Genomic DNA, 125,527 nt, shown 5'->3' with positions numbered 1-125,527 from the left:
TTCCCCAAGGATAACACGAACACACTGACCCCTCCTAAAAGATAAGGTCAGGATAACAGTATGTAATAAAGATGTTTTAATCAAACCAGCATGTACAAGGTGATGGGTAATAACTAGCCACATCAGGGGGCAGTAACTAACTATGCCAGAGGCAGTAAGTGACTTGTTTGTATCAGGGTATAAAAATGTATTGTAGAGAGAGAATCTTTGTCTGGTTTAGGGAGGAACGGAAAGTCCTGCCATTCACTGAGCTGGTCCATTGTTACGGGCAAATAAGTATTAGTGGTCCACTAGAGTCTGTGGGGTACCAGTACTATGCTTTGTCAACAATTAACCTGGTTGGGTGCCTTCGTCCCTCAACGGACCTTGTGGTCATCGGGCGGTTTGCTCGAGGTCTGCCGTGCCAGCTGTCTGTGCAGGGCTGGGGCAGCACACAAAGGGAACACACAGACACAGCCAAACATCGATCAACATCTAACCACACTGGTGACCCACGACTATTGATCTGGTAAGTAAGCGAGCTGTCCTCTGTAGGAATCACGATCTAACATGACAGAAAACCATGGGCTAGGGAACTCCCTTATTCCCTCAATGCAAATCCCCATAGAGTTTGATGAAATTTCAACCCCCTGGATTTCCAGCAAGGGGGGGCCCATATGAATTTAAACAAGAAAGTGGGGAAACATGGAGAGATGTGTCATTCTGGGGAGAGTTCTCCTCCTCTTTCAGCCTGTGAGTGACATGAAACCCTGGATGGACTGGCCAAACCCAGGAACATTTGCCAGGATTCCTTCAGCCTGAAGAGAGGAGCCTTCATCTGCTCCCTCTATAAGGCTCCAGTCCCAGGCCCTAGGCAGGGTCAGCAGCCTGTGTTCCCTGTCGAAGCACAAACACCCACAATGGGTCCACTTTCTCTCTCTGTGGTCATTGCCTTTGTCCCACAAATCTGTCTTGAGGACACAGCCCTTGGAACAGGTTAGCACAGCCCCTGAGATTTCCCTCCTCAGTCGTCAAGGTTCAGTATGCCCTATTACACATCTTCCTACTGTATTTTTATTTTTCTCCTTTCAAAAGTAAATTGTTGTATTTCTCTCTTTTTATATGACTCCTGGCCCTGCTGAATGCAGATGATTGGAAGCACCTTCTCTGGACATTTCTATTTCCAATCTATCCTTCTACAGATGAAGTGACCCAGCTGAATGCAGAACTTGTGGTAAAGGAAAGACAGACATTTCTGTGAAAGAGTGATGTACTCTTTGTGCGTTCTGGTATTGATTTCACTGAGAACACTTCTGAGAACACTGATTTCACTGAGAACACTTTCATTAAGAGAACACTTCTGGCTTTTCCACTGGTCAGTACTCAGCTCAGCATTGATTGTAAACTATATTTGTGGATTGTTATGGAAATAAACATGCCACTGTGTGAACATGATTGGTTTTACTGGGGTTTGTCGTAACAACTCAGTGACTTGTTACTTCTTGTAGCCTCATTGGTTCAGTGGAAATCCAGGTTCTTATTAACCCTCCTCTTGCCATTATTTTCTACAGAATTCATTTATTGTCCTAGCAGAAATATTCATCCTCTGCATTTATTGCTAATCGGGAAATCTTTTCAGTTTGTTTAACTTCAGGTGTGAATTACCCTGGGAGAATTTTCCATTTATCTCCTTGAATTCAATGAAAGTTTCAAATCTGAATTCACTTCAGGAACAACCATGTTGCTCATCTCAGAATGTTCTCTACCTGGTTTCTCACTTTTACCACATGTCTGATGTGTAAACCCACCCTGCTATCAAACAGCCAGCCATACCAGAGGTGGCCTTCCCTTGTCTCTTGGTTTGTTTAATCTCAGCGTCTCCCTGTGCTGAGCCCTGGAAACTGAACAATTCATCTGGCAAGAAAAACTTTCACTAAGGGGAAGACTTTCAGAAAAGATTTAATATAAAAAAGTCACAAAGTCAAGCTGAAGAAAATATAGGCATAAAACAGCAGGAAACTTCCACTCCTTCCAAACAATGGAAAATTATACAAAGAAAGCTTATGAACCTTTTCCCCACTCACTCTTGTATTTCCTGCGGCTTCACACAAATCTTATAAAAACACCTGCTTTGTCTATCAACCAGGAAGGGACTTTCTCTGGGCCATCATTTCTGAGAGAAAGAGGTGAAGCATTTACATCATCACAGGGTTAGTTTGTCCAATCAAATTGTTATGATATTGAACCCCCAGAGTCACCATGTCCCACATCATCATAACCTGTGTCTCCAAGAAGCAGGGACGGGGTTTCCTTCTCCATCCCAGAGACAACTTCACCCCCTAGCGACTGCAGACTCCCACCTGAAAATACCAAGGGAGACAGATACAGTCAGTGGATCGATTCTATGGTTATGTGTGGCTGCAGAGCAAGGTGGAGTGCACTTTACAGCTGTGGTTCTCAAACTTATTTGATTGTGGCTCCTTTCTTTGTCTCCGTAGTAATTGACACTTCCCCTCCCTGCCACACAAGTACATATACCCATTTAAAAAAACAACAACATGCAACTTTCACTAACTATGAAAACCAGTCGGGCATTGAGTCACAAAGAGCCATATCAGTATATAGCTCTCCAGACACCCCGCTCGATGGCAGCACTACCGCCAGCAGCAGCGGAGAAATAAGAGTAGCAACACCAGACCATGACATCTGTACTTCTGCATTGCTGCCGGTGGCAGCGCTGCCTTCAAAACGGGGCACCGGGACAGGAGTCACCGCTCTCTGCTCTGGCTTCTCATGCCGCCCCAGAATATGTTCTGTGCTGCCCAGCTTGGGAACCTCTGCTCTGCAGTACAGATTGGGAACCGTTCCCCCTTCAGTCTCGGGTCTATGACAAGTTCTAATCCATCATGTCTATACAGTAACTCCCCACTTAACGTTGTAGTTATGTTCCTGAAAAATGCAACTTTAAGTGAAATGATGTTAAACGAATCCAATTTTTCCATAAGATTTAATGTAAATGCGGGGGGTTAAGTTCCAAAGAAATTATTTTGGGGCAAACAAAAGGCATTATATACTGTACAGTATTGTACTGTCCTGTGGTTGGGAAGTGCCCCTGGCTTACCCCACACAGGCACAGCCCCCTGCAGGCAAGGAGGCTAGGAAGCACCTTTGCAGCAGCAGTGGCAGTTACCCAGAGAAGAACAGGCACCGACTTTGCCTGCCTCTTCCCATCCCCGCTCCACTCCAGGCCCACCTCTTCCCATCCCCACTCCACCTCCTCTCTGGAGCACGCCGCATTCCCGCTCCTTCTCCCCCCCCACTCAAAAAAAGTCCTAAGGATCTCCAAACAGCTGTTTGGCAGCACTTAGGACTTTCTGGGAGGGAGGGGGAGGAGTGGAGACACAGTGCTTCCCCGCTCCTCCCCCTCCCCGCCAGAAAGTCCTAAGTGCTGCTAAACAGCTGGGTGCATAGGACCCAGGAGAAGTGCTGGGAAGGAGTGGGAGGAGGTGGAGAAGAGGAAGTTGTGCAATGCTCCCTTGTAAAGTCGCTGTTCTTCCACAAAATCATACAAGCAGTGGACAGAGCAGGCAGCCAAACGATGTTATAAGGGAGCATTGCACAACTTTAAAACAGCGTGTTCCCTAATGGAGCAGCAACGTAACTTTGAAACAACATTAAGCGGGGGGACCTTCAGTGAGGAGTTACTGTACATAGTCTGGAAATTAAAACCTTTGGTTTCCAGACGAGGTAAAGTTGCCTAGTGCCAGCTATAGCTACCTGTCACTTCATGTACAAAACCCAAGCACTTACCAGCAAGGAGCGATTAGTTAAGAACATCATAACTTTCACTCTGCCCTAGCAATGAACATTAGCACGTTATTTTTATCAAGTCCTAATCAATGCACATTTCATTGGTGGTGGGTGGTGTCTCTGCTCATGACACATTGGGGAAGAGAGGGAGATATTGGCTAAGGACAATGGGCAAAGCCCATCCCAGATTTTACAGGATGTGTCATGGGCTCGTTAGCACTGGTGCAGCAGTAAGAGGACTTTGGTGTATAGGATTCTGCCGAAAAGATACAGGCAGAGTGAAGTGGTGGGAATCCAGCACATCCAGGGCGTGGCAGCCACACAAGGATTGGAACCTAGAGGCAGAAGGATCCTAGGTGTCTTGCTGGTTTGACCACGAAGTATCACCCAGCCTGGACCCTGCTGTTCCTCCCCCCATGGCAGGCACTGAAGCCTCTGCTTTCAGGGAATGGAGAGACGAGAGAAGGAGAGTTTGTCTCACAGGTGTTGGTTGGCCAGGGCTGTTCCCTTGCTGCGTACCCCACATTTCCAGCCCTCCCACTCTGCAGAGACAGTGTGAATTGCAAACAGTTCTCCACTCACCTGTCTGTGAATCCCTCTCCCTGTCACTCGCCCCTATGCCTTGCTTATCATTCTGCCCCAAACCAGGGTCACCTTCAGAGTCAGACACTTCTCTGGTATCATCGTAACCATCCCCTGGGACATCTCCAGGCAGGGCAGGGGCATCTGACATGAAGATGTGAAGTAATTAAGAGAATAGTCACAGTGAAGGTAGAAGTAAACTACAAGCTGCAGATGCACCAGCCTCACTGGTCCCTGGGGATCTCTCAGCACTTCCACCCTCAGGGCGATAAGAGGATCCCTCCCCTGGAACCCTCAGATTGAGGGGTTTTACATATCACATTGATCTGATACATTTCAATAGCTCATTGAGTGGATCCTAGAGCTCCCAGATGTTGAGGGGAAGGGGGAGTTGTAGAAAGTGGTGACTGGAATCTAATCCAGAGGGATTGCTCCACAAGGCATTTGGTTTCAATAATTACAAATGTAAATGACTTGGAATTGTCCAGAGTTTGTTCCCGGCTTCCTAAACTTGACATTATTTTAAAAATGTCTTTTCAATGCATTCTCTTGATAAAGTTTACCCCATAAACTGCCATCAGTCTCCAACGTACTGACACCACTTGGAGCTGAGCCAGCTAATAAGGTTGGGACAGGGGCCCTTGGGTGTAAAATCTCTGTCCCATCCACCACCCTATCCCAGCATGTCTGACACAGACGTATATACGCTGCAATAGCTGCATGCCAGGAAAGACTGGAAGGGAACATTGCTGCACTGTAGACATCTGTGCTTCGATATGCCCTCTTCACAAACAGTGAGTTACCCTAGTGCTCATGGCAGTGATGGTCACAGGGCAGTGACCTGAGCCAAGTATTGCATGGGAAGCTCCTGAGCGAACTGCTCCTTCAGTCCCTGCAATGGGCCTTTATCGAGACCTATACCTCACTCTTCCCTATCCCTGGGCCTCCACACAGCTCTTGTTATGAGCCTGGTCAGGGACCCCAGTGTTTATAGAATGTCAGGGCTGGAAGGGACCTCAGGAGGTCATCTAGTCCAACCCCCTACTCAAAGCAGGACCAATCCCCAATTTTTGTCCCAGGTCCCCTAAATGGCCCCCTCAAGGATTGAACTCACAATCCTGGGTTTAGCAGGCCAATGCTCAAACCACTGAGCTATCTCTCCCTCAATAGAAAATACTACTGGGTGAACTTTGTGGTTTTCTTAACAAGCCACTATTGTCCCTACTGGGAAACACATTCAGTTTTTTGTCAGGGTGACGTTGCCTCCAGGAGGCGGATTCACTACTCACCTCGGCCGTCTGGAGTCTGGGGGACGTCGTTCAAGGCAGGCTCCTCCACGTTATCATAATCCAACTCAGACCCTCCTGGGGAAGCTTCCTCTGGAACAGCAAACACCACACTCAGCCCATGGCACCAGCAGCGTCTCTTCAGTGCAGGTGGCCCTTATAACTAGAGCTATGTGTCATGGCACATGAGAGGGGAAGTTATAGGGGGCCCATGCTGAGCAGGGCACAAGACAGAGAACTACAGTAAAACAGGAGTCCCAGAAATAACTAGGAGCCAATCCTCTCCCTGCAGCATCCAACAGCAGCTCTTTTACGTGTTTCAGTGGGAGCAGAATCTGGGTTGTGCTGAGATAACAGGTTGCAACAAGGGCGCTGCCAGGCCAGAACTGGCCTGTGTGAATCCAGCCGATCTCTGCAGACAGGTTTGAACTTTCCTCCACTCTGCAGGAATTAAAGATCCCACTGGGAGATCACTGTCCTGATCCTTTGTGAGCTCCTGCTCTCCACTAGCCTCTCAGGCAGCCCTGGGCTAAGCTTGGCAGCGCTCCAGCTTCTCAGCAGACCTGGCTCATCTGCTCAAAGTTTCCTCCCGCAACCACAGGCTAAAATCCCAAAAGGCACAAATCATGGACTCCCTTGAGAGCTGCTGGGGTAGAAATGCTGCCCTGTTTAAAATTAGAGATGGGGCCAGGTCAGGAAGTTCAGATCCAAGATTTTGCTTCAGCCTGTTATAGCAACAGGTGTCAGCTGCAAAACTGAGATCCAGAGCTGGGGTCAGAATCTGCAAATTCCCCCCCTCCAAAGTTCTGGTGGGTTTGGATCAGTGAGTTGGGCTGAGTCCCTCTGTAAATATAACAAAGGACAATATTCCTCTTCTTGGGCATGAGAGACGAGCCCTGCTGGGCACTGACGCCTTCCACCCAAAGAGACTGACGCGTCTTCTCCAGCTCCTCACCTGGGGAGGTCACTGGGAGCCACTCCCAGGGACGTGTGCTCAGGAGATGGTCACATGGTCCCATCCTGAGATTCTGACAGAAATCCTGTTCAATGGGATTAGACCCGACTGTGTAAAATGGGAACCGTGGAGAGGGAAATGGCTGCGATTGCAGACAGTGTCATAGAAATTCTGTTCTCTGCCCAGATTTGGGTCTTTCAGCCTGAGTCTGCCCCTCCCCCATTACCTTGTTCTGATCCAGGATCATTTTCCCCCTCACTGTCCCCGGTGTAATACTGCAGCTTTGTCACTGAATCATCTGAATAGGAGACAGGAGAGACGAGCACCAGAAATTCATCACAGTAAGAACAGCAGAGCTGTGGGAATGGGAACACATCCAGATTTCCAGTCTCAGTCTATTCCTCCTTCCACTCTGAGAGGTGAGAGGCTGACACAGACTCCCCAAGAGAAATCTCCATGTTACTGTGTAAAAGTGGGTGAGGGGATGATACAATCTGACCTGAAAGATGCTGGGGTGAGTGAAGGGCACGTCTCTGGCTGCTGGTCCAGGGAAGTCCCACAATGGTTCTGGCCTCCTCAGCCACAGAGGGGACTCCTTCTTCTTAAGGGTAAATACCCACCTCCCCCATGAATCAGTCGATCAGCTGTCCGCTGTGATTTACTGTAACCATCTTGGCAGTGATGCTGGGAGATGCCCTGAGCATGTTCCCAGAGCCCCACCACAGCAGAGCCCTTAGGCAGGATGTTCCCGTCACACATGGAGACAATATGGCACAAAGGATAACAGGGCCATGACTCAAAGTCAAGCGGCTCTCCTGGGCTGATCTCTCTGCTCCAGGGGCAGGAGGGAGCCCACCCAGCAGACCAGTGGCTGAGGTGGGATAGGGGCACAGAACATCCCCTGCTCCAATGCTCAAGAGCAGTTTTCAAATTATAATTTAGCCTTGCGCAAGGCGGTCGCTTTCCTAACCCCTTATTGGTTACACGCCAAGGCTGCAGGACAGGCAGAGTGACATTTAGTGTCCCTAAAATTGGGACTCACAGTGTATGGTGGGAAGGAAACTCATCTCCCTCATTCTACATGAGTAACTGCTGGTCTCACCACAGACCCAGCTCCCACAGAGCTTGGCAAAAAAACAGATTGTTTGGTTCTCTGGCCATTGGGGAAAAAAAGCAAAAGAACCCCGCAACATTGGCTTGAATTGAGCCAAAAATAACTTTTCTTTTTTGGCAATTTTTGGGAAATGCAAAAGCAAAAAAAAAGTTTCATATTGAATGAAACCATTTGGTGTTCTTTTGGGCATTAGTTCATTTTTGTTTGTTTGGTTTTTTTCCAATAATATTAAAGAAAATTTCTAATGGAAAAATAATATCCAATTGAAAGAAACAAAATATTTTTTTTAGAAAGTGTTGAAATGAAATGAATCATTCTGTGTGTATTTGGAACAATTGGGTGAAATTGACAGGAATCTGTGAAATGTTTCGGTGTCTCTGAATCTGCATTTTTCACCAAAACATTTTGCAATGGAGATTTGTGCCCAGCTCCAATGACAAGCTCACAGGGCTGAAGCTGCAGTGATTTAACTCTGGGTCAGGGCCTCAGATGGACAGGGCGTTAGATAGCTGCTGCCTGTTAAGAGTGAGACCCACAGACCTGAGCGACTGAACATCTCCTGCTTCTCTCTCATCAGGTTATAATCAATCTCCTCGTACACGGCCTCAGGGAAGGGATCCAAGGGTCTTCTGGAGCCTGAAAACAAAGGGCAGGGTTTGCACAGGGTCATTGAAACCAGAGATGGGAAACACTGTGGGATCATCCAGCTCATCCCGTGGGCCCAGTGCGAGCCTGAACCCTACCGCACATTCCCAGTGCTGGAATTTAAATGAGCCGGGTGACAGGGTTTCTTTCCACAACAGCCCTTGGATTATGGTTCCCAGGGCTACATCGCTGTGAGGAAGCTTCCTCACATTCATCTTAAATGTTCCCTTTTTAATCTCATCCCATTATTCCTAGTTATTCCCCTTCGGAGCATCTTAAATAATTCTTCCCCCATGCAGGTGTTTATCTGCAAAATGGTGAGAACATCATTTTTTTTCATAGAGTTTAAGGCCAGAAGGGACCATTTGAACATCTAGTGTGACCTCCTGTATAACACAGGCCACTGCATTTCACCCAGATACCCCAAGGTTTGAGCCGAAAGATGCACTTAGAGTAAAGCATTTCATTCCTCAGGAGAATAAGCTCTTGTGTGCCACATGCAGAAAGCAGGAACGAGTAAGGTATCACCAATGCCCAAGGCCCCTGCAATGGCAGGGAACTGATTACTTGAGAAATGCCTAGATAATCCTGGCAGTTGATCCATGCTAGAGCAAGAGGAAAATCCCTCAAGGTCCCTTTTTGCCAATCTGACCTGGGGGGAAATTCCTTCCTGACCCCAAATCTGACAATTGGTTTGACCCTGAGCAGGTGAAAAAGACACACCAGCCAGATATCTTCAAAAGAGGTTTCTCTATATCACCTCAGAGGACTGGTCCAGCCCATCCAGTGTCACAGCTCTCTCTGTAGAGAATGTCTGATTCTTCAGAAGAGGGCAAAAAACAAAACAAAGCAAAACAAAACACAAATATGGGGGCTTCCCAGAAGTCCTTCCTGACCCCTGCAGGCGACTGGCTGAAGCCCTGAACCATGAGGTCTGATTATAGTCATTGTCTTACTGCAAAGTTGTGAATGTTACCTGTATGTTGATGGCAGTCCCGTTCTTCATCTTCTTTCCAAGGCCCTGGGAGCTAATGTTTGTACAGTGGTTTACAGAAGTAAAATCCCCTACAAGTGCCAGCTTTCAGTACAATACAATATAATGCTCCTTTCCCACACTTCTCCTTCCTAAGATTGTCTTTTCTACTGGATCACTCTCTTCACAACTATTTACCACAGCTCGATTTTTATACAATTTTTTTTCCTGACAATATTTCCCGTTTCTCTAGCTCCCTTTTCCATGATGTCTCTTCTCATGATATTCAGATCCCCTCCCTGTGGCAGATACTGCAGCTCCAGGCAGTATCTTTGGGAATCACTGTATTAAAGCTATGAATGGTTTATGAACTAAAGCTATGAATGGTTCTACTGTATGTGGGAGGGTTACCCCAGCTCCTTCAGGGAGAACAAACAGTGTTTGTGTGTGTGTGTATGTGTTGGGGGGTTGATGAAGATGAATCACTGAGATTGTAAACAACTCCAGAAAGGTAACAGCCTTCGGTGTGGTTTACACAGACTGGTTCCAGCTGGGTTACCAGAGACCAAGAGACAAAGGAGGACTTCTGATATGAAAGGCTGAGTTTAAACAGACTCAGGGCCTTCATTTTGATTCAGCAAATGGGCAGGACTTTCTGTCCACAGGGATCCCAACACTGAATCATTGGAGGGACGTGAGTCTCCCAGGCTGCCCATGAGGAAGACGGGTGAATTCTGGTATGTTCAGCAAGTGTGGAGGAATTTTTATTGTTTTTAATGTTTTCTCTGTCATACTTTTATCCTAGGAATAAAGTGGAGTCTGCTGAGAGAGAGCTGGTTGGTAACTTGTAACTGCTGGCAATGCCCTGCTCATAGCCGTTGGGGAGAATGCACAGCATGGGGGCTGGTCTGAAGGCAGACTGGTTTGCTGGGGGTATCACAGTGGAAGGCAGGGGAGTGTGCAGCATTAAAACCCCCTGGCCACAAGGAGGTGGGATGGGGGTTCCCACCCAGAGACAGGTGATGGGGGGATACAGAGGCAGCTTCTCTGAAACTGTGACACTCCCTAGCTAGTATCATCTTCAGATTTCATGGCTGGGCTGTTCCACTGCCAGACAGTTGATGAAATATTCAATGAGAGAGGAGTTGGGCACCCTCAGCCACCCCACCCAGCCTGGTACCGCCCCAAACTCTGAAACCATGCAGCCCACTGCTATTGCAGTGGCATTTCACACAGTGACACCAATCAGGACCCACCTCTGTGCTGTGCCCTGGCTCTTCGCACCTGCGCCCCCAGAATGACTAAGACCAGGCAGAGCAGGACCCCCAGGATAATGCAGATGACCACGGGCACCGTGACTCTCCCACTGTCAGTTGGAGGGAGGTGCGGGCAAGCTGGATGGAAATGAACATACGACAGGAAGAGATTATCCTGTAAGAGTTGGCATTTGATCGTGTAATTAAAGACTATCACAATGCAAATACAAAAGGGACTAATTAAGGTTACAGAGGACAGCACGCATCTGGCATTCTGAATGTTTGAGTGCTTGACTTCCTTTTAGATACATAGCTTCATAGATTTTAAGGGCAGAAGGAAACATTAGATCATATAGTCTGGCCTCCTGGGTAACAAGCTACAGAATTTAATCCAGTTACTCCTGAACTGAACCCAATAATTTTTGTTTGGCTAAAGCACATCTTCCAGAAAGGCATCCAGTCTTCATCTAAATACTTCAGGAGTGAATAATCTTCTGCTTCCCTTTTTAGTTTGTTCCAATGGTTAATCGCCCTCACTATGAAAAGTGTATGGCTTACTTCTAATATGAATTTCTCTGGCTTTAACTTCCAGCCATTTGTTCTTGTTTTGTCTTTCTCCACTAGAATAAGGAGGCCTCTACATACCAGTGTTTTGTCCCTGTGCAAGTACTTCTACACTAAAGTACTTATACAGTATAATCACGCCACCTCTTGGTCTTTATTAAAAATAAAGAGACGGAGCTCCTGGAATCTCTCACTACAAGGCATATTTTCAAGTCCTTAAATCATCTTTGTGGCTCTTCTCTGTACCCTTTCCATTTTTTTTTAATATCCTTCTTAAAATGTGGACAGCACAGCTGGATGCAGTATTGCTCTCACCATGCTGTATACAGAGGTAAAATCATGTCCTTGGTCAGAAATTATCCAACAAAATAGAGCTTCACTGGAAAATGCGGGTTTGTTGAACTGGACATTTCCCATGAAAGTGAGTCGGGTGTAATGAACTTTCTCCAGATCACAGGCAGGTCTGTGGCAGAAACCTGCATGCAGACTGCCTTGGGGCCAGGTACCCCAGTCTTCTCAGGTCAACTGCTCTGGGATAGCTGCACCCTGTAGACTGCCCCAGGACCAGAGACCCTGGTACTCTATAGTCTGAAGCTCCAGGGAAACACTGCCATGGAGAAGGGAGTCCCAGCTTTAACCAGGGCTCAGCTCCCAGCTCCATAGCAGGGAATTTAGAAATCCTGGGATGATGAAACTGACAAGAATTTATCCCTTCGTAAAAGGATAAATGGACACAAATCAGATATTAGGAATGGCAATGTACAAAACCCTGTAGGAGAACACTTCAATCTCCCTGGACACACAATAGCAGATTTAAAGGTAGCCATCTTGCAGCAAAAAAACTTCAGGACCAGACTTCAAAGAGAAACTGCTGAGCTTCAGTTCATTTGCAAATTTGACACCCTCAGCTCAGGATTAAACAAAGACTGTGAATGGCTAGCCAACTATGAAAGCAGTTTCTCCTCCCTTGGTGTTCACACCTCAATTGCTAGAAGAGGGCCTCATCCTCCCTGATTGAACTAACCTTGTTATTCCTAGCCTGATTCTTGCTTGCATATTTATGCCTCGCCCTGGAAATTTCCACTACATGCATCTGCCAAAGTGGGTATTCACCCATGAGACCTTATGCTCCAATACGTCTGTTAGTCTATCAGGTGCCACAGGACTCTTTGCCACTTTTACAAGAATGTCAGTGTCACTCAGCATCTGCTGGTGCCCCTGGGAGCAAATTTCATGTTGGACACACCATGTGTTGGTGTTTCCAGAACAAATTTGGTTCACAGGAAGTTTTGAAATAGCAAAATTTCCTGTGAGCTGGAAATCCTGTGTTTCAGCCAGCTCTTCTCACTGCTCCCGTTTAAACCTCCAAGGATCATCTTAGCCTTTTCACAGCATCATCCTGGGACCTCTAGTTCCGTTGCTTGTCCACTATGACCCCTGCAAAGACCATAGGAAATATCTGTATGTTTACATATATTATGTGTACCTCTGTTTCTTTTATTGCTGTTTTGCCATTTCCTACCAGGATTCAAAGAGTAACTCCTGCTGGAGCTCCCCACATGTCCCAGCAAGGCAGACAATGGCTGCAGAGAACCCAGTCACTGGTGCTTAACTGACAATACGGGTGTCAAGGCCTTTGAACTTTTGCCTCTGACCAAGCTGGGCACAACCCCCCTAGCTTGGGAGAGGGGAGGGGCCCTTTCAGTGGAAAAATTAAACAAAGAGCTTGGGAACTATCAAAAGAGAAGCCCTGATGAACAGAGAAGGAGAGGCAGGGTCTGCAGGGAAGGAGATTGAAACCCAGTCCCCAGAAGCAGGGGTACCTGGGATAGGCTGGGCCAGCCCAGGTTTTGAGGGAAATGCTGAGGATTAGGTAAGACATATGCCCATTGGCCATTAGTGGCTTTAAACACTTTTCTCTCTGGTCACTGTGTTCCTATGGATACAGAAATAATATCACTCTCCTGGGCCTGGTACTATTCAATATTTTATTTAATGATTTGGATAAAGGCAGCCAGCCAGTCAGGCAGCGGCACAGACAGCTGCTGCAGCACAGGAGCCAGCAAACAGAGCTGTAAACAGGGGAGTTTGGGGGGGGAAGACTAAGAGAGACAGGCAAAGGAACTGACAGCCTAGTGAAGGGAGTGTGGGGTGGTCTGGCAGTGTTTTCATGCTCGCTGGGGGGTTTGTTTTGCTGTGGGTGGGTGTTTTGGTTTGGTTTGTGTTTCCCAGACTAACAGGACTTAGGTGAGAAGGCGATGACAGATACAGAGGCAGCAGGGGAAGTGACCCAAGTAGTGGAAGACGCTATGAAGATGATTGCATGTGGAAGCTGCAGCATGTACATGATCCTGGAGGAGGTACCTGAAAAGAATTTTTTCTGCATGAAGTGCCGCCTGATAGAGCTGATGGAAGGAAAGATCCTAGGATTAGAGATGCAGGTGGAGATTCTGTTTGAGTTTAGAAGGGGGTTCGAGCGGATGATGGAGCAAAGACATGAGGAGGCTGGAGAGAAAAGCTCAGACTTGCAGATGGAAGCAGGACCGAAGAACTCTGAGAGGATACTGCTGGGTGCGGAAAGTGGACGGGGAAGCATGTGACTAGGAAAACCAGGCAGAGGAAAAGACAGGGCAGTGAAGGAGAAATAGCGCTCAGGAACAGGTTTGCAGAGTTGGAAAATGAAGAAGAGGCACAGCAGGTGGTCACTGAAGGTGAGAGGGCAAGGAAAAAGAGAAGAGCAGATAGTCCTATTGGAAGAGGGCCAGAGTCAATGGAGATATCACCAAATATGAGCCCCAGGAGGATACGGGATGGGTTGCAGAGGATTGCAAGGGACAATAGGAATCGAGAGGACTTGTGGTCAGATGGAACAGGGGATAGACTGGAGAATCGCACCATCGCAAGGAAAAGGCAGGTCAACATGACTGGGGACTCATTACTGAGAAGAATAAACAGGCCTGTAACAAGAGCTGATCCAGAGAACAGAAGGGTGTGCTGTCTGCTGGGTGCTAAGATACGGGATATGGACCTGAGGCTGAAGAGGATCCTAACAGGAGTGGGAAAAAATCCACTGATTGTCCTTCATGTGGGAACAAATGATATGGCTAGATTCTCGCTGGAACGTATCAAGGGAGACTATGCTAGGCTGAGGAAGACGCTTAAGGAAATCGAGGCTCAGGTGATCTTCAGTGGGATTCTGCCTGTTCCTAGAGAAGGGCAACAAAGGTGTGACAATATTATGATGCTCAACAGATGACTCAGGCAGTGGTGCTATAAGGAGGGCTTTGGGAAGCATTCATGGACAGAGGACTGTTCTCTTGGGATGGACTTCACCTGAGTAAGGAGGGAAATAGACTTCTAGGAAGGAGGATGGCACAACTGATCAAGAGAGCTTTAAACTAGGAATTTGGGGGAGATGGTTGGGAGATGTCCAGGTAATCTCCACCCCAGTTATTCTCTTTGAGAGAGAAGAAAATGAAGTAAGAGAGGATACAGCTGTAGGTAGGAGAATGGACATAAAGTGGAAGGGCAGTGTACATACCAACCTAATAGGTAATATTGGCAGAAGAATGTCTGTGCCCAATTGTGTAAAGAATGTGAGGGAAGCCAAATGGCAAAAATTAGGATGTTTGTACACTAATGCAAGGACCCTAGGTAATAAAATGGAGGAACTAGAGCTACTGGTGCAGGAAGTGAAACCAGATATTATAGGGATAACAGAAACATGGTGGAATAGCAGTCATGACTGGAGTATGGATATTGAAGGGTATGTGCTGTTTAGGAAAGACAGAAGTAAAGGCAAAGGTGGTGAAGTAGCATTGTATATCAATGATGAGGCAGACTGTAAAGAAATAAGAAGTGATGGAATGGATAAGACAAAGTCTGTCTGAGCAAAAATCACATTGGGGTAGAAAGCTACTAGAGCCTGCCCTGGGACAGTGCTTGGGGTGTGCTATAGACTGCCGGGATCCGTACTGGATATGGATAGAGACCTCTTTAATGTTTTTAAAGAAGTAAAAACCTATGGGAATTGTGTGATCTTGGGAGACTTTAACTTCCCAGATATAGACTGGAGGACAAGTGCTAGTAATAATAATAGGGCTCTTGGATACGACAGCTTATAGATTCCTTCACCAAGTAGTTGCTGAACTGACAAGAGAGGTGTCAAGGTACTCTAGGATACAGATGTGGGGACCTGCATGAAAACCTCCTAAGCTTACTTTCACCAGCTTAGGTTAAAACTTCCCCAAGGTACAAATTAATTTTATCCTTTGCCCCTGGATTTCCACTGCCACCACCAAACTTTAACTGGGTTTACTGGGAAACATAGTTTGGACACGTCTTTCCCCCCAAAATCCTCCCAATCCTTGCACCCCACTTCCTGGGGAAGGTTTGGTAAAAATCCTCACCAATTTGCATAGGTGACCACAGACTCAAACCCTTGGATCTTAGAACAATGAAAAAGCATTCAGTTTCCTTACAAGAAGACTTTTAATAGAAGTAAAGGAATCACCTCTGTAAAATCAGGATAGTAGATACCTTACAGGGTAATTAGATTCAAAACATAGAGAATCCCTCTAGACAAAACCTTAAGTTACAAAAAAGACACACAGGCAAGAATATTCATTCTATTCAGCACAGCTATTTTCTCAGCCATTTAAAGAAATCATAATCTAACACATACCTAGCTAGATTACTTACTAAAAGTCCTAAGACTCCATTCCTGTTCTGTCCCCAGCAAAAGCAGTATACAGACAGACCCAGACCCTTTGTTTTTCTCCCTCCTCCCAGCTTTTGAAAGTATCTTGTCTCCTCATTGGTCATTTTGGTCAGGTGCCAGCAAGGTTACCTTTAGCTTCTTAACCCTTTACAGGTGATAGGATTTTTCCTCTGGCCAGGAGGGATTTTAAAGGGGTTTACCCTTCCCTTTATATTTATGACAAGAGAATGCCATTTTAGATTTGGTTTTGGTGAGTAGTGAGGACCTCATAGAAGAAATGATTGTAGGGGACAACCTTGATCATGAGCTAATTCAGTTCAAACTAAATGGAAGGATAAACAAAAATAGATTTGTAACTAGGGTTTTTGATTTCAAAAAGGCTAATTTTCAAAAAAATAAGGAAATTAGTTAGGGAAGTGGATTGGACTGAAAAACTTGTGGATCTAAAGGCGGAGGAGGCCTGGAATTACTTCTAGTCAAAGTTGCAGAAACTTTCAGAAGCCTGCATCCCAAGAAAGGGGGAAAAATTCATAGGCAGGAGTTGTAGACCAAGCTGGATGAGCAAGCATCTCAGAGAGGTGATTAAGAAAAAACAGAAAGCCTACAAGGAGTGGAAGATGGGAGGGATTAGCAAGGAAAGCTACCTTACTGAGGTCAGAATATGTAGGGATAGTGAGAAATGCCAAAAGCCATGTAGAGTTGGACCTTGAAAAGGGAATTAAAACCAACAGTAAAAGGTTCTATAGCCATATAGATAATAAGAAAACAAAGAAAGAAGAAGTGGGACCACTTAACACTGAGGATGGAGTGGAGGTTAAGGATAATCGAGGCATGGCCCAATATCTAAACAAATACTTTGCCTCAGTCTTTAACGAGGCTAATGAGGAGCTTAGGGAGAATGGTAGGATGACAAATGGCAATGAGGGTACAGAGGTAGATATTACCACATCCGAGGTAGAAGCCAAACTCGAACAGCTTAATGGGACTAAATCAGGGGGCCCGGATAATCTTCATCCAAGAATATTAAAGGAACTGGCACATGAAATTGCAAGCCCATTAGCAAGAATTTTTAATGAATCTGTAAACTCAGGGGTTGTACTGTCTGACTGGAGAATTGCTAACATAGTTCCTATTTTTAAGAAAAGTAAAAAAAAGCGATCTGGGTAACTACAGGCCTGTTAGTTTGACATCTGTAGTATGCAAGGTCTTGGAAAAAAATTTGAAGGAGAAACTAGTTAAGGACATTGAGGTCAGTGGTAATTGGGACAAAATACAACATGGCTTTACAAAAGGTAGATCGTGTCAAACCAACCTGATCTCCTTCTCTGAGAAGGTAACAGATTTTTTCGACAAAGGGAATGCAGTAGGTCTAATTTATCTCAATTTCAGTAAGGCATTTGATACGGTTCCAAATGGTGAATTATTAGCTAAATTGGAAAAGATGGGGATCAATATGAAAACTGAAAGGTGGATAAGAAACTGTTTAAAGGGGAAACTACAGCGGGTCACACTGAAAGGTGAACTGTCAGACTGGAAGGAGGTTACTAGTGGAGTTCCTCAGGGATCAGTTTTGGGACCAATCTTATTTAATCTTTTCATTACTGACCTTGGCACAAAAAGCGGGAATGTGCTAATAAAGTTTGCGGATGACACAAAGCTGGGAGGTATTGCCAATACAGAGAGGGACCGGAATATCATACAGGAAGATCTGGATGACCTTGTAAGTTGGAGAAATAGTAATAGGATGAAATTTAATAGTGAAAAGTGCAAGGTCATGCATTTAGAATTTCTGTTATAAACTGGGGACGCATTACTTGGAAGTAACACAGAAGGAGAAGGACCTCGGCGTACTGGTCGATCACAGGATGACTATGAGCTGCCAATGTGATATGGCCGTTAAAAAAGCTAATGCGGTCTTGGGATGCATCAGGCGAGGTATTTCCAGTAGAGATAAGGAGGTGTTAGTACCATTATACAAGGTACTGGTGAGACCTCATCTGGAATATTGTGTGCAATTCTGGTCTCCCATGTTTAAGAAGGATGAATTCAAACTGGAACAGGTACAGAGAAGGGCAACTAGGATGGTCCAAGGAATGGAAAACCTGTCTTATGAAAGAAGAAGCTTACAAGAAGTGGAAGATTGGACAAATGACTAAAGAGGAAGAGTATAAAAATATTGCTTGGGCATGCAGGAGTGAAATCAGGAAGGCCAAATCGCACCTGGAGTTGCAGCTAGCAAGAGATATCAAGAGTAACAAGAAGGGTTTCTTCAGGTATGTTAGCAACAAGAAGAAAGTCAAGGAAAGTGTGGGCCCCTTACTGAATGAGGGAGGCAACCTAGTGACAGAGGATGTAGAAAAAGCTAATGTACTCAATGCTTTTTTGCCTCTGTCTTCATGAACAAGGTCAGCTCCCAGACTACTGCACAGGGCAGCACAGCATGGGGAGGAGGTGACCAGCCCTCTGTGGAGAAAGAAGTGGTTCGGGACTATTTAGAAAAGCTGGACGAGCATAAGTCCATGGAGCCGGATGCGCTGCATCCGATAGTGCTAAAGGAGTTGGCAGATGTGATTGCAGAGCCATTGGCCATTCTCTTTGAAAACTCCTGGTGATCGGGGGAAGTCCCGGATGACTGGAAAAAGGCTAATGTAGTGCCCATCTTTAAAAAAGGGAAGAAGGAGGATCCTAGGAACTACAGCTTCACCTCAGTCCCTGGAAAAATCATGGAGCAGGTCCTCAAGGAATCAATTCTGAAGCACTTTGAGGAGAGGAAGTTGATCAGGAACAGTCAGCATGGATTCACCAAGGGCAAGTCATGCCTGACTAATCTAATTGCCTTCTATGATGAGATAACTGGCTCTGCGGATGAGGGGAAGTGGTGGACGAGTTGTTCCTTGACTTTAGCGAAGTTTTTGACATGGTCTTCCACAGTATTCTTGCAAGCAAGTTAAAGAAGAATGGGCTGGATGAATGCACTATAAGGTGGATAGAAAGTTGGCTAGATTGTCGGGCTCAACGGGTAGTGATCAATGGCTCCATGTCTAGTTGGCAGCCGGTATCACGTGGAGTGCCCCAAGGGTTGGTCCTGTGGCCAGTTTTGTTCAATATCTTCATAAATGATCTGGAGGATGGTGTGGATTGCACCCTCAGCAAGTTTGCAGATGACACTAAACTGGGAGGAGAGGTAGATACGCTGGAGGGTAGGGATAGGATTCAGAAGGTCCTAGACAAATTAGAGGATTGGGAGAAAAGAAATCTGATGAGATTCAAAGAGGACAAGCACAGAGTAATGCACTTAGGACGGAAGAATTCCATGCACCGCTACAGACTAGGGACCGAGCGGCTAGGCAGCAGTTCTGCAGAAAAGGACCTAGGGGTTACAGTGGACGAGAAGCTGGATCTGAGTCAACAGTGTGCCCTTGTTGCCAAGAAGGCCAATGGCATTTTGGGATGTATATGTAGGGGCATTGACAGGAGATCGAGTGACGTTATCGTTCCCCTCTATTCAACATTGTTGAGGCCTCATCTGGAGTACTGTGTCCAGTTTTGGGCCCCACACTACAAGAAGGATGTGGAAAAATTGGAAAGAGTCCAGTTGAGGGCAACAAAAATGATTAGGGGACTGGAACACATGACTTATGAGGAGAGGCTGAGGGAACTGGGATTGTTTAGTCTGCGGAAGAGAAGAATGAGGGGGGATTTGATAACTGCTTTCAACTACCTGAAAGGGCGTTCTAAAGAGGATGGATCTAGACTGTTCTCAGTGGTAGCTGATGGGAGAACAAGGAGTAATGGTCTCAAGTTGCAGTGGGGGAGGTTTAGTTTGGATATTAGGAAAAACTTTTTCACTAGGAGGGTGGTGAAACACTGGAATGCGTTACCAAGGGAGGTGGTGGAATTTCCTTCCTTCGAAGTTTTTAAGGTCAGGCTTGACAGAGCCCTGGCTGGGATGATTTAGTTGCGGATTGGTCCTGCTTTGAGCAGGGGGTTGGACTAGATGACCTCCTGAGGTGCCTTCCAATCCTGATATTCTATGATTCTATGATAAGACTCAGTGAGCTCGGCTTGTTTAGCCTAACTAAAAGAAGGCTGAGAGGAGATATAATTGCTCTCTATAAATATATCATAGGGATAAATACCATGGAGGAAGAAGAATTATTTAAGCTCAGTACCAAGGTGGGCACAAGAACAAATGGATATAAACTGGCCATCAGGAAGTTTAGACTTGAAATTAGACGAAGGTTTCTAACCATCAGAGGAGTGAAGTTCTGGAACAGCCTTCCAAGGGGAGCAGTGGGGGCCAAAGACCTGTCTGGCTTCAAGACTAAGCTTGATATGTTTATGGAGGAGATGATATGATGGGATAGCCTAATTTTGGCAATTAATTGATCTTTGACTACTAGCGGTAGATATGTCCAATGGCCTGTGATGGGGTGGGATCTGAGTAACTACAAAGAATTCTTTACTGGGTGGCTGGCTGGTGAGTCTTGCCCACATGCTCAGGGTTTAGCTGATCACCATATTTAGGGTCGGAAAGGAATTTTCCCCCAGGGCAGATTGGTAGAGGCCCTGGGGTTTTTTCGCCTTCGTCTGCAGCGTGTTGCATGGGTCACTTGCTGGAGGATTCTCTGCACCTTGAAGTCTTTCAACCACGAGTTGAGGACTTCAATAGCTCAGACATAAGTTAGGGGTTTGTTACAGGAGTTGGTGAGTGAGATTCCGTGGCCTGCGTTGTGCAGGGGGTCAGATTAGATGATCATAATGGTCCCTTCTGACCTTCAGGTCTATGATTTTATGGATGATGGAGTAGAGAATAAATTCATAAAATGTGTGGATGACACAAACCTGGGAGGGGTCAAAGCTCTTTGGATGAGAGTATTAGAATTCATAATGACCTTGATACATTGGAGAATTGGTTTGAAATCAGTAAATTAAAATTCAGGAAAGACAAGTACAAAGTACTAGACTTAGGAAGGAACAATCAAATGCAAAAAATCCAAAATGGGGAATAACTGACTAGGCAGCAGTACTGCAGAAAATGTTCTGGGGTTATGTTGGATCACAGACTGAAATGGGTGATGCTGTTTTGAAAACAGGAAATGTCATTCTGGATTTTATTAACAGAATTGTCCTATGTAATTGGTAATTGAGGAGGTAATTTTCCTGCTGTACTCAGCACTGGTGAGGCCTCAGCTGGAGCACTGGTGAGGCCTCAGCTGGAGCACTGTGTCCAGTTTTGAGCTCTCTCTGTATGATGGGTAGGACAAGAAGTAACCCACTTAGATTGAAGCAAGGGAGAGTCAGGTCAGATATTAGGAAAAACTTTCTCACAATAAGGATAGTTAAGTACTGGAACAAGGTACCAAGGGAGGTTGTAGAATCCCCGTCATTGGTGACTTTTAAGAACAAGTTAGACAAATATCTACCCGGCATGGACTAGGTATACTTAAAGCTGCCTTGGTGTGGGGGGATGGACTAGCTGACCTCATGAGGTTCCTTCCAGTCCTACATTTGTATTTATTCCAAGGTTTTATAAGCTATTCAGGCCTGCTGGATTTTAAAAAAGTTTATCCCTAGTAGATACTGTTTAACATCCTCCTTAGTTACCAACGGACAGCAGAGTGGTTCACCCTCTTCCCATAGTATGAATACACATCCTACTTCTATCCAAAACTAGAAATGTTTATTGAACACCTCTGCCTTATTTGCATCATTATAAACTATTTTACCATCTCCATTTGTAATGGGCTACACCTTTGTTAGGATTTGTTTGTTTGTTTGTCTTTACTCCTAGTATACTGAAAAAAATGGTCATTATTGTTCCTAGCCCTGCCTGAGTTTTCCCTGATAGCTTTAGCTTCCCTTATCGATTTTCTATATCTCAGAACTTCCAATGTATATCGATTGCTATTGAAATCCCCTCTTTCCATTTGTTGTACATTGTTTTTAAAAAAATGTCTAATTGTTGCCTGCACTGTTCCACTGCCCCAGGATGGGCTTTTGGCCAAAGTTCTAAGGCAGTTGAACACCTAACTCCCTAAGGCTCCTTTGTAATTTTCATCCTTCATTTGCTTTCTAGGACACATTGAGCTCCAGCTGGTTGGAGGGGATAGTGCCTGCTCAGGACGTGTGGAAGTAAGACATGGAGACACCTGGGCTACAATCTGTGATGCCCACTTTGATCTCAAAGCTTCCAACGTTATCTGTAATGAACTACAGTGTGGAACAGCTCTATCTATCCCAGGAGGAGCTCACTTTGGAGAAGAACATGGACCAATCTGGACTGAAGCATTCTAGTGCGCGGGGAATGAGTCCCACCATGCGTACTGTCCCCGGATATCACACATCAATCAGACATGCTCACATGCAAATAATGCTGGAGCCATATGCTCAAGTAAGAATTCAGTGCGAAGTTTTTAAAATCCCAGTGATGTGAATTCTAGATTAGGGTGAAGCAATATACAGATCTCACTGTGTAGAGAGCTAGGGTAATAGGATGGCACCAGCTTCTTGTAAAACACAAATGATCCAAGATAAATAGAATCAGATCAAATCCCCCCTGACTTTCCTTTCTTTAACTATTTGGTATAAAATAGCTCCAAGGCTCCCTCTCAAAACCCCTTCTCCCTTCTCCCCAGGGCACACAGGGTTCCGGCTGGTGAACGGCAGCACAACATGCTCAGGGAGGGTGGAGATCCAGGCTCTTGGTGCCTGGGGAACCCTCTGTGACTCTCGCTGGGATTTATCAGACGCCAACGTTCTCTGTTGTCACCTCGACTGTGGCTTCGCTGAATCAGCCCCAGGAGGAGGGTATTTTGGGAAGGGAACTGGCTCTGTCTGGACAGACACATTTCACTGCAAGGGGACTGAAATCCATTTGGGCCATTGCTCTGGTACTGCCCTGGGGGCCTCTCAGTGCTCACACGACAATGATGCCAGTGTGATTTGCTCAGTTAAGTGCAAGAGAGATGCTGGATTAAGGACACCTGCCCCTCAGTGTGTGATGCTGCCCCAGAGTAGGGGAACCTCAGGACACAGCAAGGGGAGGGGGAGCTAGATCCTAAAGCACATAAAATAATAGTAAATGTATTAAAGATAAAATACAAGTAAATAACATCATCACAAAAAAATAGTTGTGACTGGGGAAAGCCCTGGATTCTCCGGTAAAAACATCAGCAACTCTGTCCTCATGCAGGGCAGCGGAGCAGGGGCAGCACTTTGTCCTTCGGGTTACATCAATGTCACCGATTTATTGTCCCTAGCCTTCTCCAATAGTAATTAGAGGGGGAGCTGGTAGTGACTCCCAATATGGAAGTTGCTTCGCACTTTCTATTATAAAATATTCTCGGCACCTTCTTGAGAAGCTCTCACACCTTCCTTGATTGTTGGAGCCTTTGTAAATTTGGAAAGGGGTCAGTGCTGGGGCCAGGGAGGTGCCTTCTCCTCCTGCAGTGAGATTCCTTCCAGGTTTGGCTGAATTATAAACTGCTGAAAATCACCATTTCCCTTCTCTCTCAAAAATCCCTGAGGGTATTTCTGGTAGCCCACCACAGAGAAAGTAGTGCTTTCACTCACTTAGCTTATTTTTTTTTAAACCTTTTTCACACTTTTCCAATTGAAAAAACTCAAAAGTGGCCAGGTCTCCGTGGGAAAAATAATTCACTCGAAAACTTAATTTTGATGGCCAGCCAATATGGTTCCCTTGTGGCTAAATGGAGCTCCTCTTATGGGTCTATAGAGCCGCAGAATTTTAAGACTCAAAGAGGCCATTGTGATCATCTGCTTCTCCCCTCAACAAAGGGAGCCCTCCTACTTAATGAAGTTTCAGCTCCCCTCTCTGCCCCATCTTCAGATCCATGTACAGAGTCTCCATAGGGCTTCTTGACTCACTGGAGCTGGGGTCCTTACAGAGAAACCTACTGCAGAAGCCCTGGATTTCAACCTTCTTCCTAATATTGGACACGTAGCTTCCAGGACTGTCCCCCACAGAGCCCAAAGTCACTGGTGCCGTTACACACCTTGACTGAGCCTGTAGGGCTGCCCAGCACTCTCAACAGACGTTTACTCTCCTCTTTACAGCTGATACTTTATACCTTGGGGACAATTCACCTGGCAGTTCTCCTGCTTCTCACAGAGGCTGATACCTGCATTCCTAACTGAATTCCCTGCAGCCCTGCCCTGCCTCTCCTAACTAGCTACCCAGCCCATACCCTGGTTCTTGGCAGGAGCTCCTCAGCACATGAAGATGCTGATTTCTCCCAACAGTTGCTGGAAGAAGAATCCCTTCTAAGGAAAAACACCTCGTCCCCTCCATACGAGCTCAATCTGCCATAATCCCATCTGGCCTTCCTGAGGGGCTGTGGTATTCAGTTATAGCCATGAGCCTCCTCAGAAAAACTCAAATCTACTCTGTACCCTTACACTACACTAGTGGCATAGGTAGGACAGGAAACCTGGGTGCGACCCAGCTTTTGGTGGGTGGGCAATGATGGGAGGGGCAAAAGGAGGGGTGCAGAAGGAATCCGGTGCCCTGGGGAGGGGGCAAGAGGGAGGGGGGCTCTCCTCCCTCCACCTCTTCCCTCCGGCTCTTACCGCTCTGCAGGCACCCAAAGCGGAGGCTGCCCGGAGCACACAGTCTGCGGGGCGTGCCTAGGGTAACCAGATAGCAAGTGTGAAAAATTGGACAGGTAGTGGGAGATAATAGGTGCCTATATAAGAAAAAGCCCCAAATATCAGGACTGTCCCTATAAAATTGGGACATCTGGTCACTTAGGCACACCCTTTGGGTGAAGCAGGGTCCCACTGGGAGTCGAGCTGCACCCACCCTTCCCGACCCTGGCTCGGTGTCCATCAGCCCAGCCACATCCCTTTCCTGCCGAATCCGGAAGCTGCTGCCCCAGTCTCCAGCCCCAGCCCCAGCCCCGCCCAGACCTGCCCCCACATGGCATGCCCCTACCCTCCCTGTGGGGCTAGTGCTGCAGCCACAGACCAGGGAAGCAGTGCATGGCACCGGCAGGAGAGAGATGCACCCAGGCTGATGGACACTGAGGCAGGGTTGGGATTCCCAGCCTGTGGATTCGGGGGGCTCTGGCCCTGATTTGGGTGGGCCTGGATGCTAACTGGGTGGGCCACAACCAACCCATGGCTACACCCCTGCACTATACTAACTGCATGCAGGCATTCTCCTGGTCCAGTCTTAGGGCGAACTCCTGGCTCCGTTGAAGTGAACTGAGATTTTACCATTGCCTTCAGTGGGGCCAAGATTTCACTCTTAGTCTTGAAATGTTATTTGGCTACCAAGATCAATGAGCTGTTTGCATCAGTGCAACCCGTCAGATTGCCATACTAGTACATACTGTACCTGACACAGCCAGTGGGTGTGCCCTGCATTGACTCTGCTGTTGTCTTTTAACATGTGTCAGTCTCTCCTGGCTGCACCTGGGTCTGAACTCGGGGAGTAATTCCTAACTTACCACCTTGCTGTCGGACTCACTGATTCTGAGACACTCTCAAACACTGAGATACACATCCCAAGGGAGTCACAATATTCACCAACAGAGAACGTCCCCTTCCCCGCCCCACACACAACCTGTTTCTTGTGCTATGAATTGATCAGCTCGAATCTCACGTTAGACTCAGAGATGACACCACATTTCAGGGGACAGCTCCAGTTAGAACCACCAGTGCCGGGAACCATCTAACACTAGGAGCTCCTGCACTGGATCCACATGAACCAAGAAAGTTGCCACCTACTGAGCAAAGATCAGGGGGAACTAAGGGAATTTACCAACAAAAACCTGTTCCTGACCACCGTGAACCCTGCTCTTCCATTGGCCAAACTCCCTCAAGGCAAACTTGCCTAAATCACTCACGACCCACCTGCTAAGTGCTTGTGCAGACACCGTTCACTGGCTTCCAGGCATTTAAGCCTGGATAAAGTGACTATAAACCTCAGCAGCCATTCCACCACCACACACAGAGACTATTTTCCCAATCAGTAATCTGCAGGAATAACTTCACTTACTCATTTAGAGAGTCCGTTGGCAAGCCCTTGTGTCAAGCTCAGAGTTCAACAATCCTTACAGCACCTTCCACTTATAGAGTCAAAAGAATAAGTGTCTTCTGACAGAGGTGGTTCCCTTTAACACTGTGACACATTCTGATCACTGGCTTATATCTTCTTATTGAGAAACAGTCCATAATTTCATGCACACTCTGTATTATTTCCAGTCTATAACAGGGAGTGTTATTCAGTGTATTTCCCATCTCTCCTGAGCCCAGGTTGCTCTGAATCACGCAGACTGCTGAATGGAGAGAGCCGGTGTGATGGGAGAGTTGAGATTTCCCTCCGTGGTGTGTGGGCCAGAGTGCTGGATGACCAGTGGGACCTGAACGATGCCAGTGTGGTGTGCAGGCAGCTCCAGTGCGGAGTCGCTGAGAAAGCTTATAACCCCCCTAAGTCTGAGCGAGGAACGGGCCCTGTGGGGCTGAGAAGGGTCCAGTGTGCAGGAAATTAGACTTGTCTGACTCACTGTGACAACTCCACAGCCCAGGCAGGAATTGCTGAGGTCATCAGTGTCCTTTGTCCGGGTGATTCATTTCCAGTGGCAGGTCAGACTATGCCGGGAGAGTGCACTGATGGCACATCCACGTCCCAGTTGTTTGCAAACGACATCGGAGTCTGACAGATCCCAGGAATCATCACAGACTGTCCCCAAACTGACACTGTAGTAAAGGTCCCAGCACAGCGACCTGCCCTTGGGGCCATCCTGGGGGCTCAAACCGGTTGTGTCATATTGTTGAAAAGGAACCCCTATGTATTGAACCTGGCCTTGGTTACTGCCAGCTCCACCTGGCAGGAGGGTGACACATAAAACCTCCCCCCTCCCCCCTGCTACCCATGTGAAGAGAATGTGGAGGTTTATCCCTGAAACACTCAAAATCCAGGAAAGGGTTGAGACTAAACCCTGCCCTGAGCTCCCATCGCCGGGGGAACTGCTAAAACTTTTGGAACTATAGGAAAAGATTCTATTCTTCCTTGTGCTGTGTCAGAGGAAGATATTATTCCTACTAAATGTCAGGAAGAAGAAATTAAAAATAAAACGTGTAATGGGTCTTTAGCTGTAATGTTAACAACTGAGTAACAATAAATGACTCCATAATATGATATTCCTGTGCTGTGTAGGGTTGAGGTATATTTTTGGCTGAGTTCTCTATGCTATGCTAGATCTACAGGGTATCAGAGATTTTGAAATTTTCTACTATTGGTTGGTCCAAAATGTGAGAAGTAACAGAGCAGAGGGGGGAGTGCTCTTGGCTAAATCTAATTCTGGCCAAGCTGGGAAAATCTGCCCATTCCTCCATCACCCTATGAGGGTGGCAAAGGGGCTACATAAATGTCCCAGCCTCTGTACCTCTGCGGTTGGGTGTCTGGGTCTGGATTTTAGCATGAGTGTAACATTTTCAAAAGTGTCTCAGCAACTTAGGACCAACCTGACATTTCCTTTTCCATTTTCTCTCGTATCTGCATTTTTAGAGGGAAAGGAAAGATGTGGCATTGAAACAACTGGAAATGAGATACTGAGAACACTTCACAGTCACACAGGGGGCTCCTCATTGGCCAGTGAGATGATTAGTAATAATTACAGTCCAGTAATAACAATCATTACAGGAGTTGTTCTGGTTTTTGTTCATTTCTAATTAGGGTCACAGGCACACGATGCCCTCTGGGTTCAAGCCCTTTTGTCTCAGGGGTTTTGTCTTTCAGGACTGAGCTGGCTGATTCTTACCTGAACAGGTCACTCCAGCATCCTCTTCATGACTGCAGTCACTCTCACCGAATCCCTCGTTCCCACAGTCCCAGAGAACAGACTCGGTACCATCACAGGAAACTTCATCCAGCCAAATTTGTCCAGATCCTCGTCCAAAATAAGCATTAAGATGGACACTGACAGCAGCTCCACATCCCAACTGCTTACAGACAACCTCAGCATCTGTAATGTCCCAGCCGTCATCACACACCGTCCCCCACCGCTCCTGGTGTTTAACCTCCACTCTCCCGACACAGGGGCTGCCTCCATCCACCAGCCTCAGCTCACCAGAACCTTCAAAGAGAGACACAGAGCAGGATCAGAACAGCACGGAGCCCCCTTCCCAGCATTATCACAGCAGAGTCCACGCCCGGAAGCGGGGATCCGTGCCCACAACCAGAAGAATGGGACATGCCCAGAGCTGCCTCATGGTGTCACCTTCTCACATCTCAGGGCCTCATGCTCGGGGCTGTCAGTGCTGCAGCTCTCCCCATTTTATCCACACTCTGGCGATTTGGGGTGTTTTTACCTGTCTCATGAGAACACAATGAAAGGCGCCAACTCACTGAGTTTCCCTGATTCCAAATGGCGCCATCTCCTGTCACTGTCACTGTCACTGAGGCTGAAGCCAGTGCGAAGCCACCATCTCCCTACAGTCTGTCGGCATCTGGGAGTGAGGACCCCCTGAGTAAAGCTGGCTGCCACTTCCCCCTGGGAACACGGCTGTCTCTGTGTGGCTGCGGGGGCTGGACAGGACCCAGGGATCGTGACGGGCAGCAGAGACCAGTGAAAGGAGGATGGGGAGAGTGAGGGGAGCAGGACACTGCAGGGACAGGAGGCAGATTCAAGGGTTGCAAGGGAATGGAGTAAAGATGATGAGCTGGCCAGAGTGACGGGTGGGGAGGGGGTTCTGGAGCAAGGGGGGGAGAAAGGGTGGGGAAGAGAGAGAGTCTGTAGCAGGGGGCAGGAGGGACAGAGGGGAGGAGGGTCTGGTAAGGGCTGTCGGAAGGATCAGGAATGAGAAGGTGGGTCTGGAGTGGGGGGCGGGAAGGAGGTTGGAAAGCGGGGGCAGGAGGGAGAAGTGGGGAGGGGAGAGGTGTCTGCAGTGGGGGTTAACAGGGAAGCAGGAGAGAGCGTCGGAGGGGAGGAGAGGGGATAGGGATCTGAAATTGGGGCAAGCGGGAGGAGTAGAGATAGAGCACAGGGTGGTCTGGAGGGAAAGCAGAGAGCATAGGGCTGGAGGGGGTTATTGAGCAGGGGGCAGGAGGGAGGGGAGGAGAAGGAGGTCTGAATGGAGAGGTGGAGAGAGGAGGGGGTCTGGAGTGGGGCACAGCAGTGAGAAGTGAGGAGGGGGTTGAAGAATCGAGGCAGCAGGGAGAGAGGGGAAGGGAGAAAGAGCAGAGAGGAGGGCAGAAGGAGGCATGGGGAGAAGAGGGACTCTAAAAAGTGGGAAAGGGGGAGGTATGGGTGGGGAAGGGTGATCACGTGTAGGGGGAGGAGTGAGGGGGACTTTTCAGCCTGCGATTCTCACCCCACGCTGGCAGAGGAGAAGAGGGGCGTTCTAAAGTCCAAAGATGGATGGAAAAATGAGACTGGATGGTTTTTTTAACCTCACAATTTTTGTTCTGTGGCGCTTGGCATTACAGCCTTGTGCTCCCTAACGGAGCTTCCTCTCCCCACCTGTCCCACACATTTCTCTCTTCCGCTGGTCTCCTCCCGCCCTCCTCCCTTGGGCTCTTCCCCCTCCTCTTCTCCCCTTTCTACCTGGCCTCTCCGCCCTGCATGTACAGGCTGCTCCTTCCCTAGATGAGGAGCAGACTCTGCCCCCACTCCCTGCAAGCTGCTTTTCTCCCAGTTGCTCTGAGTTTCACCCCCTGCCCTCAGTTGTCTCTAGGCCTCTTTGCATTTCTGGGGGTTGTGGAGAGGCAAAGCTGGCTGCTGGGAACGAGGCAGTTCACAGGGACTGTGAGGTGGGGCAACTGCCTGCCACACAGTCCTCAGATATTGCCTGGGAGAACTGGCCCCCAGGTAGGGTTTGAAGACCCAGGACTGTCCCTGAGACTCAGAGCAAGTCCCGGCATCATTACTATGCCTAGGAGCTACGGCTACATGCAGAGTTCCACTGTGAGCCATGGAACAGGCTGGTTGCAGCTGTGGATGGCTGAGCTGGGGACACCATGTGTAAGGAGCCTCCATGGAGCTGAGAGAACAGTGCAGTTCACACCAGTACGTGGCCAGACCATCCTGCTCCTTCAATGCCAAGCAAATACAAAATGGTCACTTTGCTGCAGTCCATAGGGAAGGTTATTAGGTGCTGCTCTGTTCATTCTAGTCCCAAAGGAAACCCCTTGGGCCTGGTCTGCACTAGGACAAAAGGGGCTTTTTTCAATTGAGTTAACTCAGTGACGTTCACTCGTGGTAGAACCTAAGGCTAAGTGCACACAGAGTTCTGTTTCCCTGAATACAGTTGAACCTAACAACAGCCAGCAGTTTCAATGCTCAGAAATCCCCAGCCTGCACCTCCAGCGAGCTCCAACAGGCTTTGGTTCTTTGCTTCCTTCTCGGATCCCGGTCACAACTCCTTCTACTGGCTTCTCCCTCCAACAGACATAGTCCAACACCAATATCCTGGCCCCTGCACTGGCAACAAGGGAAACTCCTGGCTAGCTCTGCCCTGACCATGTGGCCAATGCCTTGGGCAATAGCCCCCACTGTCTGCAGATGTTTTTACTCCATAAAGGATTTTGATGGTTCTGTCTGTTGAGCCTAATAGAGTGTGCTTGGCCCAGGCATTGGCTTTCATGAGGTCTGTGATTCGCATTTGATGCAAGACCCTGTGATGGCAGCCATTAGCACCACCTTTCAGGAGAACAATCACATTTATATACTGCACCTATCATATGCTTGCACCACTTCTGTCACCCAACCTGGAATAATGACCCCACCCAGCACTCTGAACATTGACAAGTTCAGATCTGGGTCTGGGAGTAAAACCCACAGCTTTAAGTCCATCCCTGATATTTTCTCATTTGTTTGCCTGGAGCCCACATAATTGTTTTCCCACACAATTTAAAGTGTTCAATAGTTGTGAAACGCTATTGTGACGTATTCCCCGGGGGGTGCCACCTGGAACTGGGGTACCACTGAACCCCCTGATGCACCGGCCTGGGCTCCCTTTCACACTGTACTGCTATGACAAACAACAAAGCCCTCCAGCCTGCACTTTCACCAGCATTCACACAGATTAGGACACACCCAGCTGCAGTTACACACAGGCTCTCTGGGTCTGTAGCTGTTATGTTAACTACTGAGTCACAAAAAATGACCCCATAATATGATATTCCTGTGCTGTGTAGGGTTGAGGTATATTTTTGGCTGAGCTATCTATGCTATGCTAGATCTACAGGTCTGAGATATTTTGAAATTTTCTATTACTGGTTGGTCCAAAATGTGAGAAGTAACAGAGCAGAGGGGGGAGTGCTCTCGGCTAAATCTAGTGGGGTGGGGGAAGCCTGGGAAGTGTTGATATTTGCAAATGGCTAAATCATTCCCCTCCTGTTATGGTGACAGGGTAGTTGGTGTGAATGGTTGATGTCAGTGTGAAGGTCTCCACTATCTCTGTCTGTAGTTCACCCCTGACCAGTAACAGAAGTTCTTTGTGTGAGTGTGAACCATGCTGTATGAATTAACTCAGTGGCTGTCAAGCTATTTCCCAGTCAGCCATTCCTCTGTCAGAGGAACTGAAGCAGGAGGGGAGAGCGAAGGCAGTGCTGGGCAATGGACGGCAGTTCCTGTCTCAGGGGTGAGGGGAGGGTAAGCGCAGTCTCCAGCTGAGCAGCCAGGGGGAGTTGTGCAGTTCGGGTGCACAAAAGGGTGACTTTTCAGCCTGCAATTCTCACCCCACGCTGGCAGAGGAGTAGAGGGGAGTTCTGAAGTCCAAAGATGGATGGAAAAATGAGACTGGATGGTTTTTTTAACCTCACAGTTTTTGTTCTGTGGTGCTTGGCATTACAGCCTTGTGCTCCCTAACGGAGCTTCCTCTCCCCACCTGCCCCACACATTTCTCTCTTCCGCTGGTCTCCTCCCGCCCTCCTCCCTTGGCTCTTCCCCCTCCTCTTCTCCCCGGCCTCTCTGCCCTGCATGTACAGGCTGCTCCTTCCCCAGATGAGGAGCAGACTCTGCCCCTACTCCCTGCAAGCTGCTTTTCTCCCAGTAGCTCTGAGTACATGGCCAGACCATCCTGGCAGACCTTTCCTGCCCAACACTGGGATCATTTTCATCCTCTTAATACCAGCCAAACAGGTTCCAATCACTGTATTATTTAAATCATATCTGGGTCCCACAATCGATTTTAATCCTATTGTTAATCAGTTTTGGAATCTCTGGGCCAGATTCACTCCCTGCTTTGCGCCAGCTCATGCTGCTGTAACACAGGGCATAGCCACCGCTACTAGTGTTACGTCTGCCTGGAGCTGGGACACAGCTTGGCAAAGAGCCTTCAACTCTCTCTGTGCTGGAGGAATGAATGAGAGCAGCCCTGAAACTGAGCAAGGGCGGCCTTGAGGGAATGAAACCAATGTGGCCGTGAGACACCCTGATGCAGCACCTCTGCCATGCAGCTTGTGCTGGTCGGGCTTCTCTAGACTCCAGCTAGGATTCAAAGCTTCTCTGCTCCAGCAGAAACCTTGGGAAAGGGAGGGAGGCAGGGCTCCTGCAGGATAAATCTTCCTGCTGGCAGAACTTCCAGTACCCTCACGCGCACCGGGCATTGCACACTGCACTCTACCTCACCCCCCCTCACCCTCTCTGTGGCATGAATCAGCTCTGGATTTATTTGGGAAAATCCTGCTCATCTCACACATGCAAAACTTCTACTGGCTTCAGTGAGTGAATGGGGGAGTGAGGAGCCAGGACTTGACCCTTGGAGCTGTTGGATTCTGGACCAAACAGACATTTCTGTTGGATCCCAAATTATTGATGTATTTATTGGAATTTAAAACACTAAAGTGATGCCTAGCCAAGGCTCTAGGCACCTGGATGGCATTGATAACACACAAATTCCATCAGCATTAAGTGACCATTTCAATAGGAACTCAGCTAACCAGACACCTACAGAAACTCCTTCCACCCCTTTTTCATTATGTGATGCACAGCCTGTGTTCTTCCCAATCTCCACCCCTCAAACGAGTGTATTTTGCAGTGTGCCCAAAAGGTCACCAAATTTGCACTATTTTGGCCCAAAGGGTGAGCAAGTTCTAGAGTCCTGGAGCCCTCACAGAGGGCACCCTGCCAGCCACCCCTCTCCTTTATAAAAGGGGGAACCAGCTCGGGCACCCCTGCTAACCACAGCTCTGGCCGTACAGCATAGGGAGAGAGGTGATCCCTCAGGGAGACCTGTCCCAGGCCATTTAGGAATTTATAAATCATCATCAACACCTTAACCTCCACACAAAGCTGGGCAGCCTGTGCAGATCCTGCAGCACAGCTCCCAGCCAGATGCGCTGCTCAGTGAGTTGCTGCCATTTGCACCAGCTTCGTTGTCTGAATGGTTTTAAGGTACAGCCCCACACAGAGGTCATTGCAATAGTCCAATCTCAAGGTAAAAACAGCCTCTGTAACAGTGGCAAGGTCCAATCCCAAAAGGAAAAGTCACAACCTCCAAGCCAGACATGGATGGTAAAAAGCGGACTGTAAAAGTTACCACCCTAGTTCCAGTTAACCCAGCTCCCCTGGTGAAACACAGAGGAGACTTACCTGCTATGACCTGAATTGTGAGGAGAAGAAGCCACAGCACCGGAGTGGAGAGATGTCCCTTCATTGCCAGCCTGACTTGCTGTCGCCTCCTCTCAATACTCTGGCTGCACTTAAACACCTGCCAGGGCTCCTCTGTGTCTGACAAGTGACAACAAAGCAGTGGAAGGGAAATATATAGATTCAGAGGCTGGCATCAGCTGCGGGAAGGAACCAATAGCAAACCCATCTGCCTTTTTAGTTATTATCAGTGGTTTTATCTGTGAATGTATGAAGCTAAAACATCCAATAAAACTCAAAAGCAACAAACATCACCATATATGAGTGATGAGCCCCCTCCTGATGTCAGATTTACCACAGCCTCAGATCATCGGGTAACCCCCATCTCTGGTGCGGGAAGAAAAACTGCTGTACAAACTGTATGTACCTATGTTGTTTCTCACCCTCATAGATTCTATATTGTATTAGACATCAGTTGAGAGACATTAGAGGCAGGTTATTTTATAAACTAGGGAAGAAATGCCATGTGCCAAAGGTGATCATTACAAGACCAATTCCCAGTATAGGACATGCCCAACTGTAGACAAGGACATGTCACTAAAACCAGGTTGTGTCACTCAGATCAGGTGTTGTACAAGATAAATTACCCAGCACCACCTGTAATATTGACAGTTCTTCTACTAATAGACCTTGGGGTTTCCTGCCTAGACCATGATCATTTGTGGTAGAGGCAGATCTCAGGGCTTCCTGAGTAGGCCATAACCCTCTCTTGCAGTAGCAGGATGTTTGGCACACATTATGCCCATCAGTGCTGTCAGTAGGGGGAAGACTCCTTGGAAAGAAGTTTACTTGATTCTTGGGACACAGACAATTAACGGAACAAGCACAAGGCAAGGGGCATATAGCTCAGAATAATGACTGGCTGGCATCACACCACCTCAGGCTCTTCCTAAAGAGAACTGTTACAAATACTTGGATTAAGGGAAACATCTTTAACTCTTTACCTCTCCATTTTCTCCCGTGCTGCCCTTTCTTTATGGAGAAAACTCCCCCCAAAAATCTGTGCAGCCAACACCTGATCCTCCTTTGAATCCCTTCTTGAGATCCCTCCCTCTGTTGTGTTTCCGGAACAACTCTTGACAGTGACTAGCTTGGCAGGTGAGGAGCTCTGGGTGTGCCTCTTGCCTTTCCTTCCCTTTCCTTATTTTAACCAACCTCCGCTCCCTAATCCTGCCATTCCCCCTCACTCAGCCTTACTGCTACTTAAACGGTAACGACAAAACAGGAAATTGTACCAATCATCACCATGTGAATTTGCTTCTATGTTATTTCTCCCACATCCAATCCTGCACCTGTACTTGAGTCTTTTGGACTGTCAGGTCTCTGGAGCTGGGAGTGTGTCTATATCTGTGACCTAAATGAGCCTTTGGGTGTCTCAATAATATAAATGTAATAACGATTTGATTATTAATAAGAATAATTAACAATTTATCCATCTCCTGCTTTATTATCAGGGGGTTTAAAGAAGAAAGAAGAAGGGCTGCAGCAGTTAAAAATAAACCAACCTGGCTTTAATGGGAAGTGAAGGCCGCTATAAAAATTAAAATATCTGTCTATCTGTCTATCTATATCACGTAACCTATTTATCCACTTGTAATTATATATTCATATTCAACACTATTATCAATGCTGGAGGCGAAGTTGGGTTTGTGGGAGGAGGCTAACGGCTCGCAACCCGCCATGTAATAACCTTGTGACCCCTCAAGGGGTCATGCCCCCCGCAGTTTGAGAACCCCTGAAGATAATTATAGGTCTGTGAGGCTGACATTGGTTCCAGGAAAAATAATAGAATTTCTGATATGGGACTCAATCAATAGAGAATTAAATGAGTATAATTTAATTAATGCCAAACAACATGGGTTTATGGAAAATGCATCCTGTCAAATTAACTTGATGTCCCTTTTTGGTGAGTTTACAAATTTTGTTGATAAATAATGTTCAACTTGGTTTGGATTGAAAAGTGGCTACCTGACAGGTGTAGCCTTTGATAAGTTTAGGGTGCAAATTCCACAGGTCACTAATAACAGGTTCCTTACTCAGGGAGCTACCAAAGATTATTATCAAATGAGACTGGTGAATCACACAAATAGGAACAGGAAGACTTTGTTTAAATTTATTTAAAATCCAAATAAATCCAAGCATAAGCATAATTATATGAAAACATATATATGTAAGCAGAGCCAGAATGAGCTCTACCCTGACATCTGGTGCTGAGCTGTGGAAAAGGACTTTAGGGGCTGATCTCGTTTGCATGGGCACACCCACCCCACCTAGCATGATGGGACTGCTTGCCCAAATGGTCACTTTGGCTGCTGTGGGATCCCAAGTCTCTTTGTTATTGGGACAAGAGTAATAAAGTGTTGTTATCCTGGTTATGTGATTCAAGGACAGTAGAACTGTACTTGGCATTTTATGATAGAGGGACTTGCCCTCAACTAAGAAGCACTTGCTAGGCAAGGGACATGGGGTCCAAAGCTCAGTGAACTGAGAGAGGTTGTGGGGTAGGTATGTGTACCTGGGTGACAAACACCACTTTGGACCTTTCTCTCTGTACTGTGTAATAACAGAGCTAATTTTGACTTTGTTAAGAGCCTTGTTATATGCTGCAGAGCTAAAATCACGATACCTAGGTTTAAGCGTTAGACCTATTTTGGACTGGTGGTTTTCTCTTTCTATATATATATATATGTAAACAAAACACCCCCAAGTCTCACATACTTGCAATCTTATGGAAACTATTAGAGATAAAGGTGAAGAGAATAGTATGTGGAGAGCACCAAAAATGGACAGTAATGATCTGGTTTCCACCATCCTAATGCCTCAACTAGGCATTGGCTTGGCCATCTGTTTAAAAAAGAGATGAGGTATGTTAGGTAGTATCTTTATCTACAAACATCTTCTATACCCCTTTCCTTATGTCCCCCACACATCTGGGACCATTTTTGATTTAGGTCTCTGCCCTCTGCCCACATTTGTCATTGCGGGGCCCATAATTTAGGTTTTGCTTACTAGCATCATCTCTTTTTGTGTCATTCTTTTTCCAGTGGTTTCAATACATACATATGGTTTCTCCAAACCCCCACAAAGCCCCTAGAAAGCCCCATTATTTCCAGCTTCTGTGGTGCCCTTGTGTATCCCAAGATACATATTGGAAACTATTGTTAAATCCTATAATGTTTGGTTAAGCAGTCATGCAAACACATTTCCTACATAGGCTATCATAACTACTAACAGGCCCACCAGGCCTCAGCTTATTGTCAAGCCCATCTTAGTTGTTACACAGATTCTTATGTAAACCTACTTGCATGTCTTGCATTACAGCTCCAATAGCTTCTATTTTACTATCTTCAAGGATTTTATGCCTTAATACATGATTTATAATCTAATTTTGCACACTCAGATCAAGTTGGGGTTACAGGTCAACACAGGTCTCAAAATGTAACTGTAAACAGGGATTTATAATCGAGCTGGTATGTTTCTAGTGGGGCCCTGCAGGGATCAGTTCTTGGCCTTATGCTATTTAACCTTTTTTATCAATGATCTGGAAGAAAAGATAAAGTCATCACTGATAAAGTTAGCAGATGACAACAGACTGGGTGAGTAGGACAGGTCACTGATACAGAATGATCTGGATCACTTGGTAAGCTGGACACAAGCAACTAATATGTGTTTTAATGTGGCCAAATGTGAAGTTATCCGTCTAGGAACAAAGAATGTAGACCCTGCTTATAGGATGGGGAAACTTTCTCCTAGGAAGCAGTGACCCTGAGAAAGATTTGGGGCTTATGGTGGATAATCAGCTGAACATGATCTCCCAGTGTGATGCTGTGTACAAAAGAATTAATGCAATCCTTGGATGTATAAAGAGGGGAATATTGAGTAGGAGCAGCATTATATTACTTCTGTAGTTGGCACTTGTTCTACCACTGATGGAGAAACTGTGTCTAGTTCTGGTGCCCAATATTTAAGAAGGATTATCAAAGAGAATGTTAGGGGGTGACTGGATTGCAGTCTATGAGAATCTACATGAAGAATAAAACTTTGGCAAGGGGCTCTTAAATTTGCAGACAAAGGTATAACAGGATCCAATGGCTGGAAGTTGAAGGTTAGTAAATTCAGGCTAGAAATAAGGCACTATTTTTTTAATAGTGAGGATAATTAACCATTGGTATGACCGACCGAGGGTTGTGGTTCATTCTCCTTTGTTGACAATTTTAAAATGAAGAGTGGATGTTTTTGTTAAAGTTAGGCTCCACTCTAACAGGAATTTATTCGGGGGAGTCCTGTGGCCTGCCTTAGATTGGTCAGGCGAGATCAGCGGTGGGCAAACTATGGCCCACATCCAGCCCATGGGATCATCCTGCCCGGCCCCTGAGCTCCTGGTCCCTCCCGCACTGTCCCCCCCCTCCGCCGCAGCCTCAGCGCACCACACCGCCAGCGCTCTGGCCCACTGCTCCTGTCGGGCAGTGCGGGCGGTGGGGCTGTGAGCTCCTGTGCGAGCTCCTGCTGCTCTGAGCAGCATGGTAAGGGGGTGGTGAATGGGGGGGGGGGTTGGATAAGGGCCAGGGGGTTCCGGGGGCAGTCAGGGGACAGGGAGCAGGGGTTGGTTGGATAGGGGTGGGAGTCCCGGGGGGGCTGTCAGGGGGTGGAGGTGTGGATAGGGGTCGGGGAAGTCAGGGGACAGGAAGCAGTGGGGGTTGGATGGGGGTGAGGTCCCAGGGGGTAGTTAGGGGCAGGGGTGTGGATAGGGGTCTGGGCAGTCAGGGGACAGGTAGCAGGGGGGGTTGGATGGGGGTGGGGTCATGGGAGGCAGTTACGGGCGGGGGTCCCAGGAGGGGGTGGTCAGGGGACAAGGAGCAGGGGGCGTTGGATGGGTCGGGTGTTCTGAGGGGGGCAGTCAGGGGGCGGGAAGTGGGAGGAGGCAGAAAGGGGGTGGGGACAGGGACCAGGCGGTTTGGGGAGGCACAGCCTTCCCTACCCAGCCCTCCATACAGTTTCACAACATGATGTGGTCCTCGGGCCAAAAAGTTTGCCCACCCCTGGGCTAGATGATCACAATGGTCCTTTCTGGCTTTATGTAACCCTTCTGCCAGGCCGAGTTGATAGCAGCAAGGGCTGGGTTCAGTACACAGGGGTTCCCTCTCATCAAAGCAAATGCAAAACTGGCTCGAGCCCCCACCCACTGACCTGGGAAAATCTTACACACCCCCTGGGCACCTCAAAGAGGCAATATTTCCCCTCTCGCAAGCACAGAGTCTCAGTGTAGCAGAGAATCTTTAATAACATGAGGTAAACGACATCAGCATTAAATTGGGAAAACACCACAACTACTGTTCATTAACCAAACCATAAGCAAAGACCCACCCCAGCAAATTGGGCCACATCCTTTCCCTCGGGTTCTTGAGTCCCACAACCCAAATGTCTCTTGAGTCCAGCAATCCAAAAATCACCCAAAGTCCAAAAAGTCCAGCCCCAGAGTTCAAAAGTTCATCTGCAGAGTGTTACTCCCCAGTCTGGGTAAAAAGTGTGTGCGGGGGGGGGGGGGAAATATTTGGGGCACCTTACGTGACCTGAAGCTGACTGCCCCACAGGGCTTCACTCTGATCCGCTCCACAAACCTCTCCACTCACCGTCTCATGAACAGCTCCACCAGCCCATCCACAAACAGCACCACTGCACTCTAGATCTTCAGGCTCCCCACTACTTAGCACAGTGATTTCAGCTCTTAGTAATTTTAGCTTTTTAGTGATTTCAGCTTGTAGTAGTAGGAGCCTTAGTGCTGCTGCACCATAAGGCCAAAATGAATTCAGCACAGTACTTGTAGCTAGACTCTTAATAGAGCCAAACTTAGCTCTGACATTCCATAGTGGAGAGAGACAGAGGTGCAACTGATAGTTCAGGCCCTCACAAAGGGGGACCACACCACCAGAAACTAATACCTATCTCAAGCCTCTTCATTTACAGAGTTTTGGTACCCATATCCCTTGCCTAGCGAGTGCTACTTAGTTGATGGCGAGTCCCTCCATCATACAAAAGACCAAGTACAGTTCCACTGTCCTTGATTCCCATAATCAGGGTAATAACAATTTATTCTTCCTGCCCCAATAACAGAGACACTGGGGATCCCACAGCAGCCAAAGTGACTATTTGGGCAGCTATGGCCTCATTCTAGGTGGGGTGGGTGTGCTTATGCTAATGAGATCAGCCCCTGAAGTTCTTTTCCACAACTTGCCACACCTCACCACCAGATGTCAGGGTGGAGCTCATCCTGACTGCTTACACTTATAATCTCTGAGTCTCTGTGTTGTGGGTCAGCCATCAACCCACATGATCAATGGAAATTTGCTCCACTTTTGCCTCCCAGGACACCAATGTCTATAATCAGTGAGGTTCCGGGGAAGAAGCTGCCTGTCATATTTCCTACCTCCTTTCCCTGAAAACAAGAGGTGGCAAGGAAAAGGGATTTAACGCAGAGTGACTGTCCCTTTGAAGGGGAAATGGGCCCAGCCCCACCCGTGACTCTCTCCATGTGGGGAGAATGACAGTGGGTCACATGACACAATCTGGCCTTAGTTAGCCTAGCAGGTTAGGCAGAAAGGGGCAGTGGTAGTTGGTTGCAGAAAGCAAGAAGGCTCTTGCAGGAGACCCTGAGGGCACAGGGGAGAAAAGGTCTCCAGGTAGGTATTACTGGCCAAGGCAGAGAAGAGGCCAGGCTCCAGGAAAAGCTCTGGGAGTCAGTGCTCTGGTAAGGATTAAGACCAACTTTGTTTAAGGAGAGTGTGAAGCCTAGGAGGGCGCAGGAGCCCGTTTCTGTTTGTGTTGTACTTGCACTCCCAGTGGGGAAACCCCAGATAGTGCTCCCATGAGAGAGAGAAGAACTGTGAGTTGAGCTCAGGAGGGATGGAAAACCTTTAATTCATATGTGAGGTGCTGCCCATGGGAGCTAGCTGAGGTCACTCAATTAGGGTGAACTGCAAACAAAATGGGGCAGACAAACCCCAAAAGCTGGTGGATATTCCAATACTTAGATTTGCCAAGCCAGCGCAAAACAACTTCTGTATTACCTCACTGGTTACTCAGAAGTCCAAATAATGCAGTTCCCTTAAAGTACCCTGCCTCAGGCTTCCATCCAGACACACATGTCAAACATATGATGATAAATTCTGAAACTCTTATTTCATCATATAAAAGAAAAGGTTCTCCTGACCCCAAAGGACCAAGCCCCAGACCCAGGTCAAATAATAACTTAGATCATACCCCAAATACACGCTTACAGTCAATTCTTATTAACTAAACTAAAATTTAGTAAAAAGAAAAGAGAGAGTGTGTTGGTTAAAAGATCAATATCCAGACAGACTTGAATTCAATTCTTGAGGTTCAGATACATAGCAGAGAGGAGCTTGTAGTTGCCAAAAGTCCTTTTAGAAATAGCTCATAGGTTATAGTCCAATGTCCATATTCAGGGTGATTCCAGTGACTGGGGATCTCAATCCTCATGGCTTAAGGTTTCCCTTTCTTGAAACTCAAAGCAGATCTGAGATGAAGAAGGATCATGTCCCAAGGTTTTTATACATTTCCTGCAGCCTTTTGGCCTGAGAAAACAATAGGCTTAACTTTCCTTCTTCTCAACATCATGGCAATTAGCACAGGATAATTTATCCATTAAACAGTATTATTGTCTATGTCTCTTTGAAGGTTGTGATAACCTGTATCTGAACTATTTCACTCAAATATCTTCCTAAATGTTAATATTCCTTTTTTGGTCTTTGAATCAAAGCTATAGCCATAGACAAGACTTGTTTGTTTACACCACAAGACCTGAGCAAACAGCTACTCTTCTATCTCTAACGATACAGGCTGCATTTCAAAGCTCTATTATTTACATCTCTTCCTAACCAGTCTCTAAAGTTCGGCCATGGGTCAGGTCAGTCTGGGAGTTAATTAACTCTTTCTGTTCCTGTCATAAATATAAAGGGAAGGGAAAACCCCTTTAAAATCCCTCCTGGCCAGAGGAAAAATCCTCTCACCTCTAAAGGGTTAAGAAGCTAAAAGGTAACCTCGCTGGCACCTGACCAAAATGACCAATGAGGAGACAAGATACTTTCAAAAGCTGGGAGGAGGGAGAAAAACAAAGGGTGTGGGTCTGTCTGTGTGATGCTTTTGCTGAAGACAGAACAGAAATGGAGTCTTAGAATTTAGGAAATAATCTAGCTAGGTATGTGTTAGATTATGATTTCTTTAAATGGCTGAGAAAAGAGCTGTGCTGAATAGAGTGACTATTCCTGTCTGTATGTCTTTTTTGTAATTTAAGGTTTTGCCTAGAGGGATTCCCTATGTTTTGAGTCTAATTACCCTGTAAGGTATTTACCATCCTGATTTTACAGAGATTATTCTTTTTTACTTCTATTAAAAGTCTTCTTGTAAGGAAAATGAATGCTTTTTCATTGTTCTAAGATCCAAGGTTTGGGTCTGTGGTCACCTAGGCAAATTGGTGAGGATTTTTACCAAACTCTTCCCCAGGAAGTGGGGTGCAAGGGGTGGGAGGATTTGGGAGTGAAAGATGTGTCCAAACTCCGTTTTTTTCAGGAACCCAGATAAAGTTTGGTGGTGGCAGAGGAAATCCAAGGGCAAAGGGTAAAATTAATTTGTACCTTGGGGAAGTTTTAACCTAAGCTGGTAAAAGTAAGCTGAGGAGGTTTTCATGCAGGTCTGAAAAAACATAGTTTGGACACGTCTTTCCCCCCCAAATCCTCCCACCCCTTGCACCCCACTTCCTGGGGAAGGTTTGGTAAAAATCCTCACCAATTTGCATAGGTGACCACTGACCCAAACCCTTGGATCTTAGAACAATGAAAAAGCATTCAGTTTTCTTACAAGAAGACTTTAAATAGAAGTAAAAAAGAATAATCTCTGTAAAATCAGGATGGTAAATACCTTACAGGGTAATTAGATTCAAAACATAGAGAATCCCTCTAGGCAAAACCTTAAATTACAAAAAAGACACACAGACAGGAATAGTCACTCTATTCAGCACAGCTCTTTTCTCAGCCATTTAAAGAAATCATAATCTAACACATACCTAGCTAGATTATTTCCTAAATTCTAAGACTCCATTTCTGTTCTGTCTTCAGCAAAAGCATCACACAGACAGACCCACACCCTTTGTTTTTCTCCCTCCTCCCAGCTTTTGAAAGTATCTTGTCTCCTCATTGGTCATTTTGGTCAGGTGCCAGCGAGGTTACCTTTTAGCTTCTTAACCCTTTAGAGGTGAGAGGATTTTTCCTCTGGCCAGGAGGGATTTTAAAGGGGTTTACCCTTCCCTTTATATTTATGACAGGCCCTGTCACCTTTCAATGAGATATTATATTACACTTATAATGTCACATCATGTTAACTTGAGACTATTGCCACAGGTCAGGTTTATTTTGTATTTTGAATACCCTGAAAAGGGCTGAACTCTAAAAGTGACCTGGCTGGAGGGCTGAGCAATGTGAATTCTTGGGAGAGATGGAAAAGCCTGGTGAGGAGAAACTGAGGCAGAGGCACCTGCAGAGCCATCCCCAGCCATGACAGGTGCTCAGAAGTGGCGACCCCATTACAGGGGCACAGGAAAGAAGCAAACCTAAATAGTAGAGCTAGGGGAGGGGTGGTTTTCCCATCCTTCAAATTTTCGAAAGATAAAATGGAGATCCCATCCCAAACTGGGACTGTAGACAGGTACTGTCCCAGGGCAACCCTTCGTGGTCTCGGCTGGTCCATCAGTTTCCCAAAAATAATCCACTCACAGCAAGAACTCTTCAAAGCAGTATTCCTCCTCTCTTGGGGTCTAATATATTCAACCTAGTTCAGCTCCCCAAAGTGAGCCCCTCAGGTCAGAGTTTCCACAATCTGCCTTCTGGGGCTGTGTGGTTCAAATCCTCTCCGGCCTGTAATTTCACCCCTCTAGATCAGGGTTCGTGGCCCTCCTTCTAGGGACTGTGCACTAGCTGAGTTCTCTTGCTCTCTGGTCTCCCAGCAGCTGAACTCCTCCTTGACTGAGCTGGGAGCTTCCTGTTGATTCACCTGCCCAGTCTACTAGCAACCAGATAGTGCCCCTATCCTCACTGGGGCTGGATCCAGGCAAGCAAGGGAAATGAGGGATGCCTTGTGTGCCCACATCCTGGCAACGCAGGGATGAGGAGTTTGTAATGCAATGATGGGGCATGTGTTGGGGGAATGTGATGCAGGAAGGTTTCATACTGTTGCACAAAATCGGTCAGAAGTCTGGCCCCTGCTCTCCTGCCCCCAACAGAATGTGTTGCCCATGTTGCACACAGCTGTACAGGCGATGCGGGTGGTGTGCACAGGGAACATCTGTCCATTCCAGGGCATACAGCTGTTCACTGACCACCGAACCACAGAGTTTCCAGGGTCTGTTCCGGCTGCAGGACGTGGTACCCTGCAGAATAGTGCAGCCCTGGAGTGGAAGTTTGTACTCATGGAGATGGTGCTGTAGTGGGCTGTGCCCTGGTACTGGAGGTGGAGGTTGTACCCAATGGCCAACAGGTCGATCAACTGCTCCATCAGCAACTGGTCCTGGTCCCAATTGATCTCTTCATGCTTGAGGAATTGAGCCAGTATTCCTTCCTCCTGCTGGGCGTCCCATTCCTCCTTCGCCTTCTGCTACTCCAGCGGGTCATCAGTGCTGCAGAGCATGTTGCTGAACATCTCATCCCTGACCCTCTTCCTTTTCCCTTCCTGACTAAGAGTCCTGCCCCAAAGAGACTAAGGGGGAGGGTTAGTCCAGCAGAGATGGGCCGTCCCTAGCCATTCGGGTGCCCTATGCAGCCCCCCTGCAGTGTGGCTGTGTGAAGCCCCAGGCCTCCCCCTCCACCCCTCACCAGGGTCTGGGAGGCAGGAGCTGTGGGGGCCACTTTTGGGGGCCCTACAGGCCCAGAGTGGCCCAGGGGATTAGCGGGGAGCCAGGAGCACCCCGCTCTGCTTCCCTTGCCCCAGCTCCAGCCGTGTTGCTCGGGGGAGGAGGTTTCAGGGAAGGGATCCTACCCCGCCCCCTACACTCACTGACAGCAGCGGGAAGGAGAGCAGCCCAGCCCCAGCCCGTTCTATTCCACCAGCTCCCAGCTGTGGCGCTCCGTTTCCCACCGCCGGTGAGAGCGTGGGGCAGTCCTTTCCCCACCCGAGTGACATGGCTGGAGCTGGGGCAAGGGAAGCAGAGCAGGCTGGGCCTGCGTTGCTCCACTTCCCACCACTGGTTAGTGCAGGGGAGTAATCCTTTCCCCACACTCACCAGTGCCGGGAAGTGGAGCGCCGCAGCTGGGAGCTGGCGGAGTACAGCAGGCTGGGACCAGGTTGCTCCACTTCCTGCCACTGCTGGTGAGTGTGGGGTCGCTGGGGGAAGAGGCTTGCAGAGAAGAGGTGGAATGGGGGCGGGCCAAGGGCGGAGCAGGGGGAAGGGTAAAAGGCAGGGTGGAGGGAGTTGTCTGGGACCCCCTCCCCCGGGACTGCCCTGCCCTTAGTAGTGGGCACAGCCTGCGTGGGGCTGGCCGAGGGATGGGGCTGGTCACTGGGGCTTGGGCTGCTCCGTATGCAGCACGCAGCTGCCTAGGGGCACCATGAAATTTGGGGCAATTTGGTGCCCCAAATTTCATGGTGCCCTACGCAGCTGCGTATGCCTAGAGGCGGCCCTGGCTTCCGGCTCCCGTAACCGTGGCCGGCTCGCTCCGGCCCCTCTTGTTTTGCAGGTGTGTTGGGACACCTTCAGCAGTGCTGCACAATTCCTGAGGTGGCGCCAACTCGGTGCCCTCATCCAGCAAAAGGAGCTGTGGCGAAGCTGTGACTGCCGGGTGAGGGAGCCCTCGGGTCATTCACTGCGCAGACCTCGCTGGCAGGAGTGGGGGAATCGGTGGATAGGGCACCCGCTATTGCCCAGCTCTGTACCCACACCGAGCCCCAGCCCCGGGACCAGACCTGGCCCTGGGTGTAGTCCCTCTGTGTGATCCCCCCGGCACAGGAAGGAGGGGCGAAGGCAGGCCACTCCACAGACCTGGAACCCGGCCTGCGGGACGGAAAGGCCTTTCAGAATCTGGTGCTCCCTTGTTCTGGCTCCTCGGTGGCGCACTACAAGGGGAGAGCAGAAACCTTCCTGTGTCAGACTATGGCCTTTCTGGAGAACCTGCAGGCTCCAATTAGAGAAGTGGCCATCAGGTTCCTAGGTAAGCACAGAGCAGAGGGCTCCACTTAGCAGGTGGGCTGGATCCAGTCCCAGGTTCTGCTCAATCCCTGCTGGCAGCGAGAAGTAACCACTGGGCTCCTGATTGCCGAATGAAGGCTCAGGGGTGTCAGAAACCCGCAGGAGCAAGCTCACCCCACACTGCCTTGATTGGCTGATGGGCCCCCTCGAACCCCACTGCTCCCCATGCAGTACCCGCCCCGCCATGGGCTTTTGGTAGTGGAACCTCAAGGTGCTATGCTTTCCTTTGGCAACCAGCTCCACAGCCATCCCTGGGGACTCGCCCTTTCCCTGGGGACTCAGGAGCACGTCCTGGTCAGCGAGGGGCGGGGGAAAGCCCCACTGCTTGGAGGGTGACAGATGCTTTGATACCCTCGCTGAGGATGTGGGGAGGTGACAAGCTGTTTGTGTGTGTAGAGGGCTCACTGCCTGGCAGCTGGACCAGAGAAGCCAGGACAAGCTGGATGCCATCTGCAACGGTGAGTGGTAACCGCTTTGAGCACTGAGCATTAGGGGGACGAATGACCCAGAGCCGCGGCCTGGGTTCAGTCTCCGACTCCAGCAATGTGATCGTGGGCAAGAACAACAAAGGGATGCAAAATGTAGATGCCCAACCCCTGATCAGCTGCTCCCTCACCCTGTTGTGTCTGCTGGTTGGCATGTGCCCAGGCACTTAGCCCTGACATCAGAGCTGTGGCCTGGCAGATCCCCAAACGGCCTGAGCTGCCTGGCCTTCGCAGACGATTGCCTCCCCCACCCCAAAACACAGCCAAGGTGGGGTCCTGCCTGCCCCCCTTGCACTCACTAGTTCAGTGTTTGGGACAGTCACCTCCATGTGGGGCGCCTGGGGTCAAGCCGCTGCTCCAAATGAGGCCGAGGTGATGTCTGGTCTTCTACCTCCCTACTGCATGCTCAGACCCCTGGGCCAGTGCAGGGCAGAGCAGTGTCTCCTCCACATTTGTTGGGGAAAAGGGGAAGAGGGGGTGACATAGCTCAGGCTCCTCACTCCCAGAGCAGGTTCACAGCTGGGCCTCCCAACTGGAGCTAGAGAATGGCTGAACTCCCTCCTGGAGGGCAGCAGGGCACCTGAAGTTAGGCGTAGCCTAAAAATGCCCAAGCCCCCTTTGTGAATCTCCCCCTCTCTGGGCCTAAGTGCCCATCCGTGCATTGGGGGGAAGGGGGAGGGTAAATACAGGCAGGGATGAGGAGCTCAGATACTGCAGGGATGGGGCAGTCCAAGAAATAGTGAGCGAATGGGATTCATTGTGACTTCTTGCCTGTGTCTGGAGGCTCCCCCAGCTGTGGAGGGCGGCGGGGATGTTTAGTGAGGGTTGCTGGTTGTTCCCGCGAGTCCCCTGCCTCCATCCTGCTGCCTCCTTGTTGCGGGCCGAGAGGTACAGTGCTGGCTTGGTCTGCCGGGGCTTTCCAGAACGCCGTGGCTCTGACATCCATTTCCTTCAGGACAGGACAGCAAGTCCTTGGTCCAATGCCTGGCTTCACAGACCATCCTCATCCTGGATACTTTCAGGAACCACCTTCCAGCCCGCTCCAGCCTATGGATGTTGTTCCACAGGATGACAGCGATGTATACTAGGGAGAGCCCGGTCATTGGAGCTGCCCAGCTGCCCTAGCTCTGGTTAAAGCCAGCCTCCCCTCTTTGGGGACTTGGAGCATGAGAGTCTGCCTGGAGCAGGGTGGAGCACTTCATGCCAGACCATGGCTTCTTCCCCATTGGCCTCATGCCCTCCCCAGCCATGTGAGTAGTTAACTGCTTGATAGCTTTTATCACCATGTACTTTTTTGACAGTTTTCCGTGCCCCGTGTAGGGTTTATGTTCCACCCTCCATTCCCGTTTCCGGTCATGTACATTTTTGGTGGTGTCGGACATTTTGAAAATTTATTTTGTATTATTTTTCCATGTCTGGCCGGGAGAAGGTTGCGTGCTTGTGTTTTGACATATTTAGAGGAAAAGTATGAACGAGTAGAAAGAGAGGCTGTAAGGGATTCGCAGCTCCCTCCCCATCCGTCTGGGTGGGAGACCACTCCACTCACTACGATACTTCCGGGTTACCTTGGTTCAGGGGAAAATTAGCTCAGTATTAATGGTTCTGGCCTTCAGTCAGGCTGAGCAATGGTAGAGACTCTGTTTGCCTGGGGCCCTCAATCAGGGCAGGGCTGCAATCGAGAAGGAGCCCTGGCCTACAGGCTGAGCAGCAGGAGGTCCGTTTGCCTGGCCTTGATCAGGGCTGGGCAGCAATCAAGTAGGGGGGTTCTGGCCTACAGTCTGGCAGAGCTGTTGCAGTCTAGGGGAGGTTAGCTCTCTGGTGGGAGAGTCAGCACAACCATCTGGCGTCCTGATTCAGGCGGGTGCCAGACCAATGCAGGCCTCCTGACAACCAGGTGGGGAGGCTGCCACTCCTGACGGTGGGGTGGCGGGGGCAGGGGAACCCAGGCCTTCCCGCTCCACTGTGTCCCAGCCCGGGGCCCTAACAACAGCGGAGTGGTCTGCCACTGGGGCAGCAGGGAAAATCTGATGGCAACACAGTGGCCGGCTTGTAGTCAATAACACGGCTGAACCCTATTCAGCTGCCCTGGGCTCCTTCCTACATGCCCATTCTGTGTGTACATGGGTTCCAGGGTTGTTAGCTTCACTAGGGTAGATGGCTAGTGGCAGCCCCACCAGCTCCTCTGAGTCCCCGGCATCTGGCAGCTCCGGCAGCCCCTCTGGGTCTCTGTCAGGAGAGTGCTCTCAGTCAGGTCTGGGCTCCCGCAGCGGAGAAGAGACATCCTGCTCATCTGGCAGCTCTCTCCCATCTGAGCTGCAGGGCCGGCCTTGCACAGTTCTGCTTCCTGTCCTGCCCTTCTGCTTCTGGCAGGGCGGCCATGGGTGTCCCGGTTCTGCCCACCAGGGGTGTTCGTGGCTCCCTCCCAGTCAGTCAGGGCAGGAGACCACGCCCTTGTGCTCTGTACCCTACACCCCCCATCTCTCAGCCCCCCTGCCAGGGGTTAGAGGACGCTGTGCTCTGTATCCTACACATCTCCCAGTCCTCCTGCCCAGCGTTAGGGGGTGCTGCGCTCTATACCATACATATTCACTCATCTTTCAGCATAGCACAGGACTTGGGGGGCACCTGCTGGCAAAGTGGCCTCAATCCCCACCGTACAGGCAGGGGTCATTCAGCCGGCGATAGCCCTTCTCTCGAGCCCAGAGTGCCTGGGTGTCATGGCTGCCTGCAGGAGTTCAGGGCCAGCAACTGCCTGGGGGGAGGGAACAGGGCCTGGTTAGGCAGGGGCTCAAACCCGTGAGTGTCAGTTTGGATCCCCAGCTCGCTGTAGGGGTGCAACACAGTGCGGGATCAACTCCAGCCAGTTTCTCATAAACCTTGCCCCTGAGGCTTCAGTAGAAATGGGGATGTTCACCTGGCAGCACACAGGTGCGAAGGACTTGAGAGGGAGGTGGCAGATGTGCCCTTTTGATGCCCGAGCCCGAGCATATGGGGAGAGCAGGGGCATAGGCACCGCTCCGTGGTACTGTTGGCAAACGTCTGTGACTCGCGTGCCCTGGGTACACACGCCCCTATAGTGGAACGTGTACAGGCACAGCACAGCCTGAAGAAGGCCAGCTCCTGTGTTAGGGAAGTCACTGTTTTTTTGTTTTTTCTTTTTTTTTTTTTTACAAGAGCTGGAAACTGACATTGGATAAGCCAGGAACTCCTGATTGGCACTTTGTCCCTCCAGGAGACCGACCCATCTAGCACAAAGAACGGGGGGACACAAAGGCTGAGCTGAAGCTAGATTCATGCTCTCCAGGAGGCCAGGGCACACTCATGCTCTAGATGAAGACGGCCTGGGGGTTCCCAGCATTGCCCTCATGCTATTTCTCTCTGGGAGCCCTCGCCCTGCACCCTGGCCTGTCTGTTCTCAGGAGGCTGCGTGCTGCCAGGTGCACATCCCCAGTGCAGAGTTCCTGGTTTAATGCCAGGGGACGGCGACTGGGAAGGAAACATACTGCCATGCCAAGACTGCGAACGGGCTGGTGATAATGCCCTGGGGTGCCTGGCATGTCAGTACCCAGCAGGGCTGGGAGCCAAGCACCCCCTGGAGCCATCTGTCAGGCCCTGAGTCCGTCCTGTGCTGGGCTCCAGCCAATCCACAAGCCAGGAACTGGACCCGTGACTCCCAGAGCAGGTATATTAATTTCACAGCAGCAGCTCAGTCTGCTCAACATGACTCCAGGGCCAGGAACTCGCTCCTGTCTGACATTGGCAACAGTCTTAGCCTGCTCCAGCCCTGCTCCTAGTCCTACTCCAGCCCTGGTCTCCCTCCAGCCTTGCTCCACCCATGCCCTGGCCTCCTGAGTCCAGCTCCAACCACTAGGCCTGACCACCTCCATCACCTTTGCTGACACCATCCCTTCCATCGGGAATGGCACTGAGGTTGCTAGGGGAAGAGGCATTCTCAGGTTGCCAGGAGCCATTGTTCTATTCACCAGGACAGTCCCCCTGAGCGCTGGAGAGGACTAGAGCTGCATTAGGACACCTGCCATGCAGCTGCTGGAGAGTCAGCAGGAGACAGTGGGTGAGGAATGGAGCCCCGCAGGGCAGGGGCCATTCAGAGACCCAGCTTGGGAGGAATCAGGCCTGGGATTCTCTGCAGCAGCTGCTGCCACACAGGCCTTGGAGAGATGAGCTGCGAAACCCCCACAAAGCGCGGCCCCTGGCACAGAGCTCTGTAGCACTGGGACCCGTACGCGTGAGACGCAATCCAGCAGGGCCTTGGGCCAGCCCCACCCTCTCCCACTGCCCCCCTTGGGGAGGCCAGGGCACAGTTCACAATTTAGCACTGACCAGCTGCAAGGATCCTGGCGGGCCCTGGTATGGTTGTAGAAGCATTTTCAATGTTCGGGGAAAGCGAGATCTGTGCAATAAGCAACGTCGTTCCACCTGGGCACCAGCCGGCTCTTGTGCCCCAGAGAGCTCCCACAGCTCACAGTGAACCAGGGACGAAGGGGCCAGGAGGTTGGAAGAAAAGGTACCAGCCTGCCTGCAGCTCTCCTGCCTTCTGCTCCTTCCCCTTCATGGTGGTGTCTGAGCAACTTCTGCTGCTCATTAACCCGTTCCCAGCTCCCCCACCCCGCTGGCCTCCCCGACCTGGGACCTGCCACAACCCCAATATTCCTGGGAGAAGGGATCAGGATAATTTCCCTGGGCAGGAAAAATCCTGAGTGGTTGGATTCAGCCTGTCTGCTGTGAAGTTTGTGAACCAGCAGAAGGAGAGGCGGGAGTGACCCAGGGGAGGCCGATTGGCCTGTGGTACGGGGTACTGGCCTGGGAGTCCAGAGACCTAGGTTCTAGTCCTGCCTGTACTGCTGACTGACTGGGTGACGTTGAGCACATCCATTCCCTTGTTTCCCTGCTGGCTGCCTTGGCTAATTAGAGTCTGAGCCCTACAGCCCAGGGATTGTCTACAGCACCTGGTGCAACGGGGCCCTGATCTCAGCTGGCATCTGTAGGCACTGGTGGAACAGAAATAACTGGGCTGGCCCTGATGCTGAACAGGGCAGTCGCCTCTCATCACTCACAAGCAATGCCTTGTCCTGGCTTCTTGCAGGATGCTGAGGAAGTCCCCCAGGGCCCCTCGAAGCCCATCCGAGTCTGGGAGGAGGCGAAACTTCCCCCAGGGAAGTAAGCGGAAGAGCCCGCAGCAGCAGTAGAGGTGTGTGCCTCAGCCCTTCTGTGATGATGAGTGGGTGCCTCCTGGATCGGTGGGTGGAGGGGGCTGGAAAAATGGCAGGGGCCATGGCCCTGAATTGCAGTGGGGCTTGGCCCCTCTGGGGGTTGGGGTTGTAAGACCAGGGTGTCACTGGGGGAGAAGACTCCATAGACCTTGTACTACTGTGGGCTGCCACGAGATGGAGACACAGCAAAACCCAGGCAGAGGGGGTAATGGCCCCTCCTGCTGGCAGCAGCTGCAGCCTCTACAGCTGAGGGGGGCATTGGGGCGGCAGCAGAAGCATCAGGTGGAGACTGACTGAATTGCCCACCCCGACCCATCACTCTGCAGGGTCGGAGGATGTTTTCCACCAGTCGAAGGGGATGCTCGGTGCATGGTGGGTTGTTAAGTCTAGGATTGCAGGGTGCCGGCCAGAGCATGAGATGCCCTCTGATGTTGCAGCCCCATCTGCTGGCTCCTTTTCAGGGGGGCCATGCATGTCGCAGCACAGGGCATTTGGGGGGTGGTTGATGATGGGAGCCCAGGGCCTGCCCAGATTACACTCGGTGGCTGTGGCTGGCTGTCGATGGCAGGAGAGGCAGTTGGAACAAGAAGAACGGGCAGACCCTGGGTCCCCGTATTCCACACAGACTGGGCAGCTCTTCCCTCTCCCACAGTGGAGAGTAGACCGATTCACTGCCAGTTCCTCTGCCCCCTCCAGCAATGGCCCGGAGAGCAGGGACACCACTCATAGCCTGACATCATCTTTCCTTCCAAGTGTGGCTCTCCCCCAGTCCCCAGGCTGAGTCTGCATGCTGGGCGGGGAAGTGAGGTGGCCGCTGGGAACCAGGGCTGTGACTGGATCTTTTCTGGGCTGGGCAGCAATGAGGTGGGGAAGCCAGGGATCGCTGTGCCAGATCCTGTTGTGCCTCGGGGCTATTACCCTGCTGGGGCGGGAGCGGGGGGCAAGGGTTTCCTCTAAGATCTCTGTCACCCAGCCTGCAGCTTGGCAGCCCCCGGTATTACCACTGCTCTGTCTTTGATCAGATTCACCATCACCTGCTAACACCTCCTGCTTCATGGGGCCAGACTCGGAGGAGAAAGAGGCCCTGAACTACATCGACGGCTTTCTCGAGGGCAATTAACAGGTACTAAGAGCCCTCCTCTGATCTGACAGCTAGTGCCCTGTCCACATGCACCATCCGCCCTTCTCCGGATGATACACGGACTCTAAGGCCTGACGGGACCACTGTGACCTCCTGTATAACACAGGCCAGAGACCTGCCCCCAAATAATTCCTGTTTAAACTAGAGCATCTTAAAAATGTCCCATCTTGAGTTACAAAAGATCACACACCATGCCCCTTGCTCAGTTGTTCCAATGGTCTATTACTTCCTCTGTTAAAAACATACATTTCCAGTTTCAATGTGTCTAGCTTCAATTTCCAGCCCCTTGTGGACTTGTGCATACTGGATTTGGCCAGTCCCCAATGTGACGGGTTGCCCCCATTTGAGGTGCCACCTGATGTACTGGAATACCACTGAGCCCGCCTCTTCTGTCAGGCTGGGCCCCCTTTACCTTGTCTTGCTGGCCTAGGCTCACAAGCTTCTTCCAACCATGCACACAGGCAGGGCCACGCCCAGCTGCAGAAAGACACAGATACTGAGATCAGCTCTGGGAAGACTCAGCTGAAGGGGCTTGTCCCAGTATTGTGCTGCCCACCTCCTCTGGAGTACAGACCCAAAGGTTTTATGAAATTCACCCCCTCCCTCGATGTGGAGAGAGGTATGAACAACTCTTCGCCCTTCCCCACCGGTTACTAATTGCACTAACTGGGTTGTGGTATAAAGAAGAAATAAGATTATTAACTTCAAGAGGTAGATTTGAAGTGATTATAAGAGATAGCAAACAGAACAAAGCAGATTACCTTAGTCAATAAACAAACCACGCAAATGCAGCTTTACACACTAGATAGATAGGATATACATTTGCATATTCTCTCCCTGAGTGATAAACAGGTTGGCAGATTCTTAAGGATCAAGCTGCCTTGGCTTTGCAGCTTGGATTTCCCAGGTTTTCTTACACAGGCTAGGAATCTCGCTCCAACCTGGAACCATCACTTCTCATAGTTCAATCTTTGTTCCTCAGGTGTTTCCAGGTATCTTATTGCAGAGAGTGTGAGGATCCCCCCGCCCCTCTGATGTCATTGTTCCTCTTTTATCTCCTCTTCCCACCTGCTGGAAAACTCTTTTGCTGTGACCTGGGTCCAACAGTTCCCATTGTGTCGTGTTATCTTGGAGAGGTTTCTATTGCACGCAGTTCCTGGTGTAACCCTGGTGCTTGTGTGAATTTCCTCAATAAGCCAGTGTTTGGCTTTTTTACTGTTGCACCTGAAAGGCTGTTTTGAACCTCACAATGTGTTTCAGGAATGCATACATAGCTGAAGTTCATAACATCACATACAACGATAGCACATAGAATCCAATGAGACATTAATGTCTAGCAGATCAAGACTTTTAGAATGATATGTCACAAGACATACCTTGTACCAAACGTATCCTAATTACATGACAGTGGCAAATATTGGGGTGTCAGGGTATCACACCCAGATGTTCCTCCCACACTATCATGCCCCCAGTAAGGCTCTCTGGCTGCTTAGCCCCAATGTTGCAGTTCCTCTTTGGACAGCTACCCCTGAGATCTGCTCCCTCTCTGGTCTGGTATCACACAGCACTGCCCTGCCCTCCCCAGATAGTCACTCCTGTTGCCAGATGAATGGCCTTCTGACTTTCGGCATATTAAAGCCTGAGCAGCGCTTAGGGGGAGGCTTTCTGACATCTCTCCCACTGGAAGCTCCTTTCCACGCTAACCTTCGTGTTTGTGTCTAATCTCTGCGGGGCATAGGACGAGGCCAAGAAACTTAAGTTCTTGGATTGCGTCAGCACCTTCAGCAGAGCCGTCCTCACGTGACGCTCGTGAGTTCTCTGGGGCAAGGACTGGCTCTCACTCTGTGTGTGTACAGCACCTGGCACAAGGGAGCCTGATCTCAGGTGGAGTCCCTGGGTGCTAATGCTGATGGAGCCTTTGCAGTGCACTGGTGCATGACGCTGGGGCACTGACCACAGGCCCTGCACTGCGCTCCCCGGCTGGAGCCCTGCACGCCATCGAGTCCACAGTAGGACGACCTGGCTGTCAAGCCCATGTGTTGCAGGCTCTGCACTTTGCTCCCCAATCGGAGCCTGGCAGGAGCTCGGAGCCCGGCTGGCATTTCCTCACGTTGTCTCTCCAGGAGCTAATTGATCACGAGTCTGTCGACGCCGTGACTGGCGTGGTTCGTCAGCAAGTGATGCTCACCATCATGGAGCTGAGGTACCCGGCCTGCCCACCCAGCCCCAGCCAGTGCTGTGTGCAGCCAGACACGCCAGCCTCTTGGCATGGCCAGTTCTCCAGGGCGTTCTCCCCTCTGCTCCTCCCCCATCTTCTGATTCCCCCGGGCACGTGGCACCAGGTGATGGCGCTGGTGCATGGGCGCTGGCAGAAGTGGGTTGGTGGTGGAGGATCCTTCGGTGCCTGGCGACCTCTCCAAGTGGCTTTATGAAGATGTGGGGGAGGGAGTGAGGGGGTTGGGACCGGTCCCCTCTGCGACCCCGCAGGCGATGGCTCTGCGGGGAGAGGGGCAGTTGGGTGCTGCTGAAGCGGAGCGACTGGAATCGCTGCCAGCTATGCCAGCTGCATCACATCGGCAGCTCAGCGACTCCCTGTGGCTGAGAGGCTGAGCAGGCTGAGCCCTGGCATGTGGCACTGTCTGTGCCATGGGGGGCTCTCTCTCAGTGCCACTGGCATCCTGCTCTGAGCTTCCCAGAAGCCTGCCCTTCAGGCATCCGGAGGGTGGCGGATGCTGAGGGCTGGAGCTCGGCTCTCGCAGTTGGCTCAATAGGTTCCCCAGGAATGGGAAGGGGAGGCGGGGCAGGCGCTGGAGTGGCTCTCCCCACTGGGCATGGGCTTCCTGAGATCGGGGCAGGCGACAGCATTGGCCATGATCCCGTCTCTGCCGGGGTCGACAGGGGTGGTGGTGATTTGCATCAGCAGTGGGCCTATCTGTTCCTCACTGGCTGCCGCCCGCCATGACAGGCGTGGCTGTGTCCTGCAGGGGGCAGCTCGAGTAGCCACCTGGCACCTCATTGCATGTGCTGGGGCCATGCTCTTGCCATGGGGATGAAGGGGTTCTTGCTATCTGGGTGGTCCCCACCTTCCTGCCTCCCTGTGCCCTGTCCACCGTGATGAGAGTAATGGGCAGGGGCAGGTCTTGGATCCCTGCCTGGATTCTGCCCTGCTGAGGGCTGACGCAGCATCTCTCTGCTGGCCCGGACTGTGCAGCCGCAGTGCAGATGGCTGTGGTGGGAGGGTCTCTTGCCCCTAGCGGGGCAGGACTGGCAGACTCCTTTGCACTGTGGCCACTGGGTTCAGAGGTGCTTTGGTGCTAGTAGATTCTAGTCTCCTGTCTATGCCGCTTGCGGGATGCTGTTTTATGGCAAAACACAGTGATCTCCACCTCAGCCTGCTGGTATAAGAGAAGGCAGCACCAGCTTCCTCCACCGCCCCCTGGCCTATTCTCATCTGCCACCCCACAGTTGGAGCCCCCACAGATGTTTCCATGTCCTGGGAGCCTGAGGCCAACATTCGCACATCAGTCTCGCCTCAGCCCTCCAATCCGCACGTGACTCTTCTCTTAGCAAAGTGAAGCCACCGCTGTGGGGAATGGAACAATCCAGCTTGCTCGCCCCCTGCTTCTCCAGCATCTTCTCCCTGCCTCCAGCACAGACCATCCAGGGTGTGGAGGCTGCTCTGAACACCAAGGTAAGCCCCAAACTGGCTGTGAGGAGCCGCCCCAAACAGAGTGGGAATCCTGCCAGTCGCTCGTGTACCTGCCCCTTGGGTTACCTGGCACCGGCATAAGAGTGTAATGATCACAGCTCCTCGGCAGGACTTCAGCTCAGGAACTGCAGCAGCAAAGCACAGGCCCCACGGCCACAGATAAAGGAGTAACTCCCTCATGGGGTAGCACTAGTAGGCATTTATCCTTCACATGCACTGGCTATTAGCGGGGAACAGACACTGCCTTCACAAGCACATTCATCCCCAGTGCGTGCCTGGGGGCACAGGCCTGAGATCGGCTGCTTCAGACCCACACAGGCCAGGGGAACTGAAGCTTGGCTGGAAATCTTCCCTCTCCCTCCAAATGTGGAATCCTTTCGGACTCTTCCAGTGGGTTAGACTGTGTGCAGTGGCCTTCCTGGGGACAGCGAAGGCAGGTGGGGTCCTGTTGCCAGGAGGAGTTTGCAGTAGGTCCCCTGCGGGTACAAGTGAGTGGGTGAGCTGGAATACCAGGGGCTACCGTGGCCTGGGGCATGTCACACACCAGGGCATTGGTTCCTCACCTAGCTGGGTAATACCACTTGCTCTGGTTTCTCCTCTGCTCTGCATGCAGACTCTGAAAGCCTTGGATGAGATGCGAAAGGCGTTGGTGTGCAAGGATCAGAAGCCCAACCTTGTGGTGCTGCAGAACATCTTGGAGGTCTGGAGGTGTGGGGACAGGAAGGGGACTAGACCTGTAGCTGGGGTGGGGCTCGGGGACCAAGGCTCCATTTAATCCCAAGCATGGGACACCCCCGGGCCTTCTGTTCCTCAGAGTATGTTCTATACAAAGGTTCTTGGGCTGGAGAACCAAGTGCCCCTGCTATATCTGGGAGACATCTGCATGGAGGGCGGGGGGTAGAGGGGTGCAGGATCTGCCGTGATCTCCACTGAGCCCCCATCTGACCCTGGCATTCAAGCCCTGCCCTTGGCTGTGCGCAGGGCCTTGCCTCCAGAGCCCATCAACACCACAGCTGAGCTGCCTGGGAGCGGGGTGGGGTTGCAGAGTGACAGCAAATCTCTTGCAGCCCTTCTCAGCAATCACACTGGGATCCCTGGGCTGTGGGTCTGGAGCATCATTCAAGGGCCCACCCACCTGGCCAGAGCCCAGAACTAGATTTCCCCCAACGTTCTAGTTCTGGGGCCACAGGAAGTAGATTCTGTGGGTGGTTTGTGGTCCAAAAAGAGGGAAATGTTCTTGGCAGACACTTGGTCTCCTCGATCCTGGAACCTGGGAAGAGGGAATCACAGAAGGCCAGGGCTGGAAGGGATCTCAAGAGGTCATCTACTCCACCCCCTGCACTGAGGCAGGGCCAAGCATTTCTAGACCATCCCTGAGGAGTGTTTGTCCAGCCTGTTTTTTAAAACCTCCATGATGAGGAGTCCACCACTTCCCCCACTGATTTAGTTGGGGATTGGTCCTGTTTTGAACCGGGGGTTGGACTACATGACTTCCTGAGGTCCCTTCCAACGCTGAGATTCTATGATTCCCCAGGTCACCTGTTCCAGTGCTCAGCCACCCATAGAGTTTTTCCTAATATCTAACCTAAATCTCCCTTGCTGCAGGTTAAGCCCATTACTTTTTATCCTACCTTCAGGGGACATGGAGAACAACTGGTCACCATCCTCTGTATAACAGCCCTTAACGTATTTGAAGACTGCTACAGGTGCCCCCTCTGTCCTCTCAAGAGGAAACATGCCCAATTCGTTCAACCTTTCTTCAGAGGTCATGTTTTCTAAACCACTGATCATTTTTGCTGCTCTCCTCCGAACTGGCTCCAGTTTCTTCACATCTTTTTTGAAGCGTGGTGCCCAGAATTGGACACAGTGCTCCAAGCTAATACACCTCAGAATGACATTTCCCTTTTTCACAACAGCATCACACTGTTGATTCCTATTCAGTGTGAGACCCCTGATAACCCCCAGATCCTTTTCTGCAGTAGTGCCCACTTTGTTTCTATGCATTTGATTTTTCCTTCCCACGTGCGTTATGTCACGTTTGTTTTGACTGAAGTTCATCTTGTTGACTTCAGACCAACTCTCCAATTTAGCAAGCTTATTTTAAATTCTAATCTGTCCTCCAAAGTGCTTGCAACCCCTCCCAGCTTGGTGTCATCCGCAAACTTTAAAAAGTACTCTCCTCTCCGTTAACCAAGTTGTTAATGAAAATATTGACTAGTACTGGATCCAGCACACCCCTGGGGGAGCCCACTTGCAGGTTGCAAGTGAGTCAGTGATAACTCCTCTTTGAGTACGGTCTTTCAATAAGTTGTGCGCCCACCTTATAGTAATCTCATCTGAATCATATTGGCTTAGTTTGCTTATGAGAATGTCTGGAACTGTGTCAAAAGCCTTACTGAACTTCACATCCATCATCATATACTGCCTCCCTGCATCCACTAGGCAAGTAACCCTGTCAAAGAAGGAAATTAGATTTGTTTGGTATGGTTTGTTCTGTACAAATCCTGGGTGGCTATTCCTTATCACCCTATTATCTCCTCTAGGTTCTTACAAACTGTTTAATAATTTGTTCAGTATCTTTCTGGGTACCAAAGTTAGGCTGACTGGTCTCTAATTCCTTGGGGCCTCCTTTCTGAAGATATTCCCCTTTCTGAAGATAGGTTCTGGGTCTGCCCTTTTCCAGTCCTCTGGGACCACAGCCCTCCTAAAGGTCCGGACATTACTTAGCCTAGCTACATCTAGGGTGAATATCACGAGGCTCTGCCAACTTAAATACATCTAACTGATCTAAATTGTCTTTTACCTGTTCTCTCCCTAGTCTGCCCTGTATTCCTCCCCCCTTGTTGTTAATATTGTGTTAAGCATCTTGTCACCATTTACCTTTTTAGCGAAAACTGAAGCAAAAAAGGCATTAAACACCTTGGCTTTGTCTGTGTCATCCATTATTTGCTCTCCTTCCCTGCTGAGTAGTGGCCCCACACTTTCCTTTGTCTTTCCCTTGCTCCAAATGCATTTATAGAGCTGCTTCTGATTGCCTTTTATGTCCCTTGCCAGATAGAACTCATTTTTGCCTTAGCCTTTCTGATTTTCATGCTATGTGCTTGTGCTATTTTTTGGTACGTCTCCTTAGCAATTTGTCCCAATTTGTTTCTCTCAGTTCCTGCTCCCCAGGACCACGTCCAAGGAGGTGCATGGGCAGCTGAGGGCTGTGGTAAGGATCAGCTGGCTGATCATACTCATCGCTGGGCATCACAAATTCAAGGTGAGCAGCCTTTGACCCTGGCCGCCTCCTAACTGCATTGAGCAGCCTCATTGTGCAGCGCTTCCTGGCAGGGATAACCCAGGTCTAGAATAGTGACTCAGCAAGATCCTCGGTAGGAGTCCAGTCTAACGAGCACTGATGTCGACAGGTCTGTCCTCTGACTCCAGTGTGCTTTGGGTTGAGTCCCATAATTCTGTCTCCAAGGACTCTCTCCACTGTTCCCATAGGATCAAAGTCTGCTCCACAGGGTCAGTGCATTTACACAGGATCGCCCTGAGAGCACCCTCTGAAACCAGATGTCTGTTCACCCCCTTTGTCAGTTGTCCCCAAGATACTTTGGCATCAGCTCCTGCCAGGCTGCCAGATGAATGCCCCCTGCTCTGGGTGCTCAGGGCCATTTAGCTGCTCCATCCCCTCTGTGGCAGGGCCTCCTCTCTGGCAGCTGGAAGGGGGCGCTTGGATGATGTGCCCCCAGAGGCTGGGGCAGCGGAACAGAAGGAGGGAGGTGGGAGGGGACAGAGGGAAAGGGATGGGAGAAGCCGAAGGAGCCAGAGCAATGAGGAGTGGGTGTGAGGAGGTTGTGCAGACAGCAAGAGAGGAGCGCAAGGGGCTTGGTGCGATGTGGGGAAGAGCAGGGAGCCAGCGCAGGGGCTGCAGGAGGGGTAAGGGAAGGTCTGGCAGGAGGGGGAGACGAGAGGACAAGGCTGCAGGAGAGAGCCAGCAGGAGAGTGCCAGCAGGCTGGGCACGGTGCAGAAAGTGGGGGCTTTGGGGAGATTCAGGATGGAGTGAGAGAGGCAGGATGCAGAGCAGAGGAGTCCAAGGTGACCCCAAGCTCCGGGGCCTGAGGTCAGTGGAGGGAGGGGGATGGCAGAAGGGGCTGGGATGAGGAGCTTGCCCTTGAGATGGAGACTGGATGTTAGTTCATTTGTTACCAGGGTTCTCATTTGGGGGCAACGTTTGCTGACTTTGCTAACCAGATTTCCCGTCCCTGCTGAGCTTTCCTCAGCCCCTGGTGTTGAGCCCCATGGCTCCTCCTGCTCTCATGTCTCATTGACATGTCTCATTGTCTCTCTACGCTGGGCTCTGTCTCCCCTGGTTCTAACCCACTGCTAGTGCAATTGCAGGGGGACATACTGCACCGGTCCTACAGGAGCAAGTGGCTCCCTTTGCTCCCTCTCTCCGTCAGGGAGTGGAGGAGTTCAGAGTCCTGGGCCAGCAGGTGGGGTGTCCCACTCTGTGCTGTGCTGAGCAGGAGATCTTCCGATGGGTTGTGGATGGACTTCACCACCTCTACTCCTTCATGCTGTGGCAAAAATGTAAGAGCACTGGAGACCCTTGTCCTTTCTAAATACACTGACATGGGGCTTCCAAAGAGAGAAAACATATTAAAGGAACACTTCCACCTTTACTGCATACTTTTAAACAGTCTCCATTTAGTAATGAGCCTACACCATAGCTAGGATTTCTTTTGTTCCTAATACACTTAAAAAAAACCCCCTCCTTATTATCCTTAGTCCTGCAAGCCATGGAGTTTCCCCTAATGTCTTTAGCTTCCCTTATCCATATTTTACTCTTGATAACTTACATAAGAATGGACATACTGAGTCAGACCAATGGTTCATCTAGCCCAGTATTGTGTCTTCTGATAGTGGCCAGTGTGCCTCATGCTCCAGAGGGGAAGAACTGAACAGGGAAATTTTGAATGATCCATCCCCTGTCATCCAGTCCCAGCTTCTGTTAGTTGGAGGTTTAGGGACATGCAGAGTATGGGGTTGCAGGTCCTGATCATTTTGGCGATATAAAACTCGGTAGCTGTAAATTTTAAATAAATCTATTGAAAAGGGCTTTGTGACTATCTGTGTTTCTGTTTGAAGGTCTCAGTGGCCCTTAAGTGAGCTAAAAGTTTTAAAGGAGCTGAATGTCTGTTAATAAAAATAGTTTGTGAGAACCTAGCTCTTACACCTTTGTAAAAGAGACCCATTTACAGCAAAAAACTGAAATGTAGTTGTAGAATCATGTGGTGGGGGGGAACCCTAAAAATGTGTTTACAATTAAAAAAAAAACCAGGGATGGTTCAGACATGTGTTTGAGTACAATAGAGCTGACCCATCCTGTTGAACTGAATGGTTTTAACCACACCCCCACTGAATAGCCAGGGTGACTGACATTACCCACCCTTGTTGCCATCAGGGTTAATCGTATTAGTAATAAGAAATTAAATTTGACGGGGGTACACCCACAGTAAGGGAGGTGGGTGGGTGAGGATGGTGAGATTTAATATGAAAGGAAATAAAACCTCAGGAGTTGATAGACGCTATTAGACAGTTAAAAATATCACCCCAGCAGTTCGTTGAATGCTATGGGTCACTCTCTTTCTAGCAACTTAAAGTTGTTAAAATAATATATTTGCAAAACTAAAAATGTGTCTAACCCAAAACTGAAATGTTTCAAGGGTTCACTAACCTCCACCGTACTTTAGAACAAACATTTGCGCTAAAGACAAACAAACATTTAAAAGCTCTGGGTATTTCTAGGGTGCTGACTATGGTTGTGGTACACCCATTTGATTTCAGAAACAACCCCCAGACTTTAAGCATGAAAGAAACATGTTTAAAAAACAAACGAACAAGCCCCAAGACATTCACTGATATCTGCAAGGGGCTCCACACGTGGGAATGGGTACAGTAACGTTAAGGATTGTTGTGTATGGTGATTTACTGCTTAATACTGTAAGAAGGCCCCAAAGAAAAATGTATTTTAACTAAAAGAAAAAAAGAATAGCCAAAAGGAACCCAGTTGTGCAGACAACTGAATTCCCCCACCCCAGATCACAAAAGGGAATGTTAGGGGAGGGGGGTCTAAAATGGTTTTTAAAAGTTGGTTTTTAAAAGCAGTTTGATTTTTATTCTGAAACAAAAAGTTTGGTTTTTTTTTAAATGGGGTTGTTTGTCTTCTAAAGAGTTGACTTTGATGTTTAAATTGTTAGTAATTCAGGGGCCTAAGCTATACATAAGTGTGGGTGTCTAAAAGAGTATTTTGTTGCAAACTGTTGGTTTGGTGTTTTAAACTGCTGGGGGGGGGGTGTTTGTGCAAAACATAGGTGTGGTTTTAAAAAATATATTGCTGGGTTTTTTAAACAGAAGTTATAAGGCTGCAAACTATTGGTTTGGTGTGTTTCAAACTAACAGGTGTTTCTGGGGAAAAACGTGTTTTAAAATGGATTTTAAAAGTTGGTTTTCAAGCAGTTTGGTTTTTATTTTGCAAAATGAGATGTGTTTTTAAAAATGTTTCTGGGGTTGTTATTCTGTTAAAGTGGTAGAAATAAACTCATAATCTGTATTTGTTGTACAGCCTGAAATGGATTATTTTGTTTTAAAGCTATGACTTTTTAAAAAGAAAAACACCCTAATGAGCATTTTATTTTTTAAGTTTACAAGACCGTTTCATCATAATCATGTTGTCTGCTCCACAGTACGATCAGAACACAAGAGATCCTCAGGCCAGAGAGTAAACAAGCTCAAAAGAAAAAGAAAAGACAGCTGAAAAGGAAAATTCACCAGATTCAACGGCTGATGGATGGATGAAGCCCCGTAAATATATTTCACTTTTTGGTCTGGTTATTTGATGAGGTTGTGTATTTTAAGTAAATACATAGGTGTGGGTGAGAAAGATGGTAAAATGTAAGCATCCTGGTCTGAAAGCCAAGCCATTGCCTGTCTCCTGTTTAAAGTTTTACTATGCTTTTTGGCCACTTGAAAAAGAGGGTTCACCCCACCAAAGCTCCCAACTTCCCTGGGGGTGTAATATATTTTCTTTAACAGAGCCGTCTGCGTAGACATGACATGACTGTTACTGTTACTAGGACCAAAGTCTGCTCCGCAAGGTCAGTGCATTTACACAGGATCGCCCTGAGAGCAGCCTCTGAACCCAGGATTTTGCTCACCCCCTTTGTCAGTCACCCCCGGGATGCTTTGGCATCAGCTCCTGCCAGGCTGCCAGATGAACACCCCCTGCTCTGGGTGCTCGGGGCCATTTAGCTGCTCCAGCTGCTCCATCCCCCCAGTGTCAGGGCCTCCCCTCCGGCAGCTGGAGGGGGGCACTTGGACGATGTGCCCCCAGAGGCTGGGGAAGGAGATAGGCCTTGAGTTATATTGGCCCGTGGTGCTCCTGCTCCTTGAATATTCATGAGGATGGGCCTGGCTCCACTAATGTTTGGGCCCCGGGCCCCGTGCTCTGGGGGGCCTCGCGCCATGGCTTGGCGACGTGGGGCCCTCTCACCTCAGGGGCGGCCTCCCCTCCCCCCCCCAGCTCCCCGTGTGCTGTGGAGAGTCTGGGCCCAGGCAGGGCAGCTCCGCATGTTGCCTCCATCCCCGCCCAGCACTGACCCTGCTCCCAGCCCATTGGCCGGGAACCACGGCCAATGGGAGCTGTGGGGGGCGGTGCCAGAGCTGCCTGGCCACGCCTCCACACCAGGGCACGGGAGAGAGGTGCAGCAGAGAGAGCAGCAGGAGTCTGTCACTGTCAGACAGTGATGGGCACCCTGGGGCTGGCATTAAATGCAAAGTACAGAGGGGGTTTCCTGGGGGGGACTATAGCAAGCCCCCACAGAGCAGACCCAGTCTGCAGCTGGCTCCGTCCATCAGTCCCCCGCGCCATACAGAGACCCACACAACCCTGTGCCCCCCCCCCCCCCAAGACCCCCACCAGCCCCTGTGCACCCATCACCCCTCTCTGGACGACCCCACCCCTTTGTGCCTCCAGGGACAGCTCCTCTCCCCACCATCCCACTCCCTACAATCTCCCCCTTTGCCTCCCCCTTCCTCCCAAGCCCATTGGCCAGGAGGCTCCCAACCTGTTGGCCACCATGGCTAATGGGAGCTGCACCTGACGCAGGGTGCCTGCTTGCAGCTGCAGACCTGCCTGGCTGGGCCTCCACAACACGGGAGGGAGAGCCACAAGTGAGCAAGCCCTGGTCATCCTCAACACAGGCCCAGCAATTCTCTGGGTATTTAATTTCACTTAGGCAAGTAATTCAGTCTACTCTTCCTTTCTAGACAGTTTGTGGCTTTTCCTGGGAGAAAACTTACAATTTCTTTGCAAAGAAGTCCATTGATAGTTTTTCACTTGAAGTATATTTTCTGATTGTTCATAAGCTTGTTTATTTTGTTAACTCAGTTTCATAGGCAATTTTAAAAGTCACTTGAATTGTACCTGATTTTTTTCCATTGGTCCAAAACCACATGGAAGATGTGCAGATTTTTATTTCTGTGGGCCAAACCAGTCAAGGTTCCTTCCCCACTCTGAACTCTAGGGTATAGATGTGGGGACCTGCCTGAAAACCTCCTAAGCTTACTTTTACCAGCTTAGGTTAAAACTTCCCCAAGGTACAAACTATTTTACCCTTTGCCCTTGGACTTCCACTGCCACCAAACTTTATCTAGGTTCCTGAAAAAACATAGTTTGGAAACATCTTTCCCCCCAAAACCCTCCCACCCCTTGCACCCCACTTCCTAGGGAAGGTTTGGTAAAAATCCTCACCAATTTGCATAGGTGACCACAGACCCAAACCCTTGGATCTTAGAACAATGAAAAAGCATTCGGTTTCCTTACAAGAAGACTTTTTTTAATAGAAGTAAAAAACAATCATCTCTGTAAAAGCAGGATGGTGAATACCTTACAGGGTAATTAGATTCAATACACAGAGAATCCCTCTAGGCAAAACCTTAAGTTACAAAAAAGACACACAGACAGAAATATTCATTCTATTCAGCACAGCTATTTTCTCAGCCATTTAAAGAAATCATAATCTAACACACACCTAGCTAGATTACTTACTAAGTTCTAAGACTCCATTCCTGTTCTGTCCCTGGCAAAAGCATCACACAGACAGACCCACACCCTTTGTTTTTCTCCCTCCTCCCAGCTTTTGAAAGTATCTTGTCTCCTCATTGGTCATTTTGGTCAGGTGCCAGCGAGGTTACTTTTAGCTTCTTAACCCTCTACAGGTGAGAGGATTTTTCCTCTGGCCAGGAGGGATTTTAAAGGGGTTTACCCTTCCCTTTATATTTATGACAGACCCAGCTTACCAAGTGATCCAGATCACAGTATCTCCATAACATCCCCCACTTATACAAGGGAATTCCCTCTTCAGTCACCTTCACCTGCTGCTGTCCCTGTTCTCTTTCCTTTTCTCCAGGATCTGCATGTGTCATTTTTGGGGGGAGTTCTGCTCCTCTCTTTGCCCTGGAACAGGGTTGCACAGCCCCTGAGATTTCCCTCCTCAGTCTCCACAGGTCAGTGACATGTCTCAGTCATGTCTTTTTAATTTTTCTCTTTTCAAAAGTAAATTGCTGTATTTCTGTGTCTTCATATGACCCCTGACCCTGTTGAATGCAGATGATTGGAAACTCCTTCTCTCATCATTTCTATTTCCATTCTATCCTTCTACAGATGAAGTGACCAAACTGCAGCAAGGATTGGTGGTGAAGGAAAGAAAGCTATTTCTGTGAAATAGTGATGTACTCTGTGCGCATTCTGGTATTGATTCCACTGAGGGTTCATCCAGAGAGCACTTCTGGCTTCTCCACTAGTCAGTACTCAACTCAGCATTGACTTTAAACTATATTCGTAGATTGTCATGGAAATAAATCTTCCACTGTGTGAAAAAGATCAGTATTACTGGGGTTTCTAGTAACAACTCAGTGACTTGTTACTTGTTTTAGCCTTATTGCTTCAGTAGAAACCCAGATTCTTATTAACTCTCCTCTTGTCATTATTTTCTATAAAATTTATTTATTGTCCTAGCAGAAATATTCATCCTCTGTATTTATCGCTAATGGGAATTCTTTTTACCATTTCCTTCAGTTCAGGTGTGAATTACCCAGGGAGAATTTCCCATTTATCTCCTCGGATTCAGGGAAAGTTTCAGATCTGAATTAGGTTTAGTAACAACTATGTTGCTCATCGCAGAATGTTCCCTTGCTGGTGTCTCACTTTTACCACATGCCTGATAGAACATTCAGTGTAAACTCACCTCCCATCAAACAGCTGGCCATACCCAGAGGTGGCCGACCCTTGTCTCCTGGTTTGTTGTATCTCAGCCTCTCCCTGTGATGAACTCTGGAAACTGCACAATTCCTCTGGCAAGAAGCACTTCCACAACAGGGAAGACTTTCAGAAAGGATTTAATATGCAAAAAGGCACAAATTCAAGATGAAGAAATTACAGGCATAAAAAAGCAGGAAACTTCCACCCCTTGAAACAATGGAAAATTATTCAAAGAAAGTTTATGAATCTTTTCCCTCTCACACTTGTATTTCTTGCAACTTCACACAAATCTTATAAAAACACCTGCTTTGTCTATCAAACTGGAAGGGGCTGTCTCTGGACCATCAGAACAGATGGAGCATTTCTAAGAGAAAGAGGCGAAGCGTTTACATCAACACAAGGTTATTTTGTCCAGTCACATTGTTCTGATATTGATCCCCCAGAGTCACAATGTCCCACATCATCATAACCTGTGTCTCCCAGAGGCAGGAACAGGGTTTCCTTCTCCATCCCAGATACACCTTCACTCCTTCGTGAGTGCAGACTCCCACCTGAAAATACCAAGGGAGACACATACAGTCAGTGGATCCACTCTATGGTGATGGGCAGCAGCAGAGCAAGGCGGCGTTTACAGCAGTGTTTCTCAAACTTATTTGATCAGCCCCCTTCTTTGTGTCCATTGTAGTTGACACCCCCCACCCCCACCACACAAGTACATCTACCGATTTACAAAAATCAACGTGCAACTCTCACTAAATATGAAAAGCAGTCGGGCATTGAGTCACAAAGAGCCATTTAAGCACATAGCTCCCTGGCCGTCGAGCTCTGAAGGCAGGACTACCGCCAGCAGCAGCGGAGAAGTAAGAGTGGCAACACCATACTCTGCCATCCTTACTTCTGCGCTGCTGCTGGTTGCAGCGCTGCCTTCGAAGCTGGGCACCTGGAAAGTAGCCGCTGCTCTCTGCTCTGGCTTCTCATGCTGCCCCAGAATATATTCCATGCTCCACGGTTTGAGAACCTTTGCTCTACGGTGTGGGCTAGGAATTGTTCCTCCTTCAGTCTTCTGGCTTGGTCTAGAAAAGTTCTAATCCATCATCTCGATACATAGTCTAGAAATTAAAACCTTTGGTTTCCAGACCAGCTAACACTGCCCAGTGCCAGCTATAGCTACCTGTACATTGGTGAAAAAAATCCCAAGCACTTACCAGCCAGGAGCACTTAAGGACATCAGAACTTTCACTCTGCCCTAACAATGAAGATAAGCATCAAGCACTAAGCAATGCACATTTCATCACCACTGCACCTCCTCTGCTCATGGCACAACAAGGAGGGGAGTGGAAATTTAGGCCAAGGATAATAGGCAAAGCTCGACTTTTACAGGAAGTGTCATGGGCTCTTTAGCATTTGTGCAGCAGTAACATGACTTTGGTTTATAAGATTCTGCCCAAAAGATACACGTTCAGTAAATAGGTAGGAATCCAGTACATCAAGAGTAGGGCAGCCACACAAGGATTTGAACCTAGACCTTGAGGGAATCTTAGCTATCTTGCTGGTTTGACCAGGAAGTACCACCCAGCACAATCCTACTTTTCCTCTCTCTATTTCAGGCACTGAAGCCTCTTCCTTGAGGGAATGGAGAGATGAGAGAAAGAGAGTTTTTCTCACAGGCGTTGGGTTGGCCAGGGCTGTTCCCTTGCTGTGTACAGCACATTTCCAGCTACCCCACTCTGCAGAGACACTGTGAAGTGCAAACAGTTCTCCACTCACCTGTCTGTGCATCCCTGTCCCTGTCACTCGCCCCAGTGCCTTTGTCATCATTCTGCCCTAAGCCAGGGTCACCTTCAGGGACAGACACTTCTCTGGCATCATCATAAACAGCCCCTGGGACATCTCCAGGCAGGGCAGGGGCATCTGACGTGAAGATGGGAAGTAATTAAGAGAATATTCAAAGTGAAGACAAAAATAAACTACAAGCTGCAGCTGCACCAGCCTCACTGGTCCCTGGGGATCTCTCAGCACTTAACTTCCACCTTCAGGGCATTAAGAGAAGCCCTCCTCTGGAACCCTCAGCCTGGGGGATTTCACATATCACACTGATTTGATATATTTCAGGAGCTAATTGAGAGGATCCTAGAGCTCCCAGATTATAAGCGTCGGGAGGCGTGGAGCCAGCTAATAAGGTTGGGACATGGGTCCTTGGGTGTAAAATCTCTATGTCCCCCCCAGCACAGCGTGTCTGACACAGATGTATATAAACTGGGACAGTGACCTGAGCCAAGTATAGCGTGGGCAGCTCCTGAGTGAACTGCTCCTTCAGTCCCTGCAATGGGCCTTTATTATGCCTTTGGACATCACATGCTTCCCTACACCTGGGCCTCCACACAGCTCTTGTCATGCACCTGGTCAGCGCCCCCAGCGTTACGCCAATAGACAATATTGGTGGGGAGAACTTCCTGGTTTTCTTAACAAACCACTATTGTCCCTACTGGGAAATACAGTTAGTTTTTCGTCAGGGTGACGTTGCTTCCAGGAGGCGGATTCACTGCTCACCTCGGCCTTCTGGAGTCTGGGGGACGTCGTTCAAGGCAGGCTCCTCCACGTTATCGTAATTCAACTGAGACCCCCTCGGGGAAGCTCCCTCTGGAACAGCAAACACCACAGTCAGCTCATGGCACCAGCAGCGTCTCTTCAGCGCAGGTGGCCCTTATAACTAGAGCTGTGTATCATGGCACGTGAGAGGGGAAGTCGCAGGCACCCAGGGTGAGAAGGGCACAAGTCAGAGAACTACAGTAAAACAGGAGTCCCAGAAATAACTCGGGGCTAATCCTGTCCCTGCAGAATCTAACAGCAGCTCTTTTACATGTTTCCATGGGAGCAGGATCTGGGCCTGTGCTTAGATAACAGGTTGGAACATGGGCGCTGCCAGGCTAGAGCCGGCCTGTGTGAATCCAGCTGATCTCTGCAGACAGGTTTGAATTTTCCTGTTACAGTGGGGAGGGGGAACCTCCCCTCTGCAGGAATTAAAGCTCCCGCTGGAGGGTTGATGGCCTGATCCTTTGTGAGCTCCTGCTCTCCACTAGCCTCTTAGGCAGCCCAGGGCTCAGCTTGGCAGCGCTCCAGCTTCTCAGCAGAACTGGCTCATCTGCTCAGTGTCTCCCCCACCCAGCCACAGGCTGAACTCCCAAAGGGCCCAAATCATGGACTCTTTTGAGAGCAGCTGGGGTAGAAATGCCGCCCTGTTTATGATTAGAGATGGGACCAGGCCAGGAAGTTCAGGTCCAGGATTTTGCTTCAGCCTGTTATAGCGACAGGTGCCAGCCCCAAAACGGAGATCCAGAGCTGGGGTCAGAATCTGCAAATCCCTCTGCCCCCCAAAGTTCTGGTGGGTTTGGATCAGTGAGTTGGGCTGAGCCCATCTGTAATTATAACATAGGACAATCTTCCTCTCTCTCTCGGGGACAAGAGATGAGCCCTGCTGGGCACTGACGCCTTCCACCCAAAGAGACTGACCCATCTCCTCCAGCTCCTCACCTGGGGAGGTCACTGGGAGCCACTCCGAGGGGTGTGTGCTCAGGAGATGGTCACATGTTCCCTTCCTGAGATTCTGACAGAAATCCTGTTCAATGGGATCAGACCCGACTGTGTAAAATGGGAACCGTGTGAGGGGAAATGGCTGCAATTTCAGAAAGTGTCATAGAAATTTATTTCTCTGACCAGATTTGGGTCTCTCGGCCTGAGTCTGCCCCTCCCCCGTTACCTTGTTCTGATCCAGGATCGTTTTCCCCCTCGCTGTCCCCGGTGTAATACTGCAGCTTCGTCACTGAGTCATCTGAATAGGAGACTGGAGAGACGAGCACCAGAAATTCATCACAGTGAGAACAGCACAACTGTGGGACTGGGAACACATCCGGGGCCTGGAGCAGGATTTCCAGTCTCAGTCTATACTTTCTTCTACAGGACATGGTGACTCACAGCAACTCTGAGCAGTGAGAGGCTGACACAGACTCCCCAAGAGAAATCTCCATGTTACTGTGGTAAATGTGACTGAGGGGATGATACAATCTGACCTGAAAGACGCTGTGGTGAGTGAAGGGCCCGTCTCTGGCTGCTGGTCCAGGGAAGTTCCACAATTCTCCTGGCCTCCTCAGCCACAGAGGGGACTCCTCCTTCGTAAGGGTAAATACCCACCTCCCCCATGAATCAGTCAATCAGCTCTCCGTGGTGTTTCCAGATTAAACCAAGGAACACCCAGAGCAGAGTCTGTGATTCATAAATTTGTTAATCTCTACGGTGCCACAAGTACCCCTTTTCTTTTTGTGATTCACTGTAAGCTTCTTGGCAGTTGTTAGGATATAGATATTCAGGCCTGTCGGTAAAGGCCTGTACTCTAAGAATTTAGGTGTATTCTTATTACTTGGCTAGTTATAGAGGTATAAAAGAAAGAATCAAAACCACTGTCTGCCAGTGTAAGGGCCTTCTCTTACTGTGACAGTTTGTGGCCCTGTGCTTAGGCTCAGGCCTTTGGCTAAGCAGCAGAGGCAGCCATAAGCTGGGAAGCGAACGGTCACATCCTCACATTCCAAACTAGTCACATTGAAATAAGGTGCTATTGGGCTGTTAGGAATACAATCCTGTCCTGATAGTGCCTATCACCTCCAGAGAAAGGGAAGTGCCCAGAAAATGTAAAAGGAAACTTAGTTTGATAGCATCCTGTCTGGCAAGAACTCACTTATCAATAGCTGGCATGTGAAATCCTCACTTCTGTATTGTTTTGTCATTATAGTTCCCACTTTGCTATTGTTTGTCTGTATAATCTCTGTCTCGTTCTGTGATTGTTTCTGTCTGCTGGATAATTAATTTTGCTGGGTGTAAACTAATTAAGGTGGTGGGATATAATTGGGTACATAATCATGTTAGGATTGGTTAGTTAAATTTCAGGAACATGATTGGTTAAGGTATAGCAAAGCAGAACTCAAGTTTTACGATATAGTCTGCAGATAATCAAGGAAGTAGGGGTGTGGGGGTGGGCATGCGGGTGGGGGAAATGGGAACAGGGAATGGGGCTGGGGAAATTGGAATCATGTTTGGCTAAGGGCAGGAATGGGAACAGGGACACAGGTGTAAGGCTCTGTGGTGTCAGAGCTGGGAAGGAGGATACTAAGGAAGGAAACTGGAATCATGCTTGCTGGAAGTTCACCCCAATAAACATCAAATTGTTTGCACCTTTGGACTTCGGGTATTGTTGCTCTCTGTTCATGCGAGAAGGACCAGGGAAGTGAGTGGGTGAAGGAATAAGCCCCCTAACAGCAGTGGTGCTCGGAGATGCCCTGAGCATGTTCCCAGAGCCCCACCACAGCAGAGCCCTTGGGCAGGATGTTCCCATCAGACATTGAGACAAAATGGCACAAAGGATAAAAGGGCCAGGACTCAAAGTCATGAGGCTCTCCTGGGCTGATCTCTCTGCTACGGGGGCAGGAGGGAGCCGACCCAGCAGACCAGTGGCTGCGGTGGGAGGGGGGCACAGAACATCCCCTGCTCCAATGCTCCAAAGAAGTTTTCAAATGATAGTTTAGCCTGCCCCAGACAGTTGCTTTCCTGACCCCTCACTGGTTACACGCCAAGGCTGCAGGACGGGCAGATGGGAAATTAATTGTCCCTAGAACTGGGACACTCAGTGTATGCTGGGAAGGAAACCCATCTCTCTCAGTCTACATGAGTAACTGCTGGTCTCAGCAGTTACTCATGCTCCCACAGCTACCACAGACCCAGCTCCCACAGCTACAGCTTGGCAAAAAAAACCAGATGGTTTGGTTTTCTGACCGTTGGGGGAAAAAAGCAAAACATAAGATTGTTTTGAGTTGAGCCCAAAATGACTTTTTTGGGCAATTTTTAGGAAATGCAAAAGTAAAAAAAAAAGTTTATTGTTGAATGAAACCATTTGGTGTTCTTTTGGACATTCGTTAATTTTTGTTTATTTGTTTTTTTTCCGATAATATTAAAGGAAATTTCTAATGGAAAAGTAATATCCAATTGAAAAAAACAAAATGTTTTCTTTAGAAAGTGTTGAAATGAAATGAATTGTTCTGTGTGTATTTGGAACAATTGGGTGAAATTGACCGGAATTTGTGAAATGTTTCGGTGTCTCTGAATCTGCATTTTTCACCAAAACATTTTGCAATGGAGACTTGTGCCCAGCTCCAGTGACAAGCTCACAGGGCTGAAGCTGCAGTGATTTAACTCTGGGTCAGGGCCTCAGATGGACAGGGCATTAGATAGCTGCTGCCTGTTAAGAGTGAGACCCACAGACCTGAGCGACTGAACATCTCCTGCTTTTTTCTCATCAGGTTATAATCAATCTCCTCGTACACGGCCTCAGAGAAGGGATCCAAGGGTCTTCTGGAGCCTGAAAACAAAGGGCAGGGTTTGTACAAGGTCATTGAAACCAGAGATGGGAAACACTGAGGGGTCATCCAGCCCCTCCCCGTGGGCCCAGTGCAAGCCTGAACCTGACCGCACATTCCCAGTGCTGGAATTTAAATGAGCCAGGTGACCAGGTTTCTTTCCACAACAGCCCTTTGATGATGGTTCCCAGGGCTAATTCGCTGTCAGGAAGCTTCCTCACATTCATCTTAAATGTTTTTTAATCTCATCTCATTATTTCTGGCTATTCCCCTTTGGAGCAGTTTAAATAATTCTTCCCCCACGCAGGTGTTTATCTGCAAAATGGTGAGAACATCTTTTTTTTTCCATCGAGTTTAAGGCCAGAAGGGACCATTTGAACATCTAGTCTGACCTCCTGTATAACACGGGCCACTGCATTTCACCCAGATACTTGTAGGTTTGAGCCCAAAGATGCACTTAGAGTAAAGCATTTCAGACCTCAGGAGAATAAACTCTTGTGTGCCACAGGCAGAAAGCAGGAGTGAGTAAGATACCACCAATGCCAAAGGGCCCCGCAGTGGCAGGGAACCGATTACTCAAGAGATACCTTGATAATCCTGGCAGGTGATCCACGCTCCATGCTTCAGAGGAAGAGGAAAATCCCCCAAGGTCCCTTTTTGCCAATCTGACCTGGGGGGAAATTCCTTCCTGACCCCAAATCTGACAATTGGTTTGACCCTGAACATGTGGAAAAGACACACCAGCCAGATATCTTTGAAAGAGGTTTCTCTGTATCACCTCAGAGGACTGGTCCAGCCCATTCAGTGACACAGCTCCCTCTGTAGCTAAAGTCTGATGCTTCAGAGGAGGGCAAGAAACAAAACGAAGCAAAACAAAACACAGAGATGGGGGCTTCCCAGAATTCCTTCCTGACCCCTGCAGGTGACTGGCTGAAGCCCTGAAGCATGAGATCTGATTATAGTCATTGTCTTACTGCAAAGTTGTGACTGTTACATGTATGTTGATGGCAGTCCCGTCCTCTACCTTCTTGCCAAGGACCTGGTAGCTAATGTTTGTATCAAGTGTGTTATAGACGTAAAATCCCCTACAAGTGCCAGCTTTGAGTACAAGACAGTAAAATGCTCCTTTCCCACACTTCTCCTTCCTAAGATTGTCTTTTCTACTGGATCACTCTCTTCACAACTATTTACCACAGCTCTATTTTTATACATCTTTTTTCCTTGACAATATTTCCAATTTCTCTAGGTCCCTTTTCCATGATGTCTCTCCTCATGATATTCAGATCCCCTCCCTGTGGCAGATACTGCAGCTCCAGGCAGTATCTTTGGGAATCACTGTATTAAAGCTATGAATGGTTTATGTTCTACTGCATGTCGGAGGGTTACCACAGCTCCTCCAGGAAGAAAAAACACTGAGTGTGTGTGTGTGGGGGGGGGGGGGTGATTAAGGTGAATCACTGAGATTGTAAACAACTCCAGAAAGGTAACAGCCTCGGTGTGGTTTACACAGACTGGTTCAAACTGGGTTACCAGAGACCAAGAGACAAAGGAGGACTTCTGATATGAAAGGCTGAGTTTAAAAAGACTCAGGGCCTTCATTTTGATTCTGCAATGGGCAGGACCTTCTGTCCATGGGGATCCCAACACTGAATCGTTGGAGGGATGTTGGTCTACCAGGCTGCCCATGAGGAAGATGGGTGAATTCTGGTATGTTCAGCAAGTGTGGAGGAATTTTTATTGTTTTTAATGTTTTCTCTGTCACACTTTTATCCTAGGAATAAGGTGTAATCTGCTGAGAGAGAGCTGGGTGTTAACTTGTAACTGCTCATAGCCCTTGGGGAGAAAGCACAGCATGGGAGCTGGCCTGTAGGCAGACTGGTTTGCTGGGGGTATCACAGTGGAAGGCAGGGGGCTGTGCAGTCTTAAAAACCCCTGGCCGCAAGGAGATGGGACAGGGATTTCCCACCCAGAGACAGGTGACGGCTGGAGGCCTGAGTAGGCACTCCTGGAGTGGATCACCGGAGGGTGAGGGCGGGTGGGGATACAGATGCCGTTTCTCTGAAACTGTAAAGGTCCCTAGCCAGTATCATCTCCAGATTTCATGGCTGGGCTGTTCCACTGCCAGACAGTTAATGAAATAGTAAAAGAGAGAGGCGTTAACAGGCACCCTTGGCCACCCCACCCAGCCTGGTATCGCCCCTCACCCTGACCCCCTGCAGCCCCCCTGCTATTGCAGAAGCATTTCACACAGTGACACCAATCAGGACCCACCTCTGCGCTATGCCCTGGCACTTCGCACCTGCACCCCCAGGATGATTAAGACCAGGCAGAGCAGGGCCCCCAGGATAATGCAGATGACCACGGGCACCGTGACTCTCCCACTGTCGGTCGGAGGGCGGCGTGGGGGAGCTGGATGGAAATGAACATGCGACAGGGAGAGATTAGCCTGTGAGAGTCGTGGGAGCCCAGGGAGCTCCCCAGTCACTCATTGCAGGGCCTAGGACAGCAGGGTAATGGGCTGGGACACAGTCTGTGCACCATGGGGGCAGCTCACAGGATGCTGTTTAAATCATGGGCCCTGCCCGGTCAGCTGGAGCCAGAAGACAGGAATCCTCTGGCTCAGCACGGCCTGCAGCTCCCACCCCGGTGTCATTCGCCCTCAGATGTCACAAGCCATGGAAAGGAGCTCCTTCCCTCAGGCTGCAGCTTGCAGCTCCTCCTCTGTGACCCAGCCCCAGGGAAATTTAACCCTTGATGGGAGGAGGGGGATGCTTTACCTGGGGTACTCAGAGAATCTGTCCTCTCTGTCAGACCTGCAAAGGGAAAGGGAGGAAACTTGGAACCTGTAGTAAGGGGGAGGTGATGTGTTTGTTCCTGGGGGGATCCTCACCTCTGAGAGTCCCTGGTTATCTCCAGCTGTCATCTCCACAGACTCCCTCACAGCAGCACAGGACCTGTTTGTTAGTGATTTAGGGCCCAAGTCCCTTGTGCTCTGTGCAGCAATGAGGACTCTCATAACAAAGCAGCACAGTGGGGCCTGTGATGGATGCAGGGGCTATGTGGGCTGATGCCTGAGCCAGTCTGACCCCACAAAGGTTCCACCCCTCAACATCCAGAATGGTCCGGCACACAGGAGATGGGAGGGCCTGGTCTGGGACCAAAGGGGATGGGTGGGTTAAACCATCCTTTTCCCTGAATATTACAGCATGTAGCAGAAACATCTCCTGTCACTCACCTGAGCAATTCACGGCAGCATCTTCCTTATGACCACAGTTGCTCTCACCCCAGGGCCTGGCAGGACAGTCCCAGAGAGATGACTCTGTCCCTCTGCAATTCAAAGTCTCCACCCAGATGGGACCAGTCCCTTCGCCGAATGCAGCCTTGTCCGGGGCAGACAGAGCAGATCCACAGCCCAGTTGTTTACACAATACATTAGCATCCGCCATGTCCCAGGAGTCATCACAAACTGTTCCCCAGGAGCCACGGTACCAAACCTCCACTCTCCCCGAGCATCTGTCCTCTCCTCCCACGACGCGTAACTTGTCTTGGTCTAGAAATGCAGAAACCTCACATGTTACTGGGACAACTTAGGGACCAAGAGGGAGACAGTGAGAAACAGAGATACCTGTGCAGCTGGGAGAGTTCGGGCATTCGGCAAACAGGGTCTGAGTTGGTTTTGGTTTTTTCCCTATGGAGAGAAAAAGCTGAGGTGAATGCACTGGGTTGTGTGTGTGATGTGGGAGTAGAATTTATCTGTATTTTAACCCCCTAATTTCAGCACTGTGGGAACTGAAATGTGAACTCTGGGTCATTTAATACCTAATTAATTTGCTATTCAGCTGTTACTCAGACACACAGGCCGACATGCACCCAGACTTGTGGGGGATTCCAGTTCTGACCCAAACTGCACAGCCTGGGCCCAGCTCTGATTGTTCATCCCAAAAGTATTAATAACCACAGAGCTGCCTCATGACGGTCTCTAGGGAGAGGCTTTTCTTGGCTCTCAGACTACCTTATCGCAGTGTCTAACACCGGTCTCTTTTAAAATTAATTGATTAACTTCCATGTTTGTTGTTAATCAGACAAATGCTTGTTCCTATAAAACATCATGAAAATATGTTTGTATCTTGTGTTGAGAATTTAAATCTGCCTACACTGAGATGTGAACAACAACAAAAGTTCTATCCTAACCTTTCAATTAATTAAACTCATCGTTTACATGTGGGTTTGCATACACGCATGCAGGTAGTTTCAGAATTACCAGTGCAAGAAATATGGGTCTCTTCTGCTCGGTTATCACATGACCTGGGATCCCAGGGCTCTGACAGGCACTGCCAGAGGGAGCTGTGCTGCTCACTGCATGCAACGTGGTCCAGCCACGTGGGACCAGAACCTGCTCCATATTCAAAGTCACTTGCAATCTGCCCTCCGTCCCCACAGTTCAGCTGTTTGCAGACAATTGCTGGGGTGACTCCAGACATCGCATTGGAGCAAACGCTGCCCCACGTCCCGTTGTAGAAAACCTCCAGCCGCCCAGCACAGTCACTGTTGCTCACCAGCCTCAGATCTGTGAACTCTAGAAGGAAATGCAGAAAAGGGGAATTTAAATCATTTGATTCTGAAATGAACTGGGGTGTGAAGAGTGAAATCCCAGCGATTGCTAACGATCCTGTGCATCATTCTGCAGGAGCAATGGCTAGAGAACCACTCCAAGAGTAAGAGAGTCTTTTAGACACTACAGGCCCCTTAGAAATACAGTGGGCATCTCTGGAAGGCCACCATTTACCAGCAGCTATATACAGATTGTAATAGATAAAGGCTGGGAAGGATTGTGACATTGGCAGTCCAGATGCCAGCTCTTGCCCAGGCTGCAGGCCTTGGCTGAAAACTTACAATCTCATAGCTGGAGACCAGGCAGGGTCACATGTATGGTAGTTTTGCTGAAAACAGGTATTAGTCTTGGAAGAATGTATTGAGTGTTTAGACTTTATGAAATGCTGGTTAGTTGCTGTGGGCATTAATCTCACTTGTAATGTTTGTGGTCCATGCTACAAGAACATATGTAAGTTTTGCTTTATAACTGAAAATGTTTGCTCTGAACTTGTGAACTCAGGCACGAGAATGATCCCCGCCGCCCATCCCCTGCATGTAGTACATGCAGAAGGTCTTATCCCATTGCTTTGAAGGCTGGAAGAGGAAATAAAAATAATAGATGGGAAGAGTTTTCATCTTTTTGGCTGTTTGAACTGTGACAGGGCTAAAGAATCCAAACTGAAGCCCGAGACCCCAAGGGGTTACCCCTGGGTCAGCGCTGAAGGACATTTGGACTTGACAGATCACTACAACTCTGTCACTCCGAGGATATAAATGGTAACTCATTTGTGTGTAGGTGATTGCTTGCTTTAACCGTGTAAACAACCCTTTTATTTCTTTTTCCTCGTGAATAAACCTGTATATACTTTATTACAGGATTGGCTACAGGCATTGTCTTTGGTGTAAGATCCAGGGTACCAAGTGATCTGAGTAGGTGGCTGGTCTCTTGGGATTGGAAGAAACCTGAATGTGATGTGATTTTCGGTGTAAGTGACCACTTATCCCTAAGTCCAGTTTGTTTGGGTGACAATAGACTGGAGAGTCAAAGGGGACGGTCTGTGACTCCATGGTAAGATAGATACAGTGATCCAGGAGTAAGTTCCCTCTGAGCTGCGTGGCCATATGGACGCACAGAAGGCTATCAAAGGCCACGTAGGCACGCAGCCACAGGGGCCTAGACTGGAGAGGCACCTCTTCCCCAGCCCTGGAGCTGCCGCAGTGGGGAGAGGTGCCTCTCCCCCAGCTCCAGGCTGCTGCAGCAAGAGAGGCCTTGGGGGAGTCCTCTCTTCCTGCCACAGCCCCAGGGCAGCCAGAACTACAAACCCCTCATCCCTGGCCCCACCCCAGAGCTCGTACCCCCAGCCAGAGCCTTCACCCCGTGCATAGCCACCCTCTGCCCCGGCCCTGAGCTGCCTCCCACATTCTGAACCCCTCAGCCCCAACCCCACCACACATCACCTCTAGACTGGTGCACAGAACAAAATTCATTCCACATATGGATGTAAAAAGTAGAGGGAACATTGGTCCAGGAGTTCACATCTGTTGCTGGCTTGGTGAAATCTACTTATAGAACACACCAGCAGTTTGGGGTATTGCCTTGTTTCTCACCATCTGCCCTGAGGTGGGCACTCAGTGCCGTGAGCCTCTCCAGACAGTGTGACAGGGATCATGAGATCAAATAGTCTGACCTTCTGTAAAACAGCTGCATAGAGCCTAATAACTTGAGTTTGACGTAAGCATAGCTTCCAGAAAGGCATCCAGTCTAGACAGGAAGACTTCAAGAGATGTAGAATGCACCATTTCCCTGGTAGTTTGTTCCGATGGTTAATCACCCTCCCTGTTAAAAACCTGGGCCTTATTCGTTATCTGAATTTGTCTGCTTTCAGCTTCTAGCCATCGACTCCTGTTCTGCCTTTCTGCATTAGATTAAAGAGCCCTTTAGGAAGTGGTATGTTCTCCTTGTGAAGAGACTTATGCCATGTAATCAAGTTACCTCTTGGTCGTTTTCATAAGCTAAACAGATTCAGCAGCTGAAATCTCTCACTGTAAGGCTTTTATTCATGAGATCACTTTTGTGGCTCTTCTCTGCTCCAATTTTTGTGGACATAAGAACTGGACACAAAGTATTCCAGTATCTGTCTCACCAGCATCATGTACAGCAGTAAAATTTAGTCCCCACTCCTACTCACTATTCCCCTGTTTATACATCCAAGGTTCACATTAGCCCGTTTTGCCACACATGGCACTGGGAGCTCATGTTCAGTTATTTCTCCACTAGGACCCTACATCCTTTTCAGTCACTGCTTTCCATTATATAATCTCCTTTAGATACCTGAGATGCAGCCTTCTAGCATTCTAAGGGAAATCTTGCAATATCTCCAACGCCTCTGGGTGGGAGTTGAGGACTTTCTAATGGTGACCCTGGTAGGTAGTTACACAAGGGAAAGGGAGGCAGAGACAGTCAATGAGAGTGTCATTCTCAGCAATCTCCTTAAACATCTGCCCCCTCCATTTAATCCCCTGGTCACCAGGCTCACGTAAGCATTCCCAGAACAGACCTGAGCAGAGAACTCCCGCGTCCTCTTTGTGCCTGCAGTTGTGCTGGCCCCAGCCCCTGGAAGGACACGCCCAGAGATCGGATTCCTTCCCAGAGCAGTTCACATCGTCCAGCCAGATCTGCCCGGATCCTTGCCCATAACGAGCAGAGACAGTTGCACTGATGGCGCGTCCACATCCCAGTTGTTTGCAAACGACATCGGAGTCTGACAGATCCCAGGAATCATCACAGACTGTCCCCCAGCTGCCATTGTAATAAATCTCCACTCTTCCGGCACAGCGACCTGTCCCATTCACCAGTCTGATCTGCCGGCTCCCTGCAGGGATAGATCCCAGCTGTTAATATGTATTTTCCTACTGAACAGAAAATGTTTGTGAGATTTGGAAATGAATCACCTGAGCAAAGGACACCGACATCCTCAGCAATTCCTGCCTGGGCTGTCTCAGACGTGGAGATGTCACAGAGAGTCAGACGAGTCTCATTTCCTGCACACTGGACCCTTCTGAGCCCCACAGGGCCCGTTCCATTCTCAGTCTTTGGGGGGTTAAAAGCTTTCTCAGCGACTCCACACTGGAGCTCCCTGCACACCACGCTGGCATCGTTCATGTCCCACTTGTCATCCAGCACTCTGCCCCACACACCACGGAGGGAAATCTCCACTCTCCCATCACACCGGCTCTCTCCATTCAGCAGTCTGAGTGATTCAGAGTGACCTGGGCTCAGGAGAGATGGGAAATACACTGAATAACACTCTCTCTTATACACTAGAAATACTGCACATGAAATTGTGGACTATTTCTCAATAAGAAGGTAAAAGCCAGTCATCAGAGTGTGTCACAGTGTTGAAGGGAACAACCTCTGTTATAAGACACTTATTCCTGTGAATCTAAAAGTGGAAGGTGCTGCAAGGATTTTAAAACTCTGAGCTTGACACAAGGGCTTGCCAACGGACTCTCTAAATGAGTGAGCGAGGGAATTCCTGCTGATTACTGATTGGGAAAATAGTCTCTGTGTGTGGTGGTGGAATGGCTGCTGAGGTTTGTAGTCACTTTATCCAGGCTTAAATACCTGGAAGCCAGTGAACGGTGCCTGCACAAGCACTTAGCAGGTGGGTCGTGAATGATTTAGCCAAGTTTGCCTTGAGGGAGTTTGACCAATGGAAGAGCAGGATTCACGGTGGTCAGGAACAGGTTATTATTGGTAAATTCCCTTAGCTTCCTCTGATCTTTGCTCAGCAAGTGGCAACTTTCTTGGTTCACGTAGATCCAGTGCAGGAGCTCCTAGTGTTAGATAGTTCCCGGCACTGGTGGTTCTAACTGGAGCTGTCCCCTGAAATGTGGTGTCATCTCTGAGTCCAACATGAGATTCCTGCTGATCAATTCATAGCACAAGAAGCAGGTTGTGTGTGGGGCGGGGAAGGGGACGTGCTTTGTTGGTGAATATTGTGACTCCCTTGGGATGTGAATCTCAGTCTTTCCGTGTGTCTCAGAATCAGTGAGTCCTACAGCAAGGTGGTAAGTTAGGAATTACTCCCCGAGTTCAGACCCAGGTGCAGCCAGGAGAGACTGACCATGTTAAAAGACAACAGCAGAGTCAGTGCAGGGCACACCCACTGGCTGTGTCGGGTACAGTATGTACTAGTATGGCAACCTGACGGGTGCAGTGTGTGCGCACTGGATCCAACCAGCTCAAGGATCTTGGTAGCCAAATAACATTTCAAGGCTAAGAGTGAAATCCTGGCCCCACTGAAGGCAATGGTAAAACCTCCATTGACTTCAACGGAGCCAGGAGTTCGCCCAAAGACTGAACCAGGAGAATGCCTGCATGCAGCTAGTGTAGTGCAGGGGTGTAGCCACGGGTGGGCTGTGGCCCACCCCGTGATCATCCAGGCCCACCCAAATCAGGGCCGGAGCCCCCCGAATCCACAGGCTGGGACTCCCAACCCCAGCTCGGTGTCCGTCAGCCTGGCCACATCTTTCTCCTGCCAGCGCCATGCGCTGCTTCCCTGGTCTCTGACCCAAGCACTAGCCCTGCGGTGGGTGTGCCTCCTGAGGGCAGGTCTGGGAGGGACTAGTGCTGGGGCCAGAGACTGGGGCAGCAGCTCCCAGCACCGGCAGGAAAGGGACGTGGCTGGGCTGACGGACACTGAGCCAGGGTTGGGAAGGGTGAGCAGAGCTTGAGCCCTAGTGGGACCCCACTTTGCCCAAAAGGCACGCCTAGGTGACCAGATGTCCCGATTTTATAGGGACAGTCCTGATATTTGGGTCTTTTTCTTATATAGGGGCCAATTACCTCCCACCACTTGTCCAATTTTTCACATTTCCTATCTGGTTACCCTAGGCACGCCCCGCAGCCTGTGTGCCCTGAGCAGCCTCAGCTTTGGAGCCCCCCTCCCTCCTGCCCCCTTCCCAGGGCACCGGATTCCTCCTGCACCCCTCCCTCTGCTCCTCCCGTCACTGCCCACCCCTGAAAGCTGAGGCCCACCCAAGTTTCCTGTCCTAGGTATGCCACTAGTGTAGTGTGAGGGCAGAGAGTAGCTCTGGGGCTTTCCGAGGAGGCTCATGGATATAACTGGGTACCACAGCTCCGCAGGAAGGCCGGATGGGATCATGGCAGATGGAGCTCGTATGGAAGGGACCAGGTGTTTTTCCTTAGAAGGGATTCTCCTTCCAGCAATTGTAGGGAGAAATCAGCATCTTCATGTGCTGAGGAGTTCCCTCCGAGAACCAGGGTCTGGGCTGAGTAGCTAGTTAGGAGAGGCAGGGCAGGGCTGCAGGCAATTCAGTGAGGAATGCCGGTAGCAGCCTCTGTGAGAAGCAGGAGAACTGCGAGGTTTTTTGCCCCCAGGGTACAAAGTTATCAGTTGTAAAGAGGAGATTAGATGTCTGTTGAGAGTTCTGGGCAGGGCCACATAGGCTTAGTCATGGTGTGTAACGGCACCAGTGACTCTGGGCTCTGTGGGGGGCAGTCCTGGAAGCTACGTGTCCATTATTAGGAAGAAGGTTGAAATCCAGGGCTTCTGCAGTAGGTTTCTCTGTAAGGATCCCAGTTCCAGCCAGGCAAGAAGCCCTATGGAGACTCTGCACATGGATCTGAAGATGTGGCAGAGAGGGGAGCTGAAACTTCATTAAGCAGGAGGGGTCCTTGTGGTGAGGGGAGAAGCAGATGATCATAATGGCCTTTTTGGGTCTTAAAACTCTATGGATCTATAGACCCATAAGATGGGCTCCATTTAGGCACAAGGGAACCAGATTGGCTGGCCATTTAAATTAATTTTCTAGTGAATTATTTTCCCACAGGGCCCTGGCCACTTTCAGTGCCCAGGATGGATAAATCGGGGTTGTGCAGCATCAGACTGTTGCTTGTATGACCCCTGACTCCGCTGCTGACTCACTGGGTGGCCTTGGGCAGGTCACTTTGCTTTTCTCTCTCAGTTTCACCGTCTGTAAAATAGAGCTGTGACATTGCACTCTGTAGGATTTTATGAAAGTATGCTGATGAGTGTGAATATAATGTAACTGAAATATGCTTCCTGTATGCTGGCAAGTGGGTAATGAAGTCTTACAGTGACATGTGATCATGTCACCTGAACTCGAATCCATCTTTAACCTGATGTTTTTCCATTGAAAAGGAGGGATGGGAACCCAGAGAGGGACAAAGGATTCCCGCCTTATGCAAAAGATATATAAGTGAGTGGAACAGAACAAAGTGGGCAGCCATCATGAGAAATCCCCTAGCTCCCACCTGAGCTGGAACAAGAGCTGTACCAGGGAAAGGATTGTGCCCAGACTAGGTAGGCATCCAGTCTGTGAAAGAAACTTATTGAAACATCTCTGAGGGTGAGATTTTATCTGGATTCAGTTTTATTACTGTATTCGGCTTAGATTTGCGTGTTTTATTGTATTTTACTTGGTAATTCACTTTGCTCTGTCTGATACTACTTGGAACCACTTAAATCCTACTTTCTGTATTTAATAAAATCACGTTTTACTTATTAATTAACCCAGAGTATGTATTAATACCGGGGAGGGGGGTTAAACCGCTGTGTATATCTTTCTCCGAGTGTTATAGAGGGTGGACAATTTATGAGTTTATCCTGTATAAGCTTTATACAAGGTAAAACGGATTTATTTGTGGTTTGGACCCCATCGGGAGTTGGGCATCTGAGTGTTAAAGACGGGAACACTTCTTAATTGCTTTCAGTTAAGTCTGCAACTTTGGGGCACGTGCTTCAGACCCTGGGTCTGTGCTGGAGCAGACTGGCATGTCTGGCTCAGCTAGACAGGGTGCTGGAGTCCTAAGCTGGCAGGGAAAGCAGGGGCAGAAGTAGTCTTGGCACATCAGGTGGCAGCCCCCAAGGGGTTTCTGTGATCCAACCTGTCACAGGAGATAATAATAATACTTACCCACCTACTTCCCTGGAGTTTGGTGAGGGTTTATTAGTGTCTGGAGAGTACTTTGAACACATAAAGCTCTGCAGAAATGGTGAGTACTCTGGAGAATCAGGCCCTGAGGGTCTCAGGTTGCTGCTCAATCACCGCAAATAAGTAGCGAGTTGGGAATTTTGGCTTTAATCATTGTAAGTACTCTGGGGCAGCATCACACACTGAGGGGCAGGTGTCCTTAATCCAGCATCTCTCTTGCACTTACCTGAGCAAATCACACTGGCATCATTGTCGTGTGAGCACTGAGAGGCCCCCAGGGCAGTAACAGGGCAATGGCGCAAATGGGTTTCAGTCCCTTTGCAGTGAAATGTGTCTGTCCAGACAGAGCCAGTTCCCTTCCCAAAATACCCTCCTCCTGGGGCTGATACAGCGAATCCGCAGTCGAGCTGACGACAGAGAACGTTGGCGTCTGGTAAATCCCAGCGTGAGTCACAGAGGGTTCCCCAGGCACCAAGAACCTGGATCTCCACCCTTCCTGAGCACGCTGTGCTGCCGTTCACCAGACGGAACCCTGTGTGCCCCGGGGAGAAGGGAGAAGGGGTTTAGAGAGGGAGCATTTAAGATATTTTATATTAAATAATAAAGGAAAGGAAAGTTGGGAGGATTGAACCCATTCCCATTATATCGAGTTGTTTAGGTTTTACTGGAAGCTGGTAGCAGCTTTGTTATCTCAGCTCCCTACAGAGTGAGATCATTTTTTTTGCTGCATTCTACTCTAGAATACACACGACTGGGATTTTAGAGACATTGTGCCAAATTCTTACGTGAGCATATGACACTTGCATCATTTGCATGTGAACACGTCTGACTCCCGTGTGATATCCTGGGACAGTACATGATGTGTGACTCATTCCCTACACACTGGAATTCCTCAGTCCAGATTGGTCCATGTCCTTCTCTGAAATGAGCTCCTCCTGGGATAGATAGAGCTGTTCCACACTCTAGTCCATTACAGATAACACTGGCAGCTTTGAGATCAAAGTGTGCATCACAGATTGTAGCCCAAGTGTCTCCATGTCTTACTTCCACACGTCCTGAGCAGGCACTATCCTCTCCAACCAGCTGGAGCTCAATGTGTCCTAGAAAGCCAATGAAGGATGAAAATTACAAAGGAGCCTTAGGGAGTTAGGTGTTCCACTGCCTTAGAACTTTGGCCAAAAGCCCATCCTGGTGCAGTGGGACAGTGCAGGCAGCAATTAGACATTTTTTTAAAAAGCAATGTACAACAAATGGAAAGAGGGGAACTTAATAGCAATCGATATACACTGGAAGTTCTGAGATGTAGAAAATCGATAAGGGAAGCTAAAGCTATCAGGGAAAACTCCATAGTTGGCAGGGCTAGGAACAATAATGACCATTTTTTTCAGTATATTAGGAGTAAAGACAAACAAACAAACAAATCCTAACAAAGGTGTAGCCCATTACAAATGGAGATGGTAAAATAGTTTATAATGATGCAAATAAGGCAGAAGTGTTCAATAAACATTTCTGGTTTGGGATAGAAGCAAGAAGTGTATTCATACTATGTGAAGAGGGTGAACCTCTCTGCAGTCTGTTGGTAACTAAGGAGGATGTTAAACAGTATCTAGTAGGGATAAACTTTTTTAAAAAATCAGCAGGCCTGAATAGCTTATGAAATCTTGGAATAAATAGAAATGTAGGACTGGAAGGAACCTCATGAAGTCATCTAGTCTATCCCCCCACACCAAGAGAGGTTTAAGTATACCTAGTCCATCCCTGATAGATGTTTGTCTAACTTATTCTTAAAAGTCACCAATGACGTGTGTGACGGGTTCGGTTACAGACACCCCCTTGGGACTGTCACCTCATGTTTTGAAATTACCTCTGAGCCCGTTTTCCCTGCCAGCTTGGGACTCCAAAACCCTGCCTTGTTGAGCCAGACATGCTAGTCTGCTGCAACACACACCCAGATCTGGTCCACACCCCAAAAGCTGCAGACTTCAACCAAAAACTGCTCAGCAGGTCACCTATCTCCAGCATCCAGACACCCAGTTCCCAATGGGATCCAAATCCCAAATAAATCCCTTTTACTCTGTATAAAGCCTATATAGGGTAAACTCATAAATTGTCCACTGACAGAGAGATATGCTGTCAAGGTTCCTCCCCCACTCTGAACTCTAGGGTACAGATGTGGGGACCTGCATGAAAAACCTCCTAAGCTTATCTTTACCAGCTTAGCTCAAAACTTCCCCAAGGTACAAAATATTCCACCCGTTGTCCTTGGACTGGCCGCTACCACCACCAAACTAAAACTGGTTACTGGGGAAGAGCTGTTTGGACGCGTCTTTCCCCCAAAAATACTTCCCAAAACCTTGTACCCCACTTCCTGGACAAGGTTTGGTAAAAAGCCTCACCAATTTGCATAGGTGAATACAGACCCAGACCCTTGGATCTTAAGAACAATGAACAATCCTCCCAACACTTGCACCCCCCCTTTCCTGGGAAATGTTGGATAAAAAGCCTCACCAATTTGCATAGGTGACCACAGACCCAAACCCTTGGATCTTAGAACAATGAAAAAGCATTCAGTTTCTTACACGAAGACTTTTAATAAAAATAGAAGTAAATAGAAATGAAGAAATCCCCCCTGTAAAATCAGGATGGTAGATATCTTACAGGGTAATTAGATTCAAAAACATAGAGAACCCCTCTAGGCAAAACCTTAAGTTACAAAAAAGATACACAGACAGAAATAGTTATTCTATTCAGCACAATTCTTTTCTCAGCCATTTAAAGAAATCATAATCTAACACATACCTAGCTAGATTACTTACTAAAAGTTCTAAGACCCCATTCCTTGTCTATCCCCGGCAGAAACCAGCATATAGACAGACACACAGACCCTTTGTTTCTCTCCCTCCTCCCAGCTTTTGAAAGTATCTTGTCTCCTCATTGGTCATTTTGGTCAGGTGCCAGCGAGGTTACCTTTAGCTTCTTAACCCTTTACAGGTGAGAGGAGCTTTCCCCTGGCCAGGAGGGATTTCAAAGGGGTTTACCCTTCCCTTTATATTTATGACATATGCACAGCTGCTTGCTCCCCCAGGTATTAATTACTTACTCTGGGTTTATTAATAAACAAAAGTGATTTTATTAAGAATAAAAAGTAGGATTTAAGTGGTTTCAAGTAATAACAGACAGAACAAAGTAAGTCATCCAGCAAAATAAATAAAAAACACGCAAGTCTAAGCCTAATACATTCAGAAACTGATTACAGGTAAAATCTCACCCTCAGAGATGTTCCAATAAGCTTCTTTCCCAGGCTAGACTCCTTTCTAGTCTGGGCCCAATCCTGTCCCCTGGTACAGTCCTTATTAGTTCCACCAGACATCTGAGGTGGAAAACAGGGGCTTTCTCATGACTGACAGCCCCGTCTGTCCTGCTCCACCTCTTTTTATAGCTTTGGCACAAGGTAGGAATCTTTTGTTCCTACCCCTCCTTCTAAATGGAAAAGTACCAGATTTAAGATGGATTTAAGATGGATGTCCTGTGAGACCTCATTGTTCATTACCCACAGGCTGGCCCACACGTACACAGGAAGGCTTGCAGGTAAATAAACCATCTACAACCAATTGTCGTAGTCAATGGGAGCCATCAAGATTCTAAACCACCATTAATTGCCCACACTTTGCATAATTACAATCTGACCTCAGAGTCATACTTCATATTTCTAGCTTCAGATACAAGAATGACACATACATACAAATAGGAGGAATATATTCAGTAGGTTATAACTTCTGTTTTGATACCTTACATGAGACCTTTTGTATAAAGCATATTCCAGTTACATCATATTCACACTCATAAGCATATTTCCATAAAACATATGGAGTGCAACGTCACAACGGGGACTCCACAACCTCCCTTGGTACCTTGTTCCAGTACTTAACTATCCTTATAGTTAGAAAGTTTTTCCTAATATCTGACCTGACTCTCCCTTGCTGCAATCTAAATGGATTACTTCTTGTCCTACCTCCCCATTGTAGAGAGAAAGCCCAAAACTGGACACACTGCTCCAGCTGAGGCCTCACTAGTGCTGAGTACAGCAGGACAATTACCTCCTCTGTCGTACATATGACAATTCTGTTTATAAAATCCAGAATAACATTTCCTGTTTTCAAAACAGCATCACCCATTTCAGTCTGTGATCCAATATAACCCCAGAACATTTTCTGCAGTAGTGCTGCCTAGTCAGTTATTCCCCATTTTGGATTGTTTGCATTTCATTTTTCCTTCCTAAGACTAGTACTTTGTACTTGTCTTTACTGAATTTTAATTTACTGATTTCAAACCAATTCTCCAATGTATCAAGGTCATTATGAATTCTAATACTCTCACTAAAGAGCTTGTGACCCCTCCCAGGTTTGTGTCATCCACACATTTTATCAGTTTATTCTCTACTCCATCATCCAAATCACTAATGAAAATATTGAATAGTACCAGGCCCAGGAGAGTGATATTATTTATGTATCCATAGGAACACAGTGACCAGAGAGAAAAGTGTTAAGGCAACTAAAGGCCAACGGGCATATGTCTTACCTAATCCTCAGCATTTCCCTCAAAACCTGGGCTGGCCCAACCTATCAGGGCCAGGTACCCCTGCTTGTGGGGACTGGGTTTCAATCTCCTTCCCTGCAGACCCTGCCTCTCCCTCTTTGTTCATCAGGGATCCCCTTTTCATAGTTCCCAAGCTCTTCGTTTAATTTTCCCACTTGAAGGGCCCCTCCCCAATCCCAAGCTAGGGGGGGAGGGGTGCCTGGCTTGGTCAGAGGCAAAAGTTCAAAGGCCTTGACACCCGTATTGTCAGTTAAGCACCAGTGACTGGGTTCTCTGTAGCCATTGTCTGCCTTGCTGGGACATGTGGGGAGCTCCAGCAGGAGTTACTCTTTGAACCTGGTAAAAAATGGCAAAACAGCAATAAAAGAAACAGAAGTACACATAATATACATAACAATACAGATATTTCCCATGGTCTATGCAGGGTCATAGTGGACAAGCAACGGGACTAGCGCTTCCAGGGTGATGCTGTGAAAAGGCTAAGGTGATCCTTGGCGGTTTAAACAGGGGAGCAGTGAGAAGAGCTGGCTGAAACGCAGGATTTCCAGCTCACAGGAAATTTTGCTAGTTCAAAACTTCCTGTGAACCAGAAATCCCCTCAAATTTGTTCTGGAAAGACCAACACACGGTGTGTCTGACATGAAATTTGCTCCCAGGGAAACCAGCAGATTCTGAGTGACACTGACATTCTTGTCAGTTTCACCTCCAGTGCTAAGAGAAAAACAAAAAATGTCAATTTCTCTCAGCTGCTGTTGGGGATCCCAGGATCTGTGGCTCTTGGGCAGCCTCACTATGCAGACTGCCTTGGGCTGGGAACCCCTGGGCTTCCAGACTCCTGGGCCAGCTGGGGTCCCAAATAGCCAGCTGGCCTGGGAGTACCGAAGCTCTGGGGTCCCCGGTCTGGGGCAGTCTGCAAAACAGGGCTGCCGCAGAGCCGCAGACCTTGGGAATCAGGATCCCACCCAGGATTTCTAAATTCCCTGCTGTGGAGCTGGGAGCTGAGCCCTGGTTAAAGCTGGGACTCCCTTCTCCATGGCAGTGTTTCCCTGGAGCTGCAGACTATAGAAAACCAGGGTCTCTGGTCCTGGGGAAGTCTACAGGGTGCAGCTATCCCAGAGCAGCTGACCTGAGAAGACTGGGGTACCTGGCCCCAAGGCAGTCTGCATGGCAGGGCTGGCTGGAGCCCCCCAAGCCAGCTGGCACTTAACCATGTAGGTTTCTGCCACAACCCTGCCTGTGGTCTAGAGAAAGTTCCTTGCACCCGACTCACTTTCATGGGAAATGTCCAGTTCAACAAACCAGCATTTTCCAGTGAAGCTCCATTTTGTTGGATAATTTCTGACCAGGGACATGATTTTACCTCTGTATACAGTATGGTGAGACCGATACCGCATCCAGTGTGTTGTCCACATTTTAAGAAGGATATTAAAAAAAAAATGGAAAGGGTGCAGAGAAGAGCCACAAAAATGATTTAAGGACTTGAAAATATGCCTTGTAGTGAGAGATTCCAGGAGCTCCGTCTGTTTATTTTTAATAAAGAAGACCAAGAGATGATGTGATTATACTGTATAAGTACTTTAGTGTAGAAGTACTTGCACAGGGACAAAACACTGGTATGTAGAGGCCTCCTTATTCTAGTGGAGGAAGGCAAAACAAGAACAAATGGCTGGAAGTTAAAGCCAGAGAAATTCATATTAGAAGTAAGCCATACATTTTCCATAGCGAGGACGATTAACCACTGGAACAAACTAAAAAGGGAAGCAGAAGATTATTCACCTCCTGAAGTATTTAGATGAAGATTGGATGCCTTTCTGGAAGATGTACTTTAGCCAAACAAAAATTATTGGATTTTTAAGGAGTAACTGGTTACTCCTTAAAATTGGTTAAGGAGTAACTGGATTAAATTCTGAAGCCTGTTACCCAGGAGGCCAGACTATATGATCTAATGCTTCCTTCTGCCCTTAAAATCTATAAAGCTACGTTTCTAAAAGGAGGTTAAATTTGTAAAGTCAAGCACTCAAACATTCAGAATTCCAGACTCGTGTTGTCCTCTGTAACCTTAATTAGTCCCTTTTGTATTTCCATTGTGATACAGTCTTTAATTACACCATCAAATGATATTTTTGCCCCAGGACCCCTGCCTCACTCAGTGCACAGGACACGTGGTGCTGACTGAATGGGTGGATGGTCAATCGTTCTTTTTATACTCATTGTGCAATGTTTGGCCCCAGCCCTTACGTACTGCACATCATCCAAACTGAACTCCCAAAATAGAATTGTTCATTTCCTCATGGGCTTTTCTATGGTGCTCATTCCTATGGTAGCTGAGTGCTTCACAAACATTAAAGAATGTCTCTTCACAATACCCCTGGGAGGCAGGGAAGTGTTGTTATCTCTATTTTACATAGGGGGAACTGAAGCCCAGAGACACTGGCCAAAATGATCAAAAGTGTCGACTGATTTTGGGTGCCCAACTTGAGACACCCAGGTCCTGATTTTTAAGATTCCTTAGCATTATACAGCACTTAGTATGTTCAGAGCAGAAGACCTACTGCAGGGGTGGGCAAACTTTTTGGGCCGAGGGCCACCTCTGGGTGGGGAAATTGTATGCAGGGCTGGGGCAGGGGGTTGGGGTACGGGAGGGAGTATGGGGTGTGGGAGGGGGTGCGTGTGCAGGAAAGGGCTCAGGGCAAGGGATTGGGGCAGAGGAGGGGTGCGGGTGTATGAGGGGGCTCAGGGAAGGGGTTGGGGTGCAGGAGGGGTGCGAGGTGCAGGCAGGGAGTTCGGGGGCGGGGTGCAGGAGGGGATCGGGCTTCGGCCTGGCGCCGCTTACCTAAAGCAGCTCCGGGGTGGCAGCGGCACGCACCGGGGCCAGGGAAGGCTCCCTGCCTGCCTGCCCTGGCCCCATGCCGCACCGCTCTGGGAAGCGGCCGGAACCACATCCCTGCACGGCCCCTGGGGGAGGGGGTGCACAGGGCTCCCTGCGCTGCCCTTGCCACGCCCCCAGGTACCTCCCCCGAAGCTCCCATTGGCTGCGGTTCCCCGTTCCTGGCCAATGGGAGCGGCGGAGAGCGGTGCCTGGAGGCAAGGGCAACGCACAGAGCCCTCTGCCCCGCCCCCCCCCACCACCCGGGGTCCCAGGGATGTGGTGCTGGCTGCTTCTGCGGGGCCTGTGGCACCATGGGGGGCAATCCCACGGGCCGGATCCAAAGCCCTGAGGGTCTGGATCAGGCCCATGGGCCATAGTTTGCTCACCCCTGACCTACTGACTTCAGTTTACAGCAGCCTATGCTCAGCACTTCTGCAACCAGACCCCCACGGTTACAAGGGGGCCACCCATAAAATGAGGAACACACAATTAATGACCACCTGTGAAATATTTGGTTTCAGAAGATTGCCAAGCATCACATAGGATCTCTGTGGCAGAGGCAGGGAGAGAATCCCGTTCCCCAGGGCAGGATTCAGCTGCCTTAACAAGAGACCCTCCTTTCTCTTTCTGCAATCCCCTGCCTCACACACAGCACACTTTGCAGTTTCTGCAACCAATGAGGCAGGGTCCTACACAGACCAGCCTCCTTCACGCCACAACCAACCCTGATTCAGAGCCCTGTCTAGCACAGGCGTAGTTTGACTGCTATATCTGGGGGGGACAGAGAGCACACAGACACAGACACACAGACACACACACACACACACACACACTCCCGCTCCCCGCTCCCATACCTCTCTCTCCTTCTCTTCCCATCCCACCCCCTTCCCCTGCCCGCTGCCCCGTGCCCCTCCCCCTTTCCCAGTGTCCTCTGCCCGGCTGCAGGCACTCACCGCTTTACAGGAAACAGACGGGCACTAGGAGCCAGGCAGCCATGCACAGCTGCAGAGCGACAACCCGGAGCAGCTACTCTCCGCCTCAGGAGAAGTGGCTCCACCCCTCCCACCCCCGTTCCCTGCACCGACCCCACATGTCCCCCCCATGCCTTTCCTCTGCCAATGCCCCCCTGCACCCTCCCAAACTATGCCCATGCTGTCTGTCCTGTGCACTGAATGAGGCAGGGGTCTCATGGAGAAAATAGCTTCTTATCCTGTAATTAAAGACGGTATCTTAACGCAGATGTACAAGTGGGCCAAAATAAAGTTACAAAGACAACTTTAATTCTGCCATTTCGTTATTTTTTACAGCTCAACTTTGCAAACTTAACGTTCCTTAAAAGTAATGTTTTGTGGATAACTTCCTAGGTTTTTAAAAAAGCAAAATGAAAAAACAGAAGTTCCAAGATGCGGAATCATGCTGCCACCTTCCGGATGCCACCCGTCTCAGTTTTACCCGGACAGTCCGTTTTTTACCTTCTGTGTCCTGGTGTCATTTAGGGTTGCCAGGTGCCTGGTTTTCTACTGGAAAGTCCAGTCGAAAAGGGACCTAAATGACACCTGAACCAAAAATCTGGTTTCCAGGTGGGGGGGTGGGGGGGGGAACCGGGTCATTAATCTGTGCCAGCCCCTGCTCAGCCAGGGCGGCTTCGTACCTGCAGGCTGGCTGCTTGAGACGATCCAGCGAGTGACGAGGGGAGAGGGGGAGTGAGCGATGAGGGCAGAGCCTTGAGGGGAAGAGGCAGAGAAGGGGCGGGGCCTTGAGGAAAGAGGTGGAGCAGGAGCGGGACCTTGGGGGAAGAGGGCGTTGCCTTGGGAGGAAGAGGTAGGGCAGGGGGTAGAGCCTCAAGGATCTGGTTACCAGCCATGAAAAAGATGGCAACCCTGTGACACCCACATGGGTCATCAGCAGGGTTGGAACCTTTAGATCCACCACAGAAACCAATGCCACTTGAGCTAACAGCGTAACTGACAGTAGTAGTAGGTTGTCATCCTCTTTGTGGACCAGCACTAGAGCGGGATCAGAAAATTTTGTTGAAGGGTTTGACAGATATTTGCTGACAGCAGGGGAATGGCAAAACTCAGGGATCCTGGTTCCATTCCAGGCTCTGGAGAGGTGTGTGTTCTGGTAGTGACAGACCCGTCTACCCCTGTTCCCCGAAGCCTAACCCCTTCTGCCCCATCCCCTCCGAGCAGTCCCTGTATCGGTCCTGTCTCTTCTCCATCCTTTGCTCTGTGTCCCAGTCCCGTTCTTCTTGTCTACCCAGTGCCAGTCTCCACTCCTCAAGCTTCTCATCCCCAGGCCCAGGCTCCTGGACAAGCCAAGCCTGAACTTCACCTCTGGCTTCCCCAGCCTAGTCCCAGTTTCCCACTATTCTCTGTGCTGTCCTTCCCCTCTGGGGTCCTCAGCTGATCTGTTTCTCACACTTATCCCTGCCTTGGGTTGTCCTGTCTGCCCCAAACCCCAGCTCCCCTCCCTGGATGCCTCTTCCTGTCTCAGGGTTTCTCTCTACACACACTTAGCTTGTGTGAAACTGGGGTGTAAATTTACCCCGCATTAGCCTGCTGCAGACTCAGTGGAGATGATTTAACGCGTCTGGTGAAGACACATTACGTCGATGGGCAAGCACTCTTCTGTCTACACAATTAGTCCACCTCATCGAGAGGCAGAAGCTCTGCTGGTGGGAGAGCGTCTCCCGCTGACATAGTGCGATGCAGACACTGCTTTAAGTCGACGTAAGTTACATTGTTGGGGGGGGGGTTGTTTTCACACCCCTGAGCGATGTAACTTACATCAACTTAAGCTGTAGTGTAGACAAGGACTCAGTGCGCAGCCACACCATCCACACGGACACTCGATGCATGGCAGGACAGTGCAGGGTAGATTTACACCCCAGCTTGCCACGCAGTTAATGTTCATGGAGGTCTGCTCTCAGTCTCCCATAGCCCACTCTGGTTGCTTATTCCAGTCTCGTCACCCAGTTAGTCTTAGACTCCCCTGACACCCTGCTTCGTCATCTGGTTTGTTTCCTCACCCATCTCCAGTTCCTCCCCATTGGTTCCCAGTCCCAGACTCCTCCCCCAGTCAGTCCCAGTCTCCCCCAGCTCCTTGCTCAGCACATCACAGTCTCTCCCCACCCACTTCCTGTCCTAATTGCCCTGCCTAGCCAGTCCTAGTCTCTTTCCCCCTCCTCCCAGTCCCAGGCTCCTTGCCCAGCCAGTCCCCATCTCCTGCTTTCTCTCCCAGTCCCACTTTCTCTCCATCCACCTGCCTCCAGGCTCAGAATAGTCCCCCTGCATCCTTATCCTCATCTACTTTCCCCTGCTACCCTGGTCTGCATTCAGTTCAGGTAGCTTCCTCCTCACACTGCCCAATAGGGCCCAATAGGTGGATACAGTCTCCCTCATCTCCGTTCTAGTGACTGGTGTCACTCTGGCCCACAGCAGCCAGGAGCACAATTTCAGCATAATTTTATTGGTTACACATCTTGCCACTGTGCAGCCCCTCTTCAGGGACTGTCACCTTCTTGCGGTCAAGGGGCTTGGGTGCTCCAATGATCCTCAGAACTATGTTGTCGGGAGATTCATTTTTCTTCAAATTTGGTGTAATGAGAAGATTCTGGAAGACTTGAGAAATGCCAACATTGTTACAATCTTTAAGAAAGGAGATAAATTGGAGTGTGGAAATTATCGTGGCATTGACTTGCAATCTGCAGCAGGGAAAATTCTTGCCCATATCCTCTTAAACCGATTACTTCCCCTTGCTGAGGAAATATTGCCGGAATCTCAGTGCAGTTTCAGACCATCCTGCTGGACAACCAATATGACCTTCCTTGCCCACCAAATCCAGGAAAAGTCTCGGGAGTAAAATCAGGACCTGTACCTGGCTCTCATTGATTTGACAAAGGCCTTTGATTCTGTCAATCATGAAGCCCAGTGGAAGGTGCTGGCCAGATTTGGCTGCCCTCCAAAATCTATTAAGGGCCTAAGGCTTCTTCATGATGAGATGACTGTCACCGTTCTCTGGCCTGGAGATGGATCCTTTCATCGTCAAAACTGTGGTTAAGCAAGGAAGTTTTATTGCCGCAACCCTGTTCTCCATGTATTTAGCAGTCATTTTGGTCCTTGATAAAGACCTCCTCCCCACTGGAGTTGACATTCAATACAGAATGGATGGGCTGTTCATTAATCTTTGACATTTCTGCTCAAAGTCTAAAGTCCTCAGGGTGTGCATGACTGATCTTCAAAACGCTGATGACTGTGTCATCGTCACGCACACTGAGAATAACTTTCAGTCCACACTGGATTTTTTTGCACAAACTTACCGAAGCCTATGACTCTCGCTCCATATCAAGAAAGCTAAAGTGCTCCATCAGCCTGCTTAAGGCCTTGCACATGAGCCACCACAAATCACCATCGAGGGACAGACTTTGGAGAGAGTTGAGGACTTCTGTTACCTCGGTAGCCAACTTTCTCAAAATGCAAAAATGGACAGTGAGATCCAGCACAGGATCCAGTGAGCAACTGCTTCATTTGGGAAACTGCTCTGGCGCGTTTTCGCAGACCGTGACCTACGGGAGGAAACCAAGATCCAGGTCTATGAGACAATTGTTATTCCTACACTCCTTTATAGACGCAAAACCTGGGTGACCTATCGACAGCACCTCAAGAGTCTGGAGAGGTAACACCCACGATGCCTCTGGAAGATCCTTTGCATCAAGTGGGAAGATCACTGCACTAACACCAGCATCCTCATTGAAGCGAATGTCACCAGCATTGAAGCAATGATCCTCACTCACCAACTCCGCTGGGCTGGACATTGTGTGCGGATGCCAGACTCTCTCCTCCCAAAACAAGCCCTCTGCTCTCAGCTCACCAATGGTCAGAGATCCCGTGGTAGTCAGAGGAAACCCTACAAAGACACACTGAAAGCGTATCTCAAGAAAACTCATCACGAGCTGGGAGGAGCAAGCAACCAACCGATCTCAGTGATGCCACATCCTCCAACAGGCAGTGGCCTGCTTTGAGGAGAAGTGCCCTGCCCTCAAAGTTGAAAAGAGAGAGGGAAGGAAGGAAAGAAAAAGAACTTTCTCCCAACAGGCAGCTGACCCGTCAGGAAACATCTGTACCTACTGTGGGCAGATCTATAATTCCAGGATCGGACTCCTGAGTAAAGGACCCAGATGTAAATCTGTGGTAGAGATCATCCCGGAATGGAGGGATCGCCAATGCTGCAACCAATGAGGCTGTGGGCCTACAGACAACAGCCTCTGTCACTGTGCATCCCTGCTTCACTCCCTTGTCACCGTCCAGCCCGTGCACTGACTGAGGCAAGGACCTTGGCAGAGGAGAATGTTTTGGCAAAGTTTGGTATTAATCCAACCAGAAACGAAAAGTGAAACTGGACGAGAAGGGGTTGAGAGAGACAAAATGGCTGAGGTAATAGCTTTTATTGGACCCTCTCCTGTTGGTGAAAGAGACAAGCTTCTCAGCTTACACACAGCTCTTCTCTGTCACATCAAAAGTTTCTCTCTCTCCAACAGAAACTGGTCCAATAAAAGATATTACCTCACCCACCTTGTCTCTCTAATATCCTGGGACTAACACGTCTACAGCAACACTGCATATCAGAAGACGACTGTCACTTTTGGGAAAGTTTTCTAGTGTTCTGTCAGGTCAGCATCTCTCAAAAATCGCTTGGTGCAGAACCATCACAGCTCCCGTATGAGTTTGTTCTCAGTGATATCTAGTGCACAGGGCAGTTTGTCAACAGATGACTGGTTATTTCTGGCATAATTCTGAATGCACCCAATCTTGAGTCCTTTATTCTGTTTCTACTCAGTCTGTACAAAGCAAACTCACATTACAGTTGTGACGTTATTGACATGAACTGTGACCTAATGGATCATTGTCTAGGGGAAGGTTGTAGTTTGCTGGTTATGATTATGCTGCCTGAATGTGTGTATCATTTTTGTATTCGAAGTTATGAATATTGGCTATGTAATTATTTGATTCTAAGTTGCCTCAGTGAAGCATTTGGTCGGCTTCTGGAGAAAGGACTATTCTCAGTAAGTGCCCAATCAAGAAACACTTAACTGACAATGGACTTTGGGAGACACCAATCCACATCTGAGCTTTCCTGGGAACATTCAAACTAACATGTAAACAATGGCGTCGGCCTGCAAAAAGCTGAATCATTCATAGATGTGACTTGCCCAGGTGTCTGCAAACTCCATCTTGTGCAGGGGATTTTACACAGGAGGACAAGGTGGTTTCCAACCACAAGAGAAAGACTATATAAGCCCCCGTGGAACTACCCTGCCAGCACGGCAGGGGTTAAAGGGAACCTTTGGGCCCAGCTAGCTCCACTCCGCTGTACATGTAGCCAATGCCAGGCCTGGGGGGAGAAAAGGAGAGAGCCTGGCTCAGTTGAGGGCTGACTGGCGAAGAGGCAGGAGCTATCCGCCTCCCTACCTGAGGGGAAGGCTCACTAGCCTGCCAGCTGGGGTAGCCACCAGGGAGTAATCACTGTCTCCCCAGCCAAGGGGGACTGTGGAGGAGACCTAGGAGCCTCCAGAAACTGAGGTAACTGGGTCCCTGAAGCTAACTGGGTCACCAAACTTACAGCTTCTCCCTCTGAAGGAGCCTGAGACTGCAGCATGATACCACCCAAGATCCACAAGAAGGCGCTATGGGATGCAAGCCACCCAGCGAATAGAACTAGAGGGGCCAGGCTCCAAACAAGAAGAACAGGAATAGGAAGTAGCCCAGGACAGGGGATTTAGACTCTCTGCTGGGAGGCCTCCCCTATTCAGGGGTTGAGACATGCAGGACTATGGACTAGGACCTGGTGGAGAGAGAGAACCTAAGTTTCTTTGCCCAAAGGACTAAGACAAATTGACCTTCAAAACAAGGAGCCAGAGATTAGGGGTACAAAACATGCAGGAGCTTGGCCCTTCAAGGGCCCTGTTAAAAAGCTGAACTCTATTCCCACTGCAAACATGCAGCTCCAGCTGAAACACAAGTGTAATTTTACAAAAAGATACACAGACAGAACTTTTGTTCTGATAGCCCCTTTGTTAGTATACAGCGCTCTCCTTCTAGTGAGATTGAGAAAAGAGAAACTCCCTACTAAGCACTTGGTCGGTGGGCAGCACAAGGCATTGTGCCATTGTTATTTCCAGGTTAGGGGTTTTACATTGGTGAAGGTCGATCTGTTTTCTGCAGTTTCAAAGTCCTGACAATGGAGCTCATTTTTGTAAAGTTCCTGCCCAACCCATCTTTTTATTGTTTAAAAATACAAGGAAATGGCAGCTGTAAGCAGGGTCTGAATGAGTTCTCCCCTGACAGCTGCTGGGAGGAGGAGAGTTTGGGAAAAACTGTATTTACATGAACATACCTCCTCTGCCTAGATATCAGCAGATAGAGCCGTGTTGCTCAAAGTGATCAACTTGGCGAGTGTTGGGTTACAAATCACCTTAGTACTGAATGCAGGGGTAGCAAAATGTTGTTATCAGTGTTGTTGTCTTTACTGTATGAGTAAAGGGGAGCAGAACTGTGCTTAACCTGTCCCAAATGAGGGGGTCACCCTCAGTTGAAAAGAACTTTTTAAGTCAGGGACTTGAATGCTAGACCTCTGTGAATCTAAGAGGGGTGTGTTAGTCAGAAGGTGTGGATTCTTCCTGAGGGTTCTTGGTCTGGTTTAATCTCTTTCTTCTCATTGTTCAAAAATGGAGCTCAAGAGGTTCTATTAGAAGTTCTCTACTATGTTAAGTACTGCTTAGAGCTGAAAACACTTGAGGGGAGGAGGGTACTATTTCTGCCCAGCCTGCTTTACTAAGAGCTGACAATGACTAGGATTTGGGTGGATTCTCAGAAGACTGATATGCACGGGTGATAGTAGGGAAACCAGATGTCTAGCAGAGAGGAACAGTGGCTAGTGAGCTAACTAGCCAGAACAAGTGCTTAGATGGCAGAGCGAGCAAGGTGCCTTTTTCCCTGGCTAGAAGGTGAATTTTCACAGATGCATGTCTGAACTCTGGGTCTTCACTGACCAAGGACAACCACTGTGACTGGGGTGTGATGAGGGGGCAGAGAAAAGGAATTTTTGGTTGTGGAACTCAAGAAGATAAGGTGGAAGGCGCTGCCCCACACATGCTGGGGTGGGTGCCCTGCTCACAGTTTTATGTTTATGAATCCTGCTTGCAGCATTTTCCCTAATGAATGTCAGCTGATTTTCCTCCTTTCATTAAAAGTTTTCTTTTCTACACGCAGACTCTTCTTGCGAGTGGGGAAGTTTTGCCTCTCTAAGGCACCCATGGGCGGTGTGTAATTTTACAGATTACTGGGTGGGGGCTCAAACTGGTTCTGTGTCATATAGTTGAAAAGGAACCCCTGGATATTGAACCAAGCCCTGGTTGCTGCTGGCTCCACCTGGCAGAAGGGTGACACATACACACACCCCACACCCCCACCCGCTAACCATGTGAAGTGAATGTTGAAGTTTCTCACTGAAACACTCAAAATCCGGGAAAGGGTTGAGATTAAACCCTGCCCTGAGCTCCCATCGCCAAGGGGAGCTGCTAAAACTTTTGGAACTATAGGAAATATTCTACTTTTCCTTGTGCTATTTCAGGGGAAGATATTATTCCTACTAAATGTTAAGAAGAGAGAACTTAAAAATAAAATTTATAATGGGTCTGTAGCTGTAATGTTAACTATTCAGTTACAACAAATGCGATAATATGATATTCCTGTGCTGTGTAGGATTGAGGTATATTTTTGGCTGAGCTCTCTATTCTACTCTCCATTTACAGGGTATCAGAGATTGTGAAATTTTCTGTTACTGGTTGGTCCAAAATGTGAGAAGTAACAGAGCAGACGGGGGAGTGCTTTCGGCAAAATCTAATTCTGGCCAAGCTGGGAGAATCTGCCCATTCCTTGGTCACCCTATGAGGGTGGCGAAGGGGCTACATAGATGCCCCAGCCTCTGTACCTCTGCAGTTGGGTGTCTGGGTCTGCATTTTAGCATGAGTGTAACATTTTCGAAAGTGCCTCAATGACTTAGGACCCTACGTGACATTTTCCTTTTCCATTTTCTCTCCTATCTGCATTTTTAGACCCATTCAGAGGGAAAGGGAAAGGAACGATGTGGCACTGAACCAACTGGAAATGAGATAATGAAAATGCTTCACAGTCACACATGGGGCTCCACGGTGCCCAGTGACATGAACAGTAATAATTGCAGTTCAGTAATAATAATAATTACAGGACTTGCTCTGCTTTTTGTTCATTTCTCCTTAGGGTCACAGGCACACAACACGTTGTGGGTTCCAGCCCTTTTCTCTCAGGGGATTTGTCTTTCAGGACAGAGTTGGCTGATTCTTACCTGAACAGGTCACTCCAGCATCCTCTGTGTGATCACAATAATTCACTCCCCATCCCCTGTTCCTGCAATGCCAGAGAGCAGACTCGGTACCACGACAGGCAATGTTATCCAACCAAATTTGTCCAGATCCTGCTCCAAAATGAGCATTACGATGGACACTGACAGCAGCTCCACATTCCAACTGCTTACAGACAACCCCAGCATCTATCATGTCCCAGCCATCATCACACACCGTCCCCCACTGCTCCTGGTGTTTAACCTCCACTCTCCCGGCACAGGGGCTGCCTCCATCCACCAGCCTCAGTTCGTCGGCACCTTCAAAGAGAGACACAGAGTAGGGTCAGAGCAGCAGGGAGCCCCCTCCTCAGCATTATCACAGCAGAGTCTGTGCTCGACAGGAAGGGATCCGCGCCCAGAACCAGGAGAATGGGACATGCCCAGAGCTGCCTCATGGCGCCACCTTCTCACGTCTCAGGGCCTCGCACTCAGGGCTGTCACTGCTGCAGCTCTCCCCATTTTATCCCCACTCTGGTGGTTTGGGGAGTTTTTACCTGTCTCGTGAGAACACGATGGAAGGCGCCAACTCATGGAGTTTCCCTTATTCCAAATGGCACCATCTCCTGTGACTGTCACTGGGGCTGAAGCCAGCGAGATGGTGGGGAGATGGTCTGCAGTGGGGTAACAGGGAGGCAGGAGAGAAAGTCGGAAGGGAGGGGACAGGGATCTGAAATTGGGGCAGGAGGGAGCAGGGGAGATGGAGCACAGGGTGGTCTGGATGGGAGAGCAGGGAGCATAGGGCTGGAGTGGTTACTGAGCAGGGGGCAGGAGGGAGGAGAAGGGGGTTTAGAGAAACGGGTCTGCATGGAGAGGTGGAAAGAGGAGGGGTCTGGAGTGGGGGACAGGAGTGAGAAGTGAGGAGGGGGTGAGGAATTGGGCAGGAGGGAGAGAGGGGGAGGGGAGAGAGCAGAGAGGGGGCAGAAGGAGGCATGGGGAGAAGAGGGGTTCTAAAAAGGGGGGAAGAAGGAGGTAGGGGTGGGGAGCGGTGATCATGTGTAAGACAGGAGGGAGGGACTCTGAAGCAGTGCAGCAAGAGGGTGAGGAGGGGAGGGGTGCGGAGCAGAGGATGGGAGGGAGGGGAGGTGGCCTGGAGCAGGGGGAGATGAGGGAGAATTGGGGAGGATGGAGGAATCGGGATGGAGTGTGGGGAGTCTGGTGCTGGTAGACAGGAGGGAGGGGAGGGGTTCTGAAGCAGGGGGACAGGAGGGAGTATTGGGGAGGGGAATGGAGTCTGGAGTAGGCAGGGGATGGGATCAGGAGTGTGAGGGGCAGGAGCAAAGGAGAGAAGGGGAGGGGGCTCTAGAATGGGGGCAGTGCTTTCCCGCCTCAGGCAGAGAAGTTGCAGGGGTGGGGTGGGGGAAGCCTGGGAAGTGTTGCTGTTTGCAAATGGCTAAATCAACCCTGCCCTGTTACGGTGACATTATAGCGGATGTGAATGGTTGATGTCAATGTGAAGGTCTCCAATATCTGTAACTCGCCCCTGAACAGTAACAGAAGTTCTGTGTGCAAGTGTGAACCACGCTGCATGAATTAGCTCAGTGGCTGTCAAGCTATTTCCCAGTCAGCCCTTCGTCTGTCAGAGGAACTGAACCAGGAGGCAGAGCGAAGGCAGTGCTGGGCAATGGCCGGCAGTTCCCATCTCAGGGGTGAGGGGAGGGTAAGCGCAGACTCCAGCTGAGCAGCCAGGGGGAGTTGTGCAATCTGGGTGCATTAAATGGTGACTTTTCAGTCTGCAGTTCTCACCCCCACGCTGGCAGAGGAGTAGAGGGGGGTTCTGCAGTCCAAAGACATACTGAGTAACATGACTGGATGGTTTTTATAACCTCGTAATTTTTGTTCTGTGGAGCTTGTCATTAGAGCCTTATGCTCCCCACAGGACTTTCCTCTCCCCACCTCCCCACACATTTCCCTCTTCCACTGGTCTCTTCCCACCCGCCTCCCCTGGGCTCTTCCCCCCTCTCTTCTCCCCTTTCTATCTGGCCTCTCCGCCCTGCATATACAGGCTGCTCCTTCCCCATATGAGAAGCAGACTCTGCCCCCACTCCCTGACACTGGCTTTTCTCCCAGTAGCTCTGAGCTCCACCCCTGCCCCCAGTTGTCTCTACAGCTGTTTGCATTTCTGGGGGTTGTGGAGAGGCAAAGCTGGCTGCTGGGAGGGAGGCAGTTAACAGGGAATGTGAGGAGGGGCCACTGCCTGCCACACAATCCTGGGATATTGGCTGGGAGAACTGGTCCACAGGACAGGGTGTGAAGAGCCAGGACTGTCCCTCAGACTGGGAGCAAGTATGGGCATCGTTACAATGCCCAGGAGTTACGGCTACATGCAGAGTTCCAGTGTGAGCCCTGGAACAGGCTGGTTGCAGCTGTGGATGGCTGAGCTGGGGATACTATGTTTAAGGAGCCTCCCTGGAGCTCAGAGAACAGTGCAGTTCACACCAGTACGTGGCCAGACCATCCTGCTCCTTTAATGCCAAGGAAATACAAAACACTCACTTTGCTGCAATCCACAGGGGCTTTTATTCAGGTACAGCTCACTTCAGTGCAATCCCACAGGGAACCCATGGGGCCTGGTCTGCACTGAGAAAAATAGGGGCTTTTTTTCAATGGAGTTAACGCCGTGATATTCACTTGTGGCAGGGCCCAAGGCTGCAACACTGCTCTAGCTAAGTGCACACACAGTTCTGTTTCCCTGCACCCAGTAGAAACTAAGAACAGCCAGCAGTTTCCTTGCTCAGAAATCCCCCAGCCTGCCCCTCTAGTGAGCTCCAACTGGCTTTGTTTCTTTTCTGCTTCCAAGATCCCGGTCACAACTCCTACTGGCTTCTCCCCCCACCAGACAGAGTCTGAGACCAGTATCCTAGCCCCTGCATTGGCAACAATGGAAATCCCTGGCTTAGCTCTGCCCTGCCCATGTGCCCAGTGCCTTTGGCAGTAGCCCCCACTGTCTGCAGCTGTTTTTACTACATAAAGGATCTTGATTGCTCTGTCTGTTGAGCTTAAAAGAGAGTTCTCGCCCTGCCATTGGCTTTCATGAGGTCTGTGATTGTCTTAGGATCGAAGACTCCCCAATGGCAGCCATCAGCACCTTTCAGGATAACAATCACTTTTACAAACTGCACCTCTCATATGCTGGCTCCACTTCTGTGACCCAACTTGGAATAATGACCCCACCCAGCACTCTGAACATTGGGGAAGTTCAGATCTGGGTTTGGGAGTGAAACCTGCAGCTTTGGCCCATCCCTGATATATTCTCATTTGTTGGCCTGAACCCCACTGAATTTTACAAATTAGTTTTCCTGCACAATGTAAAGAGGTCAATAATTGTGAAACATGATCTTCTGGCAAAGATTGACCTGGCCTCTTCTTAGAGCTCAAGGAGGAGAATTGGGGCACTGAGGGAAACGGAAGAGTAGCTATATGGTGATATCCCCTTTGTTGTGAACTCCCCCACATCACTGTGTCTGTGTCATGTGAAGTAAACTCAGATTTCCAATAGAAAATAAAAAAATATAAAAGAGATGATGCACATTTCCTCAGCAATCAAATAAAAATACATTGAGCTGAGCATGTGCTTGGCATCACTATAGGACGTTATCCCACAAATAGCTGGAGAGTATTTTATGCTCCCCATGTCACTGTGGCTGCATCATGTGAAGCAGTCAAATTTCCCATAGAAAATAAAAAATATTCAGGGGATGATGCACATTTGCTCATAAATCCAACAGAAATACACTGAGCTGAACATGTGCTTGGCATCACTATATGACACCATCCCACAATCGTGCAGCAATTCATCCCTCGCGTGGTAATAATTGTCCGTCCCCTGCAATGTCAGTCTGATCAGCAGAAGTCACCCCAGAATTCCATGCTTTCTGGTCATGTACCGCTGTGTCATGGGCTCTAATCCCCGCACATTATATAGGAACTTCTTGGGAATCTGAAATATAAACTCCAAGTCACCTGCTAGATGGTTGGTTTTGTCAGGATTTTCTGGGTTCCAGCCCCCTACTCACCGCACAGTTACTGAGCTGTCTGTGAAATATACATCAGGGCAGGTTTTTCTCAAAGACAACAATTTAAACCGATCTTGCTGATTATCAAGGTCAGGGTCAGTTTCTCAGGCTGGCGCAGCAGCACATCGGGTTCCCATGAACCAGCTACTGCTGAGCAGTTCACTGCCCTGCCAGACACATGGATCATTCTTGTGCTGCTAACACCAGCCCAGCAGGTTCCAATCACTGTATTATTTGAATCATATCTGGGTCCCACATTCAATTTGAATCCTATTGCTGATCAGTTTTGGAGTCTTTGGGCCAGATTCACTCCCTAAGACGCACCAGCACATTCTGATGTACCTCATGATCTGCTCCCCCCTCCCGCATTGCTGTTAAATCTTCCTGGAGCTGGGACACTGTGTAGCAAGGAGCCTGCAGCCCCCTCTGTGCTGGAGGAATGAGAGCAGCCCTGAAACTGGGCAGGGGCGGCCTTGAGGGAATGAAACCAATGTAGCCGTGAGAGGCCCTGATGCAGCACCTCTGCCATGCAGCTTGTGCCGGTCGGGCTTCTCTAGATTCCAGCGAGGATTCAAAGCTTCTCTGCTCCAGCAGAAAACCTGGGGGAGGGAAGCAGGGCTCCTGCAGGATAAATCTTCCTGCTGGCAGAGCTTCCAGTACCCCCAAGGGCACAGGGCATTGCACACTGCACCCCAACACACACAAACGCACACATTTGTGTGGGAGGAATCAGCTCTGGATTTATTTGGATAAATCCTGCTCACTTCAAAATTGCAAAACTTCTTCTGGCTTCAGTGAGTGAATGGGGGAGTGAGGAGCCAGGACTTGGCCCTTGGATTCTTGGCCCTGTTGGATTCTGGACCAAACAGACATTTCTGTTGGATCCCAAATTATGGATGTATTTATTGGGATTAAAATTACTAAAGCGATGCCCAGCCAAGGCTCTAGGCATGCGGACGGTATGGATAACACTCAAATCCCTGCAGCATGAAGTGACCATTTCAACCGGAACTCAGCCAGACAGACACGCACAGAAACTTCTTCCCACCCTTTTCTCATTATGTGACGCACGGCCTGGGTCCTTCCCACCTGCACCCCCAAACAAGTGTCTGTTGCAGTGTGCCCAGAAGGTCACCAGATTTGGGCTATTTTGGCCCAAAGGGGACAACAAGTTTCAAAGTCCTGGAGGCCTCACAGACAGCACCCTGCCAGCCACCCCTCTCCTTTATAAAAAGGGGGAACCAGCTTAGGTGCCCCCGCTAACCAGAGCTGTGGCAGTACGTCACGGGGAGAGAGGTGATCTCTCAGGGAGGCTGGTCCCAGACCATTCAGGACTTTATAAATCATCACCAACACCTTAACCTCCACCGAGAGATGGGCAGCTAGTGCAGACCCTCCAGCACGGCTGTAACATGCTCCCAGCAAGATGTGCTGATCAGTGAGTCGCTGCTATTTGCACCAGCTCCGTTCTCTGAATGGTTCTAAGGTACAGCCCCACATTAGGGTCATTTGAATAGTCCAATCTCAAGGTTACAAACATTTTGATAACAGTGGCAAGGTCTAATCCCAAAAGGAAAAGTCATAACGTCCAAGCCAGGTACCGATGGTAAAAAGTTGACAGTAAAAGTTACCACCCTCGTTCCAGTTAACCCAGCTCCCCTGGTGAAACACTAAGGAGACTTACCTGCAATGTCATGAATTGTGAGGAGAAGAAGCCACAGCACCAGAGTGGAGAGATGTCCCTTCATTGCCAGCCTGACTTGCTGTCCCCCCACTCACTGCACTGGCTGCCCCTAAACACCTGCCAGGACTCCTCTGTATCTGACAAGTGACAACAAAGCAGGGGAAGGGAAATATATAGATTCAGAGACTGGCATCAGCTGCGGGAAGGAACCAATAGCAAACCCATCTGCCTTTTTAGTTATTATCAGTGGTTTTATCTGTGACTTTATGCAGCTAAAACATCCAATAAAACTCGAAAGCAACAAATATCACCATATATGAGTGATGAGCCCCCTCCTGATGTCAGGTTTACCACAGCCTCAGATCATCGGGTAACCCCCAATCTCCGGAGCCGGAAGGAAAAGTTCTGCACAAACTGTAGCCATGCTGTTTCTCGCCCTGATAGATTCTATATCATATTAAACATGAACTGAGAGACATTAGAGGCTGGTTATTTTATAAACTAGGAAAGAAATCTCTTGTGCCAAAGGTGATCATTACAAGACCAATTCCCAGTATAGGACATGTCCAATTACAGACAAGGGCAACTCACTAGAACCAGGTTGTGTTGCTCAGTTCAGCTTTATAGAAGAATAATTACTCAGCAGCATCTGAAATATTGACAGTTCTTCCACTAATAGGCTTTGGGGCAGGGGTGAAAGTGGGCCGGTACAACATACCAGTAAAAATTGGCTGCCGGTAGCAGCCCGTACACAGATGATGTTAAAGTGCTGCCATGGCAGCGCTTTAACATCATTGCCCCCCCACCCAGGCTGCCAATGAGGGGCACAAAAGGGGCAGCTGCCCCGGGGCCAGCAATTTAAAATTGAAATCACCGACGGAGCCCCGGGCAGCACAGGCCAGGGAGCGCGGATGGGCTGGCTGGGGGAGGCTGACTCCCAGCCCCGCCCCTTCTGCCCAAGGCCCCGTCCTTTCCAGGGGCCCAGAGTCAGGCCCCTGTACTGGTAAGTGCTTAATGTTACTTTCACCCTGGCCTTGGGGTTTCCTGTCTAGACCATGATTCTTAGTGGTAGAGGCAGAGCATAGGGCTTCCTGAGTAGGCCATGACCCTCTCTTGCAGTAGCAGGAGGTCCTGCACACACCATGCCCATCAGTGCTATCAGCAGCAGGAGGGCTCCTTGGAAACAAGCTTACTTGATTCATGGGACACAGACAATTCAAGGAACAGACACAAGGCAAGGGAATAGCACAGAATAATGACTGGCTGGCACCACACCTACCTCCTGCTCTTCCTCAAGAGAATTGTTACAAATACTTGGATTAAGGGAAACGTCTTTAACTTTTTACCTTTGCATTTTCTCCCCTGCTGCCCTATCTATATGGAGAAAACTCCCTGAGAAAATCTCTGGAACCAACACCTGATCCTCCTTTGAATCCCTCCTTGAGACTCTGTTCTGTTGTGATTCCGGAAAAACACTTGGCAGGGGAGGTGTTTATGTGCCTCTTCCCCTTCCTTCTGTCTCCTTATTTTTAAGAAATTCTGTGCCCCAATCCTTCCATTCCCCCTCACTCTCCCCTCCCACTACTTAAACAAACAGTAATGACAAAAAGGAAATTGCACCAAAGTGGTATAAGGGGTCTACCGTCAATCAAACATTAACCCCGCCCCTTTACCCTTAAGTCCCGCCCACCTGTCACCAAAAGTCCTGCTTATGGGGTATTACCTCCGGGGTCAATCTGGACAGATGACCAGGAGCCAGGTCTGTCATGTGACCCCTCTAAGAACTCCTCCCACTGCCCTCTACCAATCAGAATGGTTTTTGCCCTGGTAGGACTCCTCCAAGAGGTGATTTGACCAATCAAGGGGAGTTCCAGGGAGGGTTGACCCATCCAGAAGTGGGTCGTGTGATGCCCTCTAACAACTCCGCCCACTGCTCTCTACCAATCAGAATGGGTTTCAGCTGCTGGGGACCACCCCCGAGAGGATATTTGACCTATCGGGGGAGTTCTGGGGCAGGGTGACCCATTTAGGTTGCCTCCCTCATTCATTAAGGGGCCCACACTTTCCTGTGACTTTAATTTTCCTGATATCTGCTGGGAGAGCAATACAGCGGTGCATAGACAATCCAGGAAGTTTTTGGAAAGCATAGGGGACAATTTCCTAGTGCAAGTGCTAGAGGAGCCAACTAGGGGGGGAGCTTTTCTTGACCTGCTGCTCACAAACCGGGAAGAATTAGTAGGGGAAGCAAAAGTGGATGGGAATCTGGGAGGCAGTGACCATGAGTTGGTTGAGTTCAGGATCCTGACACAGGGAAGAATGGTAATCAGCAGGATACGGACCCTGGACTTCAGGAAAGCACACTTCGACTCCCTCAGAGAACAGATGGGTAGGATCCCCTGGGGGACTAACATGAAGGGGAAAGGAGTCCAGGAGAGCTGGCTGTATTTCAAGGAATCCCTGTTGAGGTTACAGGACAAACCATCCCGATGTGTCGAAAGAATAGTAAATATGGCAGGCGACCAGCTTGGCTTAACAGTGAAATCCTTGCGTATCTTAAACATAAAAAAGAAGCTTACAAGAAGTGGAAGATTGGACAAATGACCAGAGAAGAGTATAAAAATATTGCTCGGGCATGTAGGAATGAAATCAGGAGGGCCAAATCTCACCTGGAGCTGCAGCTAGCGAGAGATGTCAAGAGTAACAAGAAGAGTTTCTTCAGGTATGTTGGCAACAAGAAGAAAGCCAAGGAAAGTGTGGGCCCCTTACTGAATGAGGGAGGCAAACTAGTGACAGAGGATGTGGAAAAAGCTAATGTACTCAATGCTTTTTTTGCCTCTGTTTTCACTAACAAGGTCAGGTCCCAGACTGCTGCGCTGGGCATCACAAAATGGGGAAGAGATGGCCAGCCCTCTGTGGAGAAAGAGGTGGTTAGGGACTATTTAGAAAAGCTGGACGTGCACAAGTCCATGGGCCGGACGAGTTGCATCCGAGAGTGCTGAAGGAATTGGCAGCTGTGATTGCAGAGCCATTGGCCATTATCTTTGAAAACTCGTGGTGAACGGGGGAAGTCCCGAATGACTGGAAAAAGGCTAATGTAGTGCCAATCTTTAAAAAAGGGAAGAAGGAGGATCCTGGGAACTACAGGCCAGTCAGCCTCACCTCAGTCCCCGGAAAAATCATGGAACAGGTCCTCAAAGAATCAATCCTGAAGCACTTACATGAGAGGAAAGTGATCAGGAACAGCCAGCATGGATTCACCAAGGGAAGGTCATGCCTGACTAATCTAATCGCCTTCTATGATGAGATTACTGGTTCTGTGGATGAAGGGAAAGCAGTGGATGTATTGTATCTTGACTTTAGCAATGCTTTTGACACGGTCTCCCACAGTATTCTTGTCAGCAAGTTAAAGAAGTATGGGCTGGATGAATGCTCTATAAGGTGGGTAGAAAGTTGGCTAGATTGTCGGGCTCAACGGGTAGTGATCAATGGCTCCATGTCTAGTTGGCAGCCGGTGTCAAGTGGAGTGCCCCAGGGGTCGGTCCTGGGGCCAGTTTTGTTCAACATCTTCATAAATGATCTGGAGGATGGTGTGGATTGCACTCTCAGCAAATCTGTGGATGATACTAAACTGGGAGGAGTGGTAGATACGCTGGAAGGGAGGGATAGGATACAGAAGGACCTAGACAAATTGGAGGATTGGGCCAAAAGAAATCTGATGAGGTTCAATAAGGATAAGTGCAGGGTCCTGCACTTAGGATGGAAGAACCCAATGCACAGCTACAGACTAGGGACCGAATGGCTAGGCAGCAGTTCTGCGGAAAAGGACCTAGGGGTGACAGTGGACGAGAAGCTGGATATGAGTCAGCAGTGTGCCCTTGTTGCCAAGAAGGCCAATGGCATTTTGGGATGTATAAGTAGGGGCATAGCGAGCAGATTGAGGGACGTGATCGTCCCCCTCTATTCGACATTGGTGAGGCCTCACCTGCAGTACTGTGTCCAGTTTTGGGCCCCACACTACAAGAAGGATGTAGATAAATTGGGAAGAGTCCAGCGAAGGGCAACAAAAATGATTAGGGGTCTGGAACACATGACTTATGAGGAGAGGCTGAGGGAACTGGGATTGTTTCGTCTGCGGAAGAGAAGAATGAGGGGGGATTGATAGCTGCTTTCAACTACCTGAGAGGTGGTTCCAGAGAGGATGGTTCTAGACTATTCTCAGTGGTGGAAGAGGACAGGACAAGGAGTAATGGTCTCAAGTTGCAGTGGGGGAGGTTTAGGTTGGATATTAGGAAAAACTTTTTCACTAGGAGGGTGGTGAAACACTGGAATGCGTAGCCTAGGGAGGTGGTGGAATCTCCTTCCTTAGAAGTTTTTAAGGTCAGGCTTGACAAAGCCCTGGCTGGGATGATTTAATGGGGGATGGGTCCTGCTTTTGAGCAGGGGGTTGGACTAGATGACCTCCTGGGGTCCCTTCCAACCCTGATATTCTATGATTCTATGATTCTATGATCTGGAAGTGGTTTGTGTGACCCCTCTAAGAACTCTCCCCACCACCCTCTACCAATTGGGATGGGTTTTGTCAACAGAGGACCACAACAAGAACAGATTTGATCAAAATAGGGTAGGTTCCAGGGCAGAATGAACTGCCCAGCAGAGGGTCATATGACCTCTCTAAGAACTCCTCCCACCACCCTCTGCCAATCAGAGTGCAGCACCACCACCCCATAAGTCCCAGCCCTGGGCAGAAGAGGCCATCCCTTACTAAGAATGTGTGTTGTAGAAATCGTGGAAATGCTGAGAGGAAACATGGACTCCTTCACCACCCCCATGAAAACTTTGGACTTTGTTTTAGCACCAAGGGCCTTCGACCATCCGCAAAGAAAGCGCTACATCAGCGAGAGTTCCGAGGAGGAGGAGGGAGCAGCCAATGGGAGCCCTTTGGCCCAGCCATTGATGGGTACACCAGAACCTGACCCCGAAACCCAGCTGCTCATGAGACCCCCCGATAAGTGTGCTGGCCTCTCGTCGTCCACCCCCTTGGAGGAGGAAGGCAAACGCAGCTCAGAGGAGTCAACGGCGGACAAGGTGAACAGAAAAGACATCGCTCAGGTAAATGAACAATTTAGAAGTAACATTAGAGGGTTTGTGTGTGTGTGTATGTGTGTAATGGGGTTAGAAACTGGTGTTGTGTAAATCTAAAAACAAGCAGTGGGAACTTAAACTTGTTTCTTTTCTGAAAGTTCCTCGACAGCTTGACGATGCCTTTCTAGAGGCCCTGGAGGCCCTGGACAGTGTTGCATCAAACAATGAAGATGGCCTTGTTTTTGCTCAACACCAGTACAAATTGTTAAAGAGGACTCCGAGCATGACGGCTATGAGGAGTTTAAGAGGAGGCTTGGCATGGAACTAACTGAGCCAGTGCCATGTCATAAGCATAAAAAAGTCATACTTTTCTTGTACGCATTGCAGTTTATGCTGTCCTTAATCACTGTCTTAGGGAAAGATTTTCGAAGACTGTGAGAGCTGTGTTATAGACGTGCTAGGCCAGCAGCACCAGGACTGTGTAGCCTGGACTTCAATGGATATCAACTGCAAGCTCCGGGGCTTGTGTGCTGAGCTGTGTTTGGAAAGCTTCTTAAACACTGTTATTGCCATAGGTGATGCTATGCAATGTCTGTGCTGAACTCAAGAATATTTAGTGCAAGGGGTGACCTTGATAAATGCTGTGCAATTCAGTGGAGACCCTGAAGTGTTTTAAAGAAAATGACCAAACTGGAAGATGCCTGCTTATAGCGTTATATTGACCATCTGGTCCGCACAAAAAGTTACAGAACCCTGCTTAAGAAATCTAAAAGGATTAAGGTAGAGAATGGTGAGGGGACATACATGCGATATAAAACTTGGTAGCTGTAAATTTTTTAAAAAATTATTGAAAAGGGCTTTGTGGCTATCTGTGTTTCTGTTAAAAGGTCTCTGTGGCCCTTGAGTGAGCTAATAGTTTTAACGGAGCATCTTGGTTTGTTTTCAAGGAGCTGTATGTCTTTTCAATAAAAAAAAAAAGTTTGTGAGAACTTAGCTCTTGTGTCTTTGTGTAAAAGAGACCCATTTACAGCAAAAAGCTGAAATGTACGTTGTAGAATGTTGTGTGTGGGAGGGGGACCCTAAAAATGTGTTTACTGTTGTAGGCGCAGCAGTGATCTGTATGCTCTCTATGACTATGCTATGTATAACCTGTATGCTCAAAAGGTCTGTTACACTCCCCCCGGCCCCTTTGTCTCCTCTCCCTCTTTGAATACCTGTGAAGTGGCTTTCCCCCTCCCCGTCTCTCCTGGAATGCTTGTGGGATTAAATGGGCTGCTGGAACAGCTGGAAGATCAGAAGAGCTCCCAGGTAGACAAGGTGCCTGGGACTCTAATTAGGCAGCGCTCCCACACCCAATGCATGGACACTGCATGGACACTGGCTTGGGTGGAGTGTGACCAACCAGACGCAGCAAAGTCATCTCTAGTTGCAGGCCATGAGGAGGAGGTTCTTAAAATGGGAAGTGTCCATGTGCTCAGGAGTGTACTCACAAGCTTGGACCTCCCGTGAAGGCCCTTCACCCAGACCGCCTGGCCAGAGGTTCGCCGTGTTGCATTGCATCGTGCCTCGGGAAGACTTACCTTCATCGCACCGTCCATTGCTGCACTGTGGAACACTTACCTTGAAGGATCCTGACATCTCCAATGCCGTGCCTGTCCTGTGAGCATGAGTATGCGGGTGTGAGTGTGACACCCCACCCCCCATCCCTTCTTTTGAGCTTAGCTATCAGTATAATAAACGTGCTGCTTTCTGCTAAATTCTGGGGGGTCATCAGTCCTCCCTAAGCTTACTAGCTGGCTCAATTTTCGGTAACATTTACAATTAAAAAAAAAAAAACCCAGGGATGGTTCAGACATGTGTTTGAGTACAAGAGAGCTGACCCACCGTATTGAACTGAATGGTTTTAACCAACTCCCCACGGAATAGCCAGGGTGACTGAGATTACCCACGCCAAATCACAAAAGGGAATGTTTGGGGCAGGGGGGTGGGGCGGGCTAAAATCCTTAAGTATCTATTAATTCAGATTTGTGGTGATCAAATCAACCTGCTAACTACAGACTTTTGAAGTCTGTTTGAAACAAAGAGTTAGGATGGTATAAAAACCTTAATTTTTTTGGAGACTGTCCTCTTTCAACAGAAACTATCTTGAATTGAATTGCTGCTGGACTGCAAGAGGAGGTATGCTCCCTGTTTTTAACTCTGAAAATATATATTATATGTAAGCAGAGTCAGAATGAGCTCTACCCTGACATCTGGTGGTGAGCTGTGGAAAAGGACTTCAGGGGCTGATCTCATTTGCATGGGCACATCCACCCTGCCTAGCATGATGGACTGCCTGCCCAAATGGTCACTTTGGCTGCTGTGGGATCCCCAGTCTCTTTGTTATTGGGGCAGGAGCAATAGAGGGTTGTTATCCTGGTTATGTGAATCAGGGACAGTAGAACTGTACTTGGCATTTTATGATGGAGGGAGTCACCCTCCACTAAGTAGTACTCGCTATGCAAGGGACATGGGTTCCAAAACCCAATGACTTGAGAGATATTGTGGATAGATAGGTGTATTTGTGATGTTCTGAAACACTGTTCTTGTCTTTTTTCCTTCCTTTTCTGCTATGTAATAATAGAATTAATTTTGACTCTCTAGGAGTCTTGTTATATGCTGTAGAGCTGAAACCATTGATACCTAGGTTTAAGCTTTAGATCTACTTTGGGATAGTGGTGCACCGGCATTCAGACTTTCCTGCTATTTGCTAAACTTGCAGAGAGCTGTGTTAAGGGGGGTGATGTCAAGATAAGTTGGAGAGCGAGTAGCAGATAGCAGGGTGTTTGGTGAACAGGCATGCAGAGAGGATAGCAGGATGGCTGGCAGAGAGGCATGTGGAGTGGATAGCAGGGTGGCTGGCAGAGAGGAGTGGACAGCAGGATGGCTGGTGGAGAGGCACACAGAGTAGAGGGGACAGCAGGATGGCTGGCAGAGAGGTGTGCAGAGTGGATAGCAGCAGAGAGGTGCAGCTGGCGGTGAAGACTGCATCAGGACCCCATGGAGAGGCGTGGTACTGGGCCATCGACCCGAGCAGCAGAACATGTAAGGTGCCCCCCATACCTCTCTCCACTTCCACCCGGGCTGGGAGGTAAACTCTGCAGATGAACTTCTGAACTCTGGAGGCTGAAACTGGTCAAGGTCAGAAACTGTGGGTGGGGTGACTTTTGGGTTGCTGGACTTCAGACTCTGAGGGGAAAAGGACACTGCCAAACATACTTGGGGTTGGGTCTTTTGCTCATGATTTGTGTTATGAATCCTGTTTGTGGTGTTTCCCCAACATAATGCCACATTGTTTCCCTCCTTTATTAAAAGGCTTTTGCTACATTCAGACTCTGTGCTTGCGAGAGGGGAAGTATTGCCTCTTTGAGGTGGGTGGTATGAAATTGTCCCAGGTCCCTGAGTGGGGGCTCGAGCTGGTTTTGCATCGTGTTATTGAAACAGAACCCCTAGATACTGAACCTGGTCCTTGTTGCTGCCAAATCAGGTGGGCAGAAGGGTTACATATATAATGACAGGTTTCAGAGGAACAGCCGTGTTAGTCTGTATTCGCAAAAAGAAAAGGAGTACTTGTGGCACCTTAGAGACTAACCAATTTATTTGAGCATGAGCTTTCGTGAGCTACAGCTCACTTCATCATATATATAATATATTATATAATATATATTATATATAATGTCACTCTTTGGCCATGCTGTCCTTACTAAATAATGGTACCTATCTTAATTGCAGTGTGATCTGTTTAGCATAGAACTAGTAACTTTAAGCTGATTTCACCACCAGGCCAAGGTGGTAAAAGCCAAAAACCATTTTTAAAGAAAGTTGTGCTTAATACTGTTAAATTAAAAAACTTCAGGTATTATACAGATTGTACAGGGGGTTGGTGCATTTAGGGAATGATGCAAACTAAAATTTTTGCTTGTTCTTTAACCTAAAGGCCCAAACACACATGGGGGAAAAGAGAACAACCATGTGCCAGCAACCCTTCTTCCTGTGGTAGAAGGTAATTTTCTGCAATTGGCTTTTAAATGCATGTGGGTTTATTGAAAAGTATATTGTAACAAACTGTTGGTTTTAAACTGCTGGGGTTTTATGGCTGCAAGCTGATGGTATGGTGTGTTTCAAACTAACAGTGCTTTTCTGTGCAAAATGGTTTTTAAAAGTTGGTTTTTAAAAGCAGTTTGGTTTTTATTCTGCAAAAAAATGAGATTTTTTTAAATGGGGTTGTTTGTCTTCTTAAAAGAGTTGGCTTTGATATTTAAATTGTTAGTGATTCAGGGGGCTAAGCTAGAGATAAGTGTGGGTGTTTAAAAAGGTATTTGGTTTGGTGTTTTAAACTGCTGGGGTGTGTGTGTTTGTGTCTGAGCCCTGGTCTACACTAGGACTTTAGGTCAAATTTAGCAGCGTTAAATCAATGTAAACCTGCACCCGTCCACATGATGAAGCCCTTTATTTCGACTTAAAGGGCTCTTAAAATCGATTTCCTTACTCCATCCCTGACAAGTGGATAAGCGCTTAAATCAGCCTTGCCGGGTCGAATTTGGGGTACTGTGGACACAATTCGACGGTATTGGCCTCTGGGAGCTATCCCAGAGTGCTCCATTGTGACCGCTCTGGACAGCACTCTCAACTCAGATGCACTGGCCAGGTAGACAGGAAAAGAACTGCGAAATTTTGAATCTCATTTCCTGTTTGGCCAGCGTGGCAAGCTGCAGGTGACCATGCAGAGCTCATCAGCAGAGGTGACCATGCAGAGCTCATCAGCAAAGGTGACCATGATGGAGTCCCAGAATCGCAAAAGAGCTCCAGCATGGACTGAACGGGAGGTACGGGATCTGATCGCTGTATGGGGAGAGGAATCCGTGCTATCAGAACTCCGTTCCAGTTTTCGAAATGCCAAAACCTTTGTCAAAAGCAGGGCATGAAGGACAGAGGCCATAACAGGGACCCGAAGCAGTACCACGTGAAACTTAAAGAGCTGAGGCAAGCCTACCAGAAAACCAGAGAGGCGAACGGCCACTCCGGGTCAGAGCCCCAAACATGCCGCTTCTATGATGAGCTGCATGCCATTTTAGGGGGTTCAGCCGCCACTACCCCAGCAGTGTTGTTTGACTCCTTCAATGGAGATGGAGGCAACACGGAAGCAGGTTTTGGGGATGAAGATGATGATGATGATGATGATGAGGTTGTAGATAGCTCACAGCAAGCAAGCAGAGAAACCAATTTTCCCGACAGCCAGGAACTGTTTCTCACCCTAGACCTGCAGCTAGTACCCCCCGAACCCACCCAAGGCTGACTCCTGGACCCAGCAGGCGGAGAAGGGATGTGGATAAATTGGAGAGAGTCCAGCGAAGGGCAACAAAAATGATTAGGGGACTGGAACACATGAGTTATGAGGAGAGGCTGAGGGAGCTGGGATTGTTTAGCCTGCAGAAGAGAAGAATGAGGGGGGATTTGATAGCTGCTTTCAACTACCTGAAAGGGGGTTCCAAAGAGGATGGCTCTAGACTGTTCTCAATGGTAGCAGATGACAGAACGAGGAGTAATGGTCTCAAGTTGCAGTGGGGGAGGTTTAGATTGGATATTAGGAAAAACTTTTTCACTAAGAGGGTGGTGAAACACTGGAATGCGTTACCTAGGGAGGTGGTAGAATCTCCTTCCTTAGAGGTTTTTAAGGTCAGGCTTGACAAAGCCCTGGCTGGGATGATTTAACTGGGAATTGGTCCTGCTTCGAGCAAGGGGTTGGACTAGATGACCTTCTGGGGTCCCTTCCAACCCTGATATTCTATGATTCTATGATTCTAAAGGATGGGATGTGTTTATGAATGCCATGGCGGAACTGAATGTACCATCTTCCGTCATGGCCAACCTGGACAACAGAGATCTTTTGGAATGCTCAAAGGCCTTGACTGCCAACACGGGGGGTGGATTGAGAAACCGTGACCCCTTTTTTGCGATCTAAAAAACAAAAATTGGTGAAAAGATCCAATTGGCTCAGTGTGTGATGTTTTTCATGTTCTAAAAAAAATATATTTAAAACTGGTAATGTTTTGCTTTAAATAAAACATTTCTATACTTTTTTTTAAAAAAAAAAATCTGTGTAATTTTCTGAATTGGTCATTCTTAAAAAAACCAAAACAAAACAAATATCAATTGTCTTTAAACCCCTCACCTGGGGTGCTTTATTGGGTAACATGGCTATGAAAATCGTTGCAAGATACAAGGGTTTGTTGAAACATGTTTTGAGCGAGGCTAGGCATGCCTGAGAGTTTACATTTTATATTCTTTACAAAATTCATCACCATCTGGTTGTTTTGCACTAAGTTGTTAGAATACAATTTTAAAATCTGGTCAAAAGATAAACCCTTGCTACAATGATGTAAGAAAAACACCCAGTGATAGCCACAGGTGACGGAGCGGGGGTCTTGTAATTGTCTATTGTGAAACACAATGTCAGTGGCATTTTTGTTTAAAAAATTCATAATGCTTCTAGGAAACAACACACAATTTGGGGGATGCCTATATGAGTCAAAAGCTCTCCATGGTTGCGCTCCACCAGATACAAGGTGAGCCAGTGTTTAGCTGGTTGGTTGTGCAGATGCGTGTTGACCACCAAACCTAGTGGTCTCTGAGACAGTTTGCCACAAGGGAGCCAATCACAAGGGAACATCTAAGAAATTCTTTTTTGTGTAAGGGTCCATTGATAAGACACATGAAAGCTACATGGTGTCTATATTCACCTGTAGTCAAACAGAACGTTTCTCCTCTGATTTATCTCTATGATGTTATCAAAAATCCCATACACGATCATCTTGACGGTGACCGTCAAAGCTGACCCAAAACGTATTTCTGCTCTCAGGTTCCCGCTTTTAATCAGGGAATAGTGATCGGCGCATTCCTGGTCGGGAGACAGGTCAAAGGCAAACAAGGTGTCACCCTGTACAAACTCCTCATGGTCGATTAACAGAGAACGATCTTTCATGTGTTTACCAGCCGTCTGTACCAGATTCGTGTATTCTCTCACACACCGTCCGGCCTCGAAGTCTGGTTGCAGAGGCTTGGCTGGTATCTGTTCACCATCCACATACAAGGCCACAAAATTAATGTCGTAACATTTAAAATGAAAGGGGTTTTTGGTGTAACTTCCGCTAAAGGCATCATTATCCACAAACCCTAGAACAAGCATTTTGGGTAACTGTCCCAAAACAGATTCTCCTGGTTACTGGCCCTTCTGCCCGCGGGGATACTAAACACTTTCATTCCCACATGGTTCATGGGGTATTTAGCATTAGTGGTAAGCAGGGCCTCCATGTGCCCCAGACGGATGCCCGGGGCCACCCATACTTGCTTCACAAAAAGGGATGCTGATACAATGGGGAGTTTAAAGCCTTCGGCCCCATCACCCATTAAACAGAAGGAGTCTTTGCTGCGCGTCAGTTTAATTTTTACATACACTCTGTTCAACAAAAGTTTTTCTTGAAAAAACAGGTCGCTGTGTAAATGACCCAATAGCTCTACCATCCTGCTCTGGGCCATCAGCTTTCCATGCCTCACAAACTCTAGACTCCCGCCATCCAACTCCCTTTCTTCGTTTGTCCAGGAGTGTCTTTGTAAAACAGACCGACAGAAAATTGCAGGGTGAGGGTGTCGTAACTGTAGTTGAGCATCGATTCTATAAAGGCCCTGTAAGGGTATGTGATGTTATTGAAACAAACTGGGACCGTATAGATCACTGTTGCAATCAAGGTCCTGTAGTGGCACCAAACCTTGTATAAAGGGGGTCAAATAAGGTGTTTAAGACAAGGTTATGATTTCCTGGTTATGACTATGCTATCTGTATGCATGTATCATTTTTGTATTTAAAGTTATAAGTATTGGCTCTAGACTGTCTGTATTTCGAACTTGTGCTATGCTTCTGGGTGACACCCCAGACAAGTTGCCGTCAGCACTGCCTAGCCTGCTTGATGGCCCATTAAGGACCATCAGCTATAGAAGTGACCCATTGAGAGAAGGCAGATACACCTTGTGACTCAGCAAGGCATGCAGGGACATGCCTATGCACAGAACTCTAAGGTTTTTCCATGCCATGTGCTGGATAGCTTGTTTTTTGGAACAAAGGAAGCAGAAGCCAAATGGCAAGAGACTATAAAAGGCTGCTGCATCTCCTCCACCTTGTCGTCAATCCTGCTTCTAACCTCTGGAGGAACTTTGCTACACTGAAGCTCTGAACAAAGGACTGAATGACCCATCCAAGCTGTGGATGTTCTCCAGAGACTTGATTTGAGCCTGCAGGTAATTCCATCAATGCTACAAGCCTGAACCAAGAACTTTGCCATGACTGTATGTAATTGATTCCTTTAACCAGTTTTAGCTCTCATCTAAATTTCTTTCTTTTTATGAATAAACCTTTAGATTTTAGATTCTAAAGGATTGGCAACAGCATGATTTGTGGGTCAGATCCGACTTGTATATTGACCTGGGTCTGGGGCTTGGTCCTTTGGGATCGGGAGAACCTTTTTTCTTTTACTGGGGTATTGGTTTTCACAACCATTCGTCCCCATAAAGAGTGGATTTGGCGATACTGGGAAACTGGAGTGTCGAAGGGAATTGCTTGTATGACTTATGGTTAGCCAGTGGGGTGAGACCGAAGTCCTCTCTGTTTGGTTGGTTTGGTGTGCCTTGATAATAAAGGGAACCCAGCCTTGGGCTGTAACTGCCCTGCTCCAAGCAATTTGTCCTGAATTGATACTCTCAGTTGCGTCCTGCCAGAGGCCGCATCGTTACAGGGTGACAGTTGTTGCTTTGGCTTACTAGGGGGTCTCCCAGTGAAACGTCCAACCGGCTAAAAATAGAGGACACTGGGTAATTCACCAGGCCCCACCTCGGTGTCCCTGGCAAGTCCAGTTCCGTCTCCTTCTACAATCTTGCAACACAGGTACAGCAGCATGTTGTTTAAATCGATGCCATTCCCTGCTATAAAAAGTCAATGGGGGCAGACTCTGTAACCAGCCACGTAGCCAGGTGGAGGGAACAGGGGGAGCGATCCAAAAAAAGGGGCCACCCGCTACGGCTCGTTTACTCACCCAGCGGTGCTCCGGGGGCAGGCCCTCAGTCGCTCCGGGTATCTTTGGTGGCACTGAGGTGCCGCTGAAGCCCTGGAGCGAGTGAATGTCCCGCCGCCGAGGTGCCGCCGAAGACCCAGAGCGCCGACTGGTGAGTAAGAGGGATTGCTCGCCCTGTTCCCTCAACAGGGGAAAACTGAAAAGGCGCCAAGACATTCACAAGGCGCCACTTGTGCTCAGCGGGGGAGCGGCTGCTGTCCCGCTCCCCCCAGCTACTCCACTGTCCATAACGACCGATAGAGGCGGCATCTCGATGTAGATGCTTTTCTCAATGCTGGTCTGCGTAGGGGCTATTTGAAACAAGTCTAGTTCAGATTTGGTGTACTCTTCAGACCTGCAGTGAACAAAAGCCATGTTGATTAAAATATCTCTCTTTTACCAGGCGGAGAGCGTCTCCTCTTTACCAGGCTTCCTCTTGGACTTTCGCTTATGGCTGGCCCTGCGCGTCAAAGCCCTTCTTTTAAAGGGTTTTGGGGGACCTATGCGTCGTGGGTATGACACATTTCTCTTTCTCTTCCCCCTTTTAATGTAGATCAGCCCCGATCCCTCCTGTGAAGCTGGATTTCCCACCTTCTCCAGAACAGCACGGGAGACATGGCCTACCCCGTCTCTAGCTATGTTTTGAGTGGCGGTTTTTTCATAGGGATTAATAATCTCTACCCCCCTCCTCAAAAGCGGTAAGGCTTTTCGAAAGACGTTATGGAATATTCCGCCCATGCAAGCCCTGTACATCACAGGGGCCCCATGATATCCAGGTAGAGCATATCCAGCCTGAACTCTGGAATAGTTTCTGCAGTTGGTGGGGTCACCATAATTTTTAGGATTGCCAAAATAGTGTTTTGCTTTTTAGAAAAATCCGGGGATGCAGGTGCAGCTTGATGATCACCTTGCCGAAGGGAAATGAGATGTGTTTCTCCTGATCTGTCTTTATTTCAATGGTGATGGTGTCATTGTGGTGTTTACTGACAGGGACGTAATGAGGTTTATTGCTGGTACAAAACATATCAGTAAAATCGATGGATTTAAGTCGAACTTTTCTACCCACAGGGTCATAGTTCATGATTACCTCAGGCGATCCTGGGTGACAAGCCACGGTATTGTTCACATGATCCAGTAATTTGGGTATGGACGAGTAATAACCTCGTCACAGGATGAAACTTCAGAGAATTTGAAGGGTTAACATCAGTGGGTCTGGTACGTACAGTTCTGTCAAAGCTCTGGTTGTAACTCTTTATAAAGTCAGGTAACATGTCAGTGTAGCAAAAGGTGTGATGGGCTGTAAAATAACTCCACATCCACATTTTTAAAGTTCTGTTAAATCGCTCCACAACCCCTGCTTTGACTTTGTTATTAGTAACAAAATGGTGAATGCCATGCTGTTTTATCAATCTGCTTAAATGTTTGTTGAAAAATTCTTTCCCCCGATCGGTTTGTAATTTTTGAGGCACACGACTTTCACTGAAAATAGTTTTAAAGGCCTTGGATACCTCACCACTCGTTTTGTCTTTAAGGCCTAAGGCCCAGTCATATTTGGATAGAATGTCTATCACTATTAAGATGTACTTAAAACCGCTGTTGTGTTTGGAGAACCAGTGCATGTCCGCCAAATCTGCCTGCTATTCCACTTGCACATCTGAAACAATGGTCTTGTTTCTTTTAAAACGTATTCAAGCCGGTTTGTGTAGAGTGTAAGCATCCTGGTCTGAAAGCCAAGCTGTTACCTGTCTTCTATTTAATCTTTTAATATGCTTTTTGGCCACTTGAAAAAGAGGGTTCACCCCACTGAAGCTGCCAACTTCTTTTGGGGGTGTAATATATTTTCTTTCACAGAGCCGTATGCGTAGGTATGACTGTTACTTGTGTCACCTTTTACTAACACGAGTGTGGAGCGGAGACACATTCACATTGACACATTGAAATAAATTTTATTAATCGCTTGGTTTAACACGACCTTTCACAGCCACCTGCAAAAATGGATGCCATGACCTCTACCATTAGGGAGTCTGAGCTGGTTCATTCCTCCATTTTGTTCTTTTTGGGATTGTCCAGATCCCTGTCTCAGGCAGGAGCAAAAATAGCTGACACAGGATAAATTTACCCCCACAGGGCTACCGATGTGTAAGTTCGCAAAGGCCTCTAGAAAGGCATAGTCGAGCTGTCAAGAGATTTTCAGAAAAGAAACAGTGTAAGTTCCCACTGTTTGTTTTAGATTTACGTAACCGTGGTTCCTAACCCCATTACACTCACAAATCCTCTAACATTACTTCTTAATTGTTCATTTACCTGAGTGACATCTTTTCCATTCACCTTGTCCACCAGTGACGCCCCCGAGCCGGGGTCGCTTTCCTCCATAGGGGTGGACAATGAGAGGCCGTCATGCTCGTCGGTCTTCCTCACGAGCCGTTGGGTTTAGGGGTCGGGTTTTGGGGTTGGGTTCCAACATATCCATCAACAGTTGAGTCAAAGGGCCCTCATCGGAACTGTCGCTGATGTAGCGCTTTCTCCACGCAAGTCCAAAAGTGCTCGGGGCTAAAACAAAGTCTGAAGTTCTCATGGGGGTGGTGAAGGAGTCCATGTTTCCTCTCAGAAATCCCATTTCCATGATTTCTAAAACACGCATTCTTGATAAGGGATGGTCTCTTCTGCCAGGCTCTGGGACTTATGGGGTGGTGTTGACGCCCTCTGATTGGCAGAGGGTGGTGGGAGAAGTTCTTAGAGGGGTCACACGACCCTTTTCTGGGTGGTTCATCCTGCCCCAGAACCTGCCCTATTTTGGTAAAATCTGCTCTCAGGGGGTCCTCTGCAGCTGAAACCCATCCTGACTGGTAGAGGGCAGTGGGAGGAATTCTTAGAGGGGTCACATGAACCACTTCCAGATGGGTCACCCCACCCTGGAACTCCCCCCGATTGGTCAAATCTCCTCTCAGGGGTGGTCCCCAGTGGTTGAAAACCCTCTTGATTGGTAGAGGGCAGTGGGAGGAGTTCTTAGAGGGGTCACATGACACACCTTGCTTCCAGCTTGACTCCAGAAGTAATACCCCTAGGGGCAGGACTTCCTGTGACAGGTGGGCGGGAGTTAAGGGGTCAAGGGGCGGGGCTAATATTTCATTGGGGGTAGGGCCCTTATACTACTCATCAATCATCACCATGTGAATTTGATTGTTTGTTATTTCTCCCATATGTAATCCTACATCTCTTCTTGAGTGTTTTAAACTGTCAGCTTTCTGGATCTTGGAGTGTATCTGTGACCTGAATGGGCCTTTGGGTGCTACAATAATATATATGAAATATTTGATTATTAATAATAATTAATATACCGCCTGCTTTATTACCAGGAGGTTGAAAGAAGAAGAAGGCTGCACTAGTTAAAAATAAACCAACCTGTCTAAAAACCAACTTCTATAAAATCTACCTAATTTTGAAGTGTATACATACCCTTAGAGGGGAATTGAAGGCTTTTATTAAAATTATGTATATGATAAGAATGAGTATATATGAGCAGTCAGGAAGTGTAGAAAATTGATAAGGGAAGCAAAGGCATACAAGGAGAAATCTATAGCCAGCAGAATTAAGGACAATTAGAAGCAATTTGTAAAGTATACGAGCAACAAAAAGAATATTAAAAATGGTATCAGTCTATTTACTAGACAGAAATGGTAGAATTATCAGTAGCAATGCAGAAAAAAACCAGAAGTCTTCACTATATATTTTTATTCCATATTTGGGACAAAGTCAGATGATGTAGGCATATCACATAAAGATAAGGATGATGAAGAAGAAACAACTCAGGAGAATGTTAAACAGCAGCCACCATTAGACATTTTAGAATCAGCAGGTCTGGATAACTTTTAACCAAGAGTTTTAGAAGAAGTGGCCAAGAAGCTGTCTGAATCATAAATACTGGTTTTCAGGAACTCTTGGAACATTGGGGAAGCTTCACAAGACTAGAATAAAGCTAATGTTTTCCTAATATTTAAAAAGGCTGAACAGCATGACCTAGGTAATTGTAGGCCTGTGAGACTTACATCGACTGCAGGCAAAATAATAGAACTTCTAATATGGAACTCATTTAAGA

General features: G+C 48.7%; 3 protein-coding genes across 5 annotated transcripts in view; all 3 read right to left on the bottom strand.

Annotated features, from left to right (window-relative positions):
- Positions 1 to 46, bottom strand: part of LOC142070971 (uncharacterized) — a 4,632-nt gene extending 4,586 nt beyond the window's left edge. The window contains exon 1 of the mRNA XM_075125073.1: positions 1 to 46. This exon is cut by the window's left edge and continues 242 nt beyond it. The gene's annotated coding sequence lies outside the window, so the exon portion shown is untranslated.
- Positions 47 to 1,922: 1,876 nt separating this feature from the next.
- LOC125632420 (uncharacterized) lies at positions 1,923 to 33,576 on the bottom strand. 3 transcript variants are annotated; one of them, XM_075120355.1, is made up of 8 exons: positions 33,449 to 33,576; positions 27,674 to 27,988; positions 10,601 to 10,738; positions 8,267 to 8,362; positions 6,839 to 6,910; positions 5,661 to 5,750; positions 4,372 to 4,515; positions 1,923 to 2,339 (listed from the first exon to the last, which is right to left on the bottom strand). In XM_075120355.1, the coding sequence occupies exons 1-8, from the start codon at positions 33,510 to 33,512 to the stop codon at positions 2,212 to 2,214; spliced, it is 1,047 nt and encodes a 348-aa protein (XP_074976456.1). In that variant the 5' UTR covers positions 33,513 to 33,576; the 3' UTR covers positions 1,923 to 2,211. The 3 variants fall into 3 exon arrangements, with proteins under 3 accessions (XP_074976456.1, XP_074976457.1, XP_074976466.1); XM_075120356.1 differs by lacking the exon at positions 10,601 to 10,738; XM_075120365.1 differs by lacking the exons at positions 27,674 to 27,988; positions 33,449 to 33,576 and adding an exon at positions 25,909 to 26,568.
- Positions 33,577 to 66,752: 33,176 nt separating this feature from the next.
- On the bottom strand, positions 66,753 to 107,335 carry LOC125629832 (antigen WC1.1-like). Its single transcript, XM_075120375.1, is given in 16 exon segments — positions 66,753 to 67,182; positions 68,399 to 68,542; positions 69,182 to 69,271; positions 70,389 to 70,472; positions 72,939 to 73,034; positions 75,304 to 75,441; positions 75,810 to 75,845; positions 76,268 to 76,582; positions 76,658 to 76,720; positions 77,294 to 77,608; positions 80,184 to 80,498; positions 80,578 to 80,895; positions 84,833 to 85,147; positions 85,392 to 85,706; positions 101,456 to 101,770; positions 107,210 to 107,335. Coding segments are annotated over 16 exon segments (3,072 nt in total). The 5' UTR covers positions 107,274 to 107,335; the 3' UTR covers positions 66,753 to 67,033.
- Positions 107,336 to 125,527: the final 18,192 nt, after the last annotated feature.

The sequence above is a fragment of the Caretta caretta genome, chromosome 1, assembly GCF_965140235.1.
Source record: "Caretta caretta isolate rCarCar2 chromosome 1, rCarCar1.hap1, whole genome shotgun sequence".
NCBI lineage: Eukaryota > Metazoa > Chordata > Testudines > Cheloniidae > Caretta > Caretta caretta.
The sequence above is the reverse complement of the archived record's forward strand: the minus strand, read 5'-3'. Positions and strand labels throughout refer to the sequence as shown.

Excerpts from the sequence above, each read along its gene's own strand:
- LOC125632420 (XM_075120355.1), bottom strand. The coding sequence starts at position 33,512 with ATGAAGGGACATCTCTCCACTCCGGTGCTGTGGCTTCTTCTCCTCACA. Across the intron at positions 27,989-33,448 it reads CACAATTCAGGTCATAGCAG|GTTCTGGTGAGCTGAGGCTG; the intron begins GTAAGTCTCCTC and ends CTCTCTTTGAAG. Across the intron at positions 8,363-10,600 it reads AGCCAGGGCACAGCACAGAG|GCTCCAGAAGACCCTTGGAT; the intron begins GTGGGTCCTGAT and ends CTTTGTTTTCAG.